Source organism: Tachypleus tridentatus, chromosome 8, assembly GCF_004210375.1.
Source record: "Tachypleus tridentatus isolate NWPU-2018 chromosome 8, ASM421037v1, whole genome shotgun sequence".
NCBI classification, from domain to species: domain Eukaryota; kingdom Metazoa; phylum Arthropoda; class Merostomata; order Xiphosura; family Limulidae; genus Tachypleus; species Tachypleus tridentatus.
In genome coordinates, this window is record NC_134832.1 from 157,094,459 (window position 1) to 157,200,745 (window position 106,287).

At 30.9% G+C, this 106,287-nt stretch overlaps 1 protein-coding gene across 1 annotated transcript; it reads right to left on the reverse strand.

Annotated features, from left to right (window-relative positions):
* Positions 1 to 23,165: 23,165 nt before the first annotated feature.
* LOC143224338 (degenerin unc-8-like) lies at positions 23,166 to 62,313 on the reverse strand. The gene is made up of 11 exons (XM_076452728.1): positions 62,263 to 62,313; positions 52,094 to 52,170; positions 45,706 to 45,848; positions 43,110 to 43,267; positions 42,842 to 42,940; positions 41,507 to 41,627; positions 39,691 to 39,775; positions 35,778 to 35,841; positions 34,051 to 34,127; positions 29,212 to 29,287; positions 23,166 to 23,526 (listed from the first exon to the last, which is right to left on the reverse strand). The coding sequence occupies exons 2-11, from the start codon at positions 52,159 to 52,161 to the stop codon at positions 23,365 to 23,367; spliced, it is 1,053 nt and encodes a 350-aa protein (XP_076308843.1). The 5' UTR covers positions 52,162 to 52,170; positions 62,263 to 62,313; the 3' UTR covers positions 23,166 to 23,364.
* Between the last annotated feature and the right edge of the window lie 43,974 nt (positions 62,314 to 106,287).

Genomic DNA, 106,287 nt, shown 5'->3' on the forward strand with positions numbered 1-106,287 from the left:
AACAAGTAGTGGTTAGTGCGGAATATACCGTATCCCAACAATAGTGGTTAGTGGTGAATATAATGTATCCCAAACAATAGTGGTTAGTGGTGAATATAACGTATCTCAAACAATGTGATTGGTGGTGAATATAATGTACAACAATAGTGGTTCATGGTGCATTATATGTATCCCAAACAATAGTGGTTAGTGGTGAATATAATGTAGTCCAACAATAGTTGTTAGTGGTGAATATAACGTATCCCAACAATAGTGGTTAGTGGTGAATATAATGTAACCTCAACAATAGTCAGTTAAGTGGTGAATATAATGCATCCCAACAATAGTGGTTAGTGGTGAATATAATGTAACCCAAACAATAGTGGTTAGTATCGGAAATGTAATGGAAACCCAGAATAATAAAGTGGTAGTGGTGAATATAATGTATCCCACAACAGTGGTTAGTTGTGAACATAATGTAGCCTCAACAGCAGTGGTTAGTGGTGAATATAATGTATCCTCAACAATAGTGGTGGTGTGAAATGCAATATAGTTCAAACAGAAGTGGTTAGTGGTGAATATAATGTAACCTGTCACAACGGTTAGTGGTGAATATAATGTAACCCTCAACAATGAGGTGGTTAGTGGTGAATATAATGTATCCTCAACAATAGTGGTTAGTGGTGAATATAACGTAACCGAAACAGCTGTGGTTTAGTGGTGAATATAATGTAACCAACAATAGTGGTTAGTGGTGAATATAATGCGAAACGAACAGTAGTGGTTAGTGGTGAATATAATGTAACCCAACAATAGTGGTTAGTGGTGAATATAATGTATCCGAACAACAGTGGTTAGTGGTGAATATAATGTCTCCTGAACAATAGTGGTTAGTGGTGAATATAATGTAACCCAACAATAGTGGTTAGTGGTGAACGTACAAATGGTTGATCTCAACAATCCCAACAATGGTGAGTGGTGAATATAATGTATCCTCAACAATAGTGGTTAGTGGTGAATATAATGTATCCTCAACAATAGTGGTTAGTGGTGAATATAATGTATCCCCAACAATAGTGGTTAGTGGTGAATATAATGTAACCAACAACAATAGTGGTTAGTGGTGAATAATATAATGCATCTCAACAATAGGTGTTAGTGGTGAATATAACGTACTCTCAACAATAATGGTTAGTGGTGAATATAATGTATCCCAACAATAGTGGTTAGTGGTGAATATAATGTATCTCAACAATAGTGGTTAGTGGTGAATATAACGTATCCCCAACAATAGTGGTTAGTGGTGTGGTGAATATAATGTATCTCAACAATAGTGGTTAGTGGTGAATATAATGTATCTCAACAATAGTGGTTAGTGGTGAATATAATGTATCCCACAACAATAGTGGTTAGTGGTGAATATAATGTAACCTCAACAATAGTGTCAGTGGTGAATATAATGTATCCAACAATAGTGTTAGTGGTGAATATAATGTAACCCAACAATAGTGGTTAGTGGTGAATATAATGTATCCCAACAATAGTGGTTTGTGGTGAATATAATGTATCCCAACAACAGTGGTTAGTGGTGAATATAATGTAACCAACAATAATGGTTAGTGGTGAATATAATGTATCCCAACAATAGTGGTTAGTGTGGTGAATATAATGTATCCCAACAATAGTGGTTCCCAGTGGTGAATATATCTCAACAATAGTATTTAAACAAAAGTGGTTCATGGTGAATATAATGTGCATCCAACAATAGTGGTTAGTGGTGAATATAATGTCTCAACAATAGTGGTTAGTGGTGAATATAATGTATGTTCAACAATAGTGGTTAGTGGTGAATATAATGTATCCCAACAATAGTGGTTAGTGGTGAATATAATGTAACCTCAACAATAGTGGTTAGTGGTGAATATAATGTATTTCAACAATAGTGGTTAGTGGTGAATATAATGTAACCTCAACAATAGTGGTTAGTGGTGAATATAATGTATCCCAACAATAGTGGTTAGTGGTGAATATAATGTATCTCAACAATAGTGGTTAGTGGTGAATATAATGTCTCAAACAATAGTGGTTAGTGGTGAATATAATGTAACCTCAACAATGAGTGGTTAGTGGTGAATATAATGTATCCCAACAATAGTGGTTAGTGGTGAATATAATGTAACTCAACAATAGTGGTTAGTGGTGAATATAATGTATCCTCAACAATACTGGTTAGTGGTGGTGGGTATAATGTATCCCAACAATAGTGGTTAGTGGTGAATATAATGTAGTTCAACAGTAGTGGTTAGTGGTGAATATAATGTATCCCAAACAACAATAGTGGTTAGTGGTGAATATAATGTATCCCAACAATAGTGGTTAGTGGTGAATATAATGTATCCCAAACAATTGTATTGTGGTGAATATAATGTATTTCAAAGAAAAGTGGTTTGGTGGTGAATATAATGTATCTCAACAATAGTGGTTAGTGGTGAATATAATGTATCCCAACAATAGTGGTTAGTGGTGAATATAATGTATCTCAAACAATAGTGGTTAGTGGTGAATATAATGTAACCCAACAATAGTGGTTAGTGGTGAATATAATGTATTTCAACAATAGTGGTTAGTGGTGAATATAATGTAACCCAACAATAGTGGTTGGTGGTGTGAATATAATGTAGTCCAACAATAGTGGTTAGTGGTGAATATAATGTATCTCAACAATAGTGGTTAGTGGTGAATATAATAGTAACAGTAACAATAGTGGTTAGTGGTGAATATAATGTATCTCAACAATAGTGGTTAGTGGTGAATATAATGTAGCTCAACAATAGTGGTTAGTGGTGAATATAATGTATCCCAACAATAGTGGTTAGTGGTGAATATAATGTAACCCAACAATAGTGGTTAGTGGTGAATATAATGTAATCAACAATACTGGTTTGTGGTGGATATAATGTAACCTCAACAATAGTGGTTAGTGGTGAATATAATGTATCCCAACAATAGTGGTTAGTGGTGAATATAATGTAACCAACAGTAGTGGTTAGTGGTGAATATAATGTAAGGAATAATAGTGGTTTCTGGTGAATATAATGTAACTCAACAATAGTGGTTAGTGGTGAATATAATGTTAACCCAACAATAGTGGTTAGTGGTGAATATAATGTATCCCCAACAATAGTGGTTAGTGGTGAATGTAATGTAGCCTCAACAATAGTGGTTAGTGGTGAATATAATGTATCCCTCAACAATAGTGGTTAGTGGTGAATATAATGCAGTTCAACAATAATAGTGGTTAGTGGTGAATATAATGTATCGTCCAACAATAGTGGTTAGTGGTGAATATAATGTATCCTCAACAATAGTGGTTAGTGGTGAATATAATGTATATCCAACAACAATAGTGGTTAGTGGTGAATATAATGTAACCAACAATAGTGGTTAGTGGTGAATATAATGCAACCCAACAATAGTGGTTAGTGGTGAATATAATGTAACTCAACAATAGTGGTTAGTGGTGAATATAATGCACCAACAATAATAGTGGTTAGTGGTGAATATAATGTATCTCAACAATAGTGGTTAGTGGTGAATATAATGTCACCCAACAATGTGGTTAGTGGTGAATATAATGTATCTCAACAATAGTGGTTAGTGGTGAATATAATGTATCAACAATAGGGGCTAGGTGAGTATAATTCCTCAACAATGGTGGGAATATAATGTATCTCAACAATAGTGGTTAGTGGTGAATATAATGTTACCTCAACAATAGTGGTTAGTGGTGAATATAATGCATCTCAACAATAGTGGTTAGTTAGTGGTGAATATAATGTTACCCAACAATAGTGGTTAGTGGTGAATATAATGTATCCTCAACAATAGTGGTTAGTGGTGAATATAATGTAACCCAACAATAGTGGTTAGTGGTGAATATAATGTATCCCAACAATAGTGGTTAGTGGTGAATATAATGTATCCTCAACAATAGTGGTTAGTGGTGAATATAATGTATCCTCAACAATAGTGGTTAGTGGTGAATATAACGTATCTCAACAATAGTGGTTAGTGGTGAATATAATGTATCTCCAACAACAGTGGTTAGTGGTGAATATAATGTAACCCAACAACAGTGGTTAGTGGTGAATATAATGTATCCCTAAACAACAGTGGTTAGTGGTGTATAATGTAACCTCAACAATAATGGTTAGTGGTGAATATAATGTATCCCAAACAATAGTGGTTAGTGGTTGATTAGTATATAATGTATCCCAACAATAGTGGTTAGTGGTGAATATAATGTAAGCTCGAAACAGTAGTGGTTAGTGGTGAATATAATGTATCCTCAACAATAGTGGTTAGTGGTGAATATAATGTATCCAACAATAGTGGTTAGTGGTGAATATAATGTATCCCAACAATAGTGGTTAGTGGTGAATATAATGCATCAAAGAAATAGTGGTTCAGTGGTGAATATAATGTATCCCAACAATAGTGGTTAGTGGTGAATATAATGTATCCAACAGTAGTGGTTAGTGGTGAATATAATGTATCCTCAACAATAGTGGTTGAGTGTGAATATAATGTAACCCAACAATAATGGTTAGTGGTGAATATAATGTATCTCAACAATAGTGGTTAGTGGTGAATATAATGTAACCCAAACAATAGTGGTTAGTGGTGAATATAATGTAATGCCCGTAGAACAATAGTGGTTAGTGGTGAATATAATGTATCTCAACAATAGTGGTTAGTGGTGAATATAATGTAGCTTTGAACAATAGTGGTTAGTGGTGAATATAATGTATCTCAACAATAGTGGTTAGTGGTGAATATAATGTATTCAACAATAGTCAACAACCCCAACAGTGGTTAGTGGTGAATATAATGTATCCCAAACAATAGTGGTTAGTGGTGAATATAACAACCTCAACAATAGTGGTTAGTGGTGAATATAATGCATCTCAACAACAGTGGTTAGTGGTGAATATAATGTAACCCAAACATAGGTTTAGTGGTGAATATAATGTATCTCAACAATAGTGGTTAGTGGGTGAATATAATGTAAATCAACAATAGTGGTTAGTGGTGAATATAATGCCACCCAACAATAGTGGTTAGTGGTGAATATAATGCATCCCAAACAGTGGTTAGTGGTGAATATAATGTATTCAACAATAGGTTAGTGGTGAATATAATGTAACCCAACAACTAATGGTTAGTGGTGAATATAATGTATCCAACAACAATTGGTTAGTGGTGGGTATAATGTGCATCCTCAACAACAGTGGTTAGTGGTGAATATAATGTAACTCAACAATAGTGGTTAGTGGTGAATATAATGTATCCAACAGTAGTGGTTAGTGGTGAATATAATGTAACCCAACAATAGTGGTTAGTGGTGAATATAATGTATCCCAACAATAGTGGTTAGTGGTGAATATAATGTAACCTCAACAACAGTGGTTAGTGGTGAATATAATGTATCCCAACAACAGTGGTTAGTGGTGAATATAACGTAGTTCAACAATAGTGGTTAGTGGTGAATATAATGTATCCAACAATAGTGGTTAGTGGTGAATATAATGTTTCAACAATAGTGGTTGAGTGGTGAATATAATGTTTCTCAACAATAGTGGTTAGTGGTGAATATAATGTATCCTCAACAATAGTGGTTGGTGGTGAATATAATGTATCCTCAACAATAGTGGTTAGTGGTGAATATAATGTATCCCAACAATAGTGGTTAGTGGTGAATATAATGTAACCTCAACAATAAATGGTTAGTGGTGAATATAATGTATCTCAACAATAGTGGTTAGTGGTGAATATAATGTATCCCAACAATAGTGGTTAGTGGTGAATATAATGTAGTTCAACAGTAGTGGTTAGTGGTGAATATAATGTATCCTCAACAATAGTGGTTAGTGGTGAATATAATGTATCTCAACAATAGTGGTTGAGTGGTGAATATAATGTATCCTCAACAATTGTGGTTTAGTGGTGAATATAATGTAACCTCAAAGAAAGCATGGTTATGGTGGGTATAATGTATCCTCAACAATAGTGGTTAGTGGTGAATATAATGTAGTTCAACAGTAGTGGTTAGTGGTGAATATAATGTATCCTCAACAATAGTGGTTAGTGGTGAATATAATGTAACCCAACAATAGTGGTTAGTGGTGAATATAATGTATCCCAACAATAGTGGTTAGTGGTGAATATAATGTAACCCAACAATAGTGGTTTAGTGTTGTATAATGTATCCCAACAATAGTGGTTAGTGGTGAATATAATGTATCCCAACAATAGTGGTTAGTGGTGAATATATATATAGTTTAACAATAGTGGTTAGTGGTGAATATAATGTATCCTCAACAATAGTGGTTAGTGGTGAATGTAATATAGTCTTTCAACAATAGTGGTTAGTGGTGAATATAATGTATCTCAACAATAGTGGTTAGTGGTGAATATAATGTAACCTCAACAATAGTGGTTAGTGGTGAATATAATGTATCAGAAACAATACTGGTTAGTGGTTGAATATAATGTAACCCAACAATAGTGGTTAGTGGTGAATATAATGTATCCTCAACAATAGTGGTTAGTGGTGAATATAATGTAACTGAACAGTTTGTGGTTAGTGGTGAATATAATGTAAAGTGAATAATAGTGGTTTTGGTGAATATAATGCAACTCAACAATAGTGGTTAGTGGTGAATATAATGTTACCCAACAATAGTGGTTAGTGGTGAATATAATGTATCCCAACAATAGTGGTTAGTGGTGAATATAATGTATCTCAAACAATAGTGGTTAGTGGTGAATATAATGTATCCTCAACAATAGTGGTTCGTGGTGAATATAACGCAGTCCTCAACAATAGTGGTTGGAGGTGAATATAATGTATCCTCAACAATAGTGGTTAGTGGTGAATATAATGTATCCCAACAATAGTGGTTAGTGGTGAATATAATGTATATATCAACAATAGTGGTTAGTGGTGAATATAATGTAGGTCTAACAGCAGTGGTTAGTGGTGAATATAATGTATCCCAAACAATAGTGGTGATTGGTGAATATAATGTAATAGAACAATACTGGTTGGTGGTGATATAATGTTACCCAACAATAGTGGTTGGTGGTCAATATAATGTATCCCAACAATAGTGGTTAGTGGTGAATATAATGTAACCGAACAATTGTGGTTAGTGGTGAATATAATGTAACTCAACAATAGTGGTTAGTGGTGAATATAATGTAACCAAACAATAGTGGTTAGTGGTGAATATAATGTTACCCAACAATAGTGGTTAGTGGTGAATATAATGTACCCAAACGTAGTGGTTAGTGGTGAATATAATGTATCTGAAGAATACTGGTTAGTGGTGAATATAATGTATCTCAACAATAGTGGTTAGTGGTGAATGTAATATAGTTTAACAGTAGTGGTTAGTGGTGAATATAATGTAACCTGAACAGCCAGTGGTTAGTGGTGAATATAATGTAACCGAATAATAGTGGTTAGTGGTGAATATAATGTAAAATGAACAATAGTGGTTAGTGGTGAATATAATGTTACCTCAACAGTAGTGGTTAGTGGTGAATATATTGTGTCTGAACAATAGTGGTTAGTGGTGAATATAATGTTTCTCAACAATTGTGGTGAGTGGTGAATATAATGTAACTGAACAGTTGTGGTTAGTGGTGAATATAATGTAACTGAATAATAGTGGTTTTTGGTGAATATAATGTAACTGAACAGTAGTGGTTAGTGGTGAATATAATGTTACTCAACAGTAGTGGTTAGTGGTGAATATAATGTATCTGAACAATAGTTGTTAGAGGTGAATATAATGTATCTCAACAATAGTGGTTAGTGGTGAATATAATGTATCTCAACAATAGTGGTTCGTGGTGAATGTAATGTAGTTCAACAATAGTGGTTGGAGGTGAATATAATGTATCTCAACAATAGTGGTTAGTGGTGAATATGTATCTCAACAATAGTGGTTAGTGGTGAATATAATGTAACTGAACAATAGTGGTTAGTTGTGAATGTAATGTAACTCAACAATAGTGGTTAGTGGTGAATATAATGTATCTCAACAATAGTGGTTAGTGGTGAATGTAATGTAGTTTAACAGTAGTGGTTAGTGGTGAATATAATGTATCTCAACAATAGTGGTGAGTGGTGAATATAATGTATTAGAACAATACTGGTTTTTGGTGGATATAATGTAACTCAACAGTAGTGGTTGGTGGTCAATATAATGTATCTCAACAATAGTGGTTAGTGGTGAATATAATGTAACCGAACAGTTGTGGTTAGTGGTGAATATAATGTAACTCAACAATAGTGGTTAGTGGTGAATATAATGTAAAACGAACAATAGTGGTTAGTGGTGAATATAATGTTATCCAACAATAGTGGTTAGTGGTGAATATAATGTGTCTGAACAATACTGGTTAGTGGTGAATATAATGTATCTCAACAATAGTGGTTAGTTGTGAATATAATGTAACTCAACAATAATGGTTAGTGGTGACTACAATGTATCTCAACAATACTGGTTTGTGGTGGGTATAATGTATCTCAACAATAGTGGTTAGTGGTGAATATAATGTATCTCAACAATAGTGGTTAGTGGTGAATATAATGTATCTCAACAATAGTGGTTAGTGGTGAATATAATGTAACTCAACAATAGTGGTTAGTGGTGAATATAATGTATCTCAACAATAGGTGTTAGTGGTGAATATAATGTAACTCAACAATAATGGTTAGTGGTGGGTATAATGTATCTCAACAATAGTGGTTAGTGGTGAATATAATGTAGTTCAACAGTAGTGGTTAGTGGTGAATATAATGTATCTCAACAATAGTGGTTAGTGGTGAATATAATGTTTTCAACAATAGTGGTTAGTGGTGAATATAATGTTTCTCAACAATAGTGGTTAGTGGTGAATATAATGTATCTCAACAATAGTGGTTAGTGGTGAATGTAATATAGTTTAACAGTAGTGGTTAGTGGTGAATATAATGTATCTCAACAATTGTGGTGAGTGGTGAATATAATGTAACTCAACAATAGTGGTTAGTGTTGAATATTATGTATTAGAACAATACTGGTTTGTGTTGGATATAATGTAACTCAACAATAGTGGTTAGTGGTGAATATAATGTATCTCAACAATAGTGGTTAGTGGTGAATATAATGTAACTGAACAGTTGTGGTTTGTTGTGAATATAATGTAACTGAACAATAGTGGTTAGTGGTGAATATAATGTAAATGAACAGTAGTGGTTAGTGGTGAATATAATGTTACTCAACAGTAGTGGTTAGTGGTGAATATAATGTGTCTGAACAATACTGGTTAGTGGTGAATATAATGTTTCTCAACAATAGGGGTTAGTTGTGAATATAATGTAACTCAACAATAATGGTTAGTGGTGACTATAATGTATCTCAACAATACTGGTTTGTGGTGGGTATAATGTATCTCAACAATAGTGGTTAGTGGTGAATATAATGTATCTCAACAATAGTGGTTAGTGGTGAATATAATGTATCTCAACAATAGTGGTTAGTGGTGAATATAATGTAACTCAACAATAGTGGTTAGTGGTGAATATAATGTATCTCAACAATAGGTGTTAGTGGTGAATATAATGTAACTCAACAATAATGGTTAGTGGTGGGTATAATGTATCTCAACAATAGTGGTTAGTGGTGAATATAATGTAGTTCAACAGTAGTGGTTAGTGGTGAATATAATGTATCTCAACAATAGTGGTTAGTGGTGAATATAATGTATCTCAACAATAGTGGTTAGTGGTGAATATAATGTTTCTCAACAATAGTGGTTAGTGGTGAATATAATGTATCTCAACAATAGTGGTTGGTGGTGAATATAATGTAACTCAACAATAGTGGTTAGTGGTGAATATAATGTATCTCAACAATAGGGGTTAGTGGTGTAATATAATGTAACTCAACAATAATGGTTAGTGGTGACTATAATGTATCTCAACAATACTGGTTTGTGGTGGGTATAATGTATCTCAACAATAGTGGTTAGTGGTGAATATAATGTAGTTCAACAGTAGTTGTTAGTGGTGAATATAATGTATCTCAACAATAGTGGTTAGTGGTGAATATAATGTATCTCAACAATAGTGGTTTGTGGTGAATATAATGTATTTCAAGAAAAGTGGTTCATGGTGTATATAATGTATCTGAACAATAGTGGTTAGTGGTGAATATAATGTAGTTCAACAGTAGTTGTTAGTGGTGAATATGATGTATCTCAACAATAGGGGTTAGTGGTGAATATAATGTAACTCAATAATAATGGTTAGTGGTGAATATAATGTATTTCAAGAATAGTGGTTAGTGGTGAATATAATGTAACTCAACAATAGTGGTTAGTGTTGAATATTATGTATTAGAACAATACTGGTTTGTGTTGGATATAATGTAACTCAACAATAGTGGTTGGTGGTCAATATAATGTATCTCAACAATAGTGGTTAGTGATGAATATAATGTAACTGAACAGTTGTGGTTAGTGGTGAATATAATGTAACTGAATAATAGTGGTTTTTGGTGAATATAATGTAACTGAACAGTAGTGGTTAGTGGTGAATATAATGTTACTCAACAGTAGTGGTTAGTGGTGAATATAATGTATCTGAACAATAGTGGTTAGTGGTGAATATAATGTATCTCAACAATAGTGGTTAGTGGTGAATATAATGTATCTCAACAATAGTGGTTCGTGGTGAATGTAATGCAGTTCAACAATAGTGGTTGGAGGTGAATATAATGTATCGCAACAATAGTGGTTAGTGGTGAATATAATGTATCTCAATAATAGTTGTTAGTGGTGAATATGTATATCAACAATAGTGGTTAGTGGTGAATATAATGTAGGTTAACAGCAGTGGTTAGTGGTGAATATAATGTATCTCAACAATAGTGGTGATTGGTGAATATTATGTATTAGAACAATACTGGTTTGTGGTGGATATAATGTTACTCAACAATAGTGATTGGTGGTCAATATAATATATCTCAACAATAGTGGTTAGTGGTGAATATAATGTAACTGAACAGTTGTGGTTAGTGGTGAATATAATGTAACTGAATAATAGTGGTTAGTGGTGAATATAATGTAACTGAAGAGTAGTGGTTAGTGGTGAATATAATGTTACTCACTAGTAGTGGTTAGTGGTGAATATAATGTTACTCAAATGTAGTGGTTAGTGGTGAATATAATGTATCTGAAGAATACTGGTTAGTGGTGAATATAATGTATCTCAACAATAGTGGTTAGTGGTGAATGTAATATAGTTTAACAGTAGTGGTTAGTGGTGAATATAATGTAACTGAACAATAGTGGTTAGTGGTGAATATAATGTAAATGAACAGTAGTGGTTAGTGGTGAATATAATGTTACTCAACAGTAGTGGTTAGTGGTGAATATAATGTATCTGAACAATACTGGTTAGTGGTGAATATAATGTATCTCAACAATTGTGGTGAGTGGTGAATATAATGTAACTGAACAGTTGTGGTTAGTGGTGAATATAATGTAACTGAATAATAGTGGTTTTTGGTGAATATAATGTAACTGAACAGTAGTGGTTAGTGGTGAATATAATGTTACTCAACAGTAGTGGTTAGTGGTGAATATAATGTATCTGAACAATAGTTGTTAGAGGTGAATATAATGTATCTCAACAATAGTGGTTAGTGGTGAATATAATGTATCTCAACAATAGTGGTTCGTGGTGAATGTAATGTAGTTCAACAATAGTGGTTGGAGGTGAATATAATGTATCTCAACAATAGTGGTTAGTGGTGAATATGTATCTCAACAATAGTGGTTAGTGGTGAATATAATGTAACTGAACAATAGTGGTTAGTGGTGAATATAATGTAACTCAACAATAGTGGTTAGTGGTGAATATAATGTATCTCAACAATAGTGGTTAGTGGTGAATGTAATGTAGTTTAACAGTAGTGGTTAGTGGTGAATATAATGTATCTCAACAATAGTGGTGAGTGGTGAATATAATGTATTAGAACAATACTGGTTTTTGGTGGATATAATGTAACTCAACAGTAGTGGTTGGTGGTCAATATAATGTATCTCAACAATAGTGGTTAGTGGTGAATATAATGTAACTGAACAGTTGTGGTTAGTTGTGAATATAATGTAACTGAATAATAGTGGTTAGTGGTGAATATAATGTAAATGAACAGTAGTGGTTAGTGGTGAATATAATGTTATTCAACAGTAGTGGTTAGTGGTGAATATAATGTGTCTGAACAATACTGGTTAGTGGTGAATATAATGTTTGTCAACAATAGGGGTTAGTTGTGAATATAATGTAACTCAACAATAATGGTTAGTTGTGACTACAATGTATCTCAACAATACTGGTTTGTGGTGGGTATAATGTATCTCAACAATAGTGGTTAGTGGTGAATATAATGTATCTCAACAATAGTGGTTAGTGGTGAATATAAGGTATCTCAACAATAGTGGTTAGTGGTGAATATAATGTAACTCAACAATAGTGGTTAGTGGTGAATATAATGTATCTCAAGAATAGGTGTTAGTGGTGAATATAATGTAACTCAACAATAATGGTTAGTGGTTGGTATAATGTATCTCAACAATAGTGGTTAGTGGTGAATATAATGTAGTTCAACAGTAGTGGTTAGTGGTGAATATAATGTATCTCAACAATAGTGGTTAGTGGTGAATATAATGTTTTTCAACAATAGTGGTTAGTGGTGAATATAATGTTTCTCAACAATAGTGGTTAGTGGTGAATATAATGTATCTCAACAATAGTGGTTGGTGGTGAATATAATGTAACTCAACAATAGTGGTTAGTGGTGAATATAATGTATCTCAACAATAGGGGTTAGTGGTGTATATAATGTAACTCAACAATAATGGTTAGTGGTGACTATAATGTATCTCAACAATACTGGTTTGTGGTGGGTATAATGTATCTCAACAATAGTGGTTAGTGGTGAATATAATGTAGTTCAACAGTAGTGGTTAGTGGTGAATATAATGTATCTCAACAATAGTGGTTAGTGGTGAATATAATGTATCTCAACAATAGTGGTTTGTGGTGAATATAATGTATTTAAAGAAAAGTTGTTCATGGTGTATATTATGTATCTGAACAATAGTGGTTAGTGGTGAATATAATGTAGTTCAACAGTAGTTGTTAGTGGTGAATATGATGTATCTTCAACAATAGGGGTTAGTGGTGAATATAATGTAACTCAATAATAATGGTTAGTGGTTGGTATAATGTTACTCAACAATAGTGGTTAGTGGTGAATATAATGTAGTTCAACAGTAGTGGTTAGTGGTGAATATAATGTATCTCAACAATAGTGGTTAGTGGTGAATATAATGTATCTCAACAATAGTGGTCAGTGGTGAATATAATGTAACTCAACAATAGTGGTTAGTGGTGAATATAATGTATCTCAACAATAGTGGTTAGTGGTGAATATAATGTAACTCAACAATAATGGTTAGTGGTGACTATAATGTATCTCAACAATACTGGTTTGTGGTGGGTATAATGTATCTCAACAATAGTGGTTAGTGGTGAATATAATGTAGTTCAACAGTAGTTGTTAGTGATGAATATAATGTATCTCAACAATAGTGGTTAGTAGTGAATATAATGTATCTCAACAATAGTGGTTAGTGGTGAATATAATGTATCTCAACAATAGTGGTTAGTGGTGAGTATAATGTATCTCAACAATACTGGTTTGTGGTGGATATAATGTAACTCAACAATAGTGGTTAGTGGTGAATATAAAGTTAACTCAACAATAGTGGTTTGTGGTGAATATAATGTAAATCAACAATAATGGTTAGTGGTGAATATAATGTATTCAACAATAGTGGTTAGTAGTGAATATAAAGTATCTCAACATTAGTGGTTAGTGGTGAATATAATGTAACTCAAGATTACTGGTTTGTGGTAGATAAAATGTTTCTCAAAGTAGTGGTTAGTAGTGAATATAATGTATCTCAACAATGGTGGTTAGTGGTGAATATAATGTATTTCAAGAATAGTGGTTAGTGGTGAATATAATGTATCTCAACAATGGTGGTTAGTGGTGAATATAATGTATCTCAACAATAGTGGTTAGTGGTGAATATAATGTATTTCAAGAATAGTGGTTCATGGTGAATATAATGTATCTCAATAATAGTGGTTAGTGGTGAATATGTATTTTAAGAATAGTGGTTAGTGGTGAATATAATGTATCTCAACAATAGTGGTTAGTGGTGAATGTAATATAGTTTAACAGTAGTGGTTAGTGGTGAATATAATGTATCTCAACAATTGTGGTGAGTGGTGAATATAATGTAACCCAACAATAGTGGTTAGTGTTGAATATTATGTATTAGAACAATACTGGTTTGTGTTGGATATAATGTAACTCAACAATAGTGGTTGGTGGTCAATATAATGTATCTCAACAATAGTTGTTATTGGTGAATATAATGTAACTGAACAGTTGTGGTTAGTGGTGAATATAATGTAACTGAATAATAGTGGTTTTTGGTGAATATAATGTATCTCAACAATAGTGGTTCGTGGTGAATGTAATGTAGTTCAACAATAGTGGTTGAGGTGAATATAATGTATCTCAACAATAGTGGTTAGTGGTGAATATAATGTATCTCAATAATAGTTGTTAGTGGTGAATATGTATATCAACAATAGTGGTTAGTGGTGAATATAATGTAACTCAAGAATTGTGGTTAGTGGTGAATATAATGTATCCTAACAATAATGGTTAGTGGTGAATGTAATGTAGGTTAACAGCAGTGGTTAGTGGTGAATATAATGTATCTCAACAATAGTGGTGATTGGTGAATATAATGTAACTCAACAATAGTGGTTAGTGGTGAATATTATGTATTAGAACAATACTGGTTTGTGGTGGATATAATGTAACTCAACAATAGTGATTGGTGGTCAATATAATATATCTCAACAATAGTGGTTAGTGGTGAATATAATGTAACTGAACAGTTGTGGTTAGTGGTGAATATAATGTAACTCAATAATAGTGGTTAGTGGTGAATATAATGTAACTGAAGAGTAGTGGTTAGTGGTGAATATAATGTTACTCAACAGTAGTGGTTAGTGGTGAATATAATGTTACTCAACAGTAGTGGTTAGTGGTGAATATAATGTATCTGAACAATAGTGGTTAGTGGTGAATATAATGTATCTCAACAATAGTGGTTAGTGGTGAATATAATGTATCTCAACAATAGTGGTTAGTGGTGAATGTAATGTAGTTCAACAATAGTGGTTGGAGGTGAATATAATGTATCTCAACAATAGTGGTTATTGGTGAATATGTATCTCAACAATAGTGGTTAGTGGTGAATATAATGTAACTCAACAATAGTGGTTAGTTGTGAATGTAATGTAACTCAACAATAGTGGTTAGTGGTGAATATAATGTATTAGAACAATACTGGTTTGTGTTGGATATAATGTAACTCAACAATAGTGGTTGGTGGTCAATATAATGTATCTCAACAATAGTTGTTATTGGTGAATATAATGTATCTCAACAATAGTTGTTATTGGTGAATATAATGTAACCGAACAGTTGTGGTTAGTGGTGAATATAATGTAACTGAATAATAGTGGTTAGTGGTGAATATAATGTTACTCAACAATAGTGGTTAGTGTTGAATATTATGTATTAGAACAATACTGGTTTGTGTTGGATATAATGTAACTCAACAATAGTGGTTGGTGGTGAATATAATGTATCTCAACAATAGTTGTTATTGGTGAATATAATGTATCTCAACAATAGTTGTTATTGGTGAATATAATGTAACTGAACAGTTGTGGTTAGTGGTGAATATAATGTAACTGAATAATAGTGGTTTTTGGTGAATATAATGTATCTCAACAATAGTGGTTCGTGGTGAATGTAATGTAGTTCAACAATAGTGGTTGGAGGTGAATATAATGTATCTCAACAATAGTGGTTAGTGGTGAATATAATGTAACCCAACAATAGTGGTTAGTGTTGAATATTATGTATTAGAACAATACTGGTTTGTGTTGGATATAATGTAACTCAACAATAGTGGTTGGTGGTCAATATAATGTATCTCAACAATAGTTGTTATTGGTGAATATAATGTATCTCAACAATAGTTGTTATTGGTGAATATAATGTATCTCAACAATAGTTGTTATTGGTGAATATAATGTAACTGAACAGTTGTGGTTAGTGGTGAATATAATGTAACTGAATAATAGTGGTTTTTGGTGAATATAATGTATCTCAACAATAGTGGTTCGTGGTGAATGTAATGTAGTTCAACAATAGTGGTTGGAGGTGAATATAATGTATCTCAACAATAGTGGTTAGTGGTGAATATAATGTAACCCAACAATAGTGGTTAGTGTTGAATATTATGTATTAGAACAATACTGGTTTGTGTTGGATATAATGTAACTCAACAATAGTGGTTGGTGGTCAATATAATGTATCTCAACAATAGTTGTTATTGGTGAATATAATGTATCTCAACAATAGTTGTTATTGGTGAATATAATGTAACTGAACAGTTGTGGTTAGTGGTGAATATAATGTAACTGAATAATAGTGGTTTTTGGTGAATATAATGTATCTCAACAATAGTGGTTCGTGGTGAATGTAATGTAGTTCAACAATAGTGGTTGGAGGTGAATATAATGTATCTCAACAATAGTGGTTAGTGGTGAATATAATGTATCTCAATAATAGTTGTTAGTGGTGAATATGTATATCAACAATAGTGGTTAGTGGTGAATATAATGTAACTCAAGAATTGTGGTTAGTGGTGAATATAATGTATCCTAACAATAGTGGTTAGTGGTGAATGTAATGTAGGTTAACAGCAGTGGTTAGTGGTGAATATAATGTATCTCAACAATAGTGGTGATTGGTGAATATAATGTAACTCAACAATAGTGGTTAGTGTTGAATATTATGTATTAGAACAATACTGGTTTGTGGTGGATATAATGTAACTCAACAATAGTGATTGGTGGTCAATATAATATATCTCAACAATAGTGGTTAGTGGTGAATATAATGTTTCTGAACAGTTGTGGTTAGTGGTGAATATAATGTAACTGAATAATAGTGGTTAGTGGTGAATATAATGTAACTGAAGAGTAGTGGTTAGTGGTGAATATAATGTTACTCAACAGTAGTGGTTAGTGGTGAATATAATGTTACTCAACAGTAGTGGTTAGTGGTGAATATAATGTATCTGAACAATACTGGTTAGTGGTGAATATAATGTATCTCCACAATAGTGGTTAGTGGTGAATATAATGTATCTCAACAATAGTGGTTCGTGGTGAATGTAATGTAGTTCAACAATAGTGGTTGGAGGTGAATATAATGTATCTCAACAATAGTGGTTATTGGTGAATATGTATCTCAACAATAGTGGTTAGTGGTGAATATAATGTAACTCAACAATAGTGGTTAGTTGTGAATGTAATGTAACTCAACAATAGTGGTTAGTGGTGAATATTATGTATTAGAACAATACTGGTTTGTGTTGGATATAATGTAACTCAACAATAGTGGTTGGTGGTCAATATAATGTATCTCAACAATAGTTGTTATTGGTGAATATAATGTATTAGAACAATACTGGTTTTTGGTGGATATAATGTAACTCAACAATAGTGGTTGGTGGTCAATATAATGTATCTCAACAATAGTGGTTAGTGGTGAATATAATGTAACTGAACAGTTGTGGTTAGTGGTGAATATAATGTAACTGAATAATAGTGGTTAGTGGTGAATATAATGTAAATGAACAGTAGTGGTTAGTGGTGAATATAATGTTACTCAACAGAATTGGTTAGTGGTGAATATTATGTGTCTCAACAATAGTGGTTAGTGGTGAATATAATGTATCTCAACAATAGTGGTTAGTGGTGAATATAATGTATCTCAACAATAGTGGTTCGTGGTGAATGTAATGTAGTTCAACAATAGTGGTTGGAGGTGAATATAATGTATCTCAACAATAGTGGTTAGTGGTGAATATAATGTATCTCAACAATAGTGGTTAGTGGTGAATATAATGTATCTGAACAATAGTGGTTAGTGGTGAATATAAAGTATCTCAACAATAGTGGTTAGTGGTGAATATAATGTATCTCAACAATAGTGGTTAGTGGTGAATATAATGTATCTCAACAATAGTGGTTAGTGGTGATTATAATGTATCTCAACAATAGTGGTTAGTGGTGAATATAATGTAACTGAACAATAGTGGTTAGTGGTGAATATAATGCAACTGAACAGTAGTGGTTAGTGGTGAATATGATGTAACTGAGCAATAGTGATTAGCGGTGAATATAAGTTTAGATAACAACAAATCAGCTTCTGCTAAATATTTGTTAACATATTTAAGAGAGATAAGCTTGTGTACAATGATAATTTTTTTAAACTTTATCAATCTACGTTGAACCTGAACATGAGGTTTAAATAACAGAGACCCGCGACGATTTTATTGTTGTGACGTTTTTTACATGTTCTACACTAATTTTCGTTGAATGCAATAATGATATCCACTTTTGTTTATCACGTTTAGATTTTTCACGATATGTCGTATGTACTTTTACCTAAGTAAAACATTTTGATTGAAATTGCGTTAAATTTTGTCACGGTTAATGTTGACAACCACTGACTATAGATTTCTGTATGCCAATCAAGACGTGAGAGTCTCTTCCACCTTTCTGGAACTCGCGAGAAACACACAGCTAATATATAAACAATGAACAGACCCTATGACGTGTCAGCTATGGATATTACTGTTTGTGGGTACACTTTAACATTCCTTTTGGTTTTTAATATTATTTATTCGTCGGTATGGCAACCAAAGTTTGTGTAAATGGCCTAAACACATTCTGTTATATTTGTGGTAAATATCATATCATAATATTTTCTTTTTGTTTCCGAATGTAATAATCCTTACATGATAAAAAAACAGAATATTTATTTTTGAAATCTGTGTAACTGAAGTCTGGAAAATTTATTATTAAAACCAAAACAACTTTTATGAAATTTAAAATTGTGTAAGGTAATTTATTGGCTATAATATTTGTTTCATTTAAATAATAGATAAAAACGAACAAATGTAACAGTGTTGTAATAGCTGTTTCGTTCGAATAAAGGATTTACTCATGAAAGCAGAACATCAGAGTTGTTCAAGTCCTGTGGAACTAGAGAAACACTGTCTTTGTTACGCTCTCAGCCTAAAGTAGCACATTCTTAATACGACCAGTTACACTCTCTGCCTAAAGTAGCACATTCTTAATACGACCAGTTACACTCTCTGCCTAAAGTAGCACATTCTTAATACGACCAGTTACACTCTCTGCCTAAAGTAGCACATTCTTAATACGACCAGTTACACTCTCTGCTTAAAGTAGCACTTTCTTAATACGACCCTATAATAACACTGAAGCACTGTCAGTCTTTGTAAAACGCATATGAAAACTACAAAACAACATGTGTGAAATGTATTGCGTCTCGATCTGGTATACACAGCAAAAATTTTGTTGTATGGGTAAAGGAATAGTATATTTAATCCATAAAGCCAAACAAGTAAAACTATGTTTTATGTTAAATTACTGTATGAGGCTTAGATATTTAAATAAACGTTCTCTTTTTAGTACAATAATTGTTAAAAATATGTTATACCAATTATAGAAGTGGAATTTAATCTGCAATATTACGTTTAATGTGTGCTAACCGATGAAAACATAATTGTGCTAAGGGTTTTGCTTGAATTAACATACTGATAAAATTTATGTAGTGTTATAACTATTCAGAAAGAAGCTATCCAGGGACTAGCATACAGAACATTTTCTGTTTTGGCTCAACATCTTCAGGATATTAAGGCACTTGACTCACAATCTGAAGATGGCGGGTTCGAATCCCTGTTTCATCAAAATTGTTTGCCCTTTCAGTTGTGGAGGCGTTATGATGTGACGGCCAATCCCATTATTTGTTGGTAAAAGAGTTGCCCAACAGTTAGCGGTGTGTAGTGATGAGTAGCTGCATTCCCTCTGGTCTTTCACTACTGACTTGGGGTCAGATATCCCTCATGTAGCTGTACTTAGGGTCAGATATCCCTCATGTAGCTGTGCGCGAATTTTTTTATTTTTTTTTTGAAACCGGAGTAGTAAAGATTTTGTAAGTTACGAGGCCTTTATAAAAATATAAGATGATGTTGTCTAACTAATCCAAATAGATGAATATTTTAAAGGAATCTCTCGTGAAGAAGTAAAGCATACCTTGATAGCAGGTAAGATAAACACCTTTCGAAGCTTTCAGTACTACAGTAAAAGTGTGTGAAACGTATCATTTGAGACAGAATTCTTAATTATTGGATTAATTTTTTTCATATCAGAATCTGGAAAAGGAATTCTTCATGTCAATATTTGTCTGACAAAAATCATGGGTTAGTAATTCCTTCGTTCTACACAGAACACCTCAGCTGATCATTACCAAAAGTATATCATAAATGTAATTTCTATTCATTATTTTATATATCTATAGAAGACATATTTCATCTGATTATAAGTTTGTGATAACAATAATTCATTGCTATATCGTACTCTGATGAAGCTGTACCAGCAAAACACTGGCCGAAACAACAAGTTTTGTTATTATTATGTGCTGGGAGATTATCGTTTAATTCATTGCTATATCGTACTCTGATGAAGCTGTACAAGCGAAACACTGGCCGAAACAACAAGTTTTGTTATTATTATGTGCTGGGAGATTATCGTTTAATTCATTGCTATATCGTACTCTGATGAAGCTGTACAAGCGAAACACTGGCCGAAACAACAAGTTTTGTTATTATTATGTGCTGGGAGATTATCGTTTAATACATTGCTATATCGTACTCTGATGAAGCTGTACAAGCGAAACACTGGCCGAAACAACAAGTTTTGTTATTATTATCTGTCATTATTATTATCGTTTTTACTCTAACTTTAATTTTTAAATCTCTACAAATTTTGGGAAATCAGTAAAAGCTGCTTCACTGTCCGTAGAGGAAACCACTTCAGGAATAAGTGTTGATCATAAACGTAAGAAACAAGAACAACAACAAAATAAATACGTGTTATGTTGTGTTTATTGATTACAATTATTTTTAATATGGTGACGAACGACACAATTAGCATTCAAAATACACTACATCAGAGTGTAGAATTAAGATTGTTTAAAAATACTGCTTACTGAATACCAAAGTTAATTAATAATTTAAAACTATATTCAATTTCTCAATAATAACCACTGAATATTTCTAATAACACGTATGAAACAATGAATAACTGTAAATGTTTTTTATTAAAGACGTATTAAACAGGAATTACAAACAGCAATATATTCTTTATGTCTTTTCATCCAACTCCAGACAGTTTATTGTTATGCATAACTGTGTAAAAATGTTAGTCAAGATCAATATGTCTCTGGTGTTAACTTTCACAAATAACGCACGTTACAAGAAATAACTATGATGTCACTCAAGTTAAATATAAATATGCCTTTAGTGTTAAAATTGCATAAATAATGAACAAGTAACAGTTCTGACGTCACTCAAGTTAAATGTAATATAAATATGTGTTTAGTATTAAATTTCCACAAATAACACATGTTACAAGTAACAGCTCTGATGTCATTTAAGTTAAATATAAATATTTCTTTAGTGTTAAATTTCCATAAATAATACACGTTACAAGTAACAGCTGTGATGTCACTCAACTAAGTATAAATATTTCTTTAGTGTTAAATTTCCACAAATAATACACGTTACAAGTAACGGCTGTGGTGTCACTCAAATTAAACATAAATATTTCTTTAGTGTTAAATTTCCACAAATAATACACGTTACAAGTAACAGCTGTAATGTCATTCAACTAAGTATAAATATTTCTTTAGTGTTAAATTTCCACAAACAACACACGTTACAAGTAACAGCTGTAATGTCACTCAACTAAGTATAAATATTTCTTTATATTAAATTTCCACAAATAATACACGTTACAAGTAACAGCTGTGATGTCACTCAAATTAAACATAAATATTTTTTTATATAAAATTTCCACAAATAATACACGTTACAAGTAATAGCTGTGATGTCACTCAAATTAAACATAAATATTTCTTTAGTGTTAAAATTGGGTAAAAAGCAAACAAGTAACAGTTCTTACGTCACTCAAGTTAAATGTCGTATAAATATATCTTTTGTATTAAATTTGAACAAATAACGCCTATTACGGATTAAAACTTGGATATCATTTAAGTTAAATATAATAGAAAGATTTTTTTTACTACGAAACTGGCATAAATAACTACGCTCATTACATGTTACAGCTTTCTAGAATATAAAAAATTACAGGTGCTTGTTTAAGCTATAAGCCACTTCTAACAAGATTTAAAGTTTAATGGACAGTTGAAATAAATAAGTTATTACTGTTTCACATTTGTCGCTGAAGAAGATGCACAGTAAATAATAAATATAAAAAGAACATGCTGCCATACCCTAATAATATTTTATTGGGAATAATTAATAATGTATTACACTACAAATTTAATTTATAACCACGGAATGACAGATGTGTTATAATTCAAACGCACGTGATAATTATCAATACATGATGTAAAGGGTTTCCTACATTTAAAAAGCGATAAATGAGATATGGTTTCATGAATTAATTGTATGTAACAAACAAGTAAACTAATACAAGCATGATGAATTGGGCAATGAAACAAGCTAAATATGTTTCGCTAGGACAACAATAACGATTTGTGTCTGTAATAGTAACAACACACAGCTATACAATTCCTTTCTGATATGTACTTCATAAGAACATCAAATTATCCACTTGATTTTATTGAATTAGAACAAAGGATTTTGTAAAAAATTCTCAAAGCACATTAAATATTTTTATCACAATAGCTGTAAACCAAAGTGATGTATTATATTGAAAATACCCATAAGCTATGATAGTGTCAGATTTCAACCAGTACTGACTTATTACAATAGCAGTAAACCAAAGTGCTGTATTATGTTCAAAACATTCATAAGCTATGATAGTGTCAAATTTCAACCAGTACTGACTTATTACAATAGCAGTAAACCAAAGTGCTGTATTACGTTCAAAACATTCATAAGCTATGACAGTGTTAGGCTTCAATCAATACTGATACGACTTCACTTTTTCAACTTCAATTGACTCAGTTTCTCCTGTCAATAGGCCGACTTTTCGTCATTCTTTTCTTCATTACGTTTTTTAAAGCATTTTATCGCCCAAGACCATAATGCACCCATGGCAATAGCTGCCACGCTCAGTACCGAGTAACCTACCCACATACCCAGGTAACCGCCAAAGTAGCTGAACACCTCGATTTCCTATAGTAATATTATAAGAAAATTCTTGAAAAAACATCACTTGAAACTAGATATGTTGACTATAACAGGTGTTTGTTAAAATAAACTTTGAAGAATACATTAATACCGACATTTATGACCATACAAGAAAAATGAAAATATTACAAACATCCTCATTACTTATTAGAAACAAAACCTAAGAACGATATATGTTACTTTTGATACAAAGCGAACAATAGCTATCCATCTTGTGTTTTCTGTTGTTATAAAGAATACTTGTTATTGTTGTTGCTGGATGGCTTTAGTAACGGAGAAGAGAAAATGTATCTATCAACATGAACACGAGTTTTGCTTTTTAACACACAGAGTACTATCTGGTCGTCTCATACGTTAATTTTCTTGTGGCTTATATGTACGAATGTAACATTAATCTGTGAATAAGGCTAAACGACGTTTTCACTTTTTGACTAACTGTAAATAACGTTTGAAATAGATTTTCTTACTACTTTTAGGTTTGAGATTCTACGTTTATTTCCTTATAAAGATTGCCAGTGTGACATAATGTTTACTATATTTTGTAAGTCTAAAAAACGGCGCTTTAGAAACTAATGGAAATAGAAAGTAGTTAGGGCTGTGCCCAAGGGATGCCGACTCAAGATTATTATAACTAGTCCATAATGTATACACCCGTTGGCTACCCAACTATTACATAATATATACACTTGTGGGCTATAAAATTATTACATAATGTGCAAATTACGTTGACGCCTGAGGGTTGCACTATGTTACGTAATAAGCATTAGTGTGCGTAGCTGTCTCAGGATCGTAGGTCCAGGTATAATGAGCGTGTGAACAACCAGAGGGTGATATAAACCAACATGACATCAACGTTATAGTAACAAAGAAAGTCTTAAAATTAATAATTTAATCTGACTTAAATAATGTTACTTTTATAGTTTCGATTTATAATAAAACATTTATCCTGAGTTGTGATTACCAAGGTTTTGTAGGCTGATGGTGTTGCTATAGGCAGTCGATGTCACCAAGGGTCTATAAGCAGCTGGTTTTACCAAGGTTCTACTGCCGAAGTGTGTTACTAAAGGTAGTGTTTTCGTCAAATACAATTTACATATTAGCGCCAATGTTATTAAGTTGTTACAGGCGGATAATGTTTCTACAGGGACACAATGGTACTATTCTTCCATAGAAATGTATACAGATTTTAAATCATTTCAACATATGTTTAAAGTTTTTTATGGTCTTACTAGACATATTGGGTGCATTTTACAATGATAGGCTGTGCTTCTCCACTGCTGGCCAAAATCTTAAGGCCAATGAACATGAAGAAAAAATATGCATTTTGCGTTGTTAGACTCAACCACTTATTTGAGTAGAGCTTCGAAAGATGAAAATAATAAAAGGGAAAATCAAAATCGTTTTAGCGTTTAATAGGGAAAATGTGAACACTGAAATTATCCTAAATACTAGCTGGTCAAAAGTTTAAGACCATACCAAAAAGAAGTTCTAAACAGGTCTTAGAACAAGAGGTATCAGCAGTGAGTTGCACGGCCGTCATTGCGAATAGCTTCAAACATTCGCTTTGGCATGGTCGATATAAGCGTTTGCAAAAGGCTGGCTGGAATGTTATTCCAAGTGGTGAAGATGGCTTCACGAAGATCATGCACTGTTTGGAATTGACGTCCATTTTTACAGACTTCCCTTGCCATCCACTCCCAGACATTTTCAATGGGGTTCAGTTCGGGTGGAAACGCTGGACGGTCCAAAAGAATTACGTTATTCGCCATGAAAAAGTCCTTTGTCCTGCGGGCATTGTGGACTGTAGCGTTGTAATGCTGAAAGATCCAGTCATTTCCACATATGCGAGGGCTTTCATTCAATAAGGATGCTCTCTCCAACATGGCCCTTATATTCTGAAGTTCCACTGTTCCATGGAAGGAGAAAGCACCTCAGATCATGATGGAACCTCCACTACTGTGTCGTGTATAAAATGTCTCTGGTGAGATATCTTTATCGTGCCAGTAACGTTGGAAGCCATTTGGACCATTCAGGTTAATTTTTTTTCTCATCAGAGAACAAAACCTTAGTCCACTTTTCTACGTCCCATGTTTGGTAATTCTCAGCAAAGTTTAACCGAGCTGTTTCATGGTGTGGAAGGAGACGTGGCCGTTGAAGACGTTTACGGTTTTTAAAGCCTTTCTCTCGTAGATGCCGTCTTATTGTTCTTGAGCTGCATTCTGCGTCCGTTAGGGCCTTAATCTGGTTCGACGATCGGCTGGTGTCTTGCCGGACAACCCATAGAATCCTCCTGCTCAAGGTCAGCGAAATTTTCTTGGGCCGACCACTTAAAATTCTCGTTCCGTATCCCTCAGGGTCTTTTGAGAAATTTGCAACAGCAGCTTTACTACGCCCAATCTCACCAGCGATGGCACGTTGAGAGAGAAAATTCTGCCACGTTCAAAGTCTGTCAACTTTTTAGACTATGCCATGTTTTTATCCAATGTAACACAGGAGATGTCAGTGGGAGATATTGACAACGCTAATGCTTGAACACAAATTACTAAATTTCGTTTTGTGTTTACCGATTAACGCTGCGTTTCAGTATGGTCATAAACTTTTGACCAGCTAGTATTTAGGCTAATTTTATAGTGTTCACATTTTCCTTATTAAATGCTAAAAAAGTTTTTATTTTCCCCTTTCTTATTTTCATCTTTCGAAGCCCTACTCAAATAAGTGGTTTAGTCTTACAACGCAAAATGCAAATAAAGGTAGAGGTAACTGACCGGAAGCTGAACACATGTTTGAAAAGGGTTGTGTAACTGAGTGTCAGAATGTCAGTTACCTCTTCATTTCTTTGTGAACCTGATAACGACCGAAGAAGGTCGAAACGTTGTTCGCTCCTCTACGTAAAAATTTTTTTCAACCCAAATGAGCCGTTTTTACATAAGTTTTTTTCTCTACAAGTGGGTTTTCTCGAAAGTACTGATAATTAAAATACAATTATCATTATGTTAACCACCGGACTTATAAGAAAACCTATAATGACGATAAAGACAAGACTTATTAGGGATAAGAAGATATATAATGATCTATATACATTAAATCAGTAGCATTTATACGTGAATAATTATGACGATAAACGTAGGACTAATTAGGGATAAAAACTTAAAGTGTAATAATCATATAGATACATCAAATCAGTAATAGTATTGATTCAGGACTTGGTGAAACTCCATTATTACAGAATGGAAAAATAAGCGAAGTTTATGTGAAACGCACACTTGTCTTTGTTTTCCTTTTCTGTAGATTGGGTATATTTTTAATAAATAAATTATACTGTAGGAACGTAAACTGTAATAGTGATGTATATATGTTAAATAGATACCATTTGCAAAATAATAATAACGATAATGAAAACCGTATTTATCTTTAGTAGAAAGAAACAACGTAACAAGATGTAAATCGGCTTATTCAGTATCGATTAACCAGAACACAGGAGGGAACTTAAAGGGTAATGATAATCTATATACAATAAGTCAGTTATATTTACAAATCAGTAATAATAATGATGAACATAGAACATAGGATCTGACAATGATGTAGGTACACTATATATATGGATTAATATTGATGATAATAAATGCAGGAATTAATGGAGTAATAATAATGATGAACATAGAACATAGGATCTGACAGTGATGTAGGTACACTATATATATGGATTAATATTGATGATAATAAATGCAGGAATTAATGGAGTAATAATAATGATGAACATAGAACATAGGATCTGACAGTGATGTAGGTACACTATATATATGGATTAATATTGATGATAATAAATGCAGGAATTAATGGAGTAATAATAATGAACTACGTACATTACATCAGTAAAATATTAGTAATAATAATGAACTGTGTACATTACATCAGTAAAATATTTGTAATAATAATGAACTATGTACATTACATCAGTAAAATATTAGTAATAATAATGAACTACGTACATTACATCAGTAAAATATTAGTAATAATAATGAACTGTGTACTTTACATCAGTAAAATATTAGTAATAATAATAAACTATGTACATTACATCAGTAAAATATTAGTAATAATAATAAACTATGTACATTACATCAGTAAAATATTAGTAATAATAATGAACTATGTACTTTACATCAGTAAAATATTAGTAATAATAATGAACTGTTTACATAACATCAGTAAAATATAAGTAATAATAATGAACTGTGTAAATTACATCAGAAAAATATTAGTAATAAGGATGAACTGTGTACTTTACATCAGTAAAATATTAGTAATAATAATGAACCATGTACATTACATCAGTAAAATATTAGTAATAATAATGAACTATGTACTTTACATCAGTAAAATATTAGTAATAATAATGAACCGTGTACATAACATCAGTAAAATATTAGTAATAATAATGAACCATGTACATTACATCAGAAAAATATTAGTAATAATAATGAACCATGTACATTACATCAGTAAAATATTAGTAATAATAATGAACCATGTACATTACATCAGAAAAATATTAGTAATAATAATGAACCGTGTACATTATATCAGTAAAATATTAGTAATAATAATGAACCATGTACATTACATCAGAAAAATATTAGTAATAATAATGAACCGTGTACATTATATCAGTAAAGTATTAGTAATAATAATGAACCATGTACATTACATCATTAAAATATTAGTAATAATAATGAACCGTGTACATAACATCAGTAAAATATTAGTAATATTAAAATAGTTGTGACGATAAATACATTTCTGTTTAAGGATAGGAACGTAAACATTCGTTAAAATAGTGATATTTATAAATCAATAATGAATATAATCTCTGTTCTTCTTATGGTTTTTTCTGGGAATACTATTGAAGTATTGAATAAGATTGATCAGCACGTCACAAAATTAAAAGTTTGATTATTTTTATATTTAGAAGTGTTGGTATAACTTGAACTGAAAAACTAGTAAAATGCGGAATGTTTGTATGAAATATGCTAGTGAATTAGAAACATCACAAAACAGCTTTTATATTTACTTAGATGCTTTAGAAATATAAATATATTATTTTATGTTTATGATATTATTATTGATAGAAAAATGTTGAAAACAAAATATTTAAATCAGTATTATTACACTGCACAACAAAGTTTTTGCTTCTTGAATACTATTGAGTGTTCCTTGTAGATTTTTGGCTGCTGATCACGAAAATCACATCCAAATTTGCCCATCACGTACCGTTTCATCGAAATCTTCAGTTTTGCTACAATGGAAAAACGATATCAGGGCAACTGGAATCCGTCAATGCTTGCTGACTACTGTTGGACACTGTAATATGATGCACCGGACATTGAATACAAACGAAAATCAGGAGCAAAACACTTTTAATTATGTTGAACTTAATAGCATATTAGAAACATAAACACAATTAAATATATTATTGCCGGTAAACAGTTAACTGTCTATTTCTCAGAGTTCATACGTGATGAAGCAAAACCAAAACTATATTTGTGCATACCCACCAGGTACCTGTCACAATCAGCAAAAAACATTCAGGAAGCAAAACTTTTCAAAAAAATTGTTGTGCAGTGTTATCGAAACAGATAGAATACATACAATAATAATAGAAAGTGTTACCTGAAAACTTGCGTGATAATTGTATGTTATGCTCTCTTCCGTATCAGGTTCAACAGAAACAAGCAGGACTTGCTTGCTGAAACATAGTTGAGTTACAAATAAAGTTTAAAATAGCTAAAATTGGAATACAAATATTGTAAACATTTACTGGGCTGAAAGCGATTATGGGTAGTTTTTATTATTTAACACTTTGACTTTCTTATACAAACCACTGATGCAGTTTAAAAAAAAAGACCGTGAGAAAATAAAAATGTTTGATTGAAAGCTTTCATTCATAACAGTTAACTGTTTTTTGATCAAGTAGCCTTACAGCCAACAAGCATTTCAAAGAAAGTCTATCATTATAGCACAATTTATAAGAAAAATTTCATAAGACTTAGTCATGATAACATCGTATTCATTAGTCATGATAACATCGTATTCATTAGTCATGATAACATCGTATTCATTAACCAAATTTTAGATACATCACGTCAGTATCGTGACCAAATATATCAGGAACTGTGTTGATATTAGTATTTTTATTTGTGTAGAACAATCCACTTCCTACCATGCAATAGTCTCTTTCTTGTTGTCCAGTATATAATTAACAATGGTTCGAAAATCGCGCAGTTTACAGCTTCATCAGGCGGCACTGGTATATGAAAGTTGACCATAGGTGGCGTCTCTAGCTAGTTAACCTTGAAATAATATTTGTTTATCTCTTGACTTCATTTGGAATTGAAGTTAAATCTGATTTGAAGGACTGATACAAATTACCCTAATGCTAACGTATAATCATATTCAATACTATTTGATGCACTTTTAATGCGAAGCTATGCTATGCACCCACCCACTAATTAGTTTTTTTTTTAATATGCTATTTTTCATCATTTTAAGTTTGGATGCAAATAGGGCTATAAATTACAATACTCAACTCTCCCTTCCACTAATCCTCACAACATCTGTACTTACTATATATTTGTAATATTGTTTTTCATGAGGAAGACAACTTGTAATGTTGTGAGAAAGACCGTTGATTTTCTTGTTAGTTAATTGGGAATGACATAACAGTTCAGAGTTGTCATGTTCTTTGAACAAATATAGATTGATAATACATAGGCTTCTCTACTGAACACAAATGAATACATTTGCACCACAAATTAAAAACAAATTTGCACAGAATAAAAAAAGATTTACCAGACTTCTATGTTTATTTAGATTTAAACTTTTAGTTTTAGAACAGGTGACTTAGAAACGTTTAGGATATCTGATGTGACTTAAACCTTGGAGTCCAATGTGCCTTAAATTTTGAGGACGTTAGGGTTTGTTTAAAATGATAGTTGAAGCATTTAGATTGTCTGTTTTACTTTTACCTTGATGTGTTAGGTTATGCTTCATTTGAATTTTTATCTTACTTTATTTTAACTTACAGGGGAGAAGTATAATGATCTGATATGAGATACTAAAATATTTTCAAACATATTTTAGAACTATACAAATCCATAAGACACACCTGCCTTTTCACAGTTTGTATTGTATTGTGTGTTGGTTTTTCTTTCTAATTGTAGATTGCTGAACTTATACATCTGCATAATATCTAAAAATATATATAATGACAAACTCGGTTTGTGATTAGGAAGAAACAATTCATAGCTTGATACCCTTAAGCCTCCCGTTAGATGACTCTATCTGATTACACTTGGGTAAATTAACAAGCCAGAAATACTAAATAGATGTAAAGGTAAAAATTTGGTGATGTGACCAAAGGTTATCGTAGTAAAGGAGTTTCAGTCTGAAATGAGGATAGAGAGATTTGTAGAATTCAACTTATAATACATAGACTACTTCATTTGCTGCATAAATCATAAGTAACTATCATACCTCAACTGTGAACTTAGAGAGTGAATGTCATCTGGTGCACACAAAAGATTGATAAAGCTCCCACTTCACGTTGAGCCTCGAAAATAGAGCTGAAGTAAATGAGGTTTGCTTGAGTAGCAGGCAAACTAGATTAACTGTGATGGATATTTATACCACAGATATATATATATACCAAGAGAAGTATAACCCCGTTTTATTTGGATGTCACCTACAGAGTAAAGGAGAGAATTATCAGTGGTTGACACAATAATAGTTGTCTTGATAACATAAGAAATGGTGAGCTTTTGTGCAAGGAATCAGTGATCAATGGAGAGAGCTTATCCAGAAACTGACGCCAATAAACCAAAGGTCAGAGACAACAGCTCTTATTGAATGACAGCTACCAGTAGGAACTGCACCATCAGAAGATGTGAGATCTTACCTAGGATGGTAATGATAAGCTAACAGAGAGTCTGTTCAGGAGAGAAGTATCAAACCATCAGAGGAGTTAGAAGTAAGGTAATATTGATGGATAATGTTATCCAATGTGAACTGAACAACAGAGTAAGTACATAATATCAAGATGAAATGTGGACCAGGAAAGATATTTCCTTGATATTGGAGGTGAATTTCCGAGGCAATCACAGAATAAAGAGTGATTAGAGGTTGAGCATGAATATATTCAATACCATTTTTGCATCCTCAAAATAGAGAATTAACACGTGCCTGAATGGGGTTACAGTCACTTCAGACTCAACTGTGCTCATTATACTGAGCATACCTATTTACGATGACACCATGTGAACCTGAAATTATACAAAGCAGATAGTACCACAGTTCAAGTGGACACTTACAGAAGACTTGATCCATTTCTTTAACGGTTTTGAAAAGTTATTTTTTAACATTGCTGATTTCACTAGCAGCCAATACAATGATGAGCCTGGATGGTTCTATACACGACACCATCCACTGAAGCACTGAACCATTAAGTAAGCTGAATTTAAGTCTTGTAGAAATTGTGTACTTTTGCTAGTAATGATATTTGTATGGGAAGGGTCCCCTACAATGACACCAGCAGTAAGTAAAAACGGCCTTAGAACGATTTCTAAGTAAGAAGAAGAGAAACCACTTCAGGGTAAAATTATTATGATTAAAGCATATCAGTTCTATTGATGTTATATAAGACTGTTTCAGTCATATGATTAAAACATATCAGTTGTAATGATGTTATATAAGACTGTTTCAGTCATATGATTAAAGCATATCAGTTGTAATGATGTTATATAAGACTGTTTCAGTCATATGATTAAAACATATCAGTTGTAATGATGTTATATAAGACTGTTTCAGTCATATGATTAAAACATATCAGTTGTAATGATGTTATATAAGACTGTTTCAGTCATATGATTAAAGCATATCAGTTGTAATGATGTTATATAAGACTGTTTCAGTCATATGATTAAAGCATATCAGTTGTAATGATGTTATATAAGACTGTTTCAGTCATATGATTAAAACATATCAGTTGTAATGATGTTATATAAGACTGTTTCAGTCATATGATTAAAACATATCAGTTGTAATGATGTTATATAAGACTGTTTCAGTCATATGATTAAAGCATATCAGTTGTAATGATGTTATATAAGACTGTTTCAGTCATATGATTAAAGCATATCAGTTGTAATGATGTTATATAAGACTGTTTCAGTCATATGATTAAAGCATATCAGTTGTAATGATGTTATATAAGACTGTTTCAGTCATATGATTAAAGCATATCAGTTGTAATGATGTTATATAAGACTGTTTCAGTCATATGATTAAAGCATATCAGTTGTAATGATGTTATATAAGACTGTTTCAGTCATATGATTAAAACATATCAGTTGTAATGATGTTATATAAGACTGTTTCAGTCATATGATTAAAGCATATCAGTTGTAATGATGTTATATAAGACTGTTTCAGTCATATGATTAAAACATATCAGTTGTAATGATGTTATATAAGACTGTTTCAGTCATATGATTAAAGCATATCAGTTGTAATGATGTTATATAAGACTGTTTCAGTCATATGATTAAAGCATATCAGTTGTAATGATGTTATATAAGACTGTTTCAGTCATATGATTAAAGCATATCAGTTGTAATGATGTTATATAAGACTGTTTCAGTCATATGATTAAAGCATATCAGTTGTAATGATGTTATATAAGACTGTTTCAGTCATATGATTAAAGCATATCAGTTGTAATGATGTTATATAAGACTGTTTCAGTCATATGATTAAAGCATATCAGTTGTAATGATGTTATATAAGACTGTTTCAGTCATATGATTAAAGCATATCAGTTGTAATGATGTTATATAAGACTGTTTCAGTCATATGATTAAAGCATATCAGTTGTAATGATGTTATATAAGACTGTTTCAGTCAAATAACTGAAAAGAAATGTGAAAGTAATTTGTTGTAGTACTTTTTTTCTATGGCCTGCTATATTAAAGCTAGTGTTCCTATTGTGTTTGAACTCAGTTTAGGTTGGAATCATAAATCTCACCTCAATGTGTCGTGGCACAAGCTAACTAGTATCTATCACACAAGCGTTACGTTCTAATGACTATATAAGATACAAACGTATCTATTTTTTATGTTGTAATTGCTACATCAATTATAAACTTGTGTATCTTTATGTTCTAATGAATATATCAGTTACAATTATATCCGTTCTGTATATATTAATGACAGTACCAGTTACAAACACACCTGTTCTTTATTTAAACCGTATTAGATATGAACCGATAAAGTGTATACCTAATATCCGCATTTCAAAGTTGATAAAAGCTAACTTATGTAACAAATATACTTTCAAATTATAGTTGTTATAAATGAAGCCTATATCTACATTCTGATATAGATAACAAAATTTATGCCTTAAAGAAATATTAGTTCTAACTAGCCACAACTTATGAGGAAAAAGTAAAACCTTACTTGACGAAATCCTTGCTAAGTTTCCATCCGTATGATATATTCATCACGTATACCCAGAAATCCAATATATAGGTATACTGCAGAAAATAGTTGAAATGCTTAGTGTTATACACTACAGTTATGATATAGAATAAAACAAATTGGATGGTTAAAACAAGTAACGCAACTACAATTTAGTACCGTATAACAGAGAACATTCTGGTATTGCATTAAATAACAATTTTCGAATTTTATCGGCAAATCTGCAGACTAACTTTACCAAAGTAGGAATTTTGTGTATTGTACTTGTGAACTGTTGAAAACAGAAAAGCTATGCAACAAAACATTAAGAAAAAAATAACATCATCCAGTTGTTCGTAATATGTTGCACTAAATACTAATTTGTAATTAAACAAACGAAACCTCAGAATTTGAGATTACTATGGTAAAAATACTAGGTTGTACAGAAATAAATGTCAGAATTCTTATGATGACATTTAGAACTCAATATTGAGTAACTTATCGTTGGTTGGTTAGTTTAATACAAGGTTTGTGACTTAGAATGTGTCTTAATTGTTTGCTGTTTTAACGATTAAGTTTCACAATCCTTAGGGCAGCATGGACAAATATGACTTTCGTCGTATTTTCCTTTATGACTTCAAACTTGGACGAAAAGCTACCGAAACTACATAGGAACATCAACGAGGCATTCGGCCATGGATCTGTTACTAAACGTACAGTTTGGCATTGGTTACAAAGGTTTCGACATGTAGATGAAAGTCATGAAGATCATGAAAGTCGTGGAAGGAAGCCATCCTTAGATGAAAACACATTAAGTTGAGACAGACCCTCACACAACAGTATGTGAGCTTGCAGAAAAGTTATGCACAATCAAATCAGGCATCACCAATCAACTGAGTGTAGTTGGAAAGATGAAAAAGTTGGATAAATGGATTCTGCATGAGCTGACTGAAGGTCAACAAAATCGGCGTTATAAGACCTGTCAAGGATGACGCTCCAAAAATTGCAGTAATTCGGAATCCAGGTTCTGCCTCATCTACCTTACTCTCCAGACCTTTTCCTTACAGATTTTCATTTTTTCAAGCACGTTTTGAACAATAAACGCTTTAAAAACCAGGCAGCTGCAGAAGAAGCTTTCAGGGAGTTCACTGACTATAGAAACTCTAATTTTTACAGCAGGAGCATAAACAGCATTGTTACACGTTAACAAAAGTGTGTTGAAGCAAATGATGCTTACTTTGATTAAAACATGTTTTACAACACTGATTTATACTTTCCAAACTTTGCAGTTCGTAAACAACATTTATTTATGGATAATATCGTATTACATTTACTTACGTTACAATTTAGAGTTACTTGTCAAAGAAAATTAAAATAATTAAATTGTTTTCTATTGTTTTATATTAAACTGACCATAAGTTTATTCTTTTAGAATTTATTTTGAACAAGGAGTAAGAAGTTAAATTATTTTTATCTTGAAGAAAGTGGAGAAGGTATTATTTTATTTATCTTAAACAAGGTGTGAAAGGTTCTTACTTTATTTATCTTGAACATGGTGTGAGATGTTATGTTATTTATTTTGAACAAGGTGTGAGAGTTCATTCCATTTATAATGAAAGGTATTTTGAAATGTGTTACATATGAGACACATTTAAAACAAACTAAATATATAACAAGTACTTTTCATTAATTTACTAAGATTGTCTGATTTTAATTATTTACGTTACCTTGTAACTTTCGTAAGGTAGAGGCCAAATTCTGGTTTTTTCTTTAACTCTATAAGTTAGCTTCCTAAGTAAATAAATCATCAAAAAATTAAAACACAGGGAAGGATTTAAGACCAAGAAGCATTTCACAAAAAAAAATCTTAATAAAGAAAGATTTTAATACTTAAAAAAATAGAAACAAGTGTAATAATCTTAAACAATGTTAATTAGAAAGAATTGAATAAGACGCTCAAAGGAAACAGTTTTGTCTTTGATCATTTGAGCCTTTGAGTTTTAAGGAATGGTGTACTAATTAATAAAAAGGTAAGTACAACTGAATTATTTCAGTATTGTAATGTTACATTGTCTGGTTTAAATTAAAGAAAAATATAAGTACTCCGATCTATAAATGGCCAGCGTGTTAAGGCGTGCGACGCGTAATCTGAGGGTCGCGGGTTCGCATCCCTATCGCGCCAAACATGCTTGCCCTTTCAGCCGTGTGGGGGCTATAATGTTACAGTCAATCTCACTATTCGTTGGTAACAGAGTAGCTTAAGAGTTGGCGGTGGGTGGTGATGACTAGTTTCCTTCCCTCTAGTCTTACAATACTAAATTAGGAACGGCTAGCGCAGATAGCCTTCGTGTAGCTTTGTGCGAAATTCAAAAACAAACAAACCGATCTATATATATTACTGATGAGAAATAATGTGATTGTTTAAGCTATCGTAGATTATATATTTCCCCAGTAGGTGTCATTGTTTTATAAAGTTTTTAAGTAACTTTTGCAATGAAGTAACCAAGTTATTAAAAGTATTATAGAATCTTCGAATAACCTGATTTGACACAAGACGTGAATATTATAATTATGAAAAGCCTCAAAGTTAATTACATTCTAGGAATCTGACAACATGATTTTAATATAAATGTCAACTGTGTGAAAAATTGTGTTATATCTGAGAAAAAGTCACCAACTTCTCAATTTAAAATGGGATCTATCTTCAGGTATTTTAAACTATGGAAAACTATTTAGATAAAGAAGCTGACCCCAGGCAATCATCTTACAGGTGAGTAAGTTTCTCAGTTAGATATTGTATGCTTAGTGAGAAAACAGATTACCGTAAGATAAATTTAAACCGTGGTAACAGTATCTTTTACTGTGGACAATCCCTGAGTTTAGTTTTAGGTTTTATTGTTTCTGAAAATAAAATTTGTTAGTTAAAAGCTCATATCCAAAAACTATTCAAACTACACATTATTTTTAATACAGCACTAAAATAAGGATTCTGTTATTTTGTTTTCAGTATTTGATAATTTTCTAATTAAATTATCCCATTACAGCTTCCTGCAACATATCATAATTCATTAAAGAAGATTAAGTCATAGGTAAGAAGGACCAACATTAGAGATATCAACTGAGGCGACATATTTAACTTCCTGGTGTTTACAATGCGTTAATTGTGGTCTACAAACTGTTAAAATATGCAATAAGTACTACTTGTACAAACAAGTTAGGTTGTGTTTAATTACAGTGTTGAAATAGATAAATCATGCAATAAGTTTTATATGTATAATCAAGTTAGGTCGTGTTTAATTACAGTGTACAAAATAGATAAATCATGCAATAAGTTTTATATGTATAATCAAGTTAGGTCGTGTTTAATTACAGTGTTGAAATAGATAAATCATGCAATAAGTTTTATATGTATAATCAAGTTAGGTTGTGTTTAATTACAGTGTACAAATAGATAAATCATGCAATAAGTTTTATATGTATAATCAAGTTAGGTCGTGTTTAATTACAGTGTACAAATAGATAAATCATGCAATAAGTTTTATATGTATAATCAAGTTAGGTCGTGTTTAATTACAGTGTACAAATAGATAAATCATGCAATAAGTTTTATATGTATAATCAAGTTAGGTCGTGTTTAATTACAGTGTACAAATAGATAAATCATGCAATAAGTTTTATATGTATAATCAAGTTAGGTCGTGTTTAATTACAGTGTTGAAATAGATAAATCATGCAATAAGTTTTATATGTATAATCAAGTTAGGTCGTGTTTAATTACAGTGTACAAATAGATAAATCATGCAATAAGTTTTATATGTATAATCAAGTTAGGTCGTGTTTAATTACAGTGTACAAATAGATAAATCATGCAATAAGTTTTATATGTATAATCAAGTTAGGTCGTGTTTAATTACAGTGTACAAATAGCTATGTACCGTGTATATAAACAAGATAAGTTTAATGAAGTTACATTATTGTTAACTATGGTGTATAAAAAGGTATGTGATGAACAAAGTACTCAGTGTATAAACATGTTATTATATGTTTCATTATGTGGTATCATAAAAACAGTTACCGTATTTTCCGGTTAGTAAGCCGAATCGCCGAATAAGCCGAGGCCAATTTTCAGCTCTGAAAATGAGGATTTTTGCTTATTACCGCCCAATAAGCCGAAGCCATTTTTAAGAAGTGACAAGTTTCTTCAAAATGATTTCTTAGTCTCGTTTCAGCGTCAGCATGCATGTTGTGTGTGATCATTGGCGTTCTGTAGTAACGCAGAACGTGTCGTATTGAGACAGAGATGGAATCAATATGTCATTCGTTATTGGCTCCACTCACTGTAATTAGGTAACCAATGAAATTCCAGAAAAAACGTTTCACTGTAGTCTGAACGTGCTTTGCTGATGGAACAAAATTACCGCCTATGGTAATTTTCAAAAGAAAAACATTTCCTAAGAAGAAGACATTTCCGAAAGGAGTGATCGGCCAATAAGCCGACCCCCAAAAATCAGGTCCAAAATTTAGGGCCAGAAATTCGGCTTATTAGGAGGAAAATACGGTATATTTTAGAATAAGTAATGTGTATAGACAAGGTAGGTTATGTTTTATTATCGTATGCAAACAAATTTATCATTCAGAAAGTGTCATGAGTACAAACATGTAAGGATACGTTTCATTAAAGTGTACAAAAAGGTATACATGTAGCAAGCACTATATATACAAACAAATATGCTAGGCTATGAAGATATATAGAGAGTTAAACAATTGGTTTTGAAAATATGAGTTAATATTATATGTGGATTTCTTGATAGATATTGTCGTTGATAGAAGATACGTTTTTCTTATCACCTGTATAGTATTAAACAGTTAATACTTGGTTTATTAAAACGTGTGCCTATATTCTAAACAACATTAGCCCTTAAGTATTATTTTTATGATATCTTGAAGGAATACGTGTGGTTAATATAGTCTCACTATACGTGTAACTCACATAGTCTCACTATACGTATGGCTAATATAGTCTCACTATATGTGTGGCTACTATAGTCTCACTATACGTGTAGCTAATATAATCTCACTATACGTATGGCTAATATAGTCGTACTATACGTGTAGCTAATATAGCCTCACTATACGTATGGCTAATATAGTCGTACTATACGTGTAGCTAATATAGCCTCACTATATGTGTGGTTAGTATAGTCTCATTAACAATTTCAGAAAGTTGCTTTGCTTCAAATACAAGTGTTTGGTCAAGTTAAAACTATTTTTATATCAGACAAGCCTATCACATAATTCCAGTTTGTTTCAAAACAAGTTATTCCTAACATCTCTAAACAACGAAATATAATTTTCATATGCCAGAGTTCAAAGTAAGATACACGATTAAAGATAACCCTAGTTATTGAGCAGAATGAAGCAAAAGTAATTTCTTTGAAAATATTGGACATTTCAAGGCCATCGGAGACAAACTAAGATTCAGGACGATAGAGAGAAAGGCAAATATTAAATCACTTTTTATTCAAAACTAAGTATGTATTTGCTCTTCTTGTTTTATTTGTCTGATATTTAATTAGAGTGGTAATTTAATCAACATTTAAACTTTTTGGGTTTTAGTTCCAAATAAACAATCTTCCTTACCTACAGGGCTGACGACAAACACTTTCACAGTATAGGTGTATGTTCTTTTCTTCTATAAGTCTTTGTGCACATTGGTTCTCAGTATCTTTTAAAGAATAAAGAAACAAGATAGAAGATTGTAATTTTGGAACATAAAGAAAATTGTTATCCAAACTTCAAAAATGCATGGGATTTAACAAATAATATTTATTTGTTATTAAGCGTAAAGTTACTCAATGGAATATCACTTTTCTACCCACTACAGGTATCAAAACTCCATTTTTAGTGTTGTAAGCGTTCAAAGAATCTTCTGAATTACAGGAGTTGGGGAGAGCTAATATATATAACAATAATGTTAAACAGAAGCTGAAAGTGGTTTGTGATAACAACTTGTTGAAAAGTAGATAAGCCAGCGTTTAGAAGAACACAGTACAAAACTTAAGTAAAGGTCAGAAACCTACCATCGACGGAGAACAACGTTTAAAATACAAAAATAAAAATTAAAACTTTATATATGACATCAGATCAGAGATCCAATGTTAACAGAGTGCATAGTTTAAGAGTACACCGCATAAAACTTAAAACTTTGTTTACAATATGAAGGTGTTACAACCTTACTGAAGGGACCAGGAGACAAACTTACCATCAACAGAGAGAGATATTTAAAAGTTCACAATATGAAGATGTTACAACCTTACTGAAGGGACCAGGAGACAAACTTACCATCAACAGAGAGAGATATTTAAAAGTTCACAATATAAAGGTATTACAACCTTACTGAAGGGACCAGAAGACAAACTTACCATCAATAGAAAGAGATATTTAAAAGTTCACAATATGAAGGTATTACAACCTTACTGAAGGGACCAGGAGACAAACTTACCATCAACAGAGAGAGATATTTAAAAGTTCACAATATAAAGGTTTTACAACCTTACTGAAGGGACCAGGAGACAAACTTACCATCAACAGAGAGAGATATTTAAAAGTTTACAATATAAAGGTATTACAACCTTAATGAAGGGACCAGAAGACAAACTTACCATCAATAGAGAGAGATATTTAAAAGTTCACAATATGAAGGTATTACAACCTTACTGAAGGGACCAGGAGACAAACTTACCATCAACAGAGAGAGATATTTAAAAGTTCACAATATAAAGGTTTTACAACCTTACTGAAGGGACCAGGAGACAAACTTACCATCAACAGAGAGAGATATTTAAAAGTTCACAATATAAAGGTATTACAACCTTACTGAAGGGACCAGGAGACAAACTTACCATCAACAGAGAGAGATATTTAAAAGTTCACAATATAAAGGTATTACAACCTTACTGAAGGGACCAGGAGACAAACTTACCATCAACAGAAAGAGATATTTAAAAGTTCACAATATGAAGATGTTACAGGCCCGGCATGGCCTAGCGCGTTAAGGCGTGCGCTTCGTAATCTGAGGGTTGCGGGTTCGCATCCCTATCGCGCCAAACATGCTTGTCCTTTCAGCCGTGTGGAAGTTATAATGTGACGATCAATCCCACTATTCGTTGGTAAAAGAGTAGCCCAAGAGTTGGTGGTGGGTGGTGATGACTAGCTGCCTTCCTTCTGGTCTTACACTACTAAATTAGGGATGGCTAGCACAGATAGCCCTCGAGTAGCTTTGTGCAAAATTCCAAAAACAACAACAACCTTTAACTGTACTTTTAATTCATTTGTTAAATTAAGCAATGTTTGTTAACTACATTTCAGGAGAAAACAGTTCATATCGTATAATTATTTTAAAGTATCAGTTTAGAGAATTATAAGTTCCAGTTACATTAAAAACATCATATCTTACCACCTTGTCGTACATTTCTTCCCATTTTGTCTTTTGCTTCCAGAGTAAATGGAGATACCATATAGTCTACAACACCACACTCAGCTAACGTTGCATTCTCAAGACATTCCATTTTACATAACTATAAAAGTCGAGGGTAAAACTAGTAAACATTTATAATAATAAATAATGACAGAATTGTCTAAAACTACACCTGACTTGAATATTTTATCATTATATATAAAATGTTTAATTTTACTTTATGGTTAGGAAAGGTATGTTATATATACACTATGTTAATCGTCAGTACTTTTAAACTTACTGTCATTGTTCAGTCACGTGATAGATCTGTTACAAAAAATAACTACATTATCTCTCAATAACGACACGACATTACTCAATGTTTCTTTTGATCTTCATACAAACAAGTGACAGTTATGGTGTTTGTAATAAGATAACATGAAAGAAAGATCTGGTTTCTACTTACCATTTTTAGTGGACTAATTATTATACAAAGTATTTCTTGTCAACATCCATAAAATAATTGGTATTAGCTAAGTTTGTTTGTTTGAGTCGAAATTAATATTAGTTTAGATGCCAGTATTATGAGTGGTCGATGTTTATTTCAGATTAGTGCATAAAAGTAAAGTTATTAATTGTGAGATAATGAAACTCGTTTAAACACCGTATAAACTCATTGCCCTTACTTGTGCAATCTAACACGAAATGTGTTTTATACGTTTATGCATTTGATCTGTTTTGTTCACCTCCTCTTACTTTGAATGTTACAGATGTAAATACACTACCTTTGAAAACAATATACTGAATGATGCGATTTTTGTGCCAATATTAAAAGAGAAGTTAGGGCAAGGGTTGTAAAACATACCGTTAGAAGGCGCTACACGTGAATCAACTGCAGGGGAGTTAGAGGATGTAAATATTCGTGAATATATATATATATATTTAAATATCATGCAATAAGATATGAGAATTTTTATTTCTATAATAATTTTGTATTAAAGATTAACTTTACCAAGTTAGAATCTAGAGAAACAATCACCCATGTAGAATTATTTTTTCATTATTTTGCAATCGGAACAGATCCTGGTTTATTTTATGTCTTGATCTTTATCCTACAATGTTTTAATATTTACAGTAATGAATGAGGTAACTATTCCAACTTATTTTGATTACAAGTTTCCATACGTTCATGGAAAATGAAATACTGTTTTACATCTGTTCAGTATCTGTAAAGTTAATCTGAGAATTATTTTTAAATTCACTTATTTTTAAAACACGTTTAACGCTCGAGTTTCGTTAAGTTAAAAATGAAAAATGAAAGTAGAACATTCTCACATTTTCTTCCAATAGTCCTGGTCTTGCTGCCGTTGTACCAATCTGATCATAGTCTGTACAGTTGGTTTGATACGGTGGTGGTAGCAAAATTGACGTTTTCTGTTGTAATGACAAAATGTTGGGGTAAACAAAATTTGAAACGATCTAGAATGATTCATGAGACATCTGCGAAGAGAAGCTTATGTTATAAAATGGAAACAGGCTCTTTCTGTAAAAATAGCAATAAAATACCTCCATTTTTGTACAGGATTTGTTAAGTGGACAGTACCTTAGAAATGAAGTACCGATATAAACGTCCTGGTATCAGTCTCCACGTATTGATTGGATTTCGCATATTTGGTGCTATGTTAGGGTCGTGAAACGAAAGTATAGCTGTTGGAGTCTCAGCAAAGTCTTGTAGTGGCAAAAATAGTAATAAATCTAACCCTAGAAATATTCACAAGTTTTTATGTTCAAATGAACTCATTTTGAAGTTAAAAACAAAACGTTTTTTTTTTTTTAAATGAAGTATCGATACTTATATAAACATATGTTACCTACTATATCTTACTTCTCAGTAAAAGTAAAATATACATTAGTACTTTTTTCTTTCTAACTACTCAAGACCCAGCATGACCAGGAGGGTTAAGGCGTGCGACTCGTAATCTGAGGGTCGCGGGTTCGCATCCACGTCACACCAAACATGCTCGCCTTTTCAGCCGTGGGGGCGTTATAATGTTACGGTCAATCCCACTTTTCGTTGGTAAAAGAGTAGCCCAAGAGTTGGCGGTGGGTGGTGATGACTAGCTGCCTTCCCTCTAGTCTTACACTACTTAATTAGGAACGGTTAGCGCAGATAGCCCTCGAGTAGCTTTGCGTGAAATTAAAAAAACAAAACAAACAAACCAACTATTCAAGCTTACAATAAAACTGTTGTTTATTTTAGTATTCGCATGATGCTTTGCGACACGTTACATGCGCTATGGCTTAAAGGAAAGACAGCTAGTTAAGATTATGGGCTACTTTAAACTTTGGTCATCACACTTTACAACGCTCTTACGGATTCGAAATAGCGAGGAGTGATTTGTTTCCAATGAATGATCTTAGTTTCGATTGGCTCACAAAGGAATGTACAGACATTGACTATCTCGACTGCAGTCGTCTACCTCTTACTTGGTAAAGCTTGATTTGGCAAAATTGAATTATTTTAGTTAGCTATGAAATGAGGATAGGATATATTATAGGGTGGGGTGGTGGCACTTGTTCCCTCATTTTTTGGCGGGCTATGTGCTAATAATAAATAAAGCATAACTAAAGCTTTAAAAACATTCACAATGAAGTTAACACGTCTCAGAGTATCTAAGGGATGTCTTTACACTAACATTTATCTAATATTAAAAGTAATGTCAGTCTGAAAACTAAGAGATGGTGGATTTGGACTATCTTTTCTAAACAAGTTTGTTAATTGATACATTTTATAGTAAAATACAGCATCTTCAAGTCTTTATACTAGCTAGTACTAAGTAAATTCAGTATTTATCAATAGAGCCTCATTCTCAGTATCATTAGTTAAGCAACTGCCAACCTTTTATGCTTCTTCTATAACATTTTTTCATGTTCAACCTTCAACAGAGATACGAACGATTTCAATTGTGATTCCGTTGGGAAAGTTGAATCATCACGATAGTCAACAGTAGAATGAGCAGACAGGAATTTTGGAAGCAGGTACAGGTATAATATTTTACCGCGCTTGCTGCCCAATATCTACCAAGGTGGCTTTAAATGGTTCTTGAATATTTCTATATGTCACTTGGTGACTTCCATGTTTCTTATGTTTGACTGCTAAGCTCCTATTGCTAATTTTAGTCACTTTATCACTTCAAAACATTTTTCGCAACCCCATCGTTAAAGTGATGCGAAAAGTGTAAAAAATTTTTCAACTAAAAACCAAAAACAAACTGTGTAGTTGTGTGTTTTTCAAATAAAATGCTCGTGATGGGCCTGTTAAAAATATAAAATAACCCTTGTAACGTTTTCTTTTGTTCTGAACTAATTATTACACGAGTTATATTTTCATCATCAAGTATGGGATTTTATAACACCAAAATTCGAGTTTCGATAATCGTAGTGGACAGAGCACAGACAGCCCATTTGATCAAATTACCACATTGTTAATTCTGTTTATTTTTTACCCCTGTAAAACCGCGAGAAAAGCACTAATTTCTTATCTGTCTGTTTTGTGCAGAATATAATTAAAACTGTTCGCATTACAGATGAATGGAAAGTTATTAACAATAATTACATGAACTATTTTGTAAATTTAACGTGGTAAAATTACAGGAAAGGCACGAATTTCTCTATTTTAGTCTTTGTAGTTTGTTGTAATGTGTCAGTGTTATCTAGACTGACAGAAAAGCAAAAAAATCCAACTTGAAAACCCTGACTTTAATTTTTGACTCTTGTAAAATCTCAACATTTGTATACTTTAATCTGTGCGAGTTGTAAACTTAAAATCACTAATTAAGTACCAGTTATCAGTTATATAATGTAAGATGGTGCAGGTCAGTTCTATGTGGCAGTTAACTAGTTTTGAACCTATGCGATAACACAAAATATTATTTAAAACTTTTAAAATAAAAGTCTTACTATATCTCTCATATAATACAAAATAAATAACATGCAATTTTTATAGTCAGGATAGTTATTTGTATAAAGTACTTTTAGCTATAATTTCAGTAGTTTTTTGTACACTACCCAGAAAACAATTAAAACAAAGATAGCATATTTAATTGTAGTGCAGTATAGAAAATAATGTTTTATCGAATTAACAACAATCGATATAGTGTTTTAATTCTTCTGTTGGTATAACTCTCAGAGACGTATACTGTTTGTTTTTGTAGTCACTGCATGATGCTCTGTTTCATAATACGTCACAAATAGTTTTCTGACTTTTGACCCAGACCATGCTGCGTTGAAAGTGTAGCAATTTCCATAAACAGGATCAAAATATTCTGCAACATTTTCCAACCTGCCATAAGAAAATATCAAAATCTAAGAGCATGTAATTAAAACCATAGCTGAATGATAGAAAATACACATTACAACATAGTTTGTTAACCATTCATTGGTCATTGTTTTCAACAAAACGTTTAACTGATGTACTTCATCACATGAAACATTTTCGTTAAAATCTGTTCATTTTGCAAGATTATTTTTGTGACATCATATATTAAACGTTAAATGTATGCTACATTTTAATATATCGATTTAGATATTTTTTTTTTACCAGATGTCGCATGCACTACTTTTATTAAAGTTTGCAATCTGGATGTTTCGTGTGGTATGTGGAAAGCACGGCTGAAAAGAGACATCATTGAAGTATTTAGTGTATAAATGAGTTTTAGTATACCAGGTTATTACTTCAATGCCTCTTAATGGCTTAAACAGTAAGAGTTTTTTGCGTCTATCTGTCTGTGATTTGAGGTAATATTTAGCGCTTTTGTTGTTGATTAATCAGCAGAGGAATTTCTCGAGTTTGTAAGCAAGTTAGGACTAAGAGTGAATCAAGCAAACGTTATTGAAGAGTAAATAACCTTTTTCTATTTACATAAACTGGAATTGGTAATATTTTCAACAAATAATTATAAAACCTAACCAAATACAAACATTTTACAAGACATTTTGTCAGAAATGGGATTAGTTTGCTTAATATAAAACATAACTTTGACGATATTTCAACTTCAAAGTAAAGGCAACATGGGAAGGAAGTGAGATACGTTTCTAGAATATTGAAACAAGATATTGTTAAGAATAATAGGGGACAGAAAACTGAAACAAAACCAGAAATGTATAAAAAATAAAGGAAAACTAAGAGGTAAGAGACGCGGGTTTTGAGAAAAGTGTAAAACGCATAATTTACAATAACTTTTAAAACCAAATTATAGGAACAAATTCTATATAAGTATTAGTTTCGGCGTATCACATTTACTGTTTGGTTGAAATACAAACGAATATTGAATTGAAGAGGAAATGTGATATATAGAAAATAGTATCTATATATATTTAGATACTATATAGAATTTGGTATTGTTATATTAGGGTGATTTTAAACTTTATTGTAAGTTAACTTACATATTATTATAATATTGTAATATTTAAAGAACAATAAAAACCAAATCTGATTGAAAATGAGATCCATAAGGTAACTGGAGACTTTCAGAGGGAATACGGATAACAATGTTTCAAAGAAGATCATGGAGGAAAGAAGAAACTTGAGCTACACTTATAGGGCAGTTGAGAAGACTTGATAATAGTTCACGTGACTTGATAACAGATTCATTGGCACATGATCAATTTATAGATTAAGCTCGAAAAAATAGGTGGTAATTTTTAAAAACTGTTAGGTTGTTCATTATGGCCAAACAAATAAAGATACATGTTACAGGATTGTGATATGAAGTAGTAATTTAACTATAGTCTAGAAGAACTAAAAATATTAATTAGACAAATAATCCCGTTAAACACATAGTGCCTGGACTGCGGATAAATCCACACAGATAAATACTACTGCTAAAGGATGTCTGAAAAGGAAACTGATAAAGGAGACTAAGAGAGAATCTTTGGGTCTAAAAACACCCCATTATCTTGAAATGAGTTAAGAAACACATTATGTGAAAGAATCAAGTCTAAGAATGAGTACTGGCCAAGTAGAAACATGCTGGCGTTTACTGTATAAAATACAATGAGGCAAGTGGTTGTGTTACCATTTGGATTACTTGATATATATTTGATCTGTACAAGTGGTTGTGTTACTATTTGGATTACTTGATATATATTTGATCTGTACAAGTGGTTGTGTTACTATTTGGATTACTTGATATATATTTGATCTGTACAAGTGGTTGTGTTACCATTTGGATTACTTGATATATATTTGATCTGTACAAGTGGTTGTGTTACTATTTGGATTACTTGATATATATTTGATCTGTACAAGTGGTTGTGTTACCATTTGGATTACTTGATATATATTTGATCTGTACAAGTGGTTGTGTTACTATTTGGATTACTTGATATATATTTGATCTGTACAAGTGGTTGTGTTACCATTTGGATTACTTGATATATATTTGATCTGTACAAGTGGTTGTGTTACCATTTGGATTACTTGATATATATTTGATCTGTACAAGTGGTTGTGTTACCATTTGGATTACTTGATATATATTTGATCTGTACAAGTGGTTGTGTTACCATTTGGATTACTTGATATATATTTGATCTGTACAAGTGGTTGTGTTACTATTTGGATTACTTGATATATATTTGATCTGTACAAGTGGTTGTGTTACCATTTGGATTACTTGATATATATTTGATCTGTACAAGTGGTTGTGTTACCATTTGGATTACTTGATATATATTTGATCTGTACAAGTGGTTGTGTTACTATTTGGATTACTTGATATATATTTGATCTGTACAAGTGGTTGTGTTACTATTTGGATTACTTGATATATATTTGATCTGTACAAGTGGTTGTGTTACTATTTGGATTACTTGATATATATTTGATCTGTACAAGTGGTTGTGTTACTATTTGGATTACTTGATATATATTTGATCTGTACAAGTGGTTGTGTTACCATTTGGATTACTTGATATATATTTGATCTGTACAAGTGGTTGTGTTACTATTTGGATTACTTGATATATATTTGATCTGTACAAGTGGTTGTGTTACCATTTGGATTACTTGATATATATTTGATCTGTACAAGTGGTTGTGTTACTATTTGGATTACTTGATATATATTTGATCTGTACAAGTGGTTGTGTTACTATTTGGATTACTTGATATATATTTGATCTGTACAAGTGGTTGTGTTACCATTTGGATTACTTGATATATATTTGATCTGTACAAGTGGTTGTGTTACCATTTGGATTACTTGATATATATTTGATCTGTACAAGTGGTTGTGTTACTATTTGGATTACTTGATATATATTTGATCTGTACAAGTGGTTGTGTTACCATTTGGATTACTTGATATATATTTGATCTGTACAAGTGGTTGTGTTACCATTTGGATTACTTGATATATATTTGATCTGTACAAGTGGTTGTGTTACCATTTGGATTACTTGATATATATTTGATCTGTACAAGTGGTTGTGTTACCATTTGGATTACTTGATATATATTTGATCTGTACAAGTGGTTGTGTTACCATTTGGATTACTTGATATATATTTGATCTGTACAAGTGGTTGTGTTACTATTTGGATTACTTGATATATATTTGATCTGTACAAGTGGTTGTGTTACTATTTGGATTACTTGATATATATTTGATCTGTACAAGTGGTTGTGTTACTATTTGGATTACTTGATATATATTTGATCTGTACAAGTGGTTGTGTTACTATTTGGATTACTTGATATATATTTGATCTGTACAAGTGGTTGTGTTACCATTTGGATTACTTGATATATATTTGATTTGTACAAGTGGTTGTGTTACCATTTGGATTACTTGATATATATTTGATCTGTACAAGTGGTTGTGTTACCATTTGGATTACTTGATATATATTTGATCTGTACAAGTGGTTGTGTTACTATTTGGATTACTTGATATATATTTGATCTGTACAAGTGGTTGTGTTACCATTTGGATTACTTGATATATATTTGATCTGTACAAGTGGTTGTGTTACCATTTGGATTACTTGATATATATTTGATCTGTACAAGTGGTTGTGTTACCATTTGGATTACTTGATATATATTTGATCTGTACAAGTGGTTGTGTTACCATTTGGATTACTTGATATACATTTGATCTGTACAAGTGGTTGTGTTACTATTTGGATTACTTGATATATATTTGATCTGTACAAGTGGTTGTGTTACTATTTGGATTACTTGATATATATTTGATCTGTACAAGTGGTTGTGTTACCATTTGGATTACTTGATATATATTTGATCTGTACAAGTGGTTGTGTTACCATTTGGATTACTTGATATATATTTGATCTGTACAAGTGGTTGTGTTACCATTTGGATTACTTGATATATATTTGATCTGTACAAGTGGTTGTGTTACCATTTGGATTACTTGATATATATTTGATCTGTACAAGTGGTTGTGTTACCATTTGGATTACTTGATATATATTTGATCTGTACAAGTGGTTGTGTTACCATTTGGATTACTTGATATATATTTGATCTGTACAAGTGGTTGTGTTACCATTTGGATTACTTGATATATATTTGATCTGTACAAGTGGTTGTGTTACCATTTGGATTACTTGATATATATTTGATCTGTACAAGTGGTTGTGTTACCATTTGGATTACTTGATATATATTTGATCTGTACAAGTGGTTGTGTTACCATTTGGATTACTTGATATATATTTGATCTGTACAAGTGGTTGTGTTACTATTTGGATTACTTGATATATATTTGATCTGTACAAGTGGTTGTGTTACTATTTGGATTACTTGATATATATTTGATCTGTACAAGTGGTTGTGTTACCATTTGGATTACTTGATATATATTTGATCTGTACAAGTGGTTGTGTTACCATTTGGATTACTTGATATATATTTGATCTGTACAAGTGGTTGTGTTACTATTTGGATTACTTGATATATATTTGATCTGTACAAGTGGTTGTGTTACTATTTGGATTACTTGATATATATTTGATCTGTACAAGTGGTTGTGTTACTATTTGGATTACTTGATATATATTTGATCTGTACAAGTGGTTGTGTTACTATTTGGATTACTTGATATATATTTGATCTGTACAAGTGGTTGTGTTACCATTTGGATTACTTGATATATATTTGATCTGTACAAGTGGTTGTGTTACCATTTGGATTACTTGATATATATTTGATCTGTACAAGTGGTTGTGTTACTATTTGGATTACTTGATATATATTTGATCTGTACAAGTGGTTGTGTTACTATTTGGATTACTTGATATATATTTGATCTGTACAAGTGGTTGTGTTACCATTTGGATTACTTGATGTATATTTGATCTGTACAAGTGGTTGTGTTACCATTTGGATTACTTGCCATATTTCAATTCGTAATGGAATACATTTGATCTGTCCTGTCCTGAAATATCGTACTTATCTACTTTGATAACATAATCACATAGACAGGATCTTTGATAATACTTTTGATAGGCTAAGGAAATTTCTCAAATGTTTGAAGGAAGGTAATATTAGGCTGAATTCTAAAATAGTAAACTGTTCTTACAATACGCAAGTTTCATGGAGAATATAGTCACAGAAAGCATTTGTAAACAGACCTATCCAAGACTGAACTTGTTTAATATTGGCCAACTCCAAAGTACTTGCATAGGGTAAGAGGTTTTGTAGATCGTTCTCTTACTGCTGTTGTTACATAAAATCATTTTCTGACTTAAAAACAAACAAGGCTTGTTTGTTGTCAACAGGCATTCAACAAACTGAGGGTAAGCAAGAATTAACTCAGCTACTAGTAAAATGAAAATTCTTTATGAGTCTGAAAGCAAGAAAGGAGCAAAGTTTAAAGAAAAACAGGTTATGGAAAGAGTCATGTTTGGTTTACAAAATCTAGAAGAATATGTGGTTCAAATAATCATCTACCTTAAGTATGTTTGAACGTGAGAAAATAATGAGTTTGGTAAGAAGAATATAACAGAAGAAAATCAAAGTCGATATTGGTTCCAGAGAATCACTAGAGCCTTAATTGGACTAACTCGACAAGGGAAGACAGCAACTAACAATAAAGGTACAAGAGGTCATTCAATCTGTGGTATGTCTGCAGACTTGGAACATTAGCAATCAGGTTTTTGAACAGACAGATCACTGATAGCTCTTTGTGCAGCTTTTGGCTTAATTTCGGACAGACCATCTTCTGCAAAATGTTAAAAAATAAAACCATCGAGAAGAATTGGTGAATGGACGCTTTTAGGTAATGTTTAATGTTTTTTTTTTTTGTATTAGGAGCTATTGCGTCTATTTGTCTGTGATTTATCAACAGTGGGTAAGTTAAAATGTTTGTAATCGATTAGCCGAGGATTTATGGAAGTAAGTTTATAAGTTAGATATACACATGAATGTAGCCCTTAATAAATGTTGTTGAGCTGGATATGTCATTATATTTACCAATTAATATGAAACTTTCTGCCAAATAAATAAACACATTATCATCATATTTTATGATTATTAGATAATTAAAAATTACATACTCAGCATAAGGATTAGCGTTTGGTATCATAGTATCTAGTTGAAATCCACCTTTCCGCATGATACTCATGTTGAGATTCTATTAAAGAAATGAAGTTTTGTACAATAAATATAATTAAATTTATGAATGTTCTAACTCATAACTTTTTACAATGTTACAGTCAAAAATAAAATTATTAATTCGTAATAGAAAAGTATTAATGTACAATATAGAAAGCACTTCTACTGAAGATACACATTTGGCCAGTTTATCCTGTTGTAAGTTACTTTTTACGTTTGAGAAATTGTTTATTCGTAAACACGTTTCACACTGTTGGAGCTATCAGGACCTTATAAATAAATAAATATATATATATGTAGACCTATTTTTAACAGTCTTAGCACATGTACTCAGGTATCTTAAGTTGGTGTTATAATGGAATTCTTTTCAGGCAGGAACTATTTTGAAGTAGATATAGTTAGAAGTAATTTGGGTAATACTGGAGTTTTACCATAATAGTACGAATTGCACTTTACAACCCAAAGGATGTCACTTCACTCTTTTTAGCTGCTTCATTGAAGAGGGGGTGATGTCACCAAAGTGATTATTCATAGTTCCTATAGTTGTCTTCAGATAACGCGTCGTCAGCGGAAGCATTGCTACGCTGCCACAACAAGCAGCTAAATTTAATGATTAGATGACAGTACCTCAAGGTAGAGAATGTATTTCTAAAGCTGTCATGACTGATAAAATAAATACATGTCTCATCAAGAATATAATTAATCACTATTTAGATAGTTAAGAATTTGAATTACATTTATAATTAAATCATCGCAAAAATATGACGCTTAACACTAATTCACTAGGTACTTAAATTGTTAACAAAAAGGAAGCTTAATGGTAGTTTATTAGTGACTTAAATCTCCTGTCGTATCATAATTTAAACTTGCTGTTAATTATTAACCAGTGTTTAAAGATTTTCAGTAATATAATAAATTGCCAAAAATATTATTCAATATAACGTGTTTGAAAGAGATTACAACTCACGTAGAAAATCACACACCTCTTCAATATTTAGTCCAAGAAACAAGTAACTGAAGTTTTGTTAACAATTTAATATTTGCAACAAGAAACATCAGTTAATAAAATAATTTTAGAATAATAAACTCTAATCGATATTCATCAAAGATTTCTTTATCTTAGAAATTATACAAAACATTTGAAAACTAAATCAGCCGTGGACTTTACTTACAATTTAAAACTGACCTTCAACATACATATTCAAACTTGTAAAGTGTCAAACATTAAGGAATATTTTAATGTTTATTCATCTATCAGATACGTATATACAGGGAACATGCCAAAAACAACAAGTATCATTTATATATTTTGTTTGTAAATTTAGCAGTGTAAAACTAGAGAAAAGGCTGCTAGTTATCACCACCCACCGCCAACTCATGAGCTATTCTTATCAACGAATAGTGGAATTTCTCGTAACTTTATAACGTCCCCACGGCTAAAAAGGCGAGCATGGCTAGTACGACGGGAATGCTTGTTTGTTTGGAAATTTCGCACAAAGCTACTCGAGGGCTATCTGTGCTAGCCGTCCCTAATTTAGCAGTGTAAGACTAGAGGGAAGGCAGCTAGTCATCACCACCCACCGCCAACTCTTGGGCTACTCTTTACCAACGAATAGTGGGATTGACCGTCACATTATATACCCCCACGGCTGGGAGGGCGAGCATGTTTAGCGCGACGCGGGTGCGAACCCGCGACCCTCGGATTACGAGTCGCACGCCGTACGCGCTAGGCCATGCCGGGCCATCATTTATATAAAATGAACAAATAACTTAGAAATTATATTTCAGTATCTGGTGGTAAAATATAGTACATATCTTTTATTTCACGTTTTATTAATCCAGTATATTTGCAATTCAAATAAGCTGTTACGTCAATTATACTAAGTTTCGATCAAGAACTTGCATATTTGACGTTCAAGTTAACACACAAAAAGTTAGATAAATAGTGTTAACTTCTTAAAGGTGTAATCATTTAAGCAGGTAAAGAAACCTTGGTATCGTCCATTTTATACGTTTTTCTGACATTTCTGGTGTGGAATACGTAGCTTCTTTCAGTGTTTCACTCCAAAGCTAAGATATTAATAAAAACAACACACACATATACAATCTGGAAACAGAAGTTTAACAATTACAAAGGTCAGTCACAAACAGTATGGACAAGGTGTCATGTGGCCACACATATAGTGTAGGGCTGCAAGAAATTTCAACATTACCTTTGCTCGTTAGTCACATTGAAAATAACATTACGTATTTTAAAACTTTATTCACATTTAGACTCAGTTAAATAACATTACATATTTTAAAACTTTATTCACATTTAGACTCAGTTAAATAACATTACATATTTTAAAACTTTATTCACATTTAGACTCAGTTAAATAACATTACATATTTTAAAACTTTATTCACATTTAGACTCAGTTAAATAACATTATATATTTTAAAACTTTATTCACATTTAGACTCAGTTAAATAACATTACATATTTTAAAACTTTATTCACATTTAAACTCAGTTAAATAACATTACATATTTTAAAACTTTATTCACATTTAAACTCAGTTAAATAACATTACATATTTTAAAACTTTATTCACATTTAGACTCAGTTAAATAACATTACATATTTTAAAACTTTATTCACATTTAGACTCAGTTAAATAACATTACATATTTTAAAACTTTATTCACATTTAAACTCAGTTAAATAACATTACATATTTTAAAACTTTATTCACATTTAGACTCAGTTAAATAACATTATATATTTTAAAACTTTATTCACATTTAGACTCAGTTAAATAACATTACATATTTTAAAACTTTATTCACATTTAAACTCAGTTAAATAACATTACATATTTTAAAACTTTATTCACATTTAAACTCAGTTAAATAACATTACATATTTTAAAACTTTATTCACATTTAGACTCAGTTAAATAACATTACATATTTTAAAACTTTATTCACATTTAAACTCAGTTGTCTTTCAAATGCACAGTGATGTTCCTCTGTGCATTTATCGTAATTTGACGTAATTTATCTATAAAGTAAAATGATTAAAAATCTGTGATTACATGTAAAGCTCATGTTTGTCATAATGCTCGAGAAACTATTATTGATATTTAAAGCTATTGGCCATCTTGGTTAAGAAAATATATAGATTGAGAAAAACCATGAAATTAGAAATGTCAAGTCTATTTTACAGTAAGTAGCTAAAAAACCCAAAGCTCAAGTGACTAAAGTTTGTTTTTTTAACAATTCAGTGTTATATAAACAAAATATGAGCTATTATATAAATTTAATAAGAAACTATAAATAATGTTCACTTTAAAAAACCTTTATATATATTCAATTATACTGCAGCAAAAATACACAATATATTTAATAATTAACTCCACACATGTACATTATAATACACAATATATTTAATAATAAACTACACGTGTATATTACAATATACAATATATTTAATAAACTGTACATATGTACATTATAATGCAAAATACATTTAATAATAAACTCTACCCGTGTACATTATTAAAAAACAATATATTTAATGATAAACTCTACACGTGTATATTACAATACACAATATATTTAATAAACTGTACATATGTACATTATAATGCAAAATACATTTAATAATAAACTCTACCCGTGTACATTATTAAAAAACAATATATTTAATGATAAACTCTACACGTGTATATTATACTTTAATTACTGAAATTTAATATTCCTTACATAGTCTTTAAATGATTAATTTATTAGTCAAGATATGTTATTATATACTGTACCGGAAAACTATCTGTGTTTGAGACCAATTAAATTAAAATGAAAGTAATGTTTAGACTGCGAAGTTTGTATTTACGGAAAACATTTACTAAAATAAAAGTTAATTATAACACATTGTCGCTACCTGTGGGTTACAATATGTTTAAAATAGATGGTTAACTGTAAATATGTAGTTTAGGGACACATATCAGTTAAATACAATTTTTGTATTCGATTAAACTGTGAATTTCTAAAATGCAATTACCAGTAACGAATAAAGCCATACGAAATAATAACTGCTTATCTTCCGTATTTAAAAATTAGCGCAAAATTATAGCATAATTCACCCAGAATACAGCAAATGATCAGATTGTATCACGTGGCTCAGACCAAGTTTCAAAATGACAGATCGATTCTACTTAAATGTGGGAGATTTCATCATTATTTTAATTATCTTATGTTTTGCAACATTGTTGTTATATATTAGACGAAGATTTCAACTCACTGACAATGGCGAATTTTGATTCATCTAACAGAAGCGATTAGTTTATTGTCATAAATAGTAAGAAATAAGTTGTCAGATAGTATCCTTTAAACAAATAGTTAATAATACTTAAAACAACAAATCTTACCATTTTCTATAGATTGTTCACTTTAAATGATAACATAGAAATAAATGTCATTAAACTCTCCAGCTACCATTCTTGTTCATTGAAAACCACTAAAAAGATATAAAATTCCATGTTCAGTTTGAATTCACTAACAATCCAGTCAAAATTTGACACTTTCTGTTCCTAGGTGGTCGTTATAGGAAATATAACATTCTTGAAACAGTGAATGTATGTATTCAAGCATAACGATACAGAAAATGTGGAATCACAAAGGTTGCTTCTAAGTCGACAAAGTGTGTTTCACATTACACAGCAGAACTGGGTAACTTAATCATATTTGTATCAACTATATTTACATTTTGTATAAAAATCACCAAAGTTCTGTGATTTTCTCACATAAAACTAATAGATAGCTATAATATCTTTACTATATTTAAGTAAAATCTTGGACACACCATGATACTATATAAGAAAATTTATTAGTTTATAAATAAATGTCAGGTTAAGTATTTTATGGTTAAAATACACATCACCAATAATTGTTTTAAACAAATTTTTAGTTGACATAAAATACTCATATAACCTGATGTAAAAGTGTTACTGTATGTTAATAAATCACATATTTAACAAACGTACTGAAATATTTGTAAACAAAACGTCATGATATATTTATGTTATTTAAGAAAACTCCTTAGTTTATAAAATATTAACATACAGTCAATGTAATAATATATGTAGTATAAACTTGTTCAAGTAGGTTATCATAAATTAATTAAAGTTTCTATTAGAAACTACGCAAAATATTTGAAAACTAAATTGCTTGTCGTACTGATCTTCAAATACTACTACCCTAAAGTTTAAAACAGCTTTGATATCTTCAATATACAGAAGCAAAGACTCGTAAAGTAACACATAAATATAGGCTTATTTTCTATAATTACAAACTGTGTGTTCACTATACGTTAGCTCTGACAACGATCTTGTATCAACATAAATTTATATATTCTTATCCTTCATATAATATTACATAAAGCTAACTATATATTGACAGTACTTTATACTTCAATAAACAAAAATATTTTCAACTTCTAGGTCACTAAGTTTTTGATATATATTCACATATTTGTCATCTAAATATAACACAATAAGTCATATACATAGTTTAAGTTCTTAAAGTTGTAGTCAGTATCCTTAATCTTACAATTTGGACAATATATAAGATCAAAGATATTATACTCAACAATTACACAATATTTACCAAAGACCCTTCCACTAACTCTATTGTCACGGACCCCATAACGCTTATGTTATTTGACATACAATACAATCTCGAATGGAAGAAAAACATGATACGACATTAAGGTTAATGACAAAAGAAACATAACATAATATTAAGTACGAGATACGACATTAAGGTTAATGACAAGAGAAACATAACATAATGTTAAGTACGAGATACGATATTAAGGTTAATGACAAGAGAAACATAACATAATATTAAGTACGAGATACGACATTAAGGTTAATGACAAGAGAAACATAACATAATGTTAAGTACGAGATACAACATTAAGGTTAATGACAAGAGAAACATAACATAATATTAAGTACGAGATACGACATTAAGGTTAATGACAAGAGAAACATAACATAATGTTAAGTACGAGATACGACATTAAGGTTAATTAATGACAAATGAAACATAACATAATGTTAAGTACATTCGTTGCCAAAAGATTTATTTAATGCTGTCTTTATACTTTAGAAAGTTCAATGTTTAAAAGATAATTTATTAAACTAAAGCTAACTTCATGATTTTAACTCTATTCGTTTGATAAGTATGTACAACTTCAAAACAATAGATGTTATTTGTGTACAATGGGTTGTTCGATATGAACTCTTGTTTCAGTATACGTTTATATAACAAATAAAAAACACGTACAGTTGTTTTAACTATATATACAATCGTTAAGGCTATTCTTGAACACTAATAGAACTTTGTGCTCACCGAATTAAATGTAATGAGGATCTACTAAATACAGGGTGGCCCGTAAGTCCCTACCCATCCATATGTTATATTCAATTACGCATGTATTATAATTTTTTCTTTTTTTCAGAGAAATATGGCCGATTTAAGACCATTTGCACTTGAAAACGTCTCACAGAACATAACGTCGCATAATATTATGCAGTGAGAATGAAGGACAGTACACAGATACACTGGATACATAAGATATATGTATAAAAGTTTGATTATTTATTGAATAAAGACGTTAACTATTTAATGTATCCTTAATTATTAATACATAACAATTTTGTCTGCAGAATAAAATACTAAAAACGAACAATAGTTGTGAGAAAAGAGAAATATTAGTCTATTATTTTATTACCATAAATCTTTAAAAGATTTGGCCAAATACATCTATAACTGAAGAACAATTGAACTATTTAATTAAACAGTTTATCATGGAACACTTATTTACATTGGGATAAAACACATGCTAAACTAAAATCAAGAAGAAGAGTATCCAGCAAATTAATTTTATATTATTAACTGAAAATAACATGAATCTGTTGAAAGTGTTCATACACTAACACTTTTAACTCCATAATTAATAAAATTAATTGTTTTACTATAACACGTAAAAAAGTGGATTTGAGAAAAGAGAAAATATCTGATTACTGTAAAAATAGTTAAAAATGGAAATTAACAATGTTGGCTTATTGATACTATAAGATAACAATGTTGGCTTATTGATACTATAAGGTAACAATGTTAGTTTATTGATACTATAAGATAACAATGTTTGTTTATTGATACTATAAGATTAACAGTGTTGGCTTATTGATACTATAAGATTACAATGTTGGCTTATTGATACTATAAGATTAACAATGTTGGCTTATTGATACTATAAGGTTAACAATATTGGCTTATTGATACTATAAAATTAACAACATTGGCTTATTGATACTATAAGATTAGCATTGTTGGCTTATTGATACTATAAGATAACAATGATGGTTTATTGATACTATAAGATTAGCATTGTTGGCTTATTGATACTATAAGATAACAATGATGGTTTATTGATACTATAAGATTAACAATGTTGGCTTATTGATACTATAAGGTAACAATGTTAGTTTATTGATACTATAAGATAATAATGTTGGTTTATTGATACTATAAGATTAACAATGTTGGCTTATTTATACTATAAGATTACAATGTTGGCTTATTGATACTATAAGATTAACAGTGTTGGCCCTTTGATACTATAAGATTAACAATGTTGGCTTATTAATACTATAAGATAACAATGTTGGCTTATTGATACTATAAGAAGATTATTTCATTGATTACCCTGCACAACAACTTTTTTAAAAGTTTTGCTTCCTGAAAAGTTTTTGCTGATTGTGACAGGTACCTGGTGGGTATGCGCAAATATAGTTTTGGTTTTGCTTCCTCACGTAGGAACTCTGAGAAATAGACAGTTAACTGTTTATCGGCAATAAGGTATTTAATGTCGTTTATGTTTCTAATACGCCATTAAGTTCAATATGATTAAAAGTGTTTTGCTCCTGATTTTCGTTTCTATTCAATATCCGGTGCATCATGTTGCAGTGTCCAATAGTAGTCAATAAGCATTGACGGATTCCAGTTGCCCTGATATCGTTTTTCCATTGTAGCAAAACTGAAGATTTCGATGAAACGGTACGTGATGAACAAATTTAGAAGTGATTTTCATGATCAGCAGCCAACAATCTACAAAAAACACTCAATAGTGTTCAAGAAGCAAAAACTTTATATGCAAAAACGGCTCGTTTGGGTTGAGAAAATATTTTACATAGAAGAGCGAACAACGTTTCGACCTTCTTCGGTCATCGTCAGGTTCACGATGTAAAATATTTTCTCAACCCAAACGAGCCGTTTTTGCATATAAATTTCTCAACAAGTGGGTTTCTCGACATCACTGATTAAGCAAAAACTTTGTTGTGTAGTGTGATCTAAGAAGTTCACTCTAAAAATGTTATGTCATCGATTCGTCAAGAAAATTATCTTACCAGTATGTAAAGAGTATTATATTACCAATATGTAAAGAATAATATCTTACCAATATGTAAAGAATATTATATTACCAAAATGTAAAGAATATTATATTACCAAAATGTAAAGAATATTATCTTACCAATATGTAAAGGATATTATCTTACCAATATGTAAAGAGTATTATATTACCAATATGTAAAGAGATTATATTACCAATATGTAAAGAATATTATCTTACCAATATGTAAAGAATATTATTTAACCAATATGTAAAGAGTATTATATTACCAATATGTAAAGAATATTATCTTACCAATATGTAAAGAGTATTATATTACCAATATGTAAAGAGTATTATATCAACAATATGTAAAGAATATTATCTTACCAATATGTAAATAATATTGTCTTACCAATATGTAAAGAGTATTATCTTACCAATATGTAAAGAATATTATCTTACCAATATGTAAAGAATATTATCTTACCAATATGTAAAGAGTATTATATCACCAATATGTAAAGAATATTATCTTACCAATATGTAAAGAATATTATCTTACCAATATGTAAAGAGTATTATGTTACCAATATGTAAAGAGTATTATATTACCAATATGTAAAGAATATTATCTTACCAATATGTAAAGAATATTATATTACCAATATGTGAAGAATATTATCTTACCAATATGTAAAGAATATTATATTACCAAAATATAAAGAATATTATATTACCAAAATGTAAAGAATATTATCTTACCAATATGTAAAGGATATTATCTTACCAATATGTAAAGAATAATATCTTACCAATATGTAAAAAATATTATATTACCAAAATGTAAAGAATATTATATTACCAAAATGTAAAGAATATTATCTTACCAATATGTAAAGAGTATTATCTTACCAATATGTAAAGAGTATTATATTACCAATCAAGCCCGACATAGCCGAGCGTGTTAAGGCGTGCTACTCGTAATCCGAGGGTCACGGGTTCGCATCCCATTCTAGCTAATCATGCTCGCCCGTTTAGCCGTGGGTGCGTTATAAGTGACGGTCAATCCCACTATACGTTGGTAAAAGAGTAGCCCAAGAGTTGGCGGTGGGTGGTGATGACTAGCTGCCTTCCCTCTAGTCTTACACTACAAAATTAGGGTCGGCTAAGGTTTCTCCTCCTGGTTGGGGGTTGTGCAGTAGGCTAACAATCTGCTCACTTTAAAAACCAGCCAGTTAATGAATCCGCCAGCGATTGCGGCCCTATGTTCCTTCATGGAATCGAGAGACATAAATAATAATAAATAACAATTATATCACCAATATGTAAAGAATATTATATTACCAATATGTAAAGAATATTATATTACTAATATGTAAAGAATATTATCTTATCTTACCAATATGTAAAGAATATTATATTACTAATATGTAAAGAATATTATTTTATCTTACCAATATGTAAAGAATATTATCTCACCAATATGTAAAGAATATTATGTTACCCATATGTAAAAAATATTATATTACCAATATGTGAATATTATTATTTTATATGTAAAGAGAATACATTTAGAAGGTGATCTTAGCGATATTTTAACAAAATTGTCTTATTACTTGTTTTGAGAAGGTTGTCTCATCGTTATATTAAAGAAGGTTGTCTTACCGTTACATCTTTGTATTGAAGAGTATCCCATATATCATTATCTGAACGTCGGAATCTATTATAAGGTAATAAAACAAAATAAATTAAATATTATACAATAATAACTGAATACTGTAGAATGAATAAAACCAAACGAATCATATATTTTAAGTTGTAGTCTCCCGGTTGGAGTTGGACAGCTGTAAGATTAAGCTTTTAACCCCAAAATTTGGATTTAGGCAACCGACAATAAACACAGCAGACAGATCAATATTGGCTTTGCTTTAACCCAATAAAACAAGTGTAAAATATTTTCAATATGTAAATGGGATATTTGCAATGTCCACAGGGATATAACATTAAAAATAGAGTTACAAATTTCTAAACAATTTTTGAAACATGAATGTTAAACATTCAAGTTACAAGATTTATTAAACAAATAAAACATAATTTTTCAATTAATTACCCAACTGTAACTCAATGTACTTAAATAGGATCAACAAAAGTGATCTATTGTAAGTGAAAACGAAAAATTTTAGAGTTTCACATAGAGTCATGAGAAAAAGTTAGGACACCCTATGAAAGTCTGTGTATTTTTCTTCAGTTTTAAATGTTTAGTTATATTTTTATAATCTCTCAGTATTGTTAAAATTGAGATTAAATATCTGTATATCCAAAAATGTTATAAAAATACACATGCTTTTTCAGGGTGTCCTAACTTTTCACATGACTTTGTAGCCTATAAATCGGCTCATCTTTCACAACAATTATAGCGACGAAACAGTACAAATAGCAAGGTTACGTGTAACTTCATTTACAGTACAAATAGCAAGGTTACGTGTAACTTCATTTACAGTACAAATAGCAAGGTTACGTGTAACTTCATTTACAGTACAAATAGCAAGGTTACGTGTAACTTCATTTACAGTACAAATAGCAAGGCTACGTGTAACTTCATTTACAGTACAAATAGCAAGGCTACGTGTAACTTCATTTACAGTACAAATAGCAAGGCTACGTGTAACTTCATTTACAGTACAAATAGCAAGGCTACGTGTAACTTCATTTACAGTACAAATAGCAAGGCTACGTGTAACTTCATTTACAGTACAAATAGCAAGGCTACGTGTAACTTCATTTACAGTACAAATAGCAAGGCTACGTGTAACTTCATTTACAGTACAAATAGCAAGGCTACGTGTAACTTCATTTACAGTACAAATAGCAAGGCTACGTGTAACTTCATTTACAGTACAAATAGCAAGGTTACGTGTAACTTCATTTACAGTACAAATAGCAAGGTTACGTGTAACTTCATTTAATTGTTTGCTGACTAAATGATTGATGGACAATACACAACTGTTAGAGGTGCAAATGGTTAAAATACGTAACCCTTCAGACAGCTTTTGATCACCTTTCCGGGAAATTATTACACCTTCATATTGAGATTAAAACTGTTTTTTGAGGAAGATTAAAATGTAAAAATGATTTTTTCAACATTTTTATTATAATATAAATAGGTGTCATCAAATCACAGTAAGTACCAAAATAACGTATCTGTGTCTGTAAAATTGAAAAACTATGATTCAGAATATTAAAATTATCTTTGTATCTGAGAAGTTAAATATTAGAAACAGTACGCTACTATACACACTCTGTAGTTGGACAATTTTACTGAATTTTATAAAAAAGAAACAATCTAATTGACTCTGTTTCTGGGGTTTTATCACATATGTTCCGTATATTGTTACAAAATTGTCATAAAATTATTAATAATATTTAAAATGTAGGGCTGTATAACAATATTTCAACATGCCGTTTTTAAATATATTGTCTATATAATGCTAGTGGAGTGTGCTTGTTAATAACAATATTTAAACATGTCTTTTTTAAATATATTGTTATTATCTAGATAATGCAAGTGAAGTGTGCTTGTTAATAACAATATTTAAACATCCCTTTTTAAAATATATTGCTATTGTCTAGATAATGCTGATGGAGTGTGCTTGTTAAAAACAATATTTAAACATGCTTTTATTTATATACGTATTGCTATTGTCTAGATGACGTTAGTGAAATGTGATTGTTAATAGCAATATTTAAACATGCCTTTTTTAAATATATTGCTATTGTTTAGATCATGCTTGTAGTGTTTGCTTGTTAATAACAATATTTTATATGCCTTTTCAAATATATTGCTATTGTCTAGATAATGTTAGTGTAGTGTGCTTGTTAATTACAATATTTAAACAAACCTTTTTTAAATATATTGCTATTGCCTAGGAAAGGCTAGTCGAGTGTGCTTGTTTATAACAATATTTAAGCATGATTTTTTTAAATATATTGCTATTCTCTAGATAATAGTAGTAGTGTGCTTGTTAATAACAATATTTAAACATCCCTTTTTAAAATATGTTGCTGTTGCCTAGAAAAGGCTAGTGGAGTGTTCTTGTTAATAACAATATTTAAACTTGCCTTTCTTAAATATATTGCTATTGTCTAGATAATGGTATTAGTGTGCTTCTTAATAACAATATTTAAACATCCCTTTTTAAAATATATTGCTATTGTCTAGGTAATACTGGTAGTGTGTGCTTGTTAATAACAATATTTAAACAAACCTTTTTAAATATATTGCTGTTGTCTAGATAATGTTAGTGTAGTGTGCTTAATAATTACAATATTTAAACCTGCCGTTTTTAAATGTATTGTTTTTGTTAAGATGATACTAGTGGAATGTGGTTGTTAATAACAATATTTAAACATGCCTTTTTTAAATATATCACTATTGCTTAGTAAAGGCTAGTGGAGTGTGCTTATTAATAACAATATTTAAACATGCCTTTTTTAAATATATTGCTATTGTCTAGATAATGCTAGTGAAGAGTGTTTGTTAATATGAATATTTAAACATACCTTTTTTGAATATAATCATTTGTTAAGATAATACTTGTGGAATGTGCTCGTTAATAACAATATTTAAACATTCCTTTTTAAAATATGTTGCTATTGTTTAGATCATTTTTGTAGTGTGTGCTTGTGTACAATAAAAGTTAAACATGAATTTTTTAATTATAGTGCAAGTGCCAAGACAATGTTAGTGTATTGTGCTTGTTAATTACAATATTTAAACAAACGTTTGTTAAATATATTGCTATTGCCTAGCAAAGGATAGTGGAGTGTGCTTGTTTAAAACAATATTTTAACATGCCTTTTTTATATATATTGCTATTGTCTAGATAATGGCAGTAGTGTGTAATTGTTAATTACCATATTTAGACATGCCTTTTTAAATATATTGCTATTGTCTAGATAATGTTAGTGGAGTGTGCTTGTTAATAATATTAATATTTAACCATGCCTTTTCAAATATATTGCTATTGTCTAGATAATGCTAGTGGAGTGTGCTTGTTAATAATATTAATATTTAAACATGCCTGTTTACATATATTGCTATTGTCTAGATAATGGTAGTAGTTTGAAATTGTTAATAACAACATTTAAATATTCCTTTTTTAAATATATTGTTTTTGTGAAGATGATACTAGTGGAATGTGCTTGTTAATAACAATATTTAAACATGCCTTTTTTAAATATATTGTTATTGTTTTGATCATGCTTGTAGTGTGTGCTTGTGAATAACTATATTTAAACATGCCTTTTTTATATATATTGTTATTGTCCAAATAGCACTAGTAGAGTGTGGTTGTTAATAAAAAGAAATTAAACATACTTTTTTAAATATATTCCTATTCTATAGATAATACTAGTTGAGTGTGCTTGTTAATAACAACATTTAACCTTGCCTTTTTAAAATATATTGCTATTGTCTAGATAATGCTAGTGAAGAGTGTTGTTAATAAGAATATTTAAACTTGCCTTTTTCAAATATATTGCTATTGTCTAGATAATGCTAGTGAAGAGTGTTTGTTAATATGAATATTTAAACATGCCTTTTTTGAATATAATCATTTGTTAAGATAATACTTGTGGAATGTGCTCGTTAATAACAATATTTAAACATTCCTTTTTAATATATGTTGCTATTGTTTAGATCATTTTTGTAGTGTGTGCTTGTGTACAACAATATTTAAACATGATTTTTTTAATTATATTGCAAGTGCCAAGACAATGTTAGTGTATTGTGCTTGTTAATTACAATATTTAAACAAACGTTTGTTAAATATATTGCTATTGCCTAGCAAAGGATAGTGGAGTGTGCTTGTTTAAAACAATATTTTAACATGCCTTTTTTATATATATTGCTATTGTCTAGATAATGGCAGTAGTGTGTAATTGTTAATTACCATATTTAGACATGCCTTTTTAAATATATTGCTATTGTCTAGATAATGTTAGTTGAGTGTGCTTGTTAATAACAATATTTAATCATTCCTTTTTAAATATATGGCTATTGTCTACTTAATAATAGTGGAGGTGCTTGTTAATAACAATATTTAAATATTTCTTTTTTTAAATATATTGTTATTGTCTATATAATAATAGTGGAGGGTGCTTGTTAAAACAACATTTATACATGTCTTTTTTAATATTATGTTATTGTGCAGATAATGCTAGTAAAGTGTGTTTGTTAATAACTATATTTTAACATTTCCTTTTAAAATATATTGCTATTGTCTAGATAATGCTTATGGAGTGTGCTTTTTAATAACAATATTTTACATGCCTTTTCAATTATATTGCTTTTGTCTTGATAATGTTAGTGTGCTTGTTAGTAACAATATTAAAAGAAACGTTTTTAAATATATTGTTATTGTCAAGATAATGTTAATGAAGTGTGCTTGTTAATTACAATATTTAAACATTCCTTTTTAAATGTATTGTTTTGTCTAGATAATGCAAGTGTATTGTGCTTGTTAATAACAATATTTAAACATGCCTTTTTAAAATATATTGCTATTGTCTAGATAATTCTAGTGGAGTGTGCTTGTTAATAACAATATTTAAGCATGTCTGTTTTAAATATATTGTTATTGTCTAGAAAAGGCTAGTGGAAGATTTCTTGTTTATAACAATATTTAATCATGCTTTAGTTAAATATATTGCTACTGTCTAGATAATAGTATTGGAGTGTGCTTGTTTGCTTGTTAAAGGAATATTTAAACATGCCTTTTTGAAATATATTGTTATTGTCATGGTTATGCTCTTGGAGTGTTTTTAATAATAATATTTAAACCTACCTTATCTTTTTTTTTAAATATATTGTCTAGATGATGCTAATGTGTAATGTAGTGTGTTTATTAAATAACAATATTTAAATATGCCTTTCTGAATATATTATCTGGGTCCTGGCAGTATGGTTAGGTAATTATTACGATATTTACCTTTTTCGTCCTAAATGTTATCTGGGTCCTGCTAGAGTAGTAAGCTTATTAAATAACAGCATTTGAACTTGCCCTTTTTAAATGTAATATATGGACACTGCTAGTGTTGTGTGTTTCTTAATAACAGTAGTTAAACCTGTGTGATCTACGTTATGTTATCTGGGAGCTGGTAGTGTTGTGTGTTTGTTAAATAACAATAGTTATACCTGCCTGGTTTATTTCTTTATAACTGTTTTATCCATGTACTTCTAGTGTAGCTTGTTTGTTTTCACTTTAATTGCTTACTGCTATTTTTTATGTTTGTTGACACGTTAATTAACTTATTGCAGTTAATTTTTGTTATGTATACACGTTTATTTTTAGACGTGGTTAGATATTGAAATATCAGTGGTTGTTGGATTTTATAAGAAAACTAATGTGATACAAACTTTTTAAATGTCGTGACAGTTGGAATGATATTTATTAAAAAGAACATACCTCTTTATAACATTACTTAAAAGTATGTACTAATGAAGTTGTATATTTTCTCTGTAATTTTGTAGATGATGAACTATACTAAGGATTTTGTATACAAAGATTCTTTTGACATTACATTAATTTATGTTTCGGTCTATTACGATTGACAAAGGACATTGTTCTCATATCAACAGTTTTAACCATCTACTGTTTTATTTAAGCACTATGAAATAAGAGAACACTGCCCTTATCGGCCTGTACTGTTTGTATTGCAGTTATCCTTATGATTGTAACAGTATGTTATTATTACCACAGAACTAAGTATAAAACTACAGTTTGATTAACAATATAAAACTACAGTTTGATTAACAATATAAAACTACAGTTTGATTTTTATTACAACTAAATTAATACACATAACCACAGAAAAATACTGTTATCACCAGAGTGCCGCACAATGATACTTACTTATACAATAAAGAAGTACCGTACATATTTTTGCAATATAGAAGTGCCGTACCTACTTCTACAATATAGAAGTGGTGTTATAATAATACCTATTTCTATAATATAGCAGTGCCGTACAATGACACCTACGTCTACAATATAGAAGTTTCTTGCAATGTTCTACAATATAGAAGTGGCGTTACAGTGATACATTCTTTAGAAATGTAGAAGTGCCGCACAATAATACTTACTTCTGTAATGTAGAAGTGCTGTACAATGATACCTACTTCTACAATATAGAAGTGCCGTACAATGATATTTAATTTTAGAATGTAGAAGTGCTGCACAATGATACCTACTTCTACAATATAGAAGTGCCGTACATTGATGTCTACTTTTACAATATAAAAGTGTCGTGTATTGATACTTACTTCTATGATATAGCAATACTTTTATCTACATAATATAAAATGTCATCGTAGTTACTTCAACACTCTGTTGAAATAAGTGTTGGAAACATACCTCTCCATACTGCATATTGTGACGGCAGGAAAATGTACTTGAAGTGCATCGTCTATAGCAATGTCCAGGTTAGTTTGGTATTCGTGAAATAACTGCAGGAAGTTGACACTTTGATAGATGAAACCAATGAGGGATGCGATGAATACAAGTTTGTTCAGGAAATTCTCGTTCCATATTAGCTTTAGTATAGCAGATATTGTGAAGTACATCTTGAGGGAACCTGCTGGTTTAAAATATAAATAAACAAACCCTTCATTACAAAACAACTAACATGTCCTTGTTTTGTTAACAGATCCATTGTTTGTATTCACGTATTACATGTAATTAGAATACAATCTAAATTTGTTAAATTAAACACACATGCTCAAAATTAAACATGTTTTAAGGTTCTCAACCAAGAACAAAAGTAAGTAAATTATTGTATCAACGATTAACGAAAGTTTATCAGCTTAAATAAAGTTGTATAACAAACTATGACTTCATGTAACTTCTGGACTTTAACATAACTGGGAAACATATTTGCCCTCTGAAGAAATGAATCACCACACTTGAAGTTATCTTTTTAACAAACTACGACTACATGTAAGTTACGGTTAACCTCAATTGGAGATAGCTGTTTTAACACTCTATGGCTGTATGTAAGTTACGGTTAACCTCAATTGGAGATAGCTGTTTTAACACTCTATGGCTGTATGTAAATTACGGTATACCACACTTGAATATAACTATATAATTATGATAGTGGGTAAGTTGTGATAGACCACAATTGTACGTATCTTTGTGAAATAGTAAATTTTACATGGAATAATGACAGAGTATACTTAAATATATGTTTATAACATGGTAACTGTTACAATACAGTGAACTTGAATATGGTTATATGACACGGTATGTTTAATATGTTTACGATACAAGACACATCAATATGATCTTAAGACACAATAAATATGAATATGGTTTTAAAATACAGTAAACTTGAACACTGATTTAGGGCTCAATAAAGTTGAAAATAGCTTTATCACAAGGTAAACATGAATAGGTGCTTAAGATAAATAAAAATTAAATATAAACTTACAACGTTGTAAACTTTAACATAGATTTTCGACACGGTAAATATGAATATAGATTTACGAAACATGAAACTTCATTACGAGCATAACATGCAGTAAACTGAAAAATAAATTAAAACGCGGTAAGCTTGAATGTTGTTTTCGGACAGAGTAAACTTGTGAAGTTATTCGCTGGCTATCCAACTTCAAAAGTTTACTCTGTCCGAAAACAACATTCAAGCTTACCGCGTTTTAATTTTTTTTCAGTTTACTGCATGTTATGCTCGTAATGAAGTTTCATATTTCGTAAATCTATATTCATTTTACTGTGTCAAAAACTTGTATTCATATTTAATGTTCATGCACCTTTTTATCAAGGTTTACTATCTTATATAACTACATTCAAGTGTATTGTGTTCTCAACCTATATTCAAGTATAGTTTATCTTTAACATATTTTTATCTTCACTGTTTCATAAAAATATATTCATACTACCGTGTTATAAACCTATGTTGAAATATACAGGCTATCCAACTTCCTGGACAATATAACGTGTAAAGTAGATGTGAATGGGGCTTGCTCAGGGTCCTTTTCACGCGAGGCAGGAGTCCCGTTTGTTTGTTTCATGTTTTTTGAATTAAGCACAAAGCTACATAATGGGCTATCTGTGCTCTACCCACCATGGGTAACGAAACCCGGGTTTTAGCATTGTAAGTCCGCAGACATACCGTTGAGCCGCTGGGAGCGCAGGAGTCCCGCAGGGAGTGGTAGTTAGCCCTATCATATTCATTATGTATGAGTAATATGCCACTGTTGGACTTAAATTTAGGTTTTGCATCACAATTTGCTGACGATGTAGCGGCCTGGAAAAGTACCCCCACTCCTTCAATAGCAGCAAGAAACCTCCAACCAGTTAGTCCTGAATAATTTAGAAGAATACTGCCAGAAATATAGAATAAAAATTAATATTCTGAAAAACCAAGTAATACTATTTACCAGATTATATAAACTGAAAAAAGATCCACCAAAGTTATACATGAACGAATCATTTTTACAGACTGCTATTTCTGCTAAATTTTTAGGATTAACTTATGATACCAAATCAACGTGGATACAACATACAAACAATATCCTGACTAGAATCTGGAAGAGAGAAAATTATACAAGACGTCTTTCAGGTAAAAATCAAGGTACATCACCTGATAATATAATAAAATCTACAAAACATACATTAGACCTATAATAGAATATGCATCTCCTGCCTGGATAAACATAACACAAAAACAATTACAGAAACTACAAAGAATACAAAATTCAGTTTTAACTTCAGCCTATAAAGTACCACGTAGCAACGTAGCACTTCATCCACATTCATGTACAAGTATGCAAATAGTCCTGAGTACCTCTCTCCTATAAATATATATTTAAGAAACGTAAATCAAGCTGGCCACCATGCACTAGACGTGATGAACATTGTCCTGAGTACCTCTCTCCAATAAATATATATTTAAGAAACGTAAATCAAGCTGGCCACCATGCACTAGACGTGATGAACATAGTCCTAACTACCTCTCTCCTATAAATATATATTTAAGAAACGTAAATCAAGCTGGCCACCATGCACTAGACGTGATGAACATAGTCCTAACTACCTCTCTCCTATTAATATATATTTAAGAAACGTAAATCAAGCTGGCCACCATGCACTAGACGTGATAAACATTGTCCTAACTACCTCTCTCCTATAAATATATATTTAAGAAACGTAAATCAAGCTGGCCACCATGCACTAGACGTGATGAACATAGTCCTAACTACCTCTCTCCTATAAATATATATTTAAGAAACGTAAATCAAGCTGGCCACCATGCACTAGACGTGATGAACATTGTCCTAAGTACCTCTCTCCCATAAATATATATTTAAGAAACATAAATCAAGCTGGCCACTATGCACTAGACGTGATGAACATAGTCCTAAGTACCTCTCTCCCATAAATATATATTTAAGAAACATAAATCAAGCTGGCCACTATGCACTAGACGTGATGAACATAGTCCTAAGTACCTCTCTCTTATAAATATATATTTAAGAAACATAAATCAAGCTGGCCACCATGCAGTATACGTGACGAACATAGTCCTAAGTACCTCTCTCCTATTAATATATATTTAAGAAACATAAATCAAGCTGGCCACCATGCACTAGACGTGATGAACATAGTCCTAAGTACCTCTCTCCCATAAATATATATTTAAGAAACATAAATCAAGCTGGCCACCATGCACTATACGTGACGAATATAGTCCTAAGTACGTAATGTAGGTATATGATGTACTAAATTTGAATATAGGTTTAGGACCCAGTAGAAGTATAGATATAAAACAAAGTAAATTTCAAAATTGGTTTACAAGATGAAAAACTCAAACTTGGGCTTACTACATACTAAACATGTCTATAGTTATATAACATACTAAACTTTAAACATGAGTGAAAGTTTCGATAGGATAAACTTGTATTTGCTCTTCCGACACAGTAAATTTAAATAGAGAGTTGAATTTATTATTAGGTTAATTCAGTTAATTATAACACTTTACCAAATTTCCTTAACAATATTGATTCATAAGTTATTATATTTAACAGAGAATGATTTTAACTGCTCTGAACTGCAGTATAATATATTATGAATAACTTGAAAATCATAATTTTGTTTTGTAGTTAATACAAAACTACACAATGAGGTACGTGTGCTGTGCCCATCATGTTGTAAGTCCAAAAGCATCCCGCTGTGCCAGTGGAGAAGACACGGACACTTAAACGAAATGAGTCAACTTATATGATTGACAGAAATAATATTATCATAAACGTATGTTTCGCCTTCTTGTTGTTAAGAAGAAACTAAACAATAAGTTGTAAATACTGAGGTTACCATGATCATTATTATACAATTTTAGCGTCATAAGCCACAGGGCTTATTGTTGACGCAAAAAAAACTTGAAGAAAAGGTTCTTATAGCAAACGCACATCTGGCTGTCTATTGCGTCCACCGAGGGGATTCGAATTCCTCATTTTAGTGTTGCAAATCCATAGGCTTACCGCTATCCCAACGGGTGCAGACAGAAAAGAGAATAATGACTAAGGTTGTTGAAATAATGAAAATGTGAACATTTTAAATAAAACCAATAGAACGAGACATGAATGTTTTTCTTGTACTGTAATTGATTTGTAAAGTGTAAAAACGTTAAAAGTTTCGGACATTTTTCAAACTTTTCAAATGAATTAATGTGCAAGGAAAATATTGTCTCGTTTGATTAATTTTATTTAATATTGTTTCCACAATAAATGTCTGCTTTATATTATGTCACCAATGTTTAAAATAAAAACAAATATTTTCATAGACCAACTGTTATAGGCTCTAAATTAAGAAATCAACAAATATTTTTCCATTTCTGTTGCCTGTACATTTTATTTTATATTTTCAATACGCAGACTAAAAGCAATATTAGGCCAGAATTTTGTTTCTAAGCAACATGACGTAAAAGCCTTTTTTGGAATGTAGCTTTACCAAAACTACCTTTTCTATATATTAAACGTTTAATATTAGTGGTTCTTACAAATAATTATTTTATAAACATGACACTAAATCATTTCATGAATTATCTTAGTTGTGATTGGCTGACAAACGATCTTACCGACATTTGACTATCTCATGTGCGCTTTTCTGCCTCTTCGTTGGTTAAACATGATTTCACAAAATTTATTTCGGTTAGCTATGAAATGCGACTTTAGGGTACAGTAGAGGTGCAGGTGGTAATATTTTCCCCGCTATTTTAAACACCTTACGTTACTGTAAAAATTAAAAGACCCAGAACAGCTTATAGCAAGAGAACAAATAAAAATTATCGTCCATTTAAAGACATATTCTCTCAGATATTAACATTTGAATGCATAGATATTGAACTATTTCATCTGTTAGAACGGACTTCTAGACCTGGTTCATGGACTAAAAAAGAGGCACGTTTAAGGCCTTAAAGAAGGTCCATGATTTAGTCCGCCTTTCTCAACTTTTAACTAGAAATTAAGTAAGAAAACATTTTTACGTCTTTAGTGAAAGATTTAATATCAAGTTTTACCTTACCATTGTGAAGTTACCTATTCTCTGAAAATATCGCATGTTTTTTATGTCAAATTACAACTACTGTATACTAAGTTAATGGAAAGTATTCCCGTAATTATACTTGATAGTTAATGGAAAGTATTCCAGTAATTATACTTGATGATCTGATGAATAAAAATGGAGAACTTAAACTAGTGTCTGAACCTTGAAGTCTCTCTTTGAGTTTATTAGTATTTTATATTGTAAAGAATATATTTCATAAGGGTAGAGACATGCGTAATAACAATTAAAATTATCAATACATTGTAGTGTTCAAGTGTTAGACAAATTCAACTGATTTTTTTATGTTTTAGCAAGAATAGATATTTCCAGGATGTGCCAAATATGTTGAAGAAGATAATGAAGATGCTTGAAGAAAACCATATAGCTACTTAACCATCAACTGGAAATGTATGATTTACTTCTCAAGATAAAGTTATAGAGTTAAGACTAATATTTCACTAAATATATGCTTATTGTCATGACTGTGATAGAAATAAAAGGATTTTATCTGAAAGATGGCCAAATGTAATTAATATGAGATTTAGTCATTGGGTATATAGATGTGTTTTTGTTCAAATAACCATTTTCTAGTGAATATTTTTCAAAGACAGATCTATTCAGTGTGACTGGTTAACGCTATATTGGAAACATACACTATTTTTGTGTGTTGAGTGTGGCAAGATTGTTGACGGAGAACTTTACAACCGTTATACAAAGAAGGAACAGAAACCAGAGATATTGAGAAGTCTGCCAAAAATTTATTGTTATAATATGAAATTATTTAGACGCCACATGGATAATCAGCTTTCAAATCGGATTATTTCTGTGTATTTCGTATGACCAATCATTATCGTGGTAGTAAAAAAAGTGTATGTAAATTGATGTATAAATAATTTTTAAATGTTGTAATTACAACCTCTTTACTTCATCATAACACTTGCAGTTAAAACAGTATCAATATTTGCCTCTCACATTAATTCAAGCAACACACAAGCAGATGAAAGAATAACATAATTTCGTGGTCAATTAATCAATTAGAAAAATTAATTTTACATGTTTTGTTTCAAGTTGTATTTTAGGCAGTGTAGGCATAAATGGATTTATCATGTGTATTTATGAATGTACTTTAAATATTTTGAAAGAGCTTAGATTATACAGGCTCAACAGAAACTAAATTTACTGATACAGAAAGGAGGGTTTCTACCATTATTTATAGCACACATAGTTTTCTTATACGGTGGTTTTGCAGGATGGACTAATCGTAAACCTGTTTGATTCTAAAAAATATAGAACATATATTAGAATCACATTCGTTCTGGAAAAACTACTACACTCAATGTATGAACTCATAGTTTATGAAAGATTGTTACATAAAGTATTAAACACCATAGATGACAATATGAATTATATTCTACGACACCATTAGATCTTTCAATCAATGCCATAGAGTTCGTTAAAAATAAAATTGTAAAACCGAATTATGAAAATATAGAGTTTATCTACAGTGTTTTTCAGAATTATCAAAAACGAGCCGAAATTCTATTGCAGTTAATATGTTTCTGGTAGATCTAACAAGCAATGATCGTGAGTATTAGTGGGAAATCTGTCCTCAAAAGTAACAACAATGTGTTATGAATACGAAATAATTTTAACCCGACAGGATATATAAAATTACAAAACAGTTATCTAAGAATTAGTTGAAGACCTAGACAAACTAATGTATATGAAACATGATACATATATTAATTACAAGATCTAAAAGTACTAAATCTAAATGGGTTAAATTTTAATAAAGTAATTTTGTATTGTTCATTCATTTGTATCGAATGTTTTCATGGGCTGTTTACAGCATTTTCAGCTCAGTAATATTTTGAGCTATCTAAATATTAGCACTATTTGTTATGAAGATCATACTATTGTTAATGTTAGAGTCAACGTTCATATTAAACTGCAATAAATAAAGGTAGATCATATAGAAAAAAATCTATATATTATAACCTTTCACATTTTGTCAGATGTGGTGGAGTGCAATCTACATTTAGATCTGTGAAAATATCAGGTAAGTCCGACACTCTAAAACAGATCAAATAGTGGTTAAATAGGTAGAATACATATGTTGTGCATAAACGAGAAAGATATAAGTTTATGAGAAACCGAATAATCATTTCAGCAATGGTTGTCTAATTTAATGGATTTCTTCTAACTTATATCGTTATAACAATCAGTTTATTTATTTGCTCAAGTATATTTACGTGTTTTCTAGATATACATCAGTTGTTTCACTCAAAAATAGATAGATACAGCAATAATGAAATGGATTTTATGATACAGCAAAATACACTTTTATTCCTAAGTGAGTTGACTGAAAAGATTTAACTATTCTTGAAACTAGCCTCCATAGTACAGCGATATGCTTACGGATTTGCAAGGGTGAAATCAGGAGCTCAGCAGTTAGTCCGATGTAGGTTTGTTATAAAAAAACACATACTTAAAACTCGGATGACATACTGCTATATTTATAGTGGAACTTACAAATATATCATTGTAATGAAATATCTGGTCAGTGCCTATAACACTATCTAGCAAGTTTTTTCTTGTTCCTTGGCAAAAAGTGTTATTTCCCAATTAATTATGCCTAAAGTAAAGGGAAAAGACCTATTTTCCTCTTCAAACTTTGCTTTTGTGACCTGGGTAATGAAATTTCCAAATTTACCCATTTTCCAGAACATTCCAGGTAGGTTCAATGCTAAGTAGCTGATAGAAAATCTTCTCGAACTTACGAGAATTTTCAAGAACCTTTTTGAATTTTCTAGGGCTTTCCATAGTAATATATATATACATGGGCTCACCACTTCAGTTTAATTCTAGCTACCAAGTTAACACATAGACATATGTGATTTTATCAGAAATGGCATAAAGAAGCTACAAAATTCTCCAGACGCATTCTGCTATGTATGTGGTCAATTTGTCAAGACAAGGGCGAAAAAGTGCTCTGTGACAGCATCTGCTAAAATGTGTGAAGCCTACAAGACATATTTCATCATGCCTGTTAGGGGTCAATACAAACTCTGAGCACCTTATTTCACCTGCGTGCACTGCAGAAAAACTCTAGAAAATAAAACAGACAATATTTACTTGCTTGAATAGTAATATTTTATATTATGTAAATTTTAGATTTTTTAAATATCTTTTTATTTTTATTTTTTAAATTTCCAGTAATATAGAAAAAATATCACATATAAGATAATTTGCATGAACCTCTTACACAAACATCTCTCAGTTGCTTTCCTCCATAAAACGATAAGCATAACACTATTTCTTTTTGTTCATCAAGGATCATACGATGTTACAATGTAACTCTTCTATAAACTATTTCGGCAATAATATTCTGGCTATCTGTGTCATTCGTTTTCGAAAATTTTTCATCCTTGAAGGTTTGTGGGATGTGGTAAAATAGCTGGCATAATGTTCATAATGGTTATCAAAATATGCTGGTTCTTAATCTGCAAAATTAGATCAGGTCATTAAAAGGAAAATACTTTTATAGAAGTTCTAACTTCATGGTGTAAGTTTCAAACTTTGTCTGGTATGACATGAAGATTCATTTGATATTAGGTCAAATGAACATTCTAAGTGCGACAGGTTTCTATTTACGCTAAACATGTCAAGATAAGTTCATCAGTCGTTCTATCACATGCTAAATTTCAGAAAGATAGAGTTAAATATCCTTTGAAATATTTTGTATGCAAATCAGTTTGAGTTCAATAGGAAAACTTAGAATGATCTATTGGTACTGTATTTTTATGTCACGTAATTACACATCATAAGACGTGTTGATGATGATGCATTTTATGGATCTTGGGAAAAAGCCCATACAATTACAAACATTGCGGTATCAATTTTGCGGCAATCAGTATGGATGGAAAACAAATTCCTACAACCACACTTTGGTGCTAAGCTGTATGCAGCAAACTATTAAACGTTATTTAATGGAATGTGAAAAACAGTTCTAAGATCAAAGAATTGATATGGGACATGACAAACACTGCTGGAGATTCACATTTTAAGTTGGTGAGAAAAGGAAATTTATGAACTGGAATATGTTTTAACTGACTTATTCATCACTACAAATATTTTTGATTATACAAAATTCTAGTCAGTTTTGTAAATTAATCTGCTGGAAAACATCATAACTGACGTCTAATACAAAAACAAACACCATCTGCTAGCCGAGTCAAAGAATATTTGGGAATTTCCATGATAACACAAGAGGCTAAGTAACCCTGGTGTTTGTTATATACGACAGCATCGTAAAGAAAAAGGACATGATCTTAACCTTTAAATTTCAATATTCTTCAGAAAATCGACAATGATAGGGAATAACTGATAAAAGTGTTTTCTTATATATCAAAGCCACGTCGGGTTATGTGCTGAGCCCACCGAGGGGAATCGAACCCCTAATTTTACGTTGTAAATCCGAAGACATACCGCTGTACTAGCGGGGGACAACAAATGAAAGAAACACTCAACACTAAACAACTTTCACCAACACTAAACAACAAGTAGTCTTCATTCAAATTGCACATTTTCTACATTATGTTTCTTGTTACTCTTTTTATGTTATAGTTTCTTTTGAGTTACTGTTATTAAAGCTATATATTTCCGTTAGTTATTTTAGAATGATCTAATTATTTTATTTTTTTTGTATTAGATACTAGATGTGTTGTTTATTAAAACACAACAGTTGTTGAAATGTAATAAGCCATGAACACTGTAGAGATTTGTTCGATTTTCACACAAAATTTATGTGCATGAAAGAGGTTTGGAGATTTGTTTGCTGGTGATCAAATATTTAAAAAAGAGGAAAGACAACCTCGTATAACCAATCTAGATCTGAATCATAAATCTGGTAGTCTCTCGGCCTGTAGTTAATTTGACCAAGATGAGAAAAGTTAATATTTTGATCTATTAGGACTGTCTCTACATAACCTCAATATAAAAACATTCATCACGAAAATCTTTTGAACTTGGAGTTACAATGAGTTATTGTCTGAATTAAGATCCCATGAAGATGATAATGATATGTTTGTTTGCGTGTTTGTTTTCATGTAAATGTATCCTCAAATGATATGTATTTTTATTGAAATCAGATTACAATATCTTTATATTAAAAATATAATAAAGTATCAAAATGAAATATTTCGGTGAGAACTTTTGTTGCAACGATACACCAATAAAAAAATTCAGATATTAGTGTTAGATGAAATCATATATAGAAGTGCATGCTTATAACAACACGTCACCTGGTGTCCTTTGTGATCCTAGCAACACATCTTCTGGACAACTTCTGTTGTCATGGCTGCATCATAACATCCATCTGTCTAACAATTCACCTTCTAGAGTAATTGGTGGACATTATCATCTCTACCTACTCATATGGTGCCGTATCATGCAAGGTCCCCGATAACTACTCATAAGAATGTGGCACATTATGTGACTAATATAAATCATATTATTATATGCTTTCCATTTCTGTGTTCAGTAATGTTTCTTCAGCTATAATACCTCAATCAAAGAGTCAAGAATTTAGTCAACACAGAATTAAAAGTATTATTAAAATCTAGAAATTTATCGATTCTGATAATTCTCTTTATAATTACTATCAACTAACATGAAAAACTATTACATATATTTGACTGTAAAAACTTAAACCAGCGTTATCATAACAATGTGAGGTTTACATGTTGTAATATAACATATACTGAGAAACATAATATAAAGATCTACATCTTTACTCAAGAAAAGAGTTTTTTTATTGCTTTTTTAATAAAAATGACAGAGAGTGACATAGTGGCTAGTATGCTCGACTATAAATGTGCCCATTGTCTGAAAAACACGTGGAATCGCGAGCGTGCTAGATGCTAGATTGGTTAAATCCCAATATTCATCCATACAAGAGCTGAGGGCTGTCGGCTAGCTGCTATTCTTGGTATATACTCCATCAGCTGAAAATTAGAGGCGTTAGAACGCAAATAACCCTTACGTAGCTTTCGACATATTTATATTTTGAACACTAGGTGTAATATTATTCTTATTATATTTTGAACACAAGGTGTAATATTATCCTCATTATATATTTTGAACACTAGGTGTAATATTATCCTTATTATATTTTGAACACTAGGTGTAATATTATCCTTATTATATTTTGAACACTAGGTGTAATATTATCCTTATTATATTTTGAACACTAGGTGTAATATTATCCTTATTATATTTTGAACACTAGGTGTAATATTATCCTTATTATATTTTGAACACTAGGTGTAATATTATCCTTATTTTCAGTTACTGTTAGTCGATTGTACCTTTACATCCACCACTCGTTTAGTAGAATGATCTTCACATTTACAAAAACACATAAGATGAGGAATATTTTGTACTATCGATAAAACTCAAACTCAAATTGACATGGAGTCACAACTATCAAAACTTTATGAATAAGTTTAAACTAATTTTAGTAACATTTTCATGATACATACGACATTTTTATGTATATTTCCATGATAAATAGAACATATTTTTATACACGTTTCCATAATACATACAACACACTTTGTTACATTTTCATGATAATTACAACATAGCTTTATAAACATTTTTAACTCAATAATACTGTTTGAAAGTTAGTGATCTAAGGGTTAACTTCTTATGTTTGTGAAACTTACCTTGGTGTGTTTAGTTGGTGCCGTCTTGTTGTTCCACCTTGTTTGGTTGTAAACAACCGTATTTATGTGTTCAGTAATCAATAGCTTCAGTACGCAGTAACAAAAATTAGTTCGCACGACTCTCTATCTTCATATCTGTAATAAAATATGGCAGTGCTAAAAGGCCTCTTCTATGCTCATGTAGTGAATTATTTTCAAGACACCAAGGCTTCGTTCTGAACACAGTAGCTACGAACTGTATAAAACGAAAGCGAATATTTTGTTATCATTACTGAACCATATATTGTAGTTTTTATTGTACATTAGTTGATATTAGTAATAACCTTACTAATGATCTCAGGAAAAGAGAAATTGTTTCATTTACAAGTAGTCCTGAAACAGCAGAGTCCATCGTGGAATATGTTTATTACATGTGTCTTGCCATGCTAAAATCCAATTAGATTCACTAGAATCCACATAAACTATTAAAATCCAAACTTCTAAAGACAATAAAACACATTAAGTCGACCTGCCTTAAGAAAACTCAAACTGTGTTTGATGTTTGACGTTATATATTATTTAAAAAAAATCTACTAACTAGTACTTTGGACTGTTATTAAATTGAAGCTGTACTGTGTATATTTGATTATTTTTTTAAAAATACGTTTTAGTGTTTTTTAACAGTATCTTCCAACCAGTATTTAATAGATTTGTCTACATTAACTAACATATAGGACGTGTATTATATAGTAACGATCACATAACTACAAGTCGTATTTCTGTGAGTCCAGTAGCTTCAAATCGTGATATCTGATATATAATATATATGTTTGGAAATTATGTATTATTTTACTAATCAATTTCATTATTTGTACTGATAATGCAATTACTGATACTTATTACTGTTACCAACAAGGAAGGAAATCTCAACGCTCTTGTTTATTTAATATAAAAGTGTTTTAATTGTTTCCAGGTACTGAGGAAATAAAATTAATATATTGACCTAATTTGGTAGTTTAACTTAGAATAAATTTATATTTTAAAAGTTTGGAGACTATTTAAATAGATAATGAAGAAATGCTTCGTAATAAATATAAAATGTCGTACAATAATAAATTCTTCAATACACATTCGAGCTGTCTCCAAATTTTGTTTTTCTGAAAAGTAGGTATCTCTTCATCAAATTTAAGTTTATATTTTGATAATACACCTGAAAAGAAGAATTAGCACTTTTGAACCTCAAATATAACTGAAAAATACAGTTCTACAAATAAACATTAATTGTAATAGGAAAATTAGTTATTTCAAACAAAGAACGTTTCTCCTTGTTATACAAGTTACATTTGTTTTCGTATTATTTATTCACTTTAAATTTCTTAAAATTCTTTATTCTTTTTCTCACAATGGCTTTGAATTCATCTGTGCTTATTTTGAATTCATTTCTAACATTAGTCACCATATTTTATTGTGGATAAATAAACACATCATATACATTATAATATCATAAACTAAACTCTAATATCACATTATTAATATTAAATCTAATATTAAATCAGTACATCGATGTATAATACGTACTTTAATCGGAATGTTTCACTTATCACATTTAACAAGATGTTCATTATTTATAATATAATTTATTATTTGCAAGAACTTCAGAAACAAATATTTGACCTTCATATTTTACAGTGTTATGATGAAAACGTTATGTTTGATATAATGAAAAGTAAAGAGATTTTCAATCTGTGATTAAATACTTAAACATTCAGTTTAGAGAACTAACAAAACTTTATTATTTGTCAATCTTATGTTAACTTGTCAAACAATAACTTATCTCGTTTATTAAAATGAAATTATCTAGCTTAGCCAAAATGGAGTCACAACTATTAAAACTTTATGAATAACTTTAAACTAATTTTACTAATATTTTCTTTATACATACGACATTTTATGTATATTTCCATGATGAATAGAACATATATATATATATATATCCAACATTAAATTATCGTTTTTATGAAAAAAATTAGCTTCTCTCACGTTTTCAACGTTAACTTATCAATTCATCAGTACAACATTAACTTATCTCTATTATCTAACATTAACTTATCTCTATTATCTAACATTAACTTATCTCTATTATCTAACATTTACTTATCTCTGTTATCTAACATTAACTAATCTCTGTTATCTAACATTAACCTATCTTTATTATCTAACATTAACTTATCTCTATTATCTAACATTAACTACTCTTATTTATTCAACACCAACTTATTGTTTTATTAAAATTAACTCACTTATCTAACATTAACTCATCTCTATTATCTAACATTAACTTATCTCTATTATCTAACATTAACTTATCTCTATTATCTAACATTACCTTATCTCATTTATCCAACATTAAGTTACCTTAGTTGTCACAATTGAGGTTATATAACTTATTTAACGTTAACTTAACACACTATATAACATTAACTTATCTCTATTATCTAACATTTACTTATCTCTGTTATCTAACATTAACTAATCTCTGTTATCTAACATTAACCTATCTTTATTATCTAACATTAACTTATCTCTATTATCTAACATTAACTACTCTTATTTATTCAACACCAACTTATTGTTTTATTAAAATTAATTCACTTATCTAACATTAACTCATCTCTATTATCTAACATTAACTTATCTCTATTATCTAACATTAACTTATCTCTATTATCTAACATTACCTTATCTCATTTATCCAACATTAAGTTACCTTAGTTGTCACAATTGAGGTTATATAACTTATTTAACGTTAACTTAACACACTATATAACATTAACTTATCTATGTATCCAAAAATTAATTTACATCACTTATATAACAATAACTTATCTTATTTATCCAACTTGTTTTAGTTATCCAAAATTAACTGCTATGTCTTTACAACATTAGCTTATCTTGCACGTGTCATATTATCTTATTTTACTTATTCAGTATTAGTTGTTTTCACTATTATAACATTAAACTTAGCTCACTTATCCAAAATTAACCTATTTCATTTATTTTACTGTAACTAATGTTATTATCCAAAATTAATTTGTCTTTCTTATGAAAATTGAGCTTGTCTCACTTATTTAATATTACCTTACCTTACTTACCAAAAATTAACTTATCTTACTAATTCAACACCAAATTACCTTAATCATCTAACAGTACCTTATTTTACTTATTTAACAATAATTTACTTACTTATTTAACGGTAACTCATATTACTTATCTAACAGTAACTCATCTTACTTATCTAACAGTAACTCATCTTACTTATCCAACAGTAACTTATTTTACTTATCTATCAATAACTTATTTTACAGTAACTCATCTTACTTAACCTTACTTGCTTATCTAATCTTATCTATCAATAACTTATTTTAACAGTAACTCATCTTACTTAACCAACAGTAACTCATCTTACTTATCTAACAGTAACTTATTTTACTTATCTATCAATAACTTATTTTACAGTAACTTACCTTACTTATCTAACAGTAACTCATCTTACTTATCTAACAGTAACTTATTTTACTTATCTACCAATAACTTATTTTACAGTAACTCATCTTACTTATCTAACAGTAACTCATCTTACTTATCTAACAGTAACTTATTTTACTTATCTATCAATAACTTCTTTTACAGTAACTTACCTTACTTATCTGACAGTAACCTACATTACTTATCTAACAGTAACTTATTTTACTTATCTATCAATAACTTATTTTACAGTAACTTACCTTACTTATCTAACAGTAACTTACCTTACTTATCTGACAGTAACTTACCTTACTTATCTGACAGTAACCTACATTACTTATCTAACAGTAATTTACTTTACTTGTACAACAGTAACTTAACTTCATTATCTAATATTAACTTATCAGTTTTAAGTTGAATTTTTTAAATTAAATAATGGCTCAGTTTAATATTTACCAGTTTGTTATTACATGTTACTAGTAGGTTGGTTCAACGTTTTATTTTCCTAGAATTTCAAATGCGGGATTTATAACAACTGTGTTGCACACTGTTTGAGCCTAATGTTGTGTTACGTCCTTCTCTTTTTAAGACTATTGTAAAAATACTTTCCTGACTCTTTGACTTTGATGATAAGAAACGTTCCTGGCACCTTCAGTCCTTGCGTCACTGAAGTTCATGTTTAACGAGATCTCTAGGTACCAAAAGTTGATGTTGGATTACGTCTCTCAATCTGTGACTTCGATGAAAAGAAACGTTCCTGGCACCTTCAGTCCTTGCGTCACTGAAGTTCATGTTCAACGAGATCTCTAGGTACCAAAAGTTGATGTTGGATTACGTCTCTCAATCTGTGACTTTGATGATAAGAAACGTTCCTGGCACCTTCAGTCCTTGCGTCACTGAAGTTCATGTTTAACGAGATCTCTAGGTACCAAAAGTTGATGTTGGATTACGTCTCTCAATCTGTGACTTTGATGATAAGAAACGTTCCTGGCACCTTCAGTCCTTGCGTCACTGAAGTTCATGTTTAACGAGATCTCCAGGTATCAAAAGTTGATGTTGGATTACGTTTCTCAATCTCTGACTTTGTTGCTGAACTTCGTTACTTTCCGTTACTTTTAAAGTACCTAAACTTTTGTTATCTAAAACAGTGATACTCCAGTGATGATTACTTAGTAAAAAGTATATTTATTATAGATGTTGTTAAAAATATTTGAGTTTAGTTGTATTAAACGTTTTTTGTATAGTTCTGACTGTTAAAATAAACCCTTCGAAAAAGGGAGTTGTATTCAGGCTGACTTGTAACACGTGGTTTTACGTAAGTTTGTGTATGTATGTTATGAATTTAGTTGTAGTTATATGTGAATATCACTTTCACTGTATTCTTTAACTAGAGTCAGACTTCATTTATTCCTGATGCTGAATATATGTAGCAAAATAATAAGATAATTTTGATATTTAAAATCATGAAGCAGTAAGCTTTGGGCTTTATAGCGCTAAAATTCTGTGTTTCGATCCCCGTCGAAATTCTGCTGTGTGATTTTATTCTCAATAGAAAACATACAAAACCAAAATGTATAGAAATAAAATAAAATTGAACCTACAGAACTAGCAACATTTAATAATTATCAGTAGTGACCTATAAATATGATCAGTGTATTAAGATAGGCAACATGGATGCATATTTAAGTTGTGGTACTGTTCAGTAATAAAGCTACTTCTCCAACATGTCTTTAAATATATTTTTGTTCTTGTGGTAAGATATTTCAAAACCTGTAGGTTGATTCACTTGACCCTTCAGTATTAAAACGAAAGATTGTCTTTTGTTAATATCAAAGTGTGGATGATAATTTATATCCACATTTGAAACTTTAACATAGAACGTTAGAACTTCTAATCACCACTTATAAATTAGGTGCAGGTTTTTTTTGTACTAAGATAAACCGTTATGAATGTATATTTTAGTTTTTTTACTGTTCAGTAACAAATGTAAGCTTAAAATGTTTCTCTTTCTGGTGATATGTTAAAACTTTTAGAAATTGTAAGTTGATGATTGGTTTATTAGTATTAAAACTAAACATTTGATATATTTCATTGATATTAAAGATTTCCGGCTTAATATATTAAACAGTGAAACATTGTTAAAGGATACACTTTCCCAACATTAAACAACGTATTAAAAATACGTATGATAAACTCATTGATGGTAATGTTTATTGTCTCGTGTATAATAATTTTTATAACTTCAACATAATATTTTACTAACTTATCAGAACTTCGCTTTCAATAATATTTTTAACTCTAAGCAGTGACTGACCTTTTAACCTTCGTTCTAGTAAGCTTTATTTGTACATATTGATTCTTCTTAGAAACCAGATAGTAGAGGTGTGTTGTGAACCATTACTACACAAGAAGTCATCTTGTAATGTAGGTAATGAAACATTCATGTAAACTGACTTCATTTACAACAGCCAGACAACGCATGGTACGATAGTTGAGAATTTCTATACCGGACATGGTCCATAATTATAAAGAAAAGTAATTTTCTTTTATCGTTTAGACAAGATAGTTCGCCATACGGTACCTAGTGTTTCTCTTCTGCATGATGAATATTACAACTCACTAATACAAAAGTTTAGTTTGGTTCAGTTTTCATTAGTTGCAAGAGACATTAAAACTCGTAATAACATGGAAATATTAACAAAGAACGCAACATTTTGAAACATATATATACATAATGAATAAATTAACAAATGTTTGAAAACACGATGAAGGAATTTTATTTTTTAGATTTTTTTCCTTCTTCTAATACATCAATAACACAAGCTGATATTTATAATTACTTGTATTTTAAGATGTATTTAAAATGCATTTTGGCTCTCCGAACGTGAATTAAACATCAGTGTAAATGCATATTTTGGTGAGTAATTCATTCACATTAACAGCTACTCGGCACCAAGACATTTACAACCCTCACATACTAAAGACGCCAAATTTGGGATTTGTTTTTGTTTTTCATCCCGCAAAATTATAGTTTTAGTCATTTCTTTAGATTTAAACAGTCAAAATTACTCCTCAGACAAAGGTAACTGACAACACACACGAATCTGGTACATGTGTTATTCTCACAGTTTTACAGTGGCAAGAAATGAAAAGATTATCTACAAATATGTTTTTCTTACATTATCCGGCTGAAACCATCACTGAGTGAAAGGTACAATATTAATGCGTAAATGTGCCATAAAATTAGGGTTTCTCGGTATCAGTTTTCTTTAAAAATATTTTGATCAATCGAGATGAAAATATCATATAATACAACATACAGACTCGAGTCTGTGCATTTTATTAATTCACATGGATTAAATAAAAACAACTAAAATAGGAACATAACTCGGTAATTCGTTTGTACTTCGAGCAGTATAGATGAGACGTTACACAAAAATATTTGAAACGTGCTTATTTGATTAGAGCTCTTAAAATTAACAAGTAAAAAGATACATAATGATATATCTGTGTCCACAACGAGTATCAAAACCTATATTTTCACATTTTAAGCTCTGAGACTTACCAGTGAACAATCCAGCGGTATTTTATAGGTATTGTATAGATATTGTATAGGTATTGTATAGATATTTTATATTGTATAGATATTGTATAGGTATTGTATAAGTATTGTATAGATATTGTATAGGTATTGTATAGATATTGTATAGGTATTGTATAGATATTGTATAGGTATTGTATAGATATTTTATAGGCATTGTATAGATATTGTATAGGTATTGTATAGGGTATAAATAAAAATATATATTAGTTTTTCCTACTATTTCTTTAAACTTTAACTTCTTCAAACTTTTAATAATTCCCGTAGTCTGGATCGGACACATATGATACTTGTACCTTTTATGCGGTTTTGCAGGTGTCAAAATAATTCCCAAAAAGTCTAATCGTTTTTAGTGTGTCCTATTTTCCTCAAAGTAGTTTTTATGATCATGCACAAATCTATTTAAGTAAAAACTGTTTACTTATTATAAACTCAAGGCTCATTGCATTTCAACTTGTCATAAAACGATTTTGAAATTCTACCTTTCTTTTGATTATTTTATATCCTTAGATCGTAAAGCAACTGGATATATTTGGCTTAATATTTACCAGATATAGTTAGTTTATGTAATGTTAGTTGACGCTTTTTTCATAAACTTCTGTTGAAATATAATTCATGATGTTAGAGAAACACGTGGATTCACGAAATCTTAATAGAAATATAAAGCTTTCTTAGCTCACCGAGAGAAACAGGTTTATCCTTTAAGGCGCTTTCGATAATTTATACCATCTATTAGTGCAATAATTTTAATAACTAGAACGTCTAAATGTTTTAGAGTACAACATTGTTCTTTTAGACATTGGTAGCATAATGCTTTCTATTGGTAGAGGTTGAGTGACATCTATTATTTTACTTCAATTCACTGTAACATATACATCTAGTTTTTTATGGTGTTGAAATGAAAATGTTGCTTACATTGGAAACGTTTATTTTTTCAAGATTTTAAAGAGGTTTATTAAAACTTCAAGAATAGCATAACTTGAAAGTAGACGAATAACTTTGTTATATTGTGTAACTATCTTGTGTAATTATGTTATGTTGCATATTAATTAATATTATGTTGAGTAACTTTGTAATGTAGTATAATTATGTTATGTTGTGTAAACATGTTATGTTTTCAACTATGTTATGTAGTGTCATTATGTTGTATTTTGTAAACATGTGTTGTATAACGATGCTACCTTGTGAAACTATGTTATGTTGATTAGCTCTGTAGTGTTCAGTAACTGTGTTAAGTTGTGTAACTATTTTGTGTTATGTAACTATGTTATGTTGTGCAATTATGTAATGTTATGTAATTATATTATGTTGTGTTACTATGTTACGATGCGTAACAATGTTATATTGTGTAAATATCTTATGTTCTGTAACCATGTTGTGTTCATTAAGTATGTTATGTTATGTTACTGTGTTATGTGGTGTAATTATGATATGTTGTTTAACAATGTTGAATTGTGTAACGATGTTATGATTTGTTACCATGTTGTGTGTAACTGTGTTATGGTGTAATTATGATATGTTGTTTAACAATGTTGAATTGTGTAACGATGTTATGATTTGTTACCATGTTATGATGTGTAACTATGTTGTGTGGTGTAATTATGATATGTTGTTTAACTATGTTGTTTTGTGTAACGATGTTGTGTAATCATGTATATAATGTAACTATATTGTGTAACTATATTGTGTTGTGTAACTGTGTTGTGTTATGTAACGATGTTGTGGTCATTAAGTATGTTATGTTGTGTTACTATGTTATGTTATATTGTATAATTATTTTATCTTGTGTAACTAGTTATGTTGTGTAATTATGTTATGTTGTGTAAGTAGGTTATGTTCGGTAATTATGTTATGTTGTGTTACTGCGTCGTATTTTGTAACTGTATTATATTGTGTAACTATGTTATACTGAGTAACTATGTAGTATTGAGTAACTGTGTTAAGTTGTGCAACTATGTTGTGTTGAGTAGTTATGGTGTTTTTGTAACTATGTTATGTTGTATAGTTATGCTATGTACAACAATGACGTGTTGTGTAATTATTTTCTGTTGTGCAGCCTATGTTGTGTTGTGTAACTCTCTCGTGTTGAGTAATTCTGTTATGTTTTGTAACCATGTTATCTTGTGTAACTATGTAGTGATGAGTAGCTATGCTGTGTTGTGTAACGATGTTATGTTGTGTAACAATGTTTTGTTGCGTATCTTTTTATGTTATGTAACTATGATGGGTTACGTAACTATGTTATGTTGTTTAAGCAGGTTATGCTGTGTTATTGTGTTGTGTTTTGAAACTATATTATCTTGTGTAACTATGTTATGTTGAGTAACCATATGTGTGTAACTATGTAGTGTTGAATAACTATGCTGTGTTGTGTAACCATTTTATGCTGTGTAACTATGTTGTGTTGAGTAACTATATTGTGTTGTGTAACGATGTTGTATTGTGTAAACATATATGTCATGTAACTATACTGTATAACAATATTGTGTTGTATAACTATGTTATTTTATGCCACTGTTTTATGTTTTATGGTCTGACTATGTTATGTTAGGTAACTATATTGTGTCTTTGATTATTTTATTTTGTGTAACTATGTTATGTTCTGTAACTAAATTATGTTGTGTAACTATGTTACGTTGACTAACCATGTTATGTTGTTGCAACTATGTTTTACTGTGTTACTATGTTGTGTAATTATGTTATCTTGTGTAACTATGTTTTGTTGTGTCACTATTTTTGTTGCATAACTATGTTTGTGTAATTACGTTATGTTGTGAAACTGTTTTATGATGTGTTACTATGTAGTGTTTTGTAACTGTTATTCTGTATAACTATATTATCTTGTGTAACTATGTTATGTTGAGTAATTATGCAGTGTTGAGTAATTGTGTTATTTTTGTAACTATGTTGTGTTGTGTATGTTATGTGGTATAATTGCGTACTGTATTATTATGTTGCTTTCTGTAACTCTGTTGTATTGAGTAACTATGTTATGATGTATAATTATGTTACGTTGTGTAACTGTTTTTTGTTTTGTAACTGTGTGGTGTTTTGTAACTATGTTATGTTGGGTAAGTAGGTTATGTTGTTTTACTATGTTGTATTTTGTAAATATATTATATTGTGTAACTATATTATGTCGAGTAGCGATGTTATGTTTTGTACCCATGTTATGTTGTGTAATTATGTAATGTTGTATAATTATATAATGGTGTGTTACTATGTTACGATGTGTAACAATGTTATGTTGTGTAATTATGTAATGTTGCATAATTATATTATGTTGTATTACTCTGCTACGATGTGTAACAATGCTATGTTGTGTAACTCCTTTGTGTTAAGTAAATATGTTGTGTGTGTAATTATGTAATGTTGCATAATTATATTATGTTGTATTACTCTGCTACGATGTGTAACAACGCTATGTGTAACAATTTGTGTTAAGTAAATATGTTGTGTGTGTAATTATGTAATGTTGCATAATTATATTATGTTGTATTACTCTGCTACGATGTGTAACAATGCTATGTTGTGTAACTCCTTTGTGTTAAGTAAATATGTTGTGTGTAATTATGTTGTGGTTATTATATATGTTGAATAGCTATGTAGTGTTGTGTAACTGTGTTAAGTTGTGTAACTATGTTGTGTTATGTAATGTTGTATTATTATATTACAGTATGTTTTATGTGTAACAATCTTATGTTGTGTAACTGTGTTGTGGTTATTAAGTATATCATTTTGTGTTACTATGTTATGTTAAGTTGTGTAATTATGTTATGTTATGGAAACATGTTACGTTTTGTTGAGTAATTCTGTTGTGTTGCGTAATTATGATATGTTGTATAACTAGGTTGTTTTGCGTAACCATGTATGTTATGCAACTATTCTGTGTACCTATGTTATGTTGTGTAACCTTGTTATATTTAGTAAGTGTTGTATAAGTACGTTATGTTGCGTAGTTTAACAATGTAATGTTATGTAATTATGTTGTGTTGTGAAACTCACTTGTGTTGAGTGACTATGCTGTGTTGTGTAGCTGTTATGTTTTGTAACGATGTTATCTTGTATAGCAATGTTATGTTGAGTAACTGTGTTGTTTTGTGTAACTATGTTGTTTTCTGTTATTATTTTATGTTGTGTAACAAACTATGTTATGTTGTGGAACTATGTTGTTTTGAGGAAATGCATTGTGTTGTGTAACTATATTGTATTCATTAAGTATGTTATGTTGTATTGAGTAACTATGTTATGTAGTGTAACTATGATATGTTGTATAACTATGTTGTTTTATGTAACGATGTTGTATTGTGTAACTATTTTAATTATGTAACTATACTGCGTAACTATTTGTGTTGAGTAACTATGGTATTTTTGTAACAATGATATGTTGTGTAATTATTTTCTGTTGTGTAACTGTGTTGTGTTGTGTAACTCTCTTGTGTTGAGTAACTATGTTTTGTTGTGGAACTATGTTATGTTGTTTAACTATGTTGTTTTGAGTAACTATATTATATTGGGTAATTATGTTATGTTGTGCAACTATGTTGTGTTGTGTAATTATGTTATGATGTGTTACTATTTTGTTTCGTGTAACTATGTTATGGTGTGTAACTATTTTATATTGTGTGTCTATGCTGTTTTGTGTAAATATAGTATGTTGTGTAACTAGGTTTATAGGTTGTGTAATTATGTTGTGCTGTGTAGCTATGTTAGGTTGAAAAAGTATGTTGTGTTTTGTAACTATGTTGTGTAACCATGTTATGTTGTGCAACTATGTTGCGTTGTGTAGCTATGCTATATTGTGTAAGTATGTTATGTAGTGTTGTGTAAATGTTATGTTTCGTAACTATGGTTTGTTGTGTAGCTATGCTGTGTTGAGAAAGTATGTTGGGTTTTGTAACTCCGTTATGTTATGTTGTACAACTGCTTTGTATTGTGTTGTGTAAGTATGTTGTGTAGTGTAATTATGTTGTATTGTGTAACTATGTAATGTTGAGAAACTATATTGTGCTGAGAAATTTTGCTATATTGTGTAACTAAGCTATGATGTTTAACTATTTTATATTGTGCGTTTATGTTGTGTTGTGTAACTATTTAATGTTGTGCTGTGTAACTATGTTATGTTGTGTAGTTATTTTATGTTGTGTAACTATGTTATGTTGTGTAATTATTTTTTGTTGTGTAACTATGTTGTATTGTGTTATGTTATGTAAATATGTTGTGTTGTGTATCTTTCATGTGTTGAGTAACTATGTTGTGTTGTTGTATCTTTCATGTGTTGAGTAACTATGTCATGGTGAGTAACTATGTTATTTTGTGTAACGATGTTATCTACATAAGTATCTTATGCTGAGGAGCTACAGTCATGTGAAAAACCCCTATGAAAGCCTGTGTATTTGTGTAACATTTTTGGATATATAAATATTTAATCTCAATTTTAACAATACTGAGAGATTATAGGAATATAACTAAACAATTAAAACTGAAGAAAATACTTTTCAAGATCTTCTGTAAATGTAATTTTACAAAAATGCATTTATTCCCACTTAAAATAACTCAACTCACACACAGGTGTATCACACCAGGTGCACATGATTAGGAGATCGTTACTCAGCATTTTAAATGAAGCTTGACCTATTTAAACCTCAAACATTTAGTTTGAAGTGCTCCTGACTGTTGAAGTGAGAGTGAACACCATGGTGAGAGCGAAAGAGCTGTCTGAGGCCTTCAGGAAAAAAAATTGTAACAGCTTATGAGTCTGGTAAGGGATTTAAAAAGATCCCAAAATATTTTTAAATCAGCCATTCCACTGTCCGGAAAATAGTCAACAAGTGGAGGGCTTTCAAAACAACTGCCAACATGTCCAGGTCTGGTCGTCCAAGCAAGTTCATTCCGAGAGCAGACCGCAAGATGCTAAAAGAGGTCTCCATACACCCTCACATGTCATCATGGGACCCAAAGAAAGAGACTGAATAAGTTTAACTTGCATGGGAGGTGTGCAAGGAGGGAACCTTTGCTCTCTAAGAGAAACATCAAGGCCAGACTGAAGTTTGCCAGAGAGAATGTAGACAAAAACCAGGACTTCTGGAATAATGTTATTTGGACAGATGAGTCAAAAATTGAAGTATTTGGACACCAGAACAGAAGACATGTCTGGCCTAAACCAAATACAGCATTCCAGAAAAAGAACCTCACACCAACTGTGAAACATGGAGGTGGAAGTGTCATGGTTTGGGGCTGCTTTGCTGCAGCAGGACCTTGACAGCTCACAATCATAGAATCCACCATGAATTCTACTGTGTATCAGAGGGTGCTTGAGGGTCATGTGAGACCATCTGTACAAATATTAAAGCTGAAGCGGAACTGGACCCTGCAACACGACAATGACTCAAAACATACCAGCAAATCCACCAAGGACTGGCTGAAAACTAAGAAATGGAGAGTCCTGGAATGGCCGAGTCAAAGCCCAGATCTTAATCCCATTGAAAGGATTTTGCATTTAGGAGTGGGGCAAACTTTCTTCAAACAAATATCAGAGACTGATAGATAGCTACAAGAAGCGTCTCACTGCAGTTCTTTCAGCCACAGGGGGTAACACTAGCTATTAGGGGGTAGGGTGTCCTAACTTTTTCCTCAGTTAGAATATGCATTTTTGTAGAATTACATTTACATAAGATCTTGAAAAGTCCTTTCTTCAGTTTTAATTGTTTAGTTATATTCCTATAATCTCTCAGTATTGTTAAAATTGAGATTAAATATATATATATCCAAAAATCTTACAAAAATACACAGGCTTTCATGGGGTGTCCTAACTTTTTCACATGACTGTATATAATGCGTTCAGGATGAGTAGCCACGTAAAGAATATTCTAAATTCATTATCTAATTATTGTACACTTTAGTAAGTTATCTTACACAAGGTTTCAGTTCAACCTTTTCTGGTATTTCTAACTCCATCAATAAAACACCACATTAACTTAGCGATAATTTTTGGGCATATGACCGTAGCATTTGAGTTTCGATACCCGTGGTAAAAAAAAAACAATGTCTGATTATGTAGATTTGTATTATAAAAACATACAAAATCGCCAATGAAGAAAAGTAAAGCTGAACTGAAACAACAATAAATATTTTCGGATGTGTTTCATAAATTCTGTGATTTTTTTCAGAATTTTATTTGTTTGTAAAATATGTAACTTTAAGTCCACCCTCTCGTATCAGTGAAGTTTGGAAAACGAGGAAGTAAAGTTTTGAAGTGTTTTTTATAGAAAATAAATACAATTTGAACATATGGAGAAAAGAACTTAAAAGACAGCAATGAACTCACTTATTATTTTATTAATGAGTTAACGTATAACTTCTGTGTTTTCAATCAGAGGGTGGTGGCGGGTATTTTATTAATCAGTTAACGTATAACTTCTGTGTTTTCAATCACAGGGTGGTGGCGGGTATTTTATTAATGAATTAACGTAATCACAGGCTATCTGTGTTTTCAATCACAGGGTGGTGGCGGGTATTTTACTAATGAGTTAACGTATAACTTCTGTGTTTTCAATCACAGGGTGGTGGCGGGTATTTTATTAATGAGTTAACGTATAACTTCTGTGTTTTCAATCACAGGGTGGTGGCGGGTATTTTACTAATGAGTTAACGTATAACTTCTGTGTTTTCAATCACAGGGTGGTGGCGGGTATTTTACTAATGAGTTAACGTATAACTTTTGTGTTTTCAATCACAGGATGGTGGCGGGTATTTTACTAATGAGTTAACGTATAACTTCTGTGTTTTCATCACAGGGTGGTGGCGGGTATTACTATGGATATAAGAGTTAAAATTAATAACCAGTTTATAATAAAAATCTTAAATTGTTTTTATAGGGGAATGAGGTGCGAAGTCGATAGGTCTTGTTGACACCAGTGCTTTTAAAGTATGTGTAATTTCCATTAGCCTAATTATAAAACTTGCTATTTTTAATGTAATCTATTCATCTTTATATAAGTTTACAAGAACTGTATTGGATAAAGTCAGTGTTCAACAATCTCTATAAGTTATCTTAGTCCAAGAATGTTCGTAATGTGTGTAAATAAATTTTATTTGCAAAATTTCGCAAAAATCTCGATAGCTATATCTGTAGAAACTCAGATGCTCAACCCGTAATAAGTGATAATAATATATTGCAGTTAGATCTGTACCTATTGATTTGTGGATCAAACCCATCTTAAATCAAATATGATCTGGTATCTTGGTAAACATATTCTTACATCATGTGGTCCAGTGGCAGGTCTAAGGTTGTGTGTGTACAGGAGTTAATAATTTTTTGTAAGCATTACATTCTATGTAATTTGACATAGAATAAAATTATCAATGGGCCTCCATTAGAGCCATGAGCTTTAGGGCTAAGCCCCTTCTAGCTTCTACCTAAATACACCACTGGTTCAGTCCATGCATGTTTCATTCCCACGTGCTAATGGCCATTTTGAAGACATGACTATGAATGTAGGAAATAATAAAAGTTTTGAACAGAAATAATAATTTAAATTATTTAAATTGTTGATAGTGTGCGTGAGTAATTATCGGGTTAATGTGCTGACTGGCTAGTTCAAGAAGGAGGAAATGGTGACGTCATAGTACCATTCACGAAAGTTGATTGGGTTATAGTTTTAGAGGGCGTATAAAGAAAGTTGCATAAAGCGAATATTATACAATCATCCACTGTTTTAAGTAGATTTTCCTCCTATAAATGATGTATACGTGTTTACATCACATTTATTATTTCATTTTTATAAATATTGTACCACAACCTAGTATACGTGACTGTGTTTATTATACAAATTCCAGTTTTGTTTTATATTTAATTTACATGACTTACTTTTGATAATAGCTTGTTTCTTGCTATCTGCATATATTATCAATAAGTAATATATACTCTTCAAAAAAAGAAACGCAAAAGGGATATTTTTGTTATTTTAAAGAGAAATATATGTAATAACGTTACAAACTCAGAGTATGTGATGTTACACGTGTTAAGGCACTGATTGTCAGACCAAAATGACAATAAAAGTTGTGCACATTGAAAACGGAGGAAAACATCGGATTTTTCGCCAAAACGCATTCGTGTCCAATAAATTTGTTTGAGAGATCTGCATGTTCTGCAAGTGCAACATGTGCAAACTTCCTATAAAAGTGATGGGTTCTCGGTTTCCATAGCTCAGTGTTAATCCACCGACACGCAATACAGTTACGCCAAGACTGACTGAAGCACAACGCAACAACGCCATTGGTCGCGTGAAAGCAAACGAATCTCGATCAAATGTTGCCAGAGCTGTTAATGTCCACCCAAGCACCATCACAAGGCTATGGAATCGTCACCAACAACATGGATAAACTCGTGATCGTCCACGATCTGGCAGACCTCGTGTGATCACGCCCGCACAAGATCGCTACATCCGGTTACGTCACCTACGGGATAGGACCACCACTGCAACGTCTACTGCCTCAACCATACCAGGGCTGCGTAGAATTTTCGATCAGACCGTACGCAACCGTTGACGAGATTCTTAGGCCCCATGTGCAACCCATCATGGTGAACGTCAACGACGTTTTCAACATGACAACGCCCGTCCTCACACAGCCCGACTCACCACTGTCTTCTTGAGACACCACAACATCAACGTTCTTCTCTGGCCTTCCAAATAACCAGATTTAAACCCCATCGAACATCTTTGGGACGAGTTGGACCGACGTCTGCGACGGCGACAACCTCAACCGCAGACTCTACCTCAGCTTGCAGCAGCTTGCAGCAGCTTTGCAGGCTGAATGGACAGCCATTCCACAGGATGTTATTCGTCATCTCATCGCTTCCATGGGCAGGAGATGCCAAGCAGTTATTGATGTTCACGGGGGGCATACTCGTTATTGACGTTGAGTGACGTTAAACGTCAACTAGTGAGCGTGGACTTTGCAGACTTTGGATGTTCAGCAGTGAATGTGCAAATTTTCACACATGTCATACAGAACTACCCGAAATAAACTTGTTAACAATTTGTCTCATATTTTGCCTTTTGCGTTTCTTTTTTTGAAGAGTATATTTACCATTTTGAAAAATGAATGTTTAATACAAATGGTTTAAAATCCACAATTGAAGCATCTCAATTGATGCCATGTTAAAGCTGACCTATTCGTTTAAGGCCAACCAAGTTAGTTTATTTAATTTGTTAAACTTCGCTACAAACTAAGAGCTTAATAAATTCTAAATGTTAGGAAATACAAAGAGTAAGAAAGGTCGTTACGTGAAAAAAAACATTATAGCATTTAATCTTATTAGTACTTAAAAGCATCAATTGAATTTTTCATAGATGAACACTCCCCCTACCCCAATATCTGCGGACTTACAACGCTATAAATTGGCTTTCGATACCCGTGGCACGCAGGAAAACAGACACAGATGAGCGTAAGAAAAATGTTTATTTTGCAGAGGTCAGTAGCAAATAAATCACATTCTAAACGGTTGTCCTTGTTAATAAAGATATTTCTCACAAAATATATCAGTTTGCTTTGTTTCTCGTACAAAAAGTGTGGCGTACAAGAAAAGATACACGTAACAATTTTTTTGTACAATCCAATAGATTCACTCTTGATCATTGTAATATACTTTGCAAAAATAATGTAACATTGCAGACTTGACAAGCATACTGAAACATATGTTAACAAAACTGCAAGAAAACTGTATACTTTTCCATTTTAGTTATTTAATAATAATAAACAAACACTAAATTTATATAGAGACATTTCAATACATCATATGAAAAATATGTCTGTATATATAAATGAATGAAAAATTAAACACATTAAAAATGTACGATTTCAGTTTATAGACTCACAAAAACAAAGCTAGTCTATTTCAAAGCAGAGAGTTTCTCATATAGATTTTTAAAACAATATTACTGTAGCATGTATTATTGTTATCCTTAAAAGTTACACAAATCATCAGTTAGCAATTTGTCTCAGGTAAAACCTTATAGATATTGTTTACAAATATTACATGCAATTGAACAGGTTGATTCTAATGTTCAGGTCATACGAGAGCCGTATGACTGATGACCGAAGATGAATCGTTAGTTGAACAATTCTATTTCCCAATTTAGTTTAAATCTGGGTCACTAATCCATATATCAATAAGCCAACATCCCAGTTTCAGTCTGTAAGTGTGTTTATTTCATCTTAAATCTGGGTCACTAGTCCATATATCAATAAGCCAACATCCCAGTTTCAGTCTGTAAGTGTGTTTATTTCATCTTAAATCTGGGTCACTAGTCCATATATCAATAAGCCAACATCCCAGTTTCAGTCTGTAAGTGTGTTTATTTCATCTTAAATCTGGGTCACTAGTCCATATATCAATAAGCCAACATCCCAGTTTCAGTCTGTAAGTGTGTTTATTTCATCTTAAATCTGTTCACTAATCCATATATCAATAAGCCAACATCCCAGTTTCAGTCTGTAAGTGTGTTTATTTCATCTTAACTCTGGGTCAAATATAACTTAAATCTGGGTCATAATCCATATATCAATAAGCCAACATCCCAGTTTCAGTCTGTAAGAGTGTTTATTTCATCTTAAATCTGGGTCATGAATCCATATATCAATAAGCCAACATCCCAGTTTCAGTCTGTAACATTTCATCTTAAATCTGGGTCACTAGTCCATATATCAATAAGCCAACATCCCAGTTTCAGTCTGTAAGTGTGTTTATTTCATCTTAAATCTGGGTCACTAATCCATATATCAATAAGCCAACATCCCAGTTTCAGTCTGTAAGTGTGTTTATTTCATCTTAAATCTGGGTCACTAATCCATATATCAATAAGCCAACATCCCAGTTTCAGTCTGTAAGTGTGTTTATTTCATCTTAAATCTGGGTCACTAGTCCATATATCAATAAGCCAACATCCCAGTTTCAGTCTGTAAGTGTGTTTATTTCATCTTAAATCTGGGTCACTAGTCCATATATCAATAAGCCAACATCCCAGTTTCAGTCTGTAAGAGTGTTTATTTCATCTTAAATCTGGGTCACTAGTCCATATATCAATAAGTCAACATCCCAGTTTCAGTCTGTAAGAGTGTTTATTTCATCTTTCTCGTCCAAGTGGGTGTTACTATCATTGTTATTAATAAGGTTGTAATAGTTACGCTGCTCTACCTATTTACAGAAAAATGTTGTATTTCATTAGACCACTTCAGATCCCAGACATTTCCGTTGTCGAAAATACAGTTATCTGCAAATGCAGGTTGATGGACCATATCTTCACACAACTGTTTGTCCTTTTTAAGTTTTGCATAAAATTGTCTACCATAATAAACTTGAAAACAATTACTAACCAAAATATTAGGATGTGTTATTAGAGACAACTCTAACACAAAAAAATCAAAATTTCTCTAGAATAATCTTAACCTAAACTGTGGTGAATGCCATTAAAATAATTCTAACCAAAAATAGTGGTAGGTGTAATTTGATACATCTGTGACCAATTATATTTTAAACTTCCTTGGTTAGTAAGAAAAGAACAGTTTAGTTTAGGTTACGTTTGGATTATGGTTAGGGGAGGTTAGACTAATGGTGCAAGGTTAATAAAATCGCTTTAGTGCTAAATTTGAAATAAATCTTGAGAAGTATCAGTTAGTCTTAGGTAAACTATCATTGAATAATAGATTTTATTCATGGGCTTATAAAGTCCTATATACTTGGATATGCGGATATGTTGTTTCCATTCTTTAACTTAACACGTTAAATAAAAAGTAGGGATCACCATAGGGAAATAGCACTTGTATTGTTTTAAAAAGTAGGGATCGCCATAGGGATATAGCACTTGTATTGTTTTAAAAAGAAGGGATCATCATAGGGATATAGCACTTGTGTTGTTTTAAAAAGTAGGGATTACCATATGGATATAGCACTTGTATTGTTTTAAAAAGTAGAGATCACCATAGGGATATAGCACTTGTGTTGTTTTAAAAAGTAGGGATTAGCCCTATGTTGTTGTTTTAAAAAGTAGGGATCACCATAGGATATAGCCCTTATGTTGTTTTAAAAAGTAGGGATCACCATAGGGATATAGCACTTGTGTTGTTTTGTGCGAATAAGACAGAGAACACTCATAAACTTACATAAGCCAGAGTGACTAAACTGTATATCTTATGATAGATTTATTACCATTGAACCATTGCTTTTCTGTAGTGTGGTTCATAAATCTGTACAATGGAAATGTTCGCTGAAGTTTATTCTAAGAATGTGGGATACTGCAATAGAATATTTGTCTGTCTTAAACATATGAACTAAACACAATCTGTCATTTCCCTGTATCAATTCTGATTGAGCAAAAAGACCATTTATGTTTAAATCATTCAAGTAAGATACCAGAAATATGATGTCCTAAGTACGTTTAGATATAAGAAGAAGTATATTCATTATTCTCTGTCTGCTAGAGTCTTTTTCTTCACTACTTATTAAATTTAGTTTGCAATGTATTTCTAGTATCTCTTTGTTATTTTCTGTGTTTGAAAAGTGTTATATATTCTAGTCTGAGATGAACACGTATCTTGATTTTACATGAAGTTCAAAGTTTGCCAATGGGGTGTGTTAATCTAATTATACAATAGAGTAGAAGGAGTTTCCATTGTCTGTTATAAATATTCGTTTTTCGAAATTAAAAGTTTTTGAACAAAGAATTGGTAAGAATATTACTTGTCAAGCTTTCAGTCTACATTCATAAAGTTTCAATCAGAAAGAAAGATGCTTTAGAAAAAGGTTTGTGAAAATATCTACAGAGAGGTAAAACCATAATTCTATATAAGACTAATATTTAAAAATAGGTACCTACGTAAAACCTTTAAACTTCACCAAAACAAATCAACTTATGAAGCTAAATTTGAAATTATTGCATATTATTTGGATATTCAGATAAGATTCTCTTTCAATGTCATAAGAATTTTACATATAAAACATCAGGAAACACAATGAAATTTAAATCGGCTCTGGAATAACGGTGCAAATGTATCTGTAAACATGAAACAGAAGACGTGATAAAATTGTTAGCAGTACATCAAACTTGTTAACAACATTACATCTCTGTAGAAAGATTATCTTTCTTGGTGAGGCACAAGTCATATACTTAAATGTATAAATGAAAACTATAAAAATAAGTTGAGAAAAGTTGAAATCTGAATTCAGTCCTGTGGAACTATAGTAACACAATTCACCTATAGAAACATCAGAAGTTAGGATGTAGTTAGTAGAATTAAGGTCAGTTGTGCTTACAAAACTGTAAGTATGATAGACACAATATTTTTTTCGATACTAACAATTTTAAAACAACGCTTATAAAATTAGATACCATATTATTCTCAAGACGGCTGGTATGGGTATTAGACCTTTTATTAAAATAAGTTTAACCGAGCTCTTTAGTGGTGTGGAAGGAGGCGTGGCCGTTAAAGACGTTTATGGTTTTTAAAGCCTTTCTCTCGTAGATGCTGTCTTATTGTTCTTGAGCTGCATTCTGCGTCCATAGGCGCCTTAATCTGGTTCGACGATCGGTTAGTGTCTTGCCGGACAACCCATCAAATCCTCCTGCTCAACGTCGGCGAAAATTACTTGAGGCGACTACTTAAAATTCTCGTTCCGTATCCCTCAGGGTCTTTTAAAAAATTTGCAACAGCAATTTTACTACGCCCAATCTCACCAGCGATGGCACGTTGAGAGAGAAAATTCTGCCACGTTCAAAGTCTGTCAACTTTTTAGTCTTTGCCATGTTTTTATCCAAGGTAACACAGGAGATGTCAGTGGGAGATGTTGACAACGCTAATGCTAGAACACAAATGACTAAATTTCGTTACATGTTTATGTAACTTTTGACCAGCTAGTATTTAGGCTAATTTCATAGTGTTCACATTTTCCCTATTAAATGTTAAAAAAATATTTTTATTTTACCTTTTCTTATTTTCATCTTCCGAATCTCTACTTAAATAAGTGGTTGAGTCTAACAATGCAAAATGCATATTCTTCTTTATCTTCATTAGGCTTAAGATTTTGGCCAGCAGTGTATATGTTGCTTTTCTGGCATGAAGTCTGTTTTAAATCGCTGAATGATTAAGTAACATTTCAATTTATGAAACACTAACATTTTGTTTGTGAACAAGTCCAATCATGTCTCCTCTCTTTAACCTTTAGTTTACAAGTACCAAGTTTGAACAGACATACTAGTATTGATAGACTGTGGAAATGAAATAAAACCCAATAATCCGAATGCTGTTGGAAGACGGACTTTCTTCTTTAGGATGAAATTCAGAGTTTATCACTGAATGAGAAAGGTTCACCTTTCGAAATTGCTCAGGTTATAAGGTTTTATATTTCATTTGTATCAAGACTTCTTAAACCTACGTGGTTTTCTAGCATTATGAATTGATAAACTGTAGTTTGTCACAGTGATGTTCAACATATACTTAAATTTCGTATTATTATTGAGCTGAACAGTAAATAAATAAACTGTATAGGTCAGCGACACGTTAATTTAAAAGAATGAAAGAAATTTAATTACAAAATGCCCAGAACAAAACAACCACCTTGCTGAAGAGATGAATAGTGACATTTTTCTTCCACTCTTCTGTCATTTATATCTTTTTAACGTCACTTCGAGTCATGCGCAGCAGACAGTTTTCATAAACATATGAGAACAAAACTAACCCGCAGCAAACACTTATCCAAACGTGCATGATCCTGAAAGACATACACAACAACAGTGAACACAAACATTGTAAATGTTTTAATCTATAAGATCATCTCCTAAAAAGGTTTAAATTGTCCATTTCAGAACAAAACGTCAACGTGTGTTATTCTTGTTAGCTACAGTAAACTGTTGTTTCACGACAGCCCGAAGCTCATCTAACTAGGTAAGAACCAGAAGCTCATTTAACTAGGTAAGAACCAGAAGCTCATTTAACTAGGTAAGAACCAAAAACTCATCTAACAAGGTGAGAACCAGAATTTAGAAAAGAACTAACAGAGAACGTGAAACCAGATTTTAGTAGTACCCTGTTAATAATACGTAACTTAAGTAGATTTAGTAGTACCCTGTTAATAATACGATAACTTAAGTAGATTTAGTAGTACCCTGTTAATAATACGATAACTGAAGTAGATTTAGTAATACCCTGTTAATAATACGATAACTTAAGTAGATTTAGTAGTACCCTGTTAATAATAGGATAACTTAAGTAGATTTAGTAGTACCCTGTTAATAATATGATAATTTAAGTAGATTTAGTAGTACCTGTTAATAATATGATAGCTTAAGTAGATTTAGTAATACCCTGTTAATAATATGATAACTTAAGTAGATTTAGTAGTACCCTGTTAATAATATGAGAACTTAAGTAGATTTAGTAGTACCCTGTTAATAATATGATAACTTAAGTAGATTTAGTTGTATGTACCCTGTTAATAATATTGTAACTTAAGTAGATTTAGTAGTACCCTGTTAATAATACGATAACTTAAGTAGATTTAATAGTACCCTTTAAAATATGATAACTTAAGTAGATTTAGTAATAACCTGTTAATAATATGAGAACGTAAGTAGATTTAGTAGTACCCTGTTAATAATACACGATAACTTAAGTAGATTTAGTAGTACCCTGTTAATAATGGGATAACTTAAGTAGATTTAGTAGTACCCTGTTAATAATATGATAACTTAAGTAGATTTAGTAGTACCCTGTTAATAATATGAGAACTTAAGTAGGTTTAAGTAGTACCCTGTTAATAATATGATAGCAAGTAGATTTTAGTTGTATGTACCCTGTTAATAATATTGTAACTTAAGTAGATTTAGTGGTACCCTGTTAATAATACGATAACTTAAGTAGAATTTAATAGTACCCTTTAAAAAATATGATAACTTAAGTAGATTTAGTAATAACCTGTTAATAATATGATAACGTAAGTAGATTTAGTAGTACCCTGTTAATAATACGATAACTTAAGTAGATTTAGTAGTACCCTGTTAATAATAGGATAACTTTAAGTAGATTTAGTAATACCCTGTTAATAATATGATAACTTAAGTAGATTTAGTAGTACCCTGTTAATAATATGATAACTTAAGTAGATTATATGGTTGTTACCCTGTTAATAATACGATAACAAAGTAGATTTAGTAGTACCCTGTTAATAATGTAAGGGAACTTAAGTAGCTTTGGTAGTACCCTATTAATAATATGATAACTTAAGTAGATTTAGTTGTATGTACCCTGTTAATAATAATATGATAGCAAGTAGATTTGGTTGTATGTACCCTGTTAATAATATGATAACAAGTAGATTTAGTTGTATGTACCCTGTTAATAATATGTAACTTAAGTAGATTTAGTATACCCTGTTAATAATACGATAACTTAAGTAGATTTAGTAGTACCCTTTTAATAATACGATAATATAAGTAAATTTAGTGGTACCCTTTAATAATATGATATTTTAAGTAGATTTAGTAATAACCTGTTAATAATATGAGAACGTAAGTAGATTTGGTTGTACGCTGTTAATAATGTGATAACTTCAGTAGATTTGGTAGTACCCTGTTAATAATATGGTAACTTAAGTAGATTTAATAATATGAGAACTTAAGGAAGAAAATTGTAACACAATTCTTATCGTTACACCATTATATAATAATGATCTTGAGGGTTAAATTCTAAAATAGTTAAGACAGAACGTGTCTATCTGTCAGAATAAAACGTATTAGTGAACAATAAGGAATCAAATAAACCTAGTTAATTGCATCATCAATAGCAGTCTATGAAACAGTTGGGTTACTGTGTCTGGTGTTCGTAGACATAAGATAATCACCTACTATTGTGAGGTAACAATGAAGAAACTAAATGATCATTAAAATTGAACTTAGTTTATGATAACCAGAAAATTCGCCTGGTTACGAGGTTCACGTGCTATATATCAGATAATAATTTCCTTATTAATTTAGCCAGGTGAACATTTCTTGCTTATCTAAGCGAAACATATGTTCTGCGTTTAGTAACTGAATATTGAATTTGGTCAATTTGTTGCAGACATTCATTATTAGGAGTCTATGAACGTGGCTGTTATTAAACCATCCCTAGTGGAAAATATTGTAGGATAACACATGACAGCACTTGAAGATGTTTTATTTTGTTTTTTTTTATTGTGGAA

Excerpts from the sequence above, each read along its gene's own strand:
- LOC143224338 (XM_076452728.1), bottom strand. The coding sequence starts at position 52,161 with ATGAGTATCATGCGGAAAGGTGGATTTCAACTAGATACTATGATACCA. Across the intron at positions 45,849-52,093 it reads AACGCTAATCCTTATGCTGA|GTTGGAAAATGTTGCAGAAT; the intron begins GTATGTAATTTT and ends TTCTTATGGCAG. Across the intron at positions 29,288-34,050 it reads CTTAGCAAGGATTTCGTCAA|CAAGCAAGTCCTGCTTGTTT; the intron begins GTAAGGTTTTAC and ends ACTATGTTTCAG.